The sequence below is a fragment of the Rhinichthys klamathensis genome, unplaced genomic scaffold (assembly GCF_029890125.1).
Source record: "Rhinichthys klamathensis goyatoka isolate OS25496 unplaced genomic scaffold, OSU_Roscu_1.1 h1tg000109l_1, whole genome shotgun sequence".
NCBI classification, from domain to species: domain Eukaryota; kingdom Metazoa; phylum Chordata; class Actinopteri; order Cypriniformes; family Leuciscidae; genus Rhinichthys; species Rhinichthys klamathensis.
Genome location: NW_026606647.1, coordinates 1,756,388 through 1,900,379, shown reverse-complemented (window position 1 = coordinate 1,900,379; position 143,992 = coordinate 1,756,388). Strand labels below are relative to the sequence as shown.

General features: G+C 38.6%; 2 protein-coding genes across 19 annotated transcripts; one reads left to right on the top strand and one right to left on the bottom strand.

Moving 5' to 3' along the window:
* Positions 1–7,255: 7,255 nt before the first annotated feature.
* On the bottom strand, positions 7,256–13,697 carry synprb (synaptoporin b). Of its 2 annotated transcripts, XM_056253782.1 has the most exons (5): positions 13,525–13,695; positions 11,407–11,525; positions 9,367–9,565; positions 8,621–8,812; positions 7,256–7,851 (listed from the first exon to the last, which is right to left on the bottom strand). In XM_056253782.1, exons 1-5 carry the CDS (start codon positions 13,546–13,548, stop codon positions 7,534–7,536), a joined length of 852 nt encoding a protein of 283 aa, XP_056109757.1. In that variant the 5' UTR covers positions 13,549–13,695; the 3' UTR covers positions 7,256–7,533. The 2 variants fall into 2 exon arrangements, with proteins under 2 accessions (XP_056109757.1, XP_056109758.1); XM_056253783.1 differs by lacking the exon at positions 11,407–11,525 and having other exon boundaries at positions 13,525–13,697.
* Positions 13,698–43,048: 29,351 nt separating this feature from the next.
* cadpsb (Ca2+-dependent activator protein for secretion b) lies at positions 43,049–143,282 on the top strand. 17 transcript variants are annotated; one of them, XM_056253763.1, is made up of 32 exons: positions 43,050–43,663; positions 81,968–82,081; positions 85,929–86,261; positions 97,071–97,151; positions 98,274–98,507; positions 100,300–100,421; positions 105,883–105,994; positions 107,391–107,530; positions 108,180–108,246; positions 108,394–108,502; positions 108,869–109,081; positions 114,972–114,983; positions 118,433–118,569; positions 118,708–118,895; positions 119,260–119,364; positions 120,260–120,361; positions 121,117–121,180; positions 121,407–121,530; positions 123,562–123,630; positions 126,656–126,762; positions 127,264–127,293; positions 132,167–132,323; positions 132,466–132,607; positions 133,612–133,773; positions 135,769–135,924; positions 136,059–136,206; positions 136,682–136,756; positions 136,853–136,936; positions 137,126–137,158; positions 137,266–137,373; positions 140,888–140,992; positions 142,684–143,282. In XM_056253763.1, exons 1-32 carry the CDS (start codon positions 43,325–43,327, stop codon positions 142,858–142,860), a joined length of 4,149 nt encoding a protein of 1,382 aa, XP_056109738.1. In that variant the 5' UTR covers positions 43,050–43,324; the 3' UTR covers positions 142,861–143,282. The 17 variants fall into 17 exon arrangements, with proteins under 17 accessions (XP_056109748.1, XP_056109750.1, XP_056109738.1 ...); XM_056253767.1 differs by lacking the exon at positions 123,562–123,630 and adding an exon at positions 124,469–124,501 and having other exon boundaries at positions 43,051–43,663; XM_056253773.1 differs by lacking the exon at positions 133,612–133,773 and having other exon boundaries at positions 43,049–43,663.
* The last annotated feature ends 710 nt before the right edge of the window (positions 143,283–143,992 follow it).

Below are 143,992 nucleotides of genomic sequence, written 5' to 3'. Positions count from 1 at the left end.
CAAATTTGGTGTGGAGGAACTTGACTGGCCTGCACAGAGTCCTGACCTCAATCCGATAGAACACCTTTGGGATGAATTAGAGCAGAGACTGCGAGCCAGGCCTTCTCGTCCAACATAAGTGCCTGACCTCACAAATGCACTTCTAGAAGAATGGTCAGAAATTCCCATAAACACTCTCCTAAACCTTGTGGAAAGCCTTCCCAGAAGAGTTGAAGCTGTTATAGCTGCAAAGGGTCAAATGCTTCAAAATCATGTACTGCTAACATTCAAATCACTAAGTGTAATTTGTATTTGTAAGTCTTTTATTTCTTAAAACTCTCTGCTTTATTGTAGCATTCTAATCTAGTTTATCAGACTGAATGCTGATCTTTTCCGCAGCAAAAATCCTTTTGGTGATAATAAATCCTTAACTTTGTCAACAAGAAAAAACAACAACAAAAAAAACAGGAATTTGTCTACACACCTACTTTCCCATACCTCGTCTCACTTTAACAGGACTGTCCAAATTTTTCACTTGTTTATTTATATGTATTATAGTTTTTGATAATGTTGATAATGCACTTTTTTCTATTCACTGTTTCTGTCTCTCCAGAACTTGTCCTCATTTCTCCCTGCAGTCATGTCGTGTAAGTGTCCAGCCAGTTCACTCACCTCGACCTGACTCAACTAACTCTAACAGGATTACGAGATCAGGCTCTGGTAGTAGGAACGGCATTGACTTCTCAGTGGGCACAACTCAACAAGATAAAGATAAGACAAAAGATCTGCTTAAGCTCACCTAACTGCAATACTGAACACTAACCTGCCAGCTCTGGCTAAAGGAATTATGGTTTTAAACTAATTGGTTTATCCCTCATGGTGAGAAGCATGCAGTCCATTTACATGTAGTCCTGTTCAAGCTATTTTCTGTATATATTTTGTACATAATAAAAAGATGCTTGAACACTTTGAATGTATTACATGATACATTCAAAGTGTTCAAGTATACATACTGTATCTAATTCCACTTGATCCTAACACACCAAAGCAACATTTTTGTATAAATTGTGAAAGAAGCAAACAATAAGTAGCCTTATTTAGAGCAGACAATTGCTTAAATATGCTTGGTCTGAAAATCATAAAAGCTCCAATGTTTTCTCCCATGGCGCATCAAACTTAATTGCTGGGGATGAGAGTCTACTGTACATATAACCTATTCCCAATCATCATAGCTCAGCTGCACTTCTCAAATTAAGTCTAAACAAATAATTTAAAATTTAAAAGACACCAGGCTTGATGGTATAAAACTGTTGAGATCAGAATATATGGATATTCACGAGTGGGAATCTTTGCAGCTAAACCAATTCTCCTTTGATCTGGTGAAAACAAAGCAATTACCTTATTACCAAATATCATTATGGTGATGTTTTTGGTTTTAAATGTGCTTATGATCAGGGATGTAGCTGGAAAACAGGCTATATGCACCATTGGGACTGACAAGAATCACACTAATACCTAGATTTTAAAGGGATAGTTCACCCAAAAATGAAAATTTGATCATCACTTACCCACCATCAAGAGTTTCTTTCTTCTGTCAAACACAAAACAAGACATTTTAAAGAATGTTAGTAATCAAACAGTTGATGGTAGCCATTGACTTCTATAGTAGAAAAAAAAATACTATGGAAGTCAATGGCTTGTCTTCGAATCTTTTTGTTTGAAGTTTTAATCAGGTCTCTTAAGTTGGAGAAAATTTGTCTAGATGGCGCTGTCACAAAAAACTAAGGTCCTAGAAATGCGGTCCTGAAACTGCAGCCTCTGCAAGCGTTGCGTCAAAAGCAAATAGAACGCATTATAATCACTGACGCTGTCCAGACAGCAACAGAGTGTCGGCCCAGATCCGGCCCACATCTGGTACGCGTGGAATCCCCATGTCCCAGATGTGGCCCAGATCTGGGCCGACACTATGTTCCTGTCTGGGTGCCTAGTACCTACTGGATACAGCATACAGATGCCCATTCACTTTACTCAACATGCTTGAGTCTACTGAAAAGAGGACATATGTATGAGTAAACACTAAACAGAAGCATAAAAGAACGTTCGAGGCGTCCTGGATCGCGTCAGGGGATTATGTTTGCTCTGAGAGTTAAACCACAGATTGTTTTGTAAACGAGGCAGTGTAGGCGTAATGGAGAGTTTGCAAAGAAACTTTTGTTGACAGTTGAAGCAGTTAGCTGTATTTGATCTGACAGCAGCTAAATCACAAACCATAAGTAAATGATTTCATAATGATTTGCCTGTAAATTATGGTTTTACATGGATATTGTTTTCAAAACACTTAAGTGCAATAGTGAGTGGGCGTTGATAAGGTTTCTATCATAACAGTTCATAACATAACAGTAGCTGTTTACTGACAAGCCTTGAAGGAGCCACCATTAAAACCGGATCACACATCTGTGATGTTAAAAAGGCCTTTTTTAGCAGGCGTTTTAGGCCTAAATGGGTTAAAAATGGATCATTTCAGACAGAGGGCCAGAATGAGGGTGGTGAAAATAATCATTTTTTTCATGTATTTTTTTGTGTACGTGTGCAAAACACTTTATCAACATTAAGTGAACCTCAGGGAACATTAAAATGTGACCCCTTTAATGTAATATCCTGTCTACTCAGATGCCTTCATTATAATTTTTTCTTTCAGTTTTAGATGTATATCCTTCATGCACTGCATACAATGGCTAACTTGATTTCACCAAGTAAATGTTCCTGGATCAACATCTTTAATCCTGGAACAACATTTCAAACCCGAAACAGTAGCTAGCTACCTTTATACAGGTAACGTTAGGCCTAACGTTAGGCGTATACACAAAAGCAACAGATTAGCATTCACAAAATTGACTTGGACTTACAGCTTACCTGTAACTGTAATATAGCCTAAAAGGTGTAATATGATTCCAACGAAGGACCAAAATGATTCCACAAAAGCTACACTAAAGTTAAATGTTTGAGACATGATCTAGATGTTTTCTACAGGCATTCGATTCGATTTTTATTTAAGTCATTGTTATTAGTAAACCTACTCCCGTCTCACGCTACATGTGGCCGTGGGACGAGTTTTCCCACACGGACACAGGTAAGATTATTTATTTATTTTAGTAGTTGTTGTTTTTACCCTGTTGACTGACTGAATCAGCTTTCCTCTGTTTCGGACACAGCCTGTTACTCTTTCATAGGAGTGGTGTGTGTCTAACATACTAACGTTCCTTTGGCGACACCTCTAGGTGGCAGGTGGAAATGTGATGTTGAGATTTTGCAGTAGCTAAGTAGGCTACTCTGACCGGAATGTTTGCATTTCTTAATTTCTAATAATAATACAAAATAATAATATAATAATAATATATACTTAGCCCAAGTAATGGGATGAAAATCACCATACAATGGGACAGATGCATAGGCCCGTTTACACCAAGAACACTCACTTTAAAATAACTATAACGAACTATATTAGCGCCCACAACAATGCACGATAATGTTATGATTAATATAAGTACGTTCTGTTTATTATAAACATGAGCTGCAGTTATTGCCTGCCGCTTTAAATGCTCGAGCTGCAGTCTGATTGGCTGTTCAATGTTTTTATCTTTCATCAGGCGAAAAAAAAAAATCAAAAGTCATTCCAACGATATTTTATTGTACACCAAGATTATTATACAGCTTATAATTGATCATGTCGAATACTGACTTCTCTCCCATTCCCCCACCACACACACACAAACAGGAAAAGAGCAACCAGGTTGCTTTCATATGAACAAAAATCTTAAAAAGCAACTCTAACTGTAACCCTAACCTGAACCTTGGAGGAACTAATCTTATTAAGGCTAAACATCCAGTCAACCTTTCAAAATCTGCTTGCCTAATCCATTGGGAGCGGTTTTAGACGTGTTAATTAGAACTTAATGTGACCTTTGATAACCTGTTGTCTGCTGCCCATATTTCAGTAAACATTAAAGCCTATCTAGATCTATCTAAACTGAATGTCAGTTTCATAGACACATAGGCTACATTGACTTAAAGATAAGTGCCTTTTTGTTTTCCACAAAGGAAAAAAAGTCATGTTTGGAATGGCATGGAGGTGAGTTTTATATATAATGACAGAATTTTCATTTTAAGATAATAACTTTCAGACGTAAGACTCTCTCTCATAAACAGTTTTAAAGCCATCATTAAAAATGTGTCTGTTTGACTTAGATTTGAGCAGCAAGCTTTAAAATACAAGGATGCATATGAAAATGCACCAAAAAGCATGTAAGAGGATTTGGGTGAAGGACAAGAAGGACAAGTTTACTGTTGCTGAAAGATTGATAAACACTGTTGTGTTTTCGCGTATTGATTACTGTAATGCCTTGTTAGCTGGCGTGTCAAAAGTTACCTTAAACAGAATGCAGGTTTTGCCAAAATACTCCCGTTTTGGAGTCTTTGCACTGGCTTCCCAATAGGTTTAGGGTGGACTTCAAAATTTTGATGCTTACTTACAAGGCACTGCATGCTTTGGCACCTCAATATTTGACCGAGCTTTTAACTCCATAGGCCTATAGCCTACTACAAAACGTGATCTTCGTTCTTCGGAAACTGGTCTTTTAACTGTTCCCTCAACTCGTTTGAGATTAATGGGAGGTAGGGCTTTTTCTTCATTAGCTCCAAAACTTTGAAATTCTCTACCGATTGAGATCAGGCAAGCCAAATATTTTGGTATTTTTAAATCTCAGCTTAAAACTATTTTTTTTAGGTTAGCTTTTAATTGATTTATTGTCTTTTATGTTTATTTTACTCTGTAATATGTCTCTTTGTGTGTTGTATCTTTGCTGTTTTAATTGTTTTTTACAGCGCTTTGAGATGTACATTTAAAGGCGCAATAGAAAATAAAGGTTATTATTATTATAAGAAACATGGTCACAGCAGAGCAGCAGGAATCGGAAAGGGAAAAAAGCCTTTTTTCATTTCTCATCCCCTTCTGTGAAAGATGTTCATTTCTGCCAGCATCCTGCTATGCACTAATCTGTGGCCCTCAGCATTTGCCCCATTGTTTTGATGATTATGTGTGCATGTTTTTGATAGTTTCTTGTTTTATACATGGGTCATAAAAAAGTGAGTATGTCTATCTGATTTTGCTGCTAAGAGAAAATTTAATAATTGAATATGAATCATGAATATAAAATCAAATATAGATGAGTAAATATTGACCTGTGTTTGGAGCTGTGGCCTCTTAATCCAGGCTTATATATTCTGAATAGAATGTAGAATTCTTATAGAATTCTGTAATGTTTAGATGTTGCTTTAAAGTTTAATGCATACATTTAGTCTGTGAATTCTATAATGACACTATGGTAGTTACTGGAATAATTATTTCTATAAATCCCCATAGGACAAGCATTTATTTGTGGTTTTAGGTGGTGGTGGCTGCAATCAAATGCATGTATTGTGTGTAGCTGTAGCTTCATGCTTTATCATTAAGCCTATGACCATGACCCTGTCTAAGAGCCAGAAGTGACAGATGGATGAACAGAATGACAAAGATTGGACTGCAGTAGAGGGACAGTGAGGGTCAGTCCAGCCTCCTCTTCACATACACTTGTACCTCCTAATATCGAACACCATGACGTCTTTTCATTTGCTCAGCTGAGTCTATGATTATCTGAGACTCTGTCTCCTAGAGTAAAACATAAGTGCCACTGCGACATCATGTCACCATGTAAGATGATTATTTAATTAACTGTGTAAGCGCTCTTAGGGCCATTTTAACACTTCTTAACTAGCCTTACAGTGTAATGTTAGTGTGAATTTACACTATAATTTAGTACAGTATTAATGTACTGTTAAATGTTGTAAAAATACTACAGTAGAGCTTGTTTGACACTTGTTAATCAAAATTATATGTGCATTACTGCCTTGCATAATCGTATGTCTCTGTTTTCTATCAAGCTCTTTAAATCACGCTCACTGCACTCTTTTAGTCCAAGGCCTGTAATTGAACAGCTGTAGAGTTTCTCAGTGGTAACCTTTAATTTGGCACAAGCAACATGCCAGTGGCTAAAATCTCATGATCACCTAAAAGCTGCAATTTGGATCCTAGGCAGCTGCAAGCAGTTAGCTTCACTGCAGTGCTGGATATACTCTGCAGATATAGAGATGTTAACCACATGGCTCTGACAGGCCAACAGATCCTAATTGCTCCCTTACACCCCTTCATTAAAAGGCTTAATGGGGAAAACACAGTAGCTTCAGATGTGGATGTTGTCTCTTTTGTAAAAGATGCTGCAAACAAAGAAGAAACGTAAGAGAAGCACTGATAGAATATAAGATAATTCACTTTTGAGTCTACAAATGGGATAGTTTCTGTTTGAATGTTCCTTTTTGTAATTTCGACCAAGATTGCTAATTTCAGATTCATTGTTTTTCCAGGAACAAACTGAAATGGTAATGATAGCATTCATTATGGTGAAATACATAAAACAGCCATTTAGAGGGATTAGTATAATTTTATTACTTAATTTTAAGACGCAATCAGTTTCCATATAACATTTGTACAGTTTTAAATCCTATAATAAACTGGAACAACAGAGTGACTTTACTGCGTTGGATTTTATCAGACTCTTTTGCATGCATTTCACATGTAACCTGTGTGAGGTTAAACAAAATGATTAATTAAGAAGAGAGCTCTGATTGGACCTGCAGGTTTCCGTGCAATTCTCTGACTCAAACCATTTGCTTTTTCCAGGCGTCCACTGGTAATTAATCATTATTCATAGCAGAACATTGAAAAACCTCACATATAACATTGTAGCATGGTATTTTGGACATGCTACCGTGATAACGCCATGTTGTTTGACACTATCATGATAGTTATACCATGTTACTCTTTAAAGTACCTTGGAGAAGTTGAAAAGTAAACGCCAAACATAGACTGTTAGAATGTAGGCATACAATGCTAAAAGCCATTCAAATACTGTAGAATTATCACAATTTATCAACAGCCATATACGACACGGTAAAGTCAAATGCAAAATAGGTATATATATATATATATATATCAAGGTAGAACTTTAAGTTCAATGTGACTTAATTATACATTTCACAATAGATTCCAACTGGCATGTTGTAGCTATAGTTATTTCTAAATGTGTAGGTGCTATTTTTCATAACAAATGCTATAGATCAATAAAAAGAGAAACAAGTCAACACTGGCCTTACGAGGAGCCATCAATGGTCTCACCTATAAGTATAGCCTTGTTGTACCAAATGCTACAGTTAAACAATTACAAGAACTATGGTAGATTTTCATAAGGGCAGGTAAAAGTTAGAATCAAGACTTAATTATACAGTAAACGAATAAATAACAGTATGCGGACTGATCTCTACAAAAATATCACAATTTCTACGTCTCATGATAGAAATATCAAATTCACAATGACAAATGATCTGTGTTATCACTGAGAAAACATCAGAGTTGGCTGTTATTTCTTTCTATTTTCTTTCTCTTCTCCACAGTCACAGTCTCTCTCACATCTCATTGACAAATATGAGAGGGCCTCTGGATGTGGGACTCCCCGCCTGTCCGTACAGCATCGGCAGTCCTAGATTAGTTTGGGGTAGACTGAAGCCTCCGCTTGATAAGTCAAAACTCGCCTGGTTGTAGAGCCTCTGGCCAAAACCAGCTCCAGATTGATCAAAACTGGTTTGACTGTACTGCCTGAAGCTGCCGCGTTTCTCAGAGGGAGTTCTGGAGAGATGGCGCTGGGTGGACTTATGCAAACCTGTCTCTTTGTAGGCAAACCAAATATTACCAGACCAAAGGAAGAAGTTCAAAAAACCAAAGGCCTGCAAGCAGACAAGGATGAATTAGAAATATGGAATTTAACATTGTCTACTTGTAAATTGGTCATTTTTATAGGAAAAGAACGTTTGTCAAGTCCTTTACCAAGATCTGAAGGTTTAAAACGTTTTTAAAAACCTTAAAAAGTCAGAGCTATATAGGCCTGACAGACAGCAGTTACTAGGTTGTTGCTAGGGTGTTGTGTGATTGCTAAGGAACTTTGGCTGGTTTCTAGGCTAGTTGTTAGGCGGTTGTGGCATTCTAGTTGGTTACTAAGACATTCAACAGGATGAAGGACTGTGCCAAATGTTGTGAAGCCAGCATAATTATAAAACAAAATGCCTGTCAACAATGCACCTTTTAATATAGGTACATTTTTACTTCACATGTAAAGGGTGTAAAGTAAAAATGTACACTACCGTTCAAAAGTTTGGGGTCGGTAAGATTTTTAAATGTTTTAAGTTTTTACTATTATCAATGTTGAAAATGCTGGTGATGCTTAGTATTTTTTTTGTGCAAACATGGATCGTTCTTTTTCAGTATTCTTTAATTAATAGAAAGTTAAAAACAACAGCATTTATTTGAAATAGTTATCTTTTGTAACATCATAAATATCTTTACTGTCACTTTTGATCAATTTAATGCATCTTTGCTGAATAAATATATTAATATCTTACTGACTCCAAACTTTAGAATGGTAGTGTATATCAATTGCTAAAGAAGTTCCTTTATATTCTCTTTCCAATATCGATACTAAATAAGAAATCTACTCACCACAGACATGTTGAGATTTGTCCAGATGGGCTCCTGCAAGACCTCACATAAGTTCTCCTGGGCTCTGCATGCAGACATTAACAGCAGGATTTGATGCACATCAGTGGCTGCCTTCACCCCAGACAGAGTTTTAGCCCAGGCAATTGAGCTTACCAGCCACAGGCTAGAGAACACTAGAGTCACCAAGAAGTCCTATGAAGATTGCAAATAAGAAGAGAAAACAGAACGAGGGTCTTGGTGATTCGGTTAAAGGAGTAGTTCACCCAAAAATGAAAATTTCTTCCTTCTTTCAGCCGAAAACGATCGGTTTTATATTAAAAATATCCTGGCTCTTCCCAGCTTTGTAATTTAATATTTTTTTGAAGTTCAAAAAAGCGCATCCATCATCATAAAAGTAATCCATACGACTTCAGTGGGTTATAGTGAAACCAGTGATTATAGTTTATAAAGTTTTGAATATAGATATTATTCTAACAAAAACCCATCGCTTCGCTTCAGAAGGCATTTATTAACCCACTGGAGTCTTATGGATTACTTTAATGATGGATGAATGCGCTTTTTGGAGCATCAAAAACTCGGGCACTATTCAATGCCATTACAAATCTGTTATTTAATGTAACTCCGATTGTGTTCGGCTGAACAAAGAAAATCATAGACACCTAGGATGGCTAGAGGGTGAACTATTCCTTTAAGTTATATTTAGTTTTTCAGTCTTCTTCTTACAGCACTAAGTGAAATGCACTCACAACTACTGGACCTCTGTTCTTCTCTCTGTATTTGTTCTGGTAGAAGAAATAAACAATTGTGGCCAAAAGGGAATAGAGGAAAGCCAGGACTGACACAGTGACGAAGAACTGTACAGATGAAGCATAATCCCCTTCGAGAAAGAGAGTCTCTTTCTTGGTTCCTTCACACAGAGGAGCATTGAAGTGTGCCTGTTGAAGTCTGGGGAGAGAAAACATTATTCAGAAAACTAATTCAGTGCTTTCACAAGTTTCAAGCACAAATATAGCTTTTTTTGTATCATTTATAAGTCAAGACTGTGCCAATGGGGTGCCACTAATGTGTCAAATATCTTCTAAAAATAGTGACTCACGTCATAGTTTACTTTAGATTTGACAGTGGATAGTGTAAGGACTTAATTCTACATGTCTTGACCCTTACAGATGCACTCAGTAATTCTCTGTTGTCAATACGACCTTGCGCTTAAACTGACAACTACTGGTGTGGATGCAATATCACGCAAAGGCTATTTCAATTACTGACAAAATAATAAGTTTGCTAGTTAGCAATGACTAATTTACTCATCAAGCGCAAGTGGCCAAATACTCAGGGTTACTGAGATAAAGCGAATAGCATTTGGCTGGTCATATATGAATTCAAAATCCCAGGAGTGGGGTAGGTTTTGACAACAGAACTCTTGGTATTTGACATTAACTCACATAATCTGTGATTGTGTAGTAAACGTCCAAGTGAGTTTTATTTAGACAGATGTGGCTACCATGTATCAAAGCTTGAGAGATCTAGCACAAACAACCAGTGAGTTACACACTGCACATACGATACCATTACAATAATAATGAACGTAAACAACTTAAGAGCTCTTACTCATACCACCTGACTGCTGCAGATTCATTTCAGCATTGATAGTGTTAACATAGAAATGCATAAATCCGTGTCTGAGGACGTGAACAGCTCCATAATTACGGTTACGATATGGCGGGAACGCGGCATAAGCTCATTGTTTTGCTTCAGGAGGAACTGTAAAAAGGCAGCTGCTGTTTGTTTGCACCGCTCAGTGACTAGTCACGTTTCCATTACCCTTTGAAATTGAAACACGTCAATTTCGCAAAGACTCCTATATATCGCAAAAATGTTGTAACGCTCGCACGAGGTGGTTTTTCAGGCAATTCGAAAAGGGAATATTTCGCAAACCTGCAATGGAAACAGTTTTTGCAGGTCACCTAACGTAGATGGCGCGGTATGTTTGGACAGAAGACGAGACAGAGTTCTTTATTAAACTCATAAAAGACAACAGAATTACAGGAATACTGGATTCTAAACAGCAAAGAAATGCCACAATTTATCAAACCCTTAAAGCATATTTGAGGGAGAAACACCCAGAAACACCTCATATGTGCCGCTCCCAAGAATAAGGGCTTTCCTTGCCATTAATGCTTGGATAACACGCCTACCTCTCATTCGATTAAAAATAATGAATAGTGCGTTGGCTGAGATACACGTAAACCGATCAACATCCACTGCCATGATTTTTGGAATGACTAATCGCGAGGGAAAAAAAAAGACGTTTTAGTCGCATAACATCGGATAATGGCAACGCCGTCATTTCACAATAGTTTTTTATCGACAGAAAATATCGCAAACATTTTTTGGTCCTGAAGGTATATGTAAATGTTTTTATATTTAGACCATTTCTATTATTGATTGCTATCAGGATGTGAAGAGAGTTTGAACCAGTATGGCGAGCAGGATGAGGTCAAGGGCCGTGGGAGGATGGCGCGAGACCGGTGCGTCGCGCAGGTGTACCTCATCATTAATCACGGCCAGCCTCGCGCCATCCTCCCACGGCCCTCGACCTTGTCCTGCTCGCCACACAGTACAACAAAAAGTATTTTAAAAAAAATTGCCTATACCTTTAATAAAACCAAATAATTAAAATCGAGATATCAAATTAAATCTTTTTAATACAACGGATAATACATAGGCCTAATTAAAGTGTAACATTTGAATACTTAAATTGCATTGTGGTAATTAAGAACACTTACCTGAATGGGTAGTTGAAACTGATGCTGATGTTGTTTTGGATTTTGTCCAAACATTCCACTTTAACCATTATCTGGCCAGAATATCCCCCACATGTTGCAAATGCTAAAACAGCACAAAGCTGTGGGGGGGAAAAGCTAAATATTAATGAAGTGCCCTGATGATACAGGAGGGGACAAAGATCAGCTCTCTTGACTCCCCATCTGTACAGAAGCTTTACTTCATCAGACAAAGTCGAGACAAATTAACCTCACAGAACATTAAAACATTCTGTTTTAATTATCCTCCAGTTTTCTGATTTAAGGTCAATTTAAATGACCTTTCATCCAACAGCTGCACAATTAATCATGCAAAATTAGACACAGATGCTTTTTTAAGTGCACTAACCCCTGCAGTTGCTGTAGACCTGGATGCCAGGCACCAACACATTTGTCTCACAATTGAATATTTTTCACAGGTTTTGTATTGTGTTTGGCATAATTAATGAAAAGGCTGGAGGTTTACTGCAAGTGCCAGGGCTTTATTCTCAGTGGACACAGGTGTTAGATAAGAAATGTATCCAAGTCTCCTGCTATTCTCTCTTTCCCCCAACCCCTTCCTCTCTCTCTCTGTTTCCGATACTACAGCAGATGAAAGGATGCGGCTCCTTTCAATTAAGATTTAATGCCTTTACTGTGTATATACAAATTAAATACTGTCTGGAATACTTGAGTGTTTGGGTCTGTGTGTGTCAACAGAAGACAGAGACACAGTAAGAGAAAGAGAATGGAGATTTTTTATAATGTATTATGTTGAAGCCATTTCAATGGAAGTAATAATAATATTTTTATTAAGAGTTTTATAAAAGTTTATTTAGTAAAACCTGAGAAAACCTGTGTTGCAAATGGAACGTAGAAATTTGAATGTTTAAACAGTTGACCAGTGATCTTGTAATGTGATTGGTTGTTAGATTTAGTATGAAAGAAATAGAATCCTGCGAAGCAGCCAGAAGCCACTGGACTTTGGAGCAACACAGTCTTTTGACCTACACGGAACTACAGTTAATTTGTAAGAAAAGTAAAGATCCTGAGTTTTGTTTTATTTTATGTTTTGAAATTCATAATTAAACAGTCAAACGAAGAACTTTGGATTCAAGACTTTTATTCGCTGACGTTTTGTGTTGAGTACAAAAGAACTTTGAAGTCCTAAGCTAGTGAGTCAGGTTGCTGCACTCACATATTATGTTATTTATTTCTCAATACTTAAGTGGCTTAAGCCAACCAAAAACTGTGTGAATATTTAAAAAGTATCACACATACAGACATACCATATAAAATAAAATAAAATGATATCTTTAGAACATGCATACACAGAACAAATGAAGCAAAGAATAAAAAAAAGGTAGCTTCTTTGATGAGTCTCAGATGAGACCCAGTGAATTATGCAAAGATTACCCAGGGGTTGCAGCACATTCAGACAAACACACACACACACACACACACTAATTACCTCACATTTACACACACACACACACACACACACACACACACACACACACACACACACACACACACACACACACACACACACACACACACATATATATATATGCATATACAGTGCAAATACAAATATGCAATTGCGCTGCTTTTATCACATCACAGATTCATCATTGTAAAGTCTGTCAAAGAGCTGATGGCATCGATCTTTTGCACATTTCAACAAGAGCAGATGAATTATTCAAGCAAGAGAGACTACAAACAGGGAGCCGATGCTGTGACCCCAAAGACCAGCTAATAATTAAACCTGATTTTTAATAGACGTATTTGCATGCTTTAAAGACTATTTTAAGAATGCAACCATGAGAAACTGCACAAAATATTATCAGAACTTTACTTTTATTAGACACTTTTCCTTGCTACTGTCAAATTATGGGCAAACCCAATTACATACTGACACATTTTATAGTCATATTATATTTCTATTCTGGTAATACTTTAAGAATTTATAAAACAAACAATTTTTTTTATATATAGCTAAGTGACGTTTGAGATAAGTGGTATAATTGTACCAGTGCGTCTTGTTCCTAATGCTTTAAAATGAACCAATACTTGAAGGTTTTAGAGAAATAGAGGTCTTACCGGAGCAAATATGACCATACACATTGATGAAACGGATTAAGCATCAGCCTGTTGTCTGTCTATGAATGAGTGTTGAGCTCCTCTGCCAGCCAAAACCCAGAGATACTGAGCGAGTGGACACCATGGAGATGCTTCTACAGGGAAACTGTGTGTGTCTGCTCTGTGTCAGAGAAAAGACACACATACATACACTCACACACACACACACACACACACACACACACACACACACACACACACACACACACACACACACACACACACACACACACACACGATGATATATGCAAACCCCTGGCAGATCACATGCAGACCTATTGCACGTGTATCCATGCACATATTCTGTACATACACTCACAGTCATTGAAAAATATTAAATTAAGCGCATAATAATAAGTACGTAATCCTGGCCACATTACAGCCATTACATCAGTGTTTTACATGCCGAACATAAATAATTATGAATATAAATAAATCTGCCACAATAATGGCCCCCTATTGTCTTTAATTATTGTAAATGATTACAGTGGAATCAAGCCTTTTGGTAAATTATTTATTCCCTACATAATTTTTGACAGCTTAATGACTAAATATCTGGGCTGTTAAAGTGAACGATTCAATAGGAGACTTATTAAAATAACACGGAATAAGCTATTTAATCCCAGTGGCAAGATTTGTGAGATTTGCAATATTAATTTAATTAAAGAAAATTTTGTTATTTTTAATTAATTATTATCGTATAATTAGTTATCATCTTATTTTTATTTCATTTTAGTATAAAATATTTGTATTCACTTCATTAACTTCTCAAGAAGCTATGTTAATCATTTTATCTTTGGGGTCTATATGACCCCAAATGACTTTTCTGTAGTAAATAAACATGGTTCCCTTCATCTCAGTTGCATAAACTTTTGTCACTTTTTCTACATTTTCTATCTATATACACTCACAAAAAACTGGGCTTGATTCAGTTGTTCTAAAGGTATGTAAATAAAAAAAAAGTCACACTCATGACCTTTGGGGTCAATATGACCACACATTGAAATGAATGGGAAAATCGAAGAAAAAAATAATTTAATTTGTCAAAAAAAATAAAAATAAATCCAGAATAAATATAATAAGTCCTGGTACTAGAGCACAAATGCAATGTGGAACGAACATTATCACTTGCACACACATACACAAACAGGTGTAACTCCAGAAAGCATGCATTTTTATAGAAATTGGCCAAATAAATAAATAATAAATTCAATAATTCCAGCATAAATCTGAAAATTCTCACACATAAATGAAGGCCTGGTACTAGATCACTAATACAATGTGGAATGAACATTATCACACACACGTGTGCCTAAACAGACACAAACACAAATACACACACAGATAGAGAGAGGTGTGACTGCAATAGAGAAATTTTATAGAAATTGGGAAATAAAATCAATAATTTCTGCATAAATCTAAACATGTTCACACACAAATGCCATATGGAAAGAACATGACACAGATCACATACACACAGAGAGACACATACAAACAAACAAACAAACAGGTGTGACTGAAAAAAAGATCTTTTTTTTTTTAGATTGGCAAATAAAATCAATAATTCCAGCATGAATCTAAAAATGTTCACACATAAATGAAGGCCTGGCACTAGAGCAAAAAAAAAAAAGTGGAACGAGCATGATTACACACACACACACACACACACACACACACACACACACACACACACACACACACACACACACACACACACACACACACACATGCACGCACACAAACACACACAGACACACAGGTGTTTCTTCACTCCTGTTCCTATCTGCCTCTATATGTTTGTTTTTTGTTTTTATTTACTTTTTTAAAATTAATTTCTTATTCTAAAGTTAATCATTTTATACATTTCGATTATTGAAATAATATGTAATTGCAATCAAGTGTTTTCTTTTAGTGGCAACTTATGTGGCATTATTGGAAATTTATTTGGCATTACTGCAAATTTATATAGCATTATTGCAATAACAAGATACTTCAAAAGACCTCAAACAACAACAAAAATAATTCTAAACTTTGACAAAGTACTGATTTAATGTATTTTAAAATGTTTATATATATATATCCATATCAAAAGCTGTTATAAGAGCAGTAAGTCACATTCAGAAAAATGAATGGATCTCTATGGGGCCTCTGCTGGAAGTATATGGTAATTACACTTTCTGGCTAAAACTATATTATCTACAAAAAAACATCTAACCAGCAGATGGCAGAATTATACATCTAACACCTATATCAATATCCAGAAACAACTCATATTTAAATTTGATCATCATTAATGGTAGCCTGGATGCCAGCCCGAACCCGGCCACAACATTTTTTGGTCGGGAAGTTCGGTCTGGACTCGATCCATTGAGGAGTAATTATGATGATCGGTTCAGAATTAGTCAGGCCAATCAAATTGCCAGGGCGGGCTTTATACGATGATGGACAGATGATCTGCAGTTACGCAATCATCACGTTATCAAAGAGCGATTGGGTTGAACCAGAGCCATAGAGAGAAAGAGTTGCGACACGCTTTGATGTCGCTGCGACGGCTGTCACGTGGTTCATGTAAGCCCCAATAGTTCCAAAACATACGCGGGCTGTCATGTTCTTCTATGGACAGACAGCAGCGATTGCATTATTAAACGGTAAATATAAAATAAAACACACACCCGAGTACTTTTTCAGCTGTTATTGCATTTTGTTAATGTCAGTTTTGCATTTGGAGAGGCAGGGTGACAACTTAGATAAGTTTTATGGCTATATTTTTGGAGGGAAACGCTAGTGTTCATGTTCTCATGGGTAGTAGCACTGGCTTTAGCGGCTCTAACTTAACTTTTCCATGTCATTCATCTGATGATGGACGTCTCATGATATTTTTTTTAGCACAACTGGGCTGTATTAGGCTATTGATTCCCGTGATCTTACTTATAAATTCCGCTTCGTGATCACGCAAAGAGGTCTGCAGTCCGTTCAGAACTCCAACCAACATAAAATATAAATAATTACGCTGTGCATGTACAAATGAATGTTTTAGGAGGGAAATAGACTGCTCCCATAACGTAGAAAGCAACGACTATATACAGCAATGTTCGGTAAATATTCAACCGAAAAATATTCTTCATAAAATTAAACCGGAGAGATAGTTAATGAGTGAATTAACTATGTTCCTAAAAACATATAAGCACATATATGCATAACCCTAACCCATTTAAATAAATTAATTGTGTGTGTGTATGTATATATAATATTATATATAGGCTATATATATACATACATACATATAAAATATTATTAAAAATATTATATACATCAGTTACCGTAAGTTAGTGAAGTGTTGGTCACGTAAGCTATAGCTGCAATTAACCTATTATCTTCCAATAAACATTTACTAAAACTGCCTACATAAAATATAACTACAGACTAGATTCACGAGAGGTCGGCTAATGTGTGTAAAAGTAAAAAAATACAGTAATTTCATTAATTTACCAGCGAGCGTACTTCGGAAGCACTGAAAATGAATGGGGTTCAATGGAGAAACTATCAGTGTTTGGAACATAGACAGTATAAGAAGTGGACAGAGCCATCTCATTGGAACTCAGTTGAGACCTGCAGTTGAAGCAATTTTTGAGCACTTCCGTTCCTGACGCGCAGACTCAAACCGACTCAAACTAAGCTTGATGACGTGAGCAACCTGTCTGACAGACGTTAATCTTCTAGTAGCTGTGCGTGAAAATTGCCAACGTTAATCTTGCAGAGACGGGGAACTTGGGCAAAGAGTTCTTTGGCGTGAGTGAGCAGGAGTAAGTATTCCGTTGCTTTTATGGACTCATTATCTATGGGCTTCTCCCTTGACGGGACGTCCCCCCGATTGCCTGCGAGCTTCTCCTCCTGTCTGTACGGTAATTTCTGTACAGCGCGACAGAGAGTCGAGTGGTTATGACCCAAACGTTAGCCTATTTTTACAATATCTGTTTCTACGGGGCCATAATGTAACATAGAAGGTAATGGAGCTCTGTATACATTGTCGTGTTTCTTTAGAAATAAATAATGGACAAATGGAGTCTTTAAACGCCTCAGATGTAAAGTTATTCGCTGTCAAAGTGATGCCAAAATGAATGGGAGTCAATGGAAATGCTAGCGCAAGTGAAGTTCTGCTACAAGATGGCGGCACCCGGCCGGCTTCAACTTCCGGTCGATGGATTACCCCGTTGGTTTGGAACTATTGGCTGCTCCACGATACGCGTTACTTCCGCATTCCAAAGTTCCTATGGCGGTCTATGGGAGTGTCGCAACTCTTTCTCTCTATGGCTCTAGGTTGAACCAAAGCCCGTCTACGGAAAGCCTGGCCACTCCCTATTAAGTCCTATTGTACCGAATTTTGGTTGTAGTTCCACCAGAGTTCCACTGGGGGCGATCGTCCGAGTGCAAAATGAATGGGAGTCAATGGGGCTAGACGGCTAAATTTGTCTCTTTTACCCGATTGTCATTGAGAAATCTCAGATTTGAATGTAGGTTCTGCAAGTTCAACATGGGTTATAGGTCGAAAGTTGAATGAACGAGTGCTTATGTCCTTTCGATTTCTTACAGGTTGAGTTGTTGTTGCCCATAACACGCTAGCATTTTGCTAATGGACGCTGATTGGTCAGTGAAGGACTGATTACGACCAGAGACACCGCTTGATGGCATCGTGGCATCCGAAGCGGGACCAATGTTAAAGGATTAGTTCACTTTTAGTGCAAACTGCAAACTGTTCAAATGGCTTGAAAGAATTGACTCGGAAAAAGATTCGTTCATTTTGATGAACGAGTTCGAACAGGAGAGTCACACAGAACAGAGCAAAGCGAGCATTTGAGCTTATAAAACTTAAACTTTGTTATTTCTTTTTTAAATGAGTGATCGTTTCGCTTGATAAGACCCTTATTCATCGTCTGGTGTCGTTTAAAGCCATTTGAACAGTTTGCAGTTTGCACTGAAACTGTCTTTTGGACCTTGAACCGTTTGCTGCCCAGCAAAGTGCATTATATGGAGAAAAATCCTGGAATGTTTTCATCAAAAACCTTAATTTCTTTTCGACTGAAGAAATAAAGACATGGACATCTTGGATGACATGGGGGTGAGTAACTTATCAGCAAAAGTTTTTTTAAAAGTGAACTAATCCTTTAAGGCCATAGGCGGACTGAACTTTCTATATACCATAGACTGTAAAAAAAAGATATTTACCCGTGTCAGATGTGTAGTTGATGCCAGGGACGGACTGGGACCAAAAAACGGCCCTGGACCTTGACTAGGCCCGGCCCAAAGCAATCGGCGCGAGGAAACTCGACAACAACAACAACGCCTACCGCCTGGCATGAGTGTCATAAGACTTTAATTGTGGCTCATGATCCTATACCAAATTATAGCTAACAACATATTATACAATCTATTCCATGCTGTCTTAAAATTAATTTATTACTTAATAATCTTAATTAATTTATGCAGTAATAAATCTTAGCTACTGCACAAATAATAATACCACATCTAAATGAAAATAGGCAATACCATTACAAATGTAACTTCTGTATTTAAAATCTTCAAAGTTTGTAAGCATCAACTGTAATGTTACCAACATTTTTAAAAGTAAAAGCACAACATATTTCTTAATATTAGCTACTGCATGTGGCATTTTACAGCTAAAATGTTGAAGTTTAGCTGTTTTAACTACTGTAATCATTAAAAATGTAGCAAGCTGAATATCACTTCCTAACATCATCAATAGCAAGTAACTTGCAAAGTAATAATTTCTGATTAATTTGGTTCGGGAGTAGTAGAGATAAAAGCCCGCCCACACTGACAATTGATTGGTTGGGTCCTTACATGCGCTTCGTGAGGCACACGCGCACACTAGCACACACACGCAAGGTCTCTAGCTCGCTCCCTCTCTTTGGCATGCGCGCGCTACGCATGCGCGCTCTTGCTCGCACTAGATTCCGGGAGATTTTAACTAATTTGGGATGTCTGCTGACTGCGTGTGTGGCGGGTGTTGGGCCGGCCCGCCGGCCGTCCTGGAGTACCGGCCGTTCTGTGATTCTCCAGATCACACAGATGGCCAGTCCGCCCCTGATGCCTCGAGAGAAAAGAAAGTGCAAAGCGCAAAAGCATAAACATGACTTATCACTGAATAAGTACAAGAATTCTCCTTGTAAATCTTCTTTATTTCATCTTGTTTTAGGTCATTCAAATGGATTACATTTAAGGGACATTAAATATTCTATTCAGATTTATAAGACCAGGGACAGTTGTAACACTTTTTGCAATTTTTAGCAATACATCAAAAACCCTTTATACTGGAATAACCAATTTGTTATATTATAAACTTCAATCTGTCAACTGCTGAAACAATGTATTTAAGTGGTTTTATGAAATATGTACAGGTTGCAAAATTAATTTTAATACAGTCTCTCCACTGTTACAACCGTCCCAGTGTACAGGGACGGTTGTAACACATGTCAGGGACGGTTGTAACATGTCTAAAATACAGACTACATATTGAATTAATCATATAACCTAGTCAAAATGGAAAATATTATTTATCAGTCATCCCAGCGGGCACCTTGACGTCAATTTAACATCAATATGACATCAAACATTGATGTCAAAATAACGTCACGAAATAGGTCAAAAATGAAAGTCACATTGACGTCAAAGTGTCGGTCAATTTGATGTCAAGATTTTGACCTCTAATGATTATGTCAAAACATAACCAACACCATCAGATCACCTTTACTCTTTGTTCATCTGGCTGTTCACCACTCAGTTTCAGCAGCCACACAAAATCTAAAGTTAAAATCATTAGGGTCAAGAGCCCAGCTAAAGCAAAATTGTGATTATCTCCTTCAGTGATTCTGCTTGTTAACATCAGGTGTTCATCAATAATGACCAATCATCACTCAATTAATCACTTAATTATCTCATTAACTTTAACACTGCTTCAGACACTGTTTGAAAAACAGTCAATGTTTGATGTCACATTTATGTTGAATTGATATCGAAGCTTGATATTGAATGATATCAAAATAGTATTAAAATGACATCAACATCATGCCATGCTGACGTCAAATGTTGAATTGACATCAAATGCCAACAAAGCATGACATCAAAATGACATCAGCAGAGGTCAAAATCTTGACTTAAAATTGACATTGACACTTTGACGTCAATATGACTTTCATTTTTGACCTATTTCGTAACGTTATTTTGACCAATGTTTGATGTCATATTTATGTTAAATTGACATCAATTGCGCACTGGGATGTTATTGTGACTCTTCATTTCATATTTCTAAGTAGCCTAATGATTACACTTTCCATTGTGGAAAAAGCATTTTCTGTGATTGACCCGATTTTAGCAATAACAAAGATAACTGATGGATCCTTTATCTATGGTAATACGATATGGTACAACTACAATGCAGTGCAAATAGTAAATATATGATACGTGTTTGCTGTCACAAAGCTTTGGGTGTCTACAATGTTTATTTCCACTAGATGGCGCTTGTGTACTTCAACACTCATTTATTTCAGCAACTTTGAATCAGTTTAATCTGTACATTTTTATATTTCAACTATTTTATAATGCTTGTTGTGATTTATATACTCAACTGTTGTATATTTGAGCAATAATTATTCTTTCTAAGAGTTTTTTGGGTATATTTTATTTTGTTCCCATCGTGTCTTTGTATGTCACTTCCTGTTTTTTGCCACGGAACAATGAGTCAGAACTGCGGTCGGAGTTTTACAATTCTGCTGATTATATAAAACGATGTAATCATCGCAAAGTTTAAAGTATTTCTTTTTATGATTATAAGTCATGCAATCAAGAAGCTTCAAGATGTAACCCCCTCTCTTAGCTCACAAGCAGGCACAAGTGGTATGTATTTTCTGTTTATGTACGAGTTTAAAGTCATATGTGTTTTCTATGTAACTGACTGTATACGTGTTTTTTGTTGTATATTCATCCTTTTAGTTCTACGGTGTTGATGTCTGAGTCCAGAGAGCATTAAACATCAGTTAAAAGAACCTCAGCCTTCGTGTTGTGACTAAGAGCGGTACAGTAGAACACTTACTGCGTCGGTGAAGGCCAACAGCATCTGATCGTAAAGCTGCACGAGGAAGACGGCCATCAAGAGGCGCCACGTGTTGAATGAGGGAAGTACAACATGAAAATATCGCAATTGACTGACTGAAGCAGCCAGTGGGCAAGTGAAGGCTGAACAAGCAAGCACTATTAAAGTTGGTGACTTGGAAGCAGCACAAGGTCTTGTGAACTGTCGCTGAAGTTTCAATTGTTCTGGTATTTCCGTCATCCTCATTCTAAGATAAAGTTGGACATTTTTCTATTATCATTTGACTTATTAAGAAACTAAAGGGACTAAATAGATGGGCAATTGTATTGAATAAGACTAAAATTTGAATTTTTTGTTATATTCAAGTGTTTTGCATACCTTATAATTTAAGCATGTTGATATTCACATTTTAAAAGTTACAAGTTCATTCTTTTGCTACTTGACAGTTCTGCAATTTTTTTATCATTTACATGATTCAATCACATAAGTCTAGCTGAGATAATCGCTTTACACTAAACTTTAGATTTATTTTGAGCTCTTTGAATATTCACATTATAGTGCAACACAGGTCTAGCATGTCATACACAAGTGAAAAAACATTGCTGCCTACTAAAGAAGTCAGCTCTGCATACCCAACTGCACAAGACGTAGACAATGCAGAGCAGGTTATCCCACCACAGCAGACTGATATAACTGAGCAAGTTGAAGTGGCTGCACAAGTACAACAACCTCAGGTTGACGCAGATAATACACAGCTCCCAGATATTAGAAGAAGTCAGCGAGCACGCACGCTTACCGAGAAGGGTAAAACACTGCAAGACGCTAGACTAAATGATCTGGAAAGAAGCTTTGAGCAGAAGTATAGAAGGTGGAAATATCACATCAATGGTTTGAAAAGAGCCATTAAGAACAATGATGATGCAGAATTGATTTGTGAAGTTGTGAGCACCATTAATGCCATTCAGTCTGAGGTCGACCACATTTATGGCGATATAAGAAGCATCACAAGCCCGGAACCTGAAATCCGAAGGAAAAATGACACTTGTCTTGCCATTACTAGCACTGCAAACGAGAAGTCTCAGAGCTTTCTCAACGGTGATCCTAAGGAGATTCCCTGGCCTGATTCAGATTCAGTGTTTGAAGCCACGGTGTCCAGCATCATCTCAGCAACCTCCAGTAAGTCAAAGTCTGTTTCCAAGATTTCCAGTCGATCTTACAGTGATTCTCTGCAGAAAAGACAAGAAGCAGCAGCTGAAGTAGCGGCTACACAAGAAGTGATTAAAATAATGAAGACACAACATCAACATGAAGATGAAATTAGGAAACTGGAGGCAGAGGTTGAAAGGTTAACGGCAGAAAGAGAAGCTCAAGAAAGAGAAACCGAAGCGGAGAATGCAAGGAAAAGGGCTCAATTTATTTCGGAAAGCACTGTTAGAAAAATAAAGCTGGAAGAAAAGAAAAAGGAAGTGGAACGGTTGGAGGAACTGAAAAGACATAACGCAGCACAAGCAAGGCTGCAGGTTTATGCTGAAAGCATCAAAGGTGATGAGGAAGAACGACGTTCTGCTCCTCTTCTTCTACAAAGACAAGAAGATTATATTTTTCAATCAAGCATTCCTTTTTCTCTCTCTAAGCCGTTCATGCTCGCACAAGACACTGCTCCTTTGAACCAACCCTCTTGTTCCTCTCAAGGGTTACCAATTCCCCAAGCTCATATCTCTCAGTCACCTTCATTGCCTGCTCACAACGAAGCTTCTAATGACCTTGTGAAGGCACTCGCTGAAGCGATTACAGCCAACAGGATCCCAATTCCAGAACCTGTTGTTTTCTCTGGAGATCCCCTAAAGTATAATGACTGGAAGCTGTCTTTCCAGACATTAATTGATCGCAAGAACTTGCCACCTCAAGAAAAGCTCTACTTTCTACGCAAGTATGTAGTTCGTCCGGCCAAGAGAGCTATTGAAGGACATTTTGTGGCTGGAACAGAAATAGCTTACACGGCAGCCTGGAACATCCTCGATGACCGGTTCGGCAATCCGTTCGTAGTTGGCAAATCTTATCGTGACAAAATACAGTCTTGGCACAAGATTGCTACCAAAGATAGCAAAGATCTCCAGGAATTTGTAGATTTCCTAAGCAGTGTTGAGTCAGCCATGCCTTATGTTCAAGGTTTACAAGCTCTGAATGACTGTGTTGAAAATCAGAGAATATCAGCCAAATTGCCAGACTGGTTAAGTTCACGTTGGAATAGAGCAGTCACCAAGTTTCAAGACGAACACAAAGGGTTCCCAGATTTCAAATACTTTGTTGAATTTCTCAACAAGGAAGCTCGAATTGCATGCAATCCTATCACGTCACTGCAAGCAATAAAGCCAGCAGAGCAAGAAAGGTACAAGCAAACAGATCAAGATCATAAGTTTCAGCGGAATCGCAACTCAACTGCCAAGACATTCACCACTAGTTCCAACGAGGAAAGGACTAGCTTTACGTGTGTCTTTTGTAAGAGATATGGGCACACTCTTCATAAGTGTCGTAAGATTATGGAAAGACCGATTGAGGAAAGATTGAAGTTTGTACAGTCTGAGAAGTTGTGCTTTGGCTGTCTTAAGACTGGTCATAACTCCAGAAGCTGCTCCTCTAGGAGCATGTGTGAAAAATGTGAGAAGCGTCACCCAACAAGCCTACATCAGGACCGTGTAAATAATTCCCCAGTACAGAGATCTAAAACCAGTCAAGATCAGTTCAAGGTTAATCACGGATCTGCAGATAGAACAGCCGAATCACATAAGGTACAAGAGTCTAAGCCTGTGACTTCGAACAGAGTAGTTCAAGAAAGGAACGGCACTCATACCTCATCGATCATTCCAGTTTATGTCTCAACAACAGTGGAACCAAGGAAGGAGATTTTAGTGTATGCCTTGCTTGATACCCAGAGCGACACTACTTTCATTCTAAAGGACACAGCTGAGACACTTGATATCAGGAAAGAGCCTGTCAAACTCAAGATTTCTACAATAACATCCAAAACGAAAGTTGTGTCCAGTCACAAATTGAATGGACTACAAGTAAGAGGGTTCCAGTCCGAAGTAAAAATAAAACTTCCAACAACTTACACTAGAGACTATATACCTGCAAATAGATCTCATATACCCACATGTGAAACCGCAAGGAACTGGCCTCATCTAGAACATCTGGCAGATGTAATGGCTCCTGCACTTGACTGTGAAGTAGGTTTGTTAATAGGATACAACTGTCCTCAAGCCTTACTTCCCAGAGATGTTCTCAGTGGCAATGAGAATCAGCCATTTGCACAAAGATCTGTGCTGGGTTGGAGTATCGTTGGATACAACCATGACGACAGTTATCAAGATGAAATCGGTGTGAGTCACAGGATTATTATGAAGCAAGTTCTACCAGCTGGTGATCCATCTCACAAACTCAAGTCTGAAGTCTGCTTTGTACATAGGAACAAGGTAAAGGAGATGATCACTCCAGCAGAGATAATGAAGGTTTTTGAGTCGGACTTTGTTGAAAGGGATAATGAGGAAGTCTCAACGTCACAAGAAGACTTAAGGTTTTTGGCTAAATTGAATGAAGGCATTAAGCAAACGCAAGATGGACACTATGAGATGCCATTGCCTTTTAAGGGTGAGAGGCCAGAGTTGCCAAACAACAAAGCATGTGCAGAGCATCGACTCAGATCTCTAGAGAAGCGTTTAAGGAGAGATGAGCAGTACCAAAAGGATTACCTGGCTTTCATGAAGGACATAATGGCAAGAGGCGATGCTGAAAAGGTCCCAGAGATGGAGTTAAGTAATCAACCAGCATGGTATATACCTCACCATGGAGTATATAACCCGCAGAAGCCAGGCAAGATTCGCATCGTCTTTGATTGCTCTGCAAGATTTCAGAATACTTCTCTGAATGAGCATCTACTGACTGGGCCTGACCTCACAAATACCCTTGTTGGAGTCTTGTGTTGTTTCCGGAAAGGGCAAGTAGCCTTCATGTGTGATGTGGAGCGTATGTTCCACCAGTTTCATGTTGCTCCAAAGGATCGGGACTACCTCAGGTTCCTATGGTGGGAAGATGGAAACATGAAAGTCCCACCATCAGTTTTTAGAATGAAGGTTCACTTGTTCGGAGCGGCCTCCTCGCCTGGATGTGCAAACTTCGGCCTCAAATACCTTGCCATACAAGGTGAAGGCAAGTTTAATCAAGCCACAGTGAAGTTCATACAACGTAATTTTTATGTTGACGATGGCTTAGCAAGTGTAGACACTGAAGCAGAGGCAATCCAGCTTTTAAAGGAAGCCAGGGGTCTCTGCAATACCGGAAAGCTTCGCTTGCACAAATTCATCACCAACAGCAAAACTGTGATCGCAACAATTCCCAGGGAGAAATGTATTGAAGGGGCGACTGACTTTGACTTGTCTCTAGGAGAGCCTAAAGTAGAGAGGGCGCTTGGAATCCAGTGGTGCGTAGCTGCAGACGAGTTCCATTTCAGAGTGCTAGTAAAGGAAAATCCTTTTACTAGAAGAGGAGTGTTGTCTACAGTTGCTTCTATTTTTGATCCTCTTGGATTCGTCGCTCCCTTCATTTTAATTGGGAAAAGAACCCTACAAAGGATGTGTCAAGATAAGATAGGCTGGGACGAACCACTTCCTGATGACCTCAAGCCGCATTGGGAAGCTTGGCTGCGAGACCTCCATAACCTGTCTTTGGTAAAGATACCACGTTGTTATGTGCCATCAACATTCAAGGATGTTCAGCAATATGAGCTACACCATTTCTCAGACGCCAGTGTGTCAGGCTATGGAGTATGTTCATACCTCAGAGCTGTATCCATGTCTGGAGAAGTCTACTGCACTCTCGTTATGGGTAAAGCTAGGGTTGCTCCATCAAAGGTGGTAACAATTCCCAGACTAGAGCTCTCAGCTGCAGTGGTTGCCACAAGAATTGGTGATTTGCTAAAAAGAGAACTAGAATTGGATGACATCCGTGAATACTACTGGACCGACTCCAAGGTTGTCCTTGGTTATATTAACAACGATGCACGACGTTTCCATGTATTTGTAGCCAATCGAGTTCAGCAAATTAGAACAAGCACTGAGACTAGTCAATGGCGATATGTGGCTTCAGAGCAAAATCCAGCTGACCACGCCTCTCGTGGGCTCACCGTAAAGGAACTCATGGGATCGAACTGGTTTACTGGTCCAAGTTTCCTATGGCAAAGAGAACTCCCTAAGGAAGACATCAATGTGGGAGAGATTAATGATGGAGATCCGGAGCTCAAAAGGGCACAAGTTCTTACGACCAAGGCAAGAGAAGAGTGGTGTCTGTCAGATCGCCTGCAAAGGTTTTCAGATTGGAAGAGGGCAGTGAAAGCCATAGCGAGACTCAAACGTTGTGCAAGGAGTGCGAAAGGTTTGGTAGAAAGATCCAACAATTTCACAACACTTGAAGAAAGAAAGGATGCTGAACAATTTATTATTCGTATCGTTCAAGAAGAAGTGTTCAGTGACGAAATCAAGCATCTAAGACAAGGCAAGGAAGTTAATTCATGTCAGTTCAATAAGCTGTACAAGTTAAGTCCGTTTATCGACGACCATGATGTCCTACGGGTGGGAGGACGATTGACACAGGCAGAACTTCACCCTCATGTAAAGCATCCAGTCATTCTTCCTAAAGGGCATCATATATCTCGTTTACTCATAAAACACTTCCATGAAAAGGTGCAACATCAAGGTCGTGGCATGACCATCAATGAAATCCCTCGAACGGTATTTGGATTCTGGGATGCAGTAGTGAAGTTTCATCTCTCATCTACAAATGCATTAAGTGTAGGAAGCTGAGGAAATGCAATCAGGAGCAAAGGATGGCTGACCTGCCACTAGAAAGAATGGAAGCTACTCCTCCGTTCACCTATAGTGGCATGGACTGCTTCGGTCCTTTCTATGTTAAAGAGGGAAGGAAAGAGTTGAAGAGATACGGACTACTTTTCACCTGCATGTGTTCGCGAGCTGTTCATCTTGAGGTGCTGGATGATCTTAGCACTGATGCCTTTCTTAATGCACTGCGTTGTCTTATTGCTATATGTGGCAATGTAAGTCAACTGCATAGTGATCAAGGTACCAACTTCATGGGGGCAAAGGGAGAGTTCCTGAAGTTGATGAAGGGAATGGATCAAGAACATGTGAAAGAGTTAGGTTGTACCTTTGTCATGAACCCACCTGCTTCCAGTCATATGGGTGGTGTCTGGGAGAGACAGATTCGGACTGTAAGGAGTGTACTAACGTCCATCCTAGACAAGTCTGCAGCAAGACTAGACAGTTCTTCTTTAAGAACATTCATGTATGAAGTAATGGCGATCGTGAATAGTCGACCATTGACCTCAGAACACATCAATGATCCTGTGGGACCAGAACCATTAACGCCGAATCATATACTAACAATGAAGTCCACCATCATTGCACCACCTCCTGGGGAGTTTGTAAGGGAGGATCTTTATCTTCAGAAGAGATGGAAAAGAGTTCAGTTTCTGGCGAATGAGTTTTGGACCAGATGGAGGAAGGAATATTTGTTGAGTTTGCAGCAGAGAAGTAAGTGGAATAAGAGCAGGAGAAACACCAAGATAAATGATATTGTTCTGCTTCAAGATGACTTGGCTCCACGAAATCAGTGGAAGCTAGCTAAAGTGGTCGAAGTTTTCCCTGGATCTGATGGAATGGTGAGAAGACTTAAACTTCTGGTTAGTGATGCAACACTAGATAGCAAGGGTGCACGCACAAACAAGTCAGTCTACTTAGAAAGACCCATACACAAAACAGTGTTACTACTTGAAGCTGAGTAAAGGGTTAGTTTTGATTGGTGTCTAACTGTGTATGTTAAACGTGTACAAATACTTACCCTCTGAATGTTTATAAGTTCATGCTGAGTTACTGAACTTCTATTAAGAATCACACATTGTGTGATGGTGGGAGTGTGTTTGCTGTCACAAAGCTTTGGGTGTCTACAATGTTTATTTCCACTAGATGGCGCTTGTGTACTTCAACACTCATTTATTTCAGCAACTTTGAATCAGTTTAATCTGTACATTTTTATATTTCAACTATTTTATAATGCTTGTTGTGATTTATATACTCAACTGTTGTATATTTGAGCAATAATTATTCTTTCTAAGAGTTTTTTTGGGTATATTTTATTTTGTTCCCATCGTGTCTTTGTATGTCACTTCCTGTTTTTTGCCACGGAACAATGAGTCAGAACTGCGGTCGGAGTTTTACAATTCTGCTGATTATATAAAACGATGTAATCATCGCAAAGTTTAAAGTATTTCTTTTTATGATTATAAGTCATGCAATCAAGAAGCTTCAAGATGTAACCCCCTCTCTTAGCTCACAAGCAAGCAAAAGTGGTATGTATTTTCTGTTTATGTACGAGTTTAAAGTCATATGTGTTTTCTATGTAACTGACTGTATACATGTTTTTTGTTGTATATTCATCCTTTTAGTTCTACGGTGTTGATGTCTGAGTCCAGAGAGCATTAAACATCAGTTAAAAGAACCTCAGCCTTCGTGTTGTGACTAAGAGCGGTACACAGTGAGTAATAGTAAATAGTTTAGTCAATAAAATAAACAAACAGTATACAGCAAATAAAATAGTAATGAAAAGGCAATATAAAATATAGGCTATATAAAATAAAATGACACAACCCTGTCTATTTTTGTTAAATTTCAGTTTTATTGATCAGTAAGAGACATTATAACAGTATAAGTAGCCTAAAAGGTATAATAACTTATACAAGACAAGAAATAAAGTAAACCATTCAGACACAGCATGATACAACGTTAAAATAGCCAAAATATAAAGTTATGAAACTTCACTTTGCCCTCAGCCAAAACGATTTGCCAGGGAACAAATGATACGATTAATGATACCAAAGATCGCCCGTTAGATATACACAAGACGAATTATATCTCATGTTTAACCACTACTAGAGACGTCAGACGCACTAGCCGAGGAAAGGCTGTTCCAGGCGGGGTGCAGAGTGCTGAGACCCGGTGAAAGACTGGTCCTCACAACTCCGAAAACGTCAGATCAAACTTTTAAATAGGCGCTATCTTTATAAATAAACCACAGATTTGAGCTTTAAACAACTACATTGCCGACTGAAAAACTATTAAAACTACATTTCGTGACACAATAACAGTAGTATTTTTAAATTTCGCGGCTTCTCTCGTCTGTCTATGCGCGAATCATAGACAGTAAAAGAAATGGACACAGCGACCCCGTTGATTTCAACGGAGAGAGTTGAAGCCCAACATGGGCACTCACTTCCTGATAGCCAAGCGTTCTGCGCAGGCTCAAACTGAGCTTGACGACGTAGTTGTCACGTGAGCAACCGTTCTGACCTTCTAGTAGCTGTGCCGGGACAAATCTAAATTGAAATCTGAAACAAATCTGTTGTTGAAACATTTTGTCCCGTTGCTTTTATGAACTCTCTATCTATGGGCTTCTCCCTTGACTTTATGCCTCCATGTCCACCCGATTGCCTCATAGACAGTAAACGATTGCCTACGAGCTTCTACTTCTGTCTATACGGTAATTCCTCTACTGTGCGACAGAGCGTCCCGTGGTTATGACGCAATCGTTAGCCTATTTTTACAAGAATGGCTTCTACGGGGCCATAGCGTAAGATAGAAAGTAATGGAGCCTTTTATACATTGTCGTGTTTCTTTAGAAATAAATAATGGACAAATGGAGTCTTTGGACGCCTCAGATGTAAAGTTATTTGCTGTCAAAGTGACGCCAAAATGAATGGGAGTCAATGGGATGCTAACAGCAGGTGATAGCCAGCTACAATGGCGGCCCCCGGAGGCAGCTTCAACATTTTGAAAAAGTATGTAAACGTGAACAAATTGTTGTGTAGGTGCATAGAGTTTTGGTGGTGTTTGTGTCTAAGTGAGAAACAAATTAATGTGAAGTGAAATATGTAGTCAGTCAGTGAATGCATTTTAAGCTAAATCAATGACAAGTAATGCTCAGTTGAGCCCAAATAGACTGATGTTGTCCTCACTGCATGTGTACAGTTTTGAAAAAGTGACCTATTCGAGAAATGTGTCCTATAGTGATTGTAAAAAAAAAAACCTAAAAAAAACCTGTATGTTGTTATACAATGCTGCCATCTGCTGTTCTAAACTGTCTCCTGCATGATCTTCCATCAAACATTCAGAATCTCTAGATGTTATTTGAATTTATTTATATATACTTTTATTCATAATTCTTGTTTTTTATTGTACAAACAGGCTTTTAATCATGGGCTTACATGAAACTCCCCTATAACACTTGGGAAGCTTCTTGCTTTCCTTTCATAAAAGCATAATGCCTCTTGAATCTTATGTTGCACTGTTACTTTAATTCTCCACTAGGAGGGCTGTTGTGTTTGAAATGCATTTAAAGGAAAGATTTAACTCCACTCAGCCAAAGAGATTGGATATAGGCTACCTTTTTTACTGTGCCCTACACGTACACGCCAACACTGACTGGCAATAATTTCTATTTTCCCTTAATTTTGTAGCCACAAACTAATTTTTGCAACCATTTAACTAATTTGAAGACCTGAGCTAGGATTCTCCTCTTATGTGGTCAGCTTTTGCTACAGGATTACCTCCCTGGTGTTGATTTTTAATGGGACACTTTGACAGCTCTATTGAAGAAGTGTGTGTGTGTGTGTGTGTGTGTGTGTGAGTGAGTGTGAGGGGTGGGCTGGTCTGGTAAAGCCTACATTATGGTGACAAAATGTCCCCACAAAAATGACAATATCCAAAATCCTTGTGAGGACATTTTTTGGTCCCCATGAGGAAAACAGCTCATAAATCATACTAAGTGATGTTTCTTGAAAATGTAAAAATGCTGCAGATTTTGTGTGATGGGTAGGTTTAGGGGGTTAGTGTAAGGAGATAGAATATACAGTTTGTACAGTTTAAAAATCATTATGTCTACGGAAAGTACCTATAAAACATGAAAACACAACGTGTGTGTGTGTGTGTGTGCATGTGTGTGTCAAAACATATTAATAAACGGCCCCAATTATGAAGTTATTTCACAATTGTCTTGTTCTCAATCTTATTTTTTCCGCTCAATCTCTCTCTTTGGCTCATTGCTTTAGATCTCTCATATGCCAGGATCCACTCAAAGCTAATTTAATTCTGGCTTCCTATCAGCTCTCTGTTCACATACAGTGGGATTTTTGCATTTGGGGAGACAAAAAATATATGTCCCAGGATGGAGCCAATGAAGCAGCCTTTGGCAAGAAAACCCCTTAGCTACACTGGGGAGAAACAGAACTAAATAATGACCTGCATGTGGTTACAGTAAAAAGATTAAGCTGAAACAGCTTACACGTGAGAAATTCTACAACACAGTGAAGAAAAATGCTTTCCTTTTAATATTCCTTTGAAATAATAACGTGGCGGGCCTATGCGTAATTAATTTTTCTTGTGCTGAATATCAGAGATGAAAAATGAATACATTTATAACACAAAAATAATTTCAGAGTGCGTAATTAGAGGTGTCATAATATGCAGCGAACAAAAGGGTTTGATTGCGTCGCTGTAAGGAGAAAATTGCAGGTAATTTTACAGATTTCCTTTATCACATGTATGCAATCCTGCACTGTTCAATGGATCAAAGCACTTGATGTCTTTAAGCATGTCAGCTGTATTAATCTTTTATAAGGGAGATACACCACGATTGAGTAATGGGTAAAGAGTGATACATTTCATTGTTTATAATTGGCTGAATAGCAGTAGCTGATCCCTGTATGCTCATCTAAACCCTTTAGATCGTCTTGTGTTATACAAATACTTGTGTATATTCTGGCTTATGTCTCGAAATAAGGAAGGAGTTGGTGTTTCCCGATGGATGGCAGGTCTGAAGCTCTGACAGCACTGAGTCTTTCATTACGCCTGAAGTGCTGCTGCTCTTCACTGCATATTTAATGACTCTTTTTCTGCCTTTTTCTTCTCTCCTGTTCCTGTCTAGTGTAGGTACAAGAGGGAGAAGAAAGAAAAAGACTGATTACACGCTGTTAAATAACGGGAAAACAATGCATGTTTCACTGTAATTAAACTGATCTAAACCAGTGTTTCTAAACCTTTTGTCTTAGGCACAGTGCCATCAGTAAGGCCCTTTCATCAATACCAAACCAGACATGCGTTTATTTTTCTAAAAACTTGTTATATACTTGATATCATTTAGCATTATCACCAATATGATTAAAGTGCCCATTTACAATATTAACTAATTTAACTAAAAAAATTGGGAGAAAAATAGACTCATCAAGTAGCTTTTTTAAAGGTACCCTAGAATGTTTTTTTTTATTATTTTATAATGTTTCCTGGGTTACCCTTATAATGTTAGTATGTTTTTTAGATAAAAAATAATCATAATTTAGAAATAAATGGCATTTTTCCTCGCCTGCTTTTAGCCTCTGATTTGAACACTCTGTTTGAAGGGGCGTGTCTGCTGTGGGATTCAGTGTAACCGCGGCCACTGCTGTGATTGGCTGACATGCTTGCATATGAAATAGCTACGCATTACATGTGAAACTCTCTTCCGAATACTTTTACTACTGCTATTATATGTTTTTACTATAACAGCTATCGAGATTAACGAATCGTGAGATGTTTTTAAAGTATTTAGATCTATTCCCATCACATAAAATGTTGCCGTGATGAGCATTGAGCAGATGACTGTGTGTTGATCGCGAGAATGAAGATCTAATCATTGCAAAGCAGTTTCTGCACTCTCTCTGCTTTCACCAATGCAAACACGATGATGTAAATACAGTAAGAGCTTCGTTGTGCAGTAACGTGCGTCATTGATTTCATAACGAGTTTGGCAAGTGTCCAGATAAACTCGCGCTGTGTGGAAAGATTGTTCTTTGATCGCTTTCTGTATATAATTTGTTCACAAATTAAATACGATTATTTTCATCCTACTAAAAGAAACGATGTGAAGCTGATATTTTAGTCACTGGCTTGACTTACTGATGCATAAACAGTATTGAACGATTTTGAGAGAAAGATTACCTGTCTGAACTTGAACAATTACACAGAAAGTGTTGCTTGGTAGCTCGATCCGAGGCCAGCTCTGTATTGGCCCAAGTTGAGGAAACAAGCGGTGAAATGTGTGGAAATTTCCAGAGAAATTAAAATACCCATTGTTTCTTCAGAGGCAGATGAAGGAACTAAAAAATACTTTTGTGTTCATGTGTACATCCACACTGAGCAACTGCCATGCTTCGGCTGCGCAGTTCCGCCTGGCATTGAGGGCTGGCATTATGCAAATATTTGGAGGCGTACATATTAATGATCCCGACTATTGCGTCACAGTCGGTATTGTGTGGAGAACCTACCGTTTTTCAGGGGTGTTTTTCATAAACGTGAATTAAATGAGAACGCGAAAACAGTCCAGTTTGAGATTCACTCTATGTCATGTCCATGCACTGAACTCTTGTTATTTGACTATACCAAGGTAAATTAAATTTTGAATTATAGGTCACCTTTAAAATTGAAGCAATTCACACTTGCTGCGTCCCAATTCATCCGGCCTAAATAGTATTCGAAATTAGAAATTAGTGTCCCAAATCATAGTATGTTGAAATGAGTATTCCAAAGATACCCGAATGGTGTACTTTTTCCCATTAGAAACCAAAGTGCAATTTATGCAACTGGGCAGAGATCCATGCCTGCACACTCTAATGACAAATATTGGCCACAACCCATTGCGCGTTGGACTAGGATTCAAATTAGAACTACAAACATTAAAAAAGTGTTAAAAACTACAAAAATGGTGGATGTGCAAGACTGAAAATTAAGTAGGCCTAGAGAGGTTTAGATAAAGGGGGTTGAATCAGTATCTAACCTGACGAAAATATATGTTATCCACATTATATTTAATCTGCAACAGCATTGTGAACTTTTATAAAGATTCGTTTGGTCATTAACTTTTAAATGCATCATTATGTAAACACACGATGAGAGTTCTCTGCATGAAAGACCCAGAACGTGGCAGATCAACGTGCTACTACATTTCTCTGATAGCTACGGTAGGAAATTAAGTTAACTGAATGTGGAGGATTTTCACTGAGACAAGATGATTGACATGGCAGTGTCAGTAATGCCATCTTAGATGGTCACCGAATGACATCATTGATAAACTTTTAGCAGCAAATCGACTTGTCTCTAGCAACTCCTGCTAATTTGTTGTCAACAGTGGGCAGTTTAAACGATGACAGGATGCACGTAACTACGCGACAGTGTGGTCTGAAGCTTGCCTACACTTAAAAGTATGTACTATCCTTCGCAAAAACAGTAAATACTTTTAGAGCATAGCATAAGAAGGCGAATTGGGACACAGAAAAGTTTGAGTCGCGACTGTATCGACGAATAATCAACGTAAAACTCCTACTCTCGCGATAACTGTGAATATGCCAGCGTGGAGCTCTGTCCAGTCCAAGTTTGCCGTGGAGCTCTCGGCATCTCGAAAACGCCACGCCAATATTGATCCTCGTTTTATTTCTACTTTTGTCCCAAAGTCTGCTTGCCATGGTGCATAATGTTTGAACGAAACAACAACAGCGTGAGCGTGCCGCTTGACATAATGGAGTTGTCCACGTCTGTCGCCATGGTTACTATGGCAGTACTAGCGGAAACCAGGGATAACGCGGATATTACGTCATTGACAAGTGACAAGGGACGGGCACTATTTAAAAGTGTGAATTTCTCTGAATTCACAAATTCTTGAAAACATTTAGGATAATGTAACACAATTGAAAGAAATATATAACACTGCATGTGCAAGTGGTTTTTGGATATTGATTGGATATTAATACAAAATTCTTACATATTGTACTTTTAAGTGCTCACAGGTCATTCTGGAGTGATCTAGTCACCATCATTCTTCTTCATTTGCTCTAATAATGGAGATTAAATGAGGTGAGTGTTAAGATGAGACTCACCTTAGAATGAGAGAACTTGACAGTGCAGATGTAGTCTCTGGTGTCAGTGCTGTTCTGCATGGTGTTGTACCAGATCAAGGACCAGTGCATTAAAGAGCTCTATATTTAGAAATAATGGTCCTCTTAAACCCGGCTCTGTTCTAGGAAGGGGTACAGAGAAGTAAATGGCAGACGCCTGCAGCATGCATGCAAAGATGCTCTCAGTGTAGCCTTTGATGAACCATACACATCTGAAAGATGACTGAAGAATAAGTGATGAGTTGTTGCGAGTTGTTGTTCTTCTGATCAATAAGACCTGAGGACATATATTTATGATTATAGATCTAAAAGTCTGCACAGACGTACGTTAAGGTGCCTTCATCATACTTGTACACAAGTGTCCTTTTTCATCAGATTTTTTTCTTATGAACATGGAAAGAAAACAGTGACTGAGGGAGAAAAAGACAGAGAGACTTGGAGTGTTTTAATATTTTAGAGAGCTTTTCGACTAAGCACTCAAACTCAGCCTTTGCCATTGACCCACTGACATGTCACACACCTAGTCATTTTCCCAGGACTCTGCCTTGTATTTTCACATTCTGAGTCTGAACAGACACACACACCACATACATTGTTCAATAATGTCACATGGTGAAGAAGAAAGGCTGGGCTTTTTTTACATTTACATTTACATTTACATTTATTCATTTAGCAGACGCTTTTATCCAAAGCGACTTACAAATGAGAACAATAGAAGCAGTTAAACTAACAGTAGGACAACAATACGTAAGTGCTATAACCCCTCTCAGTTTAATTTTAGTGCAGGTTTTTTTTTTTTTTTATAGAATAGAAGAGAAGAGAAAGTGTTAATTCTACTGAATCAAGTGCTGCCGAAAAAGATATGTCTTCAGCAGTTTCTTGAAAGTGGCTACTGACTCAGAAGCTCTGGTTGAGTTAGGCAGATCATTCCACCAACAGGGAACAGCCATGGTACAGGTCCGAGAAAGAGATTTTGTGCCTCTTTGAGATGGTACCACAAGACGACATTCGCTAGCAGAGCGCAGGTTTCTGGATGGCACATAAGTCTGAAGTAATGAGTTTAGGTAAGAGGGAGCAGTGCCAGTGGTTGTTCTGTAGGCAAACGTCAGTGCCAACATTTTTAGATGTTCTGTACTCCATGACATTAGAGGTTTTTGAGTTAAATAAAACATAAAATGGCTTGACGAGTGCTGATGTATTTCCTATTGAAAATGGAAGATATGGGCAGGGCACAGATGGAAAATAGCCAATAGGTTTACTTGCTATTTGGTTGCTATCTATTTGTTAGTTAAGTAATATTCGGGAAGGGGATATTCTCATTTTAGAGCACACTTTATTGGACAAAAATTTGTATACGCCCCTATGTGCAAGATGATATCAATATATTTGTCTATTTTCCTGAAGAGTGAAAACTGACTTATTCAAGAGACTGTAACATCTTTGACAATCTATTTGTCAATACATGTGCATATGTTCACTGTTTAAAATCCATCATCCGGGGTGGGGTGGGGGGTACTTGATGAATATGCAAATGATGGTTGTTCAATTGATTGATTACCAGAACAGTGCACCTCTCCCCACACTCCCCCATCCCCTCTCTGTTGTTTCATTTCAGATCAGTCTAATTGCCTTACACAGAGCGAGTAAACAATGTTTATAAGAAGATGTTTGTAGAATGAACGTGTATAGCATGTCTGATTCTTGTACACAGATGAGTTTACACTTCGGAAATTTGTTTATTGTTGTAAGGGCAGAAATAGGGAATGCAGCCTTAATATCAGATATCTTATTAAAATAAAGGACTTCATACATAAAGAATGTAATGAATTACCCAGATCTGTTACAGTCTAAAAAAGCATATTTTCACTGAAGCAGTTGTTTCTTCATGACTGGGAACTTTTTATTTGATTTTTATTTGTATTGTTAGTTTCATTAGGCTGTTATTTTTGTTGTTATAAAGATAGTAGGATTTTTTACATTTTAATTATTTCCTTTACCAATTTTAACACATTTTAACTGTTTATTTATATATTTATTTTAAACTGAACATTATTACTTATGTATTAAAAGTTTCCAACTTAAAGGGATAGTTCACCCAAAAATGTTGTCATTAATTACTCTCCTTCATGTCATTCCAAACCCGTAAGACTTTAGTTTATCTTCGGAACGCAAATGAAGAATTTTTTTATGAAATCTGAGGGCCTTCTGTCCATCTATTGACAGCTATTGTACAACTTGTAAAAGAGATTGTAAAACTAATATGAATTGAGCGGTCCAAATTTTCTGGAGAGACTCAATCGGTTTATATGATGAACAGATTGAATTTAGGCTTTTATTCACAAATAAACATTGATCCGCGAACATAAACAGAAGCTCAACCGAACCTGCTTGACGCACAAGAACAAACCTCTTGCGGAAGCTCAAACATGAGGGTGAGTAATTAATGAAAGAAAATTGATTTTTGGGTGAACCAGGCTAACCCTTTAAGAGTAAAAATTAAAATGTTTTATTTAGCACGGAAGGGATTGCTTGAAAAAATTCAAAGTTAATAAATCTCTTGTTTTGTTTTAAATAAAAGAGAAATTTAATTTTAGTGGCATGAGGGTGGATAGATGATGGAACATGTCACTGTGAATGAGTGATTACCCACAACAATCATGCAACATATTTATAAAAGACAATTTATTCATTTATATATAGCCTATATATATATATAGATATATATATATATATAGATAGAAGTCATATTCAACATCCACATGCCACAAAAATCTGATGGGTCATGTGCCTCTTTGATTTGGCATGACTCTTCTGAATGCTCAGCATTATTTTATGTATAGAGAGCAAGAGGAGGGAAGAGGACTGGTAAAAATCCTAAAAATACAGCAATTATGGAACTTAAGATATTAAAGTCAAAGTAGACTGATGGGAAAAAGAAAAGGAGAGGGGATAAGAAAATGGCAGGGTTAAGGCCAGCTCAAATCATTCAATTAATAACCCCATTTATTAAAACAAGATATGAAGAGAAAGAAATTAACTGCTTCTGCCTCTGATGTGAATTAATCACTGACATATTGTCAAATTTTAATATCTAATATGAAACCATGTAACATGCACACACATGCACATACCAAATAAAAAAAACATTACACACAGCACCCTCTTTGACTTCATATTATTTATTACTGTACATAGACAGGGTGTGGTTTTCTTAATGTTTAATGTATTTTGCAAGTCAATATAACGGCATAGCACAAGCTAACTTTACCAATATAATATAAATGCTGGAACAACTAAAGAATTCAAAACATCACCAGAAATTGATTATTCTGCAGCCTCCAAGCCAAAAACACTGTAAGCCAATATTAGCTTTACCATACAACTTCAACTCCAACCTACAGAGAAATTGGCGAAACATACATTGAAGCTGAAGTAAAGCAGGGCAGAGAGAAACTCAATCAATTATTGATGGTTAAGATGCAGAGAGAGTGCTGCTGCAGATGGAGCAAGGGTGGGTGTTAGGGGGATCTGGAGAACCATTTGTGCCAACATCCACCGAAAAAAGCCTGAACCGGAAGTGCTAATTGCTTTTTGGTTTGAGATCAATTAAAAATACAGTGACAAGTGTTGGTGAAACTAAACTATTTGTCTTCTCACATTAGCTTAAAATAAATGTATTAGTATTTACAGTATTTGGTGAGCTGGTGATTGTTTGGTTGGAAAAGTAAAGTGAGTTGTTGTGTGTACTTGTGGTATAACTGCTATTTTTTTGCAGCAAGATCTTTTTCATATCGGTTAGGTTCATCGCCACATTCAAGGAGTGTGATTATTCTGAAATAAACCAAGCACTTAGCTATATTTAGGAAATGTGTGAACATGGAGACGTGTTTTTGGAGAGCACCACTTTTACTGAACATCTGGTGTGATAGTCTGAACCCTTGGGACTTTGTATTTATAGTCTTAACTGCTAATTCTCCGGCAAGCCCCATAAAACAATGTGCGTGTTACTGTTGAAGGGCCGGGGTATTTCTGTTTTGCCAATTTTTATGTTAGGATATATTCTTTTCCTTTTTCCTCCATTTTCTCTCTATAATTATTATGCAAAGCAGTACAATAGCTTTAATTGTGATTTCATAGTGGGTGAATAATCCTGATGAATGATTTAAATGCATTCAACATGACTGGAGTACATTTCTCATATCCATCAGAAAAATTCACATAAGCCTTGGGATATATAGTCAGGGACTAATTCTTGCCGCAGGACCGTGAATGAAGATGAAATTTATCATAGTCGCGAGACTATCAATGGTCGCGAGAATGCAAGCCAATAATGTTAAAAAATGATATGCTGTCAAAATAACTGAAATATGTATTTGTTTTTTAAGACAACAGATCCTAAATCTTTTACCGTGAATGTTATTCGACGTGTCATATAGTTGAGAAAGAGCAGGCCTCGCATAAGGGAGGGGCTCGTCATAAATCTGACTGTCCTTTTATCAGCTGCCACTGTAATTTATCCGATTTTCTTTCTTTGTGTCTGCTGTTTATTGATTTTGTCTCTGGCTACAATTGGAAACACCTTAAGTTGTGGTTTTGTTAGGACTAAGCACTCCTTGAATTGCTGCTCCTTCAGAAATGCCCCCAAAACGACCTTAAGACATGCTACTTTCAGGAAGAAAACTACGAACAAAACCCCCTACCACCCATGTGGCCTTGAGTCAAACACTTGACCTCAGGTCGCTCCAAAGGGACTGTTGCCATAGTAAGGGAAGTCACATTGGATAGAAAAGCTTCTGCTAAATGGCAAACAGCTTGTGAGGACTATCTGTGTCTTTCTGTGGAGTCTAAGTTTTCCATTTTTAACCAACTGTGCACAAAACTGCTGGAGGATGTCCTATCTATTAAATATTAATGTCACAGTTACGTTCAGTTTTTGTTTTCTGTCTTTGCTTTCTCCCTGCCTGTGTGTTTCCTTATTAGTTACCTTGGTTACTGATTTGATTAGTCATTCTGTTCAACTGTGTCCTTAATAGTTCCCTTTGTTTGTTCCTTGTATTTAAGGCATCGTGTTTCATTTGAGGTTTGTCCGGTCTCGTCAGGTTATCACGGTTGTTACCTTGCCTGCTTTCTACTGAGTTTCGTGTTGTGGATTATTCATTAAAGAATTTTTTAGTCATATTATCATCTTCGTCGTGTGTGTGATCAACGGCCCATTCGTGACAATTAAACAGCATTGTTAATAAAAAGAGTTAGCAAGAAGCACATTTAAATAAAACCAAGATCACACAATAGGCCTACATATTTTGAATCTTGTACTCTGCATGTGTGATTTTGGTTTATGGCGTTTATAGTCTACTAATTAAATAAAAAGTTCATGTTTGTTTGTTGTCTATATAGTTAAATTATACACTCACCGGCCACTTTATTAGGTACCCCATGCTAGTAACGGGTTGGACCCCCTTTTGCCTTCAGAACTGCCTCAATTCTTCGTGGCATAGATTCAACAAGGTGCTGGAAGCATTCCTCAGGGAGTTTGGTCCATATTGACATGATGGCATCACACAGTTGCCGCAGATTTGTCGGCTGCACATCCATGATGCGAATCTCCCGTTCCACCACATCCCAAAGATGCTCTATTGGGTTGAGATCTGGTGACTGTGGAGGCCATTTTAGTACAGTGAACTCATTGTCATGTTCAAGAAACCAATTTGAAATGATTAGAGCTTTGTGACATGGTGGAAGTAGCCATCAGAGGATGGGTACATGGTGGCCATAAAGGGATGGACATGGTCAGAAACAATGCTCAGGTAGGCCGTGGCATTTAAACGATGCCCAATTGGCACTAAGGGGCCTAAAGTGTGCCAGGAAAACATCCCCCACACCATTACACCACCACCACCAGCCTGCACAGTGGTAACAAGGCATGATGGTTCCATGTTCTCATTCTGTTTACGCCAAATTCTGACTCTAACATCTGAATGTCTCAACAGAAATCGAGACTCATCAGACCAGGCAACATTTTTCCAGTCTTCAACTGTTCAATTTTGGTGAGCTCTTGCAAATTGTAGCCTCTTTTTCCTATTTGTAGTGGAGATGAGTGGTACCCGGTGGAGTCTTCTGCTGTTGTAGCCCATCCGCCTCAAGGTTGTGCGTGTTGTGGCTTCACAAATGCTTTGCTGCATACCTCGGTTGTAACGAGTGGTTATTTCAGTCACTGTTGCCCTTCTATCAGCTCGAACCAGTCTGGCCATTCTCCTCTGAGCTCTGGCATTAACAAGGCATTTCCGCCCACAGAACTGCCGCTCACTGGATGTTTTTTCTTTTTCGGACCATTCTCTGTAAACCCTAGAGATGGTTGTGCGTGAAAATCCCAGTAGATTAGCAGTTTCTGAAATACTCAGACCAGCCCTTCTGGCACCAACAATCATGCCACGTTCAAAGTCACTCAAATCAACTTTCTTCCCCATACTGATGCTCGGTTTGAACTGCAGGAGATTGTCTTGACCATGTCTACATGCCTAAATGCACTGAGTTGCCGCCATGTGATTGGCTGCTTAGAAATTAAGTGTTAACGAGCAGTTGGACAGGTGTACCTAATAAAGTGGCCGGTGAGTGTATATATATATACAGTATATATGGTAACACTTTGCAATAAAGTTTCAATTATTAATATTAGTTAACTACATTAGTTAACATGAACTAAGAAATAACGATACATATACAGCATTTAATATTATTAGTTAATGTTAATTTAAACATTTATTAATACATTATTAAATCGAAAGTTGTAATTGTTAACATTAGTTAATGCACTGTGAACTAACATGAACAAACAATGAACAGTTATATTTTTATTAACTAATTTGAACAAAGATGAATAAATACTGTAATAAATGTATTGCTCATTGTTAGTTCATGTTAGTTAATACATTAACTAATGTTAACAAATGAGACCTCAGTGTAAAGTGTTACCATACATATGTTTTATGGTTTACGGAGAGTCAAATAATTATATAAATAGTTCAAATATTTGATTATGACTTCTGGAATGACAGTTAAATGAAGCAAACATTACATGATGTAATACGAAATATATAATGTGGTGATGTGGTATAGGCTAATGTCATATGGCACGTCCCTGTTTTGCGAGTGAAACACTGAGGTCAGATGAAATAACAGCACATTCTCGGTGTCAACCATCCTCACCATTTTTGCGACCGAAAGGACCCGCTCTCTCATCCAGCACCGCGGACAGCGCCTGCGTCTCACGCGAGCCTCAGCAGGAAGTGGCCATCATTCGCTCTTTTCATCGCGCGCGCCCCTCCCACCCCCTTTCCTCTCTCGAGTCCCTCGCAATGACTGGAGAACGGAGGCACAGCACAGAACACGTATGCAGCAGCAGTATCTTTACTCTGGGCTAGTGAAGAGAAAGAGATTGCAGTGTCTGCTTCCGCACCCGAAGTGTGTCCGGATATTCAAAATTCACCAACAGTCGACCAGCCCATCTGAATGCCGATCACTACGTCAACAAACTGATACCTTTCCACGCCGTAAATATCCCATCGTGCGTTTAATTCGCTTGTCCGGTTAAGGCGAGAGCAAACAAAAAAATGTTGGATCCATCCTCCAGCGAAGAGGAATCGGACGGGATAGTGGAGGAGGAAAGCCGAGAGGTGATGGCTCCTCAGTCCGGATCCATTCGCATCTCCCCCAGCAGGACCAGCGAGAGCTCCGATAGGCTCCAACCCGCCAGCCGAGGCTCCAGCGCGCGACCATCCAGCCCGAGTCCGTCGGCCGTCAGCGAGCCAGAAAAGGAGGACGTGGAGAAACTGCAGAGGGAAGAAGATGAACGAAAGAAGAAGCTGCAACTCTATGTCTTTGTGATGCGATGCGTCGCCTATCCTTTCAACGCCAAGCAGCCTACCGACATGGCAAGGCGACAGCTGAAGGTAAGAGCACGAGGTGTCCGGGTCTCACCTTGAGAAAAAACGTTATGCATCATAATGTTCCTTTTATGTCATGATATTATCAGCAAACATTGGATTGAAAACTCTTGCATATGTAGGGTGATATTACTCATTAAGTGAGGAAACATTTGGGAAAAAAGCACCATATCCTTCATGGGACACCTATAAAATCACAGTCTTCATTGTCAGTCTGTTTTTTTTTAAGCTCAGAAGGTCCTGTCGCGAGCCCCCCATATTCGTGCACATTCGGTCAAATTCGGCCGCACGAGACGAGCTCTAATTATAGATATTCTTCAAGAGGCTGATGGACCAAAATAAAGCGGTGTCATTGCCGTAGTACAGTCATGTGACTCGTTCACATTGGAAGTCAGTGGTTGTGTGCAGTCTTGCGGCCATAGGATATTCAGTTCCTTTTGCGCCATCTCTCGCGACACTCATTCATCTTCCAAGGTGACTTTTGGCGTAACAGATGCGAACGCTGAATCCACTGTTCAGAAGGTCAAAAAGCATAACGAACGTATTTGTCATGTCACCTGATTTATGTAAATACCTAATCGTATTTTTACGAGTTTTATTTTTACGCAATTATTTTATTAAGGCATTTTTACTCAAAAGCCTGTTGAAAAAAAAAACAAAACAAGTCTAAATGAAATGCAACAATTCTAAGGCGTGTTTAGAAATTACCCTGAGAGGTTTTTTTTACAGACTTGACTTGAGACTGGAAGAAACGAAAGAAACCTGTTTCAGTTACTAACATACAAATGTTTCCTTGTTCAGAGAGGTATCTTTAAGAGGTCCCAACCAATTCCCCTCAGTTATTGATCCAAGCTATTTACAACATGCTCTGAAACCACAGTTAAGTAACACTCCAGTCTTATACTTACATTCTTATGGTATTTGCTTCCATACACTTTTAAATCAATTAAGCGAAAACTAAAAGATTTTGATAATTAAACATTACAGGTCTAGAAAGACTGTTGTCAGTGTATGGATTTGACTGGACATTATGTTAGTGTTATTTTCATAGTAGCCTATATGTAAAGAAAAGAAACAAGTATATGGCAATTTAATTTCAGGCATATACGTGTAATGTGTAAATATCACATTTTTAAATAAAAAGCTATTTGTCAACGTGGTTGTAGATTTGGTTATGCAATATTCGTCAGATGAGAACACGATAGACTTATTCAGTGCAGCATCACGTGAGGTCGAAGAGGTCTTTATAGATGTAAAAGCTGTGATCAATAACATTGTATGGAATACCTGCTGTTTGTCATTACAAGATGTCAACGCTCTGATCTTCACAATGCATGCCGGTTCAGTCAAGTAAGTCAGGGCTGGTGGCATTTGGGTCGTTACAATGAATCTCAGAGTTGAGTCACTGTTGAGGTCCTTTAGGTTCAATAGAATCACTGCAGTCAATCACTTCAGTGACTCAGAATCATCCATATGAATCATCGACATGAAGGATGTCTATCAAGAATAGGGTCGAAAGAATGGTATTACTCTGTTTTTTGTTGACTGCATTTAAGACAGCACTAATATCATTGAGATGAACATTGTGGTGAATGGTAAAGATCAGTGGCTTTATTAAAAAACTTCTACATACTGTAGATCCATGCACCATCAAACCGGAGGTAAAGGGTTCCAAGATTCAACAAAGTGAGGCTGAAGCACTCTTTTGTGCATCAGGCTATCTATAGAGTTGAATAACACTTCAAATCAAAAATCAAGAGTATAAGCGAAGGTGTTGTAGTGTTGTAATTGTATAAGCGTATTAGAGTTTAAGGGAGTGATTGTAATGTATAGTTTTGTGTGGATCAAAATGTCAATGTTTATTGGATGTTGATTGTTGTAAACACGTATACATTTCTTTCCTCTGCTGAACACAAAAGTTGTTATTTTAAAGAATATGGGTAACCACTATCCTCTTTGAACTATCCCTTTAAGAACTATCATAATAATGACTCAGAATAGAAGCACAAGATGTGTCATTCTCCCTGCAACAAAATCACCTGCATGACCAAATTGTCTTTATAATATAACATAATATTTTAGGTAACATCATAATCAACATGTGAGCAATAACCTGATAAAGAACATATATTGTTTACCTGCTTTTGCAGTCAAATAGCAGAGAAAGAAAATCAAGCTCCCCCATACACATAAGAAATAATGCACAAAGGAGATTTGATTTTCTTTGAGATAGAAAAATGTGATTACTTAATGAGACATATGCTACAGCCATTACCTTCAATTCCCTGAGCTCCTCTGATATCACATTAGCTGAATAAGCACTCATAAAACTACTAGTCAAGCTTTCTGCAAATAAATTAGTGCAGCCTAAAGAGATGAAAAAAAAAATTAATTATAATTTTTAGTGATGATATCTTCACCCAAAAATGCTAATGTGTGTATCCAATTTTTGCTATTTTTTAACAAGAAATTCTATTTCATCGGCACTCCAGACAAACATACAATACAGTGTTTTTGATAGTTTGAACTTGTTTTTATCTTTCTTTAGTATGTTATTTTGTATAATAAATTGGAGTTAATGTGTACATATGTTGGTCTTTTTTATTTTCCGTTATCAATAGGCCCATATGCAATGACTCAATGAGTTTGTTCAGATTTATATTTAGTGAGTAAAGAAGTAAACATCAAGCCATCATATAGCAACTTGAATCCCATTTTTTTTTTTTTTTTACTGAATTCACTGAATGAATACTATTGGGTTAAGTTAACTACTATTGCGCTATGATATGATGATATGATATAATACTTTATTGTCAGACAAATCTGACTTTTTTCTTGCATGACAGTATCTATGTTTGGAACAACTTCAGGGTGAGTAAATGACTTTTTGGGTGAACTATCCTTTTAAAGGGGCTATATGTAGAATTCAGAAACCCTTGTCATTAGCGCACCGGTGGCCGTTAAGTGAACTGTAGCCAGCGACTTATTGCTCGTGCTTGTGGTGAACGTGATTCAAGGCCCCGATATACCCATGGCGAAGTTATTTTTTGTTCTTCTTCACTTAGAAATTATATACCAACATCCTGGTGCCGTCCAGGCTGCTGAAAGTGACGTTTAGATGAATATGTAAATATTTGCTGTGCCCTTTCCTCTCAATAACAAAATAATCACACAACAAAAATGACACCAGTGAGAAAGCAGGAGATAGAAAGCATCTGATCTTAGCGATATGGATATATTGTTTTACATTTTCGGTATAAGCTGTTCACGCATGGACAATAAAAATGTGATTAATATAAAAATACATGAGAATTCTTACAGCCCCTTTAAAGGTTAACTAAAGCCATATGCATTGGACATTATAATCTATTATAATATAATATTTTCTCCTTTAGTTATAATTCAATTCAATTCAATTCAAATTTATTTGTATAGCGCTTTTCACAATACATATTGTTTCAAAGCAGCTTTACAGAAAGTGCATTTCAGAAATGTACATAGAAGAATATAGTTAGTTAATCATCATGTATTAATTTAGGGCATAATATATCGCCGGCGTTGAGTCGTCTCTTCACAGGCGTCGAGTCGTCTCATCGCAGGTGTTGGGGCATCTGAAGTCTCCGTGAGAGGCTTGATACAAACTGGAGCTGACGAACGCTATTTACCTCGGGACTAGCGTCCCGAGATAACAGCAGAAAAGCAGATGGGAAATAATTAGCGTAGCTGCTGTTCATAATATTAATGCATTCGATCTGATTCAACAATAGAAGGTAAGCATTATGTGAATGCTTGGCTAAAGAGATGCGTCTTTAATCTAGTTTTGAACTGGGAGAGCGAGTCTGAGCCACGAACAGTATCAGGAAGGCTATTCCAGAGTTTAGGAGCTAAATGTGAGAACGCCCTCCCTCCTTTAGTGGACTTAGATATCCTAGGAATGACCAGAAGCCTCGAATTTAGTGATCTTAACGAACGCGATGGATTGTAGGGCGATAGAAGGTCCATTAAATACACAGGAGCTAAACCATTTAGGGCTTTATAGGTCAGTAGTAGTACTTTGTAATTGATACGGAACTTAATAGGTAACCAGTGCAGAGATGATAAAATCGGTGTTATATGATCAAATTTTCTTGACCTAGTAAGAACTCTAGCGGCTGCATTTTGCACTAACTGTAGCTTGTTTATTGAGGATGCAGGACAACCAGCTAATAAGGCATTACAGTAATCTAGTCTCGAGGTCATGAATGCATGAACTAACTTTTCTGCATCGGAAACAGATAGCATGTTACGTAATTTAGCAATGTTTCTAAGGTGGAAAAAGGCAGTTCTTGTAACATATGAAATATGATTTTCGAAAGACAAGTTGCGGTCTAGTATAACACCCAGGTCTTTTACTGTAGTCGATAAGGTAACAGGACATCCTTCTAAATTAAAGTTGTATTGTAAGAGATTTTGTGGGTAGTTTTTTGGACCAATAAGTAATACCTCCGTTTTATCTGGATTTAATAGCAGGAAATTACACGTCATCCAGCATTTTATATCTTTAAGACATTCTGTCAATTTTGATGAGTTAGTGTTTTCATCTGGTCGTGATGAAATATATAATTGAGTGTCATCAGCATAGCAGTGGAAATTAATTCCATGTTTTCTTATAATATTACCAAGTGGCAGCATATATATTGAGAATAGCAGAGGGCCTAACACCGATCCTTGCGGCACTCCATAGTCTACTGACGTTATCTTCGATTTTTCCCCATTTAAACAAACAAAATGGTAACGGTCCGATAAGTACGATCTGAACCAGCTTAATGCCTGTCCCTGAACACCAGTGTAGTTTTGTAGTCGATCCAAGAGTATTTTGTGATCTATAGTGTCGAACGCAGCGCTAAGATCGAGTAGAACTAATATTGAGATACAGCCTTGGTCAGAAGCTAAAAGTAAATCATTTGTAATTTTAACTATAAATCACATCATATGTTGGGAATATAATTATTAAATTTGCTGTCAATTTTACATCCATACTCTTGGGCTGTACTCTTACATCCATTCTCTAGAGTGTAGCTGCTGGCTAATAACAAACTTATTCGATTTTTGCTTATTCGCAAAATACCTTGAAGCATCCTAGTGTGCAGTGAGTGTTTACTGTGGAAAGCAATCAAATCCAGAATTAGATTTAAAATCTTTGCTCTTCTAAAAGGCTGCCTTCCAAGTTTGTTTGAGTTTTTTTATTTAAGTTTGGTGCATCTGAAGGGCCCATCATGGTTCATGTCTCCAGCAAACTGCTCATTAGTCAGCCGTCCTCTGCTCAGCCAGTCCATTATAAAATTCAATAATGTTGAATGACAGCCTCATTGTTTCTATAGCATGTGAATCACTTTTCATTCTCTTAGTTTTTAGTCCAGGAGGTCACTTTTACTGTTGGTTTTGCCTTAGACTAATTTGTATGCTGTCAGCAGCGTCTCCTGTACTCACCCTGGATCTGCGCTCGTGAGCCTCTGGTCTGGGCCGACAGCCCTTGCTTGAACCCCAGATGATACAGGCACACGATAGAGATCTCTCAGCAGTTTTGTTCATGGGCCTTGGGGGAGGATAGAATTTCAATTATCTGTATCCTTCCCGTCTTTGATTTCATCACTGATAGATGGTAGATGTCCCCCCATTTCAGCAGATAAGGTGGTCTCATAACAAGGACACACCATACTGATGAGGCTCTTACAGACTCCCGACCCTCTAGCCTTTTGTTGCACCTATAAACTGTAACATTAAGATTTTCATCAGATCAGTACACAGTGTGTACATCCCGCTGAGGTATCACTCCTCGCAGAGTAATACTGATGGTGACAGCTCGTTGTCTTTTACTTACCTCGCTAAGCAAATCTTTGTGTCATTTCAGATGAATTTATCTGCAGATGAGGTCTTCTTTCCTGCCCTTTTCTCCTTCAGCTTTATTTCCATCTTTCTCTTCTTCTGTGTTTTACCTAATTACCTGCCATTTTAGGTCACAATTACATGTTTGCGTAATAGGATCCGCTTTTAAAAGATATTAAGGTTGGAATCTGTAGCCATTATCAAATTTCAATAGGCCTATACTAATTTCAACTGACATGTATACTGACATATTTTGAAAATGTCTTATAAAACATATCTATAAATAAAATAAAATAAATATGAATAATTACATTTATTATAAATATACAACAAAGTTCTGGTTCTTGTATTTATATCTTTTTCAAGCGACTATTTCTGCAAGTTAGTTAGACCAGTAGGGGGCGACAAGTGATTGTTTTTAGGGGTTATTTGAATCATTTTCACTCAAACAATTCGTGATTCATTTAGGAACCAGCCAAGTACGAGTGAGTCATTCAATTGTTCGCTCAAACAATTCATTCAAAACACACAGGAATTACGCAACGGTAATTTTACTGTGGCTTTGTTCATAACTTTTTGTTGGCGGAGCAAAAATAAACGAAGTAACTGCCAATGTTGTGTCCAAAATGGAAGTTTAAGTGGAATAGTATTAATGTCTTGTTTACAAAACTGGTATATTAAAGCACAAAGCAGTATTAGTGTAGAGAAGATGTCTTTGAACATATTTTGTAGAATAAAATAGTTTAATAAAATATTTGCAATATAGTTTTGCAGTATTTCAATATTTGATCTAAATATGTCACCTGCTTTATTAGGTTTATTATACATTGCTTTATTATACAACCCTAAATTGAGTCAGGAAAAGGCTTTTATGCTCAGATTAAGAGATTCACATCGGTCTTGAGGTTGCACATTTACATTGTCATCCGTTGGCGTGTACATTTGCATGTGATATCACACGTTGACAGGTTTAGCTTGACTATTGTTTGTATTGCACAGTCACACCTTTGTAAAGGCTTTTGACCTTGTGAAAAACAGCATAAAGGGACTGCGGTGTTGTACTGTCACTCACAGCTAGGCTTTTATCTATGTACAAGACTTTAGTGGATGCCTATTTGCAATCTAAAACCAATGGCCCTGTTTAGATGCGCAGTGGGTCTGCTGTTGCATTGCAAGGAAACATATAATTATAAATTAATGGAAATATACTAAAAAATGCTGGTCTCAAATGAGATGCATCACCTTGAGCCTTTTATTAATACAATGTCTGGTGTTCACACACTAAAATGTGCCTATCTTGGAGAAGTAGATAGTGCAAAAGTAGATAGTGAAAGTTTTTTCCCTTTATTAGAAGAGGCAAGCCCATAAAAGATGGGCGAATGGGGAATTAACTCAATCAAACTCTGTGTTTCAGAGTATTTAGCACAATCAAACCCAATGAGAATGACCCTAGGCCTTCTCTATGGTCTGAGAGCCCCACTGGTTTGGCCTGCTGGCCACATGATTTTATTCTTGTTCAGACAGGAAGGCAAATAAGAGCAGTTTTGTGTGATGGATGGAGTTACCATGCCTGTATCGAGTTGCCAGGCTCAAAATTTCATTCTCCACTGATTTCCAATTGAGGTCTTTTACGGAACGAAACTACCAACATGTATTGTGTGCGTGTGTATAAAACCTCTGCCGCAATCCCACACGCACATGTTGAAAGATAGGCAAAAGGAACAAGAGGAGAGGACGACTGGAAAGAGAAAAATCAAGATAGAAAGGATAGACAAATGCCTAATTACTAATTAATTATTAATAAAATAAAAAATCAAATTACTTCTTGAGGATTTTCATTGCAACGACTTATTTAAGAAAATCTCTTGCAGTTTACTGACTAAAGCATAAGATGAAGTAAGTAACCAACTTTCATAAATCAACCATAAATCAAATTTGTAGAGCAGTGAAAACTGAAAAATATGAGGGAAGAAAAACATACAAATCACATAAAAAACAACAACAACAACCAATCCCTTTTGGTCTTGTCTGTGATGGGCTTTGAAATGAAAAACAATATGTAAAACTCCATTTGCATCAATAAGCCCAAATACATATATTACTATAAATTATAATTCAAGTGATGCTTTGTTTTCTAGCACACATAAAAATTCCAGGCAAATGTTGCACACATGACACAGTCTGTATGTAACATCAGTAATGCAGTGTGGGTTGTGATTTTATGAGGAATTTCATTTAAAACAGGTCAGTGAGAATGGGAGAGATTAATGGATCCACATTATATTTGCTATTTTGGTGTATGTCAAATCACTGACAACTGACATTTATAGAACAGTTATACAGTTATGCATAGCTGATATAAAAAACTGGATAACTAGCAATTTCCTACTACTTAATTCTGAAAAAACAGAGATTCTAATTATTGGACAAAATAACCTAGAATACTGTCTAACACTTGGCTGCTCTGTCAAGTCCTCGTCGTCGGTTAGGAACCTGGGTGTGCTCTTTGATACCAATCTTTCATTTGAAATTCACGCGTCTAGTATCTGTAAAACCGTTTTTTTTTTTTGAATGATGATGTCATATGCTCTCAATTAAAAATGTAGAACAATTAGTTCATGCGTTCATGACATCAAGGCTAAATTATTGTAATCCTCTTATGGGTGGTTGCCCTGCATGTTTAATAAACAAACTACAGCTGGTCCAAAATGCATCCGCTAGAGTTCTTACCAGAACCAGGAAGTATGACCATATTAGCCCGTTTCTGTCAACACTGCATTGGCTCCCTATTAAACATTGTATACATTTTAAAATATTGCTGATTACTTACAAAGCACTAAATGGTTTAGCTCCCCAGTACTTGAGCAAGCTCTTAATGCATTATAGTCATTCACGTTTATTGCGATCTCAACATTCCGGCCAGTTGGTAATACCCAGAATATCAAAATTGACGGCTGGCGGTAGATCCTTTTCCTATTTAGCACCAAAACTTTGGAACAATCTTCCTAACATTGTCCGGGAAGCAGACACACTCTGTCAGTTCAAAGCTAGACTAAAAACACATCTCTTTGGCCTAGCATACACATAACACATTATAGACTTCTATAATTAGGCTATAGTTAGGCTGCATAGTTTAGATCAGCCGGAACCGGGAATACTTCCCATAAATCCTGATGTACTTGGTACATCATAAGAAGGATGGCGTCTACGCTAATATTAGTCGCAGTCCGCCGGATCCAGGCCGTATCCAGATCTGATGAAGGACCTGCGCCTGGACACGACGACAACGCAGTCCTGAAGTGTCAAGTAGTCTCTCCCCTGTGAAGGCCTCCCTCCCTTTACGTCTGTACCAAGCGTGCCGCACAAGCCTTCAAAAGTGAAGCCAAAACGTCTCGATCGCCCCCCGGTGACCGGTCCTAGTATAGGTCATAAGCCCCGCCTTCCCAAGTTATTCAACGGGACGTGAGACCAACTAAATAATTAAATTACACTTCACATATCTTTTTTCTAAAGATAGTTTCTGTCATTTACTATAGTTTCTATCACGTTGATGTAATTTCAAGTGTTTGTTTTTAAAATAAGTTAGTTTTTAGTTAGTTATTTGATGCTATAAAAACGGTGCTGTGACATCATGATTGACCGCTGTGATTGACAGCATCTCTGTGCGAAGTAGTGACTGAAGTACTAACGGACTTTTTTTCATAATGTTGACTATGTGGTTAGTAGTTGTATTTACCTTATTTTAACGAGGTACTGCAATCAGCAGACATCATTGGAGAGGAACAGAGCAGACAAGGCCACTTAAGAAAAGTGCAGGGCGTGTGCTTACGATTGATTCAGCGATGGGGGCGGGGCCTTGATTTCGCGGCTTTATGTCCTGCTCACGACTGCGCATGACTGATCCCGAAAACGCTACTGCACAGACTCAAGTTCCAATATGTCAGCGCCATATCGGGACGCTGGCGGCTTCAGTTCTCTCCAATGGAAAAGAGCGAAGGGGCGTCGTCCATCTTTTTTTACAGTCTATGGTCTGTACAGATAAAACGTTGTCGGGATAATTCCGGTTCGCGTGGCTACACAGACGCGACAAAAATGTCTGTATTATAAATTTTTAAGACCAGACAAGTAGTTGAGGGATGATTAGTGAAGAAGGACTACACGCCTTCGCACATATATATTCAAATGCGCATAGTATGGACTGAGCACATGATGCGCATGTGCGCGCCATCTGCGTTTTCGCAGGTTTGCGTTTTTGAGGTTTGCACAGAGATAACGGTTAATCGTTTGCACCTTAGAACCTATTACAGTGAGTGCGTTCTCGAGACACCAGGCACTGTTTTGTGCGGATGGGCGGCCAGAGCGCGTTAAGAGTTTTTCTGTTAGAACGGTGTCGTGTTAGCGGACCCTAAGTTAATAACTAATGATCTTCGCAACGGAAGTGAATCAATCAAAACTAACTTTAGCTGGACAATAACTTTATCCTTAGGCTGTTGTAAAGCCTAAACAATCTCTTACCGTAATTTCTATTATAACTGTAAACCTACTTTGAAACAATCCATACTGTTAAAATCGCTTTATAAATGAAGGTGACTTGACTTATGTAAGCAAATGTTTTTGCCAAAATGCTTGAAACAAGGCTTTTGCTGTAAAAGATGGCCAATTGTTGAACAGATACGCCCCCATCTTTCCTAAACCACACCCTCAAAGATTAATTCGGGATGGAGCAGGACAGCAGCAGCACATCTCAGTGTTGTCTAAAACAACCGGAGGAACAGCATTCTCGCATGACAAACTAACAACTGACAACGGCTTATGAAAGTAAATATGGCATTTAATGAGAATGATCTGCTTCAACTATCACACAGTTGCTTCTCTTTTATGGGCTGCCCGATCAATCACTCCGAATGATTGACAGGCAGAAAGCACCTCAATGTCTTCGGATTGACTCAGAAAAGAATTTGACCTCAGCCAGTAGTTTCTTTTTTTATGTAATTCACAGGAGTGGTCATTATTTTGTACATAAAAATCCATTAAAAAACGTTCAAAACACCTATAAGTTCGACTTCCCTATTGTGACTTATCTGAGTGAAATAGCCTAGAAAAAATGTAGGGCGGGACTTGATTTTGTCCATCGGGAATTGATTGGATCATTGTGGTTTGCTATTGCTGTGATCTCATGTGAGTGACAGGTGAGTGTCCTCACACCTGTACATCAGCAGAGAACAGATGTCGCTGCAAGAGGGAGGGGGGAGTTATTTTGATGAAATATTATGAGTACACATTCATTTTTTAAAACGATGATGTGAACGAATAATAATACATGGACTATTGATGTTTGCTGGTTGTTTACAGGGATTCTAATACTTCAGGAAAAATATATTTGTTTTTATTTAAAATAATAATTAAAAAAAACATTTAAAACAATACGGAAATCATAGAAATTAATGTTTAATTCGAAAGGGGAATATTAAGGGTTGAGGAGAGACATAAGGGTCTGTAGTGAAGGGAACAGGTTGAGGACACAACAGACAGCGACACTAATAGAAAGAGAGTGGAGGTCAGACAGCAGATTAGAGCCTGAGAGACGGCAGCTGGATGGAGAAGGAGTTAGTTATGAGAGAGGTTCCTGTGGAGATAAGAGGATGGTTGATTGAAAGGCCAGAGCTGGATCTCCTCTGATAAGATTTGGAGATTCTGAAATTACCTTATTAATATAACAGGGTGAGAGGGATGAAATTTATCGGTTCATTAAGCACAGTGAGAGAAAAGGACAGGTGAGGAGAGGAAGAGAACGTGAGAGACTGGCAGATTCATTTTGTCAGAAGTAATAAACATCCAGCTGAAAGGTTCTTAAACCTCTTTTAGCAGGTCATACACATTTGAGTGTGAATTATTAATTAGTGGAATAAATGATGGCTATTTTTAGTGCTGCTTTAATTAACTTATGACCCAGAGAGTAGATTTAGCCTAGCACTCTTGAATATAAAAAATTCAGATAAATTAATATTGATTCATCAATACATTGATAAATGGACACACACACACACATATCATTTTAATAATATACATGCATACGTAGCATGACATTTCAAGGACTTTACTGTTAAAAGTAATTTCAGTGTGAATGTGGACAACAGAACATTTTATGCATCCATATTCATTAATCAAAGCTCATTCTGAAGGCTGTGTTTGAACTTTTGGAACAGTGTATTTATTGCATTCCTAAAGAGCCAGAGCAGTGGTGTTTGAAATTTTTTGCTTTTGCTGAAAAAGGGTTGATTTTTTTTTTATGTGCATATTTTTAGGGGCATTGCAGTATGTGTGGAAGTCTGTATTTGTACATATTCTTCATGGCTTTTTAAATAAGTGTTGCTTTGAGAGAAGTCTGAGAAACACGCTGATCTGCTCAAGCTATTTGAGCACTTTTCTGTAAAGATTAAGACCCAATAAAGTGCATTTACATAACAGAGATCAGACAGAATTAGGGAGAGGTGATGTTTTTTTTTTTTATGTGAGTTTGTCTTTATTTTGGGTAATGAAGATGATAGATAATTTGTAAAAGTTGTTGAAAGTATATTAATTATGCGGTTGTTTTATATGCTTAAGAAGATCATGAATGTGCGTTCACACACTTACCATATTTCAGGCACTATGGGTAACTTACTTCTGCCCTAATAAAGCTCCTAATGAGACTTCTAATATTCATGGAAATAAAGTGTCCTGCCTATGATGATAAATTAGAGGCAAAACTTATGTGTAATTAGTGGTGCTTGCCTATGGCGAAGCAACACTATTGTTATCTCACATACTTATTATTATTAGTGGTGCTTGCCTATGGCAAAGCAACACTAGTGTTATTGTGCATACTTATTAGTGGTGCTTGCCTATGGCGAAGCAACACTATTGTTATCTCACATACTTATTATTATTCTTCTTATTATTATTCTTCTGGCCACTTTTTGACGCGCTACTCCTCCCGCAGTTTTTGTCACAGACCCATGAATGAGGTGTCAAAACGTGCGGCCTGTTCGGGAATGGTGTGCTATGACTTTTCTAAGAGATCGGGGGTACGATGGTCGCCCCAGGGGCGAAAAACGGCCCAAAAAAATCCCATAGACTTAACATTGCGAAAAACTTTGACGAGTCATAGCTCAGAGTGTGAATTTCGCAGAAACGTGAAATTTGCCACATTTGAAGAGGCTGACAGACTCTGTAAGAACATACCACACAATGGGGTAAAAGTTGCACCCCTGGGGGGCAGGAGCTGCCCAAAGTTTCCCCATTGACTTACTATGGTGTAGGACGGCCCATGAAATGGGCCGTCCTACACCATAGAAACCGCTTTTATATTGAACATAACTCTGGATCACAGTGTCATAGAGACAAGGGGGCGGGCTCATTTTACTCAGACAACCAATCAGTCTCTCAGGATCATTGTGAAGCTATCAAGCCACGCCCTAGCAACCATTTAGAGCACCTTAGCAACAACTCCCATAGACTTCCATTGAAAGAGATCGAAGGGATATCTCTGGACTGAATTGTCATAGAAACATGAGGGTGGTCTCGTTTGACTCGGGGCAGCAAACAGCCAATCATGAATCACCTCAACACTTCCTAGCCACGCCCTAGCAACCATTGTCGAGCACCTTAGCAACCAAAATCCAATGAGGGATATCTTCCATTCTGAATGTCACAAAGGCGTGGGAGTTGGTTTATATCATTCATAGTGACAAGAAGCCTTTGGAGTTTCATGATTGGCAACTGCCAAGCCACTCCCTAGCAACCAAACAGAGTACCCTAGCAACCATTTTGCAAGACCAATATCTCTGCATCAGAACATCGTATAGAGATGGGGGTTGGTTTATACATTCACATTGACTTTGGAGCTTCATGATTGGCAGCTGCCAAGCCACTCCCTAGCAACCAAACAGAGTACCCTAGCAACCGTTTTGCAAGACCAATATCTCTGCATCAGAACATCGTATAGAGATGGGGGTTGGGTCTTTTGACTCATGCTAGCAAACAGGACTTGCTACATGCTACACATACTAGCAGTGAATAGCTACATGCTAATATTGATTAGCTAAGTGCTAAATCATGCCAATAAAATGCTACAAACTCAACAGTAACCATCTTTGACAACTACCAACCACCTAGTAACACCATAGCAACCACCCAAATTACCCTAGCAACACCCTAGCAACCACCCAGAACACCCTAGCAACTGCCTAGCAACGCCCTAGCAACCACCCAGAACACCCTAGCAACCGCCTAGCAACACCCTAGCAACCACCCAGAACACCCTAGCAACCGCCTAGCAACCACTCAAAACACCCTAGCAACCACCTAGCAACACCCTAGCAACCACCCAGAACACCCTAGCAACCACCCAGAACACCCTAGCAACGCCCTAGCAACCACCCAGAACACCCTAGCAACCGCCTAGCAACACCCTAGCAACCACCCAGAACACCCTAGCAACCGCCTAGCAACCACTCAAAACACCCTAGCAACCGCCTAGCAACACCATAGCAACCACCCAGAATACCCTAGCAACCGCCTAGCAACCGCACAGAACACCCTAGCAACCACCTAGCAACACCCTAGCAACCACCCAGAATACCCTAGCAACCACCTAGCAACACCCTAGCAACCACTCAGAACACCCTAGCAACCGCCTAGCAACACCCTAGCAACCACCCAGAACACCCTAGCAATCGCCTAGCAACACCCTAGCAACCACCCAGAATACCCTAGCAACCACCCAGAATACCCTAGCAACCACCCAGAACACCCTAGCAACCACTCAGAACACCCTAGCAACCACCTAGCAACACCCTAGCAACCACCCAGAACACCCTAGCAACCGCCTAGCAACACCCTAGCAACCACCCAGAATACCCTAGCAACCACCTAGCAACACCCTAGCAACCACTCAGAACACCCTAGCAACCACCTAGCAACCACCCAGAACACCCTAGCAACTGCCTTGCATCATCATAGCAAACTCCAACAACACCCTAGCAACCGAGCGGCGAGTTTTGCCACTGCAAGCACCACTTCACATTTTCTTCTGGAAATGTACATTCTAGTGTTGTGATTACTATTCACCTTGACAAAACTTCGGCACGCTACTCCTCCCGCACGTTTTGTCGTAGACCCATGAGTGAGATGTCAAATCGACCGGTTCATTGAGGAGAGGTGTGCTATGACTTTTCTAAGCGATCGGTTGTACGATGTTCGTCCGGTGGGCGATAAATCGGCCGAAAAAAGTCCCATAGACTTAACATTGGCACAAAATTTGTGAGATCATATCTTTTGACCAGAAGGTCATAGAGACTTGGGGTTGGGCTCTTTTGACTCGGCCTATCAAGAAGCCAATAAGTAGTGACATAATAACTTCATAGCCGTGCCCTAGCAACCACTTAGGGCACCCTAGCAACCATAAAACTACATTTCCAAGCCATAATTCAGCTCCAGAAAATAGTAGAAACATGGAGTTTGCCTTTTTTGACTCAGACTGTCAACTAGTCTTTAAATATCATCTTATAAACTGTATAAGCATACCATAGTAACCATATAGGGTACCCTAGTAACCATACAAACACATGAATAAGCCATATCTCACCTCCACAATATCGTACAGACATGGTTGTTGGCTCGTATGCAATCATGTACAACACCCTAGCAACCGAGCGGCGAGTTTTGCCACTGCAAGCACCACTTCACATTTTCTTCTGGAAATGTACATTCTAGTTAGTGGTGCTTGCCTATGGCGAAGCAACACTATTGTTATCTCACATACTTATTATTATTCTTCTTATTATTATTCTTCTGGCCACTTTTTGACGCGCTACTCCTCCCGCAGTTTTTGTCACAGACCCATGAATGAGGTGTCAAAACGTGCGGCCTGTTCGGGAATGGTGTGCTATGACTTTTCTAAGAGATCGGGGGTACGATGGTCGCCCCAGGGGCGAAAAACGGCCCAAAAAAATCCCATAGACTTAACATTGCGAAAAACTTTGACGAGTCATAGCTCAGAGTGTGAATTTCGCAGAAACGTGAAATTTGCCACATTTGAAGAGGCTGACAGACTCTGTAAGAACATACCACACAATGGGGTAAAAGTTGCACCCCTGGGGGGCAGGAGCTGCCCAAAGTTTCCCCATTGACTTACTATGGTGTAGGACGGCCCATGAAATGGGCCGTCCTACACCATAGAAACCGCTTTTATATTGAACATAACTCTGGATCACAGTGTCATAGAGACAAGGGGGCGGGCTCATTTTACTCAGACAACCAATCAGTCTCTCAGGATCATTGTGAAGCTATCAAGCCACGCCCTAGCAACCATTTAGAGCACCTTAGCAACAACTCCCATAGACTTCCATTGAAAGAGATCGAAGGGATATCTCTGGACTGAATTGTCATAGAAACATGAGGGTGGTCTCGTTTGACTCGGGGCAGCAAACAGCCAATCATGAATCACCTCAACACTTCCTAGCCACGCCCTAGCAACCATTGTCGAGCACCTTAGCAACCAAAATCCAAAGAGGGATATCTTCCATTCTGAATGTCACAAAGGCGTGGGAGTTGGTTTATATCATTCATAGTGACAAGAAGCCTTTGGAGTTTCATGATTGGCAACTGCCAAGCCACTCCCTAGCAACCAAACAGAGTACCCTAGCAACCATTTTGCAAGACCAATATCTCTGCATCAGAACATCGTATAGAGATGGGGGTTGGTTTATACATTCACATTGACTTTGGAGCTTCATGATTGGCAGCTGCCAAGCCACTCCCTAGCAACCAAACAGAGTACCCTAGCAACCGTTTTGCAAGACCAATATCTCTGCATCAGAACATCGTATAGAGATGGGGGTTGGGTCTTTTGACTCATGCTAGCAAACAGGACTTGCTACATGCTACACATACTAGCAGTGAATAGCTACATGCTAATATTGATTAGCTAAGTGCTAAATCATGCCAATAAAATGCTACAAACTCAACAGTAACCATCTTTGACAACTACCAACCACCTAGTAACACCATAGCAACCACCCAAATTACCCTAGCAACACCCTAGCAACCACCCAGAACACCCTAGCAACTGCCTAGCAACGCCCTAGCAACCACCCAGAACACCCTAGCAACCGCCTAGCAACACCCTAGCAACCACCCAGAACACCCTAGCAACCGCCTAGCAACCACTCAAAACACCCTAGCAACCACCTAGCAACACCCTAGCAACCACCCAGAACACCCTAGCAACCACCCAGAACACCCTAGCAACGCCCTAGCAACCACCCAGAACACCCTAGCAACCGCCTAGCAACACCCTAGCAACCACCCAGAACACCCTAGCAACCGCCTAGCAACCACTCAAAACACCCTAGCAACCGCCTAGCAACACCATAGCAACCACCCAGAATACCCTAGCAACCGCCTAGCAACCGCACAGAACACCCTAGCAACCACCTAGCAACACCCTAGCAACCACCCAGAATACCCTAGCAACCACCTAGCAACACCCTAGCAACCACTCAGAACACCCTAGCAACCGCCTAGCAACACCCTAGCAACCACCCAGAACACCCTAGCAACCGCCTAGCAACACCCTAGCAACCACCCAGAATACCCTAGCAACCACCCAGAATACCCTAGCAACCACCCAGAACACCCTAGCAACCACTCAGAACACCCTAGCAACCACCTAGCAACACCCTAGCAACCACCCAGAACACCCTAGCAACCGCCTAGCAACACCCTAGCAACCACCCAGAATACCCTAGCAACCACCTAGCAACACCCTAGCAACCACTCAGAACACCCTAGCAACCACCTAGCAACCACCCAGAACACCCTAGCAACTGCCTTGCATCATCATAGCAAACTCCAACAACACCCTAGCAACCGAGCGGCGAGTTTTGCCACTGCAAGCACCACTTCACATTTTCTTCTGGAAATGTACATTCTAGTTATTCTTATTATTCCACACAAAGTTTGGCGCGCTACTCCTCCCGCAGCTTTTGTCACACACACCTGAGTGAGGCGTCAAATCGACCGGCTCATTGAGGAGAGGTGTGCTATGACTTTTCTAAGAGATCGGGTGTACGATGTTCGCACAGCGGACGAAAAAGCGGCCAAAAAAGTCCCATTGACTTAACATTGCGGAATTTTCAGAAATTTAAATCTCAACTGCCACTTTCACACACACCCACAGAAAAGGGCCTGACAGCCCTGCTGTCAGGCCCTCTCTCTCTCCCTCAGAGGATTTATTTTATCAAGCAGCCAATAAGTAATGGCCTAACATCTTCATAGCCACACCATAGCAACCAGTTACAGCACCCTAGCAACCGTAGGCCATAGGCACGAGGCCGCAGGCCGAGTGCCATACTAAATATCTCTATAAAAACTCTATAAAAACTCCATATAAAACTCCATAGTAATTATCTGTAAATAAATACATGCCGACATCACAGACCCCTGAGTGAGGCGTCAAATTGTGCGGATTATTGAGGAGAGGTGTGCTGTGACTTTTCTTACCGATCGGGGGTACGGTGTTTGCCCCAGGGGCAAATAATTGGCTGAAAAAAGTCCCATAGACTTAACATTGGCACAAAATTTGTGAGATCATATCTTTTGACCAGAAGGTCATATAGACTTGGGGTTGGGCTCTTTTGACTCGGCCTATCAAGCAGCCAATAAGTAGTGACATAATACATTCATATTGCCGCCCTAGCAACCACTTAGGGCAGCCTAGCAACCATAAAACAACATATTCAAGCCATATCTCAGCTCCAGAAAATAGTAGAAACATGGAGTTTGCCTTTTTTGACTCAGACTGTCAACTACTCTTTAAATATCATCTCATAAACTGTATAAGCACACCATAGCAACCATATAGAGTACCCTAGTAACCACCTGAACACATGAATAAGCCATATCTCAGCACCAGAACATCGTACAGACATGGTTGTTGGCTCGTATGCAATAATGTACCACACTCTAGCAACCGAGCGGCGAGTTTTGCCACTGCAAGCACCACTTCACATTTTCTTCTGGAAATGTACATTCTAGTGTTGTGATTACTATTCACCTAGACAAAACTTCGGCACGCTACTCCTCCTGCACCTTTTGTCGTAGACCCATGAGTGAGGTGTCAAATCGACCGGTTCATTGAGGAGAGGTGTGCTATGTCTTTTCTAAGCGATCGGTTGTACTATGTTCGTCCGGCGGGCGATAAATCGGCCGAAAAAAGTCCCATAGACTTAACATTGGCACAAAATTTGTGAGATCATATCTTTTCACCAGAAGGTCATAGAGACTTGGGGTTGGGCTCTTTTGACTCGGCCTATCAAGCAGCCAATAAGTAGTGACATAATAACTTCATAGCGGCGCCCTAGCAACCACTTAGGGCACCCTAGCAACCATAAAACAACCTTTACAAGCCATATCTCAGCTCCAGAAAATACTAGAAACATGGAGTTCGGCTTTTTTGACTCACACTGTCAACTAGTCTTTAAATATCATCTCATAAACTGTATAAGCACACCATAGCAACCATATAGGATACCCTAGTAACCATACAAACACATGAATAAGCTATATCTCAGCTCCACAATATCGTACAGACTTGGTTGTTGGCTCGTATGCACTCATGTACCACACCCTAGCAACCGAGCGGCGAGTTTTGCCACTGCAAGCACCACTTCACATTTTCTTCTGGAAATGTACATTCTAGTTCTTCTTATTATTATTCTTCTGGCCACTTTTTGACGCGCTACTCCTCCCGCAGTTTTTGTCACAGACCCATGAATGAGGTGTCAAAACGTGCGGCCTGTTCGGGAATGGTGTGCTATGACTTTTCTAAGAGATCGGGGGTACGATGGTCGCCCCAGGGGCGAAAAACGGCCCAAAAAAATCCCATAGACTTAACATTGCGAAAAACTTTGACGAGTCATAGCTCAGAGTGTGAATTTCGCAGAAACGTGAAATTTGCCACATTTGAAGAGGCTGACAGACTCTGTAAGAACATACCACACAATGGGGTAAAAGTTGCACCCCTGGGGGGCAGGAGCTGCCCAAAGTTTCCCCATTGACTTACTATGGTGTAGGACGGCCCATGAAATGGGCCGTCCTACACCATAGAAACCGCTTTTATATTGAACATAACTCTGGATCACAGTGTCATAGAGACAAGGGGGCGGGCTCATTTTACTCAGACAACCAATCAGTCTCTCAGGATCATTGTGAAGCTATCAAGCCACGCCCTAGCAACCATTTAGAGCACCTTAGCAACAACTCCCATAGACTTCCATTGAAAGAGATCGAAGGGATATCTCTGGACTGAATTGTCATAGAAACATGAGGGTGGTCTCGTTTGACTCGGGGCAGCAAACAGCCAATCATGAATCACCTCAACACTTCCTAGCCACGCCCTAGCAACCATTGTCGAGCACCTTAGCAACCAAAATCCAATGAGGGATATCTTCCATTCTGAATGTCACAAAGGCGTGGGAGTTGGTTTATATCATTCATAGTGACAAGAAGCCTTTGGAGTTTCATGATTGGCAACTGCCAAGCCACTCCCTAGCAACCAAACAGAGTACCCTAGCAACCATTTTGCAAGACCAATATCTCTGCATCAGAACATCGTATAGAGATGGGGGTTGGTTTATACATTCACATTGACTTTGGAGCTTCATGATTGGCAGCTGCCAAGCCACTCCCTAGCAACCAAACAGAGTACCCTAGCAACCGTTTTGCAAGACCAATATCTCTGCATCAGAACATCGTATAGAGATGGGGGTTGGGTCTTTTGACTCATGCTAGCAAACAGGACTTGCTACATGCTACACATACTAGCAGTGAATAGCTACATGCTAATATTGATTAGCTAAGTGCTAAATCATGCCAATAAAATGCTACAAACTCAACAGTAACCATCTTTGACAACTACCAACCACCTAGTAACACCATAGCAACCACCCAAATTACCCTAGCAACACCCTAGCAACCACCCAGAACACCCTAGCAACTGCCTAGCAACGCCCTAGCAACCACCCAGAACACCCTAGCAACCGCCTAGCAACACCCTAGCAACCACCCAGAACACCCTAGCAACCGCCTAGCAACCACTCAAAACACCCTAGCAACCACCTAGCAACACCCTAGCAACCACCCAGAACACCCTAGCAACCACCCAGAACACCCTAGCAACGCCCTAGCAACCACCCAGAACACCCTAGCAACCGCCTAGCAACACCCTAGCAACCACCCAGAACACCCTAGCAACCGCCTAGCAACCACTCAAAACACCCTAGCAACCGCCTAGCAACACCATAGCAACCACCCAGAATACCCTAGCAACCGCCTAGCAACCGCACAGAACACCCTAGCAACCACCTAGCAACACCCTAGCAACCACCCAGAATACCCTAGCAACCACCTAGCAACACCCTAGCAACCACTCAGAACACCCTAGCAACCGCCTAGCAACACCCTAGCAACCACCCAGAACACCCTAGCAACCGCCTAGCAACACCCTAGCAACCACCCAGAATACCCTAGCAACCACCCAGAATACCCTAGCAACCACCCAGAACACCCTAGCAACCACTCAGAACACCCTAGCAACCACCTAGCAACACCCTAGCAACCACCCAGAACACCCTAGCAACCGCCTAGCAACACCCTAGCAACCACCCAGAATACCCTAGCAACCACCTAGCAACACCCTAGCAACCACTCAGAACACCCTAGCAACCACCTAGCAACCACCCAGAACACCCTAGCAACTGCCTTGCATCATCATAGCAAACTCCAACAACACCCTAGCAACCGAGCGGCGAGTTTTGCCACTGCAAGCACCACTTCACATTTTCTTCTGGAAATGTACATTCTAGTTAGTGGTGCTTGCCTATGGCGAAGCAACACTATTGTTATCTCACATACTTATTATTATTCTTCTTATTATTATTCTTCTGGCCACTTTTTGACGCGCTACTCCTCCCGCAGTTTTTGTCACAGACCCATGAATGAGGTGTCAAAACGTGCGGCCTGTTCGGGAATGGTGTGCTATGACTTTTCTAAGAGATCGGGGGTACGATGGTCGCCCCAGGGGCGAAAAACGGCCCAAAAAAATCCCATAGACTTAACATTGCGAAAAACTTTGACGAGTCATAGCTCAGAGTGTGAATTTCGCAGAAACGTGAAATTTGCCACATTTGAAGAGGCTGACAGACTCTGTAAGAACATACCACACAATGGGGTAAAAGTTGCACCCCTGGGGGGCAGGAGCTGCCCAAAGTTTCCCCATTGACTTACTATGGTGTAGGACGGCCCATGAAATGGGCCGTCCTACACCATAGAAACCGCTTTTATATTGAACATAACTCTGGATCACAGTGTCATAGAGACAAGGGGGCGGGCTCATTTTACTCAGACAACCAATCAGTCTCTCAGGATCATTGTGAAGCTATCAAGCCACGCCCTAGCAACCATTTAGAGCACCTTAGCAACAACTCCCATAGACTTCCATTGAAAGAGATCGAAGGGATATCTCTGGACTGAATTGTCATAGAAACATGAGGGTGGTCTCGTTTGACTCGGGGCAGCAAACAGCCAATCATGAATCACCTCAACACTTCCTAGCCACGCCCTAGCAACCATTGTCGAGCACCTTAGCAACCAAAATCCAATGAGGGATATCTTCCATTCTGAATGTCACAAAGGCGTGGGAGTTGGTTTATATCATTCATAGTGACAAGAAGCCTTTGGAGTTTCATGATTGGCAACTGCCAAGCCACTCCCTAGCAACCAAACAGAGTACCCTAGCAACCATTTTGCAAGACCAATATCTCTGCATCAGAACATCGTATAGAGATGGGGGTTGGTTTATACATTCACATTGACTTTGGAGCTTCATGATTGGCAGCTGCCAAGCCACTCCCTAGCAACCAAACAGAGTACCCTAGCAACCGTTTTGCAAGACCAATATCTCTGCATCAGAACATCGTATAGAGATGGGGGTTGGGTCTTTTGACTCATGCTAGCAAACAGGACTTGCTACATGCTACACATACTAGCAGTGAATAGCTACATGCTAATATTGATTAGCTAAGTGCTAAATCATGCCAATAAAATGCTACAAACTCAACAGTAACCATCTTTGACAACTACCAACCACCTAGTAACACCATAGCAACCACCCAAATTACCCTAGCAACACCCTAGCAACCACCCAGAACACCCTAGCAACTGCCTAGCAACGCCCTAGCAACCACCCAGAACACCCTAGCAACCGCCTAGCAACACCCTAGCAACCACCCAGAACACCCTAGCAACCGCCTAGCAACCACTCAAAACACCCTAGCAACCACCTAGCAACACCCTAGCAACCACCCAGAACACCCTAGCAACCACCCAGAACACCCTAGCAACGCCCTAGCAACCACCCAGAACACCCTAGCAACCGCCTAGCAACACCCTAGCAACCACCCAGAACACCCTAGCAACCGCCTAGCAACCACTCAAAACACCCTAGCAACCGCCTAGCAACACCATAGCAACCACCCAGAATACCCTAGCAACCGCCTAGCAACCGCACAGAACACCCTAGCAACCACCTAGCAACACCCTAGCAACCACCCAGAATACCCTAGCAACCACCTAGCAACACCCTAGCAACCACTCAGAACACCCTAGCAACCGCCTAGCAACACCCTAGCAACCACCCAGAACACCCTAGCAACCGCCTAGCAACACCCTAGCAACCACCCAGAATACCCTAGCAACCACCCAGAATACCCTAGCAACCACCCAGAACACCCTAGCAACCACTCAGAACACCCTAGCAACCACCTAGCAACACCCTAGCAACCACCCAGAACACCCTAGCAACCGCCTAGCAACACCCTAGCAACCACCCAGAATACCCTAGCAACCACCTAGCAACACCCTAGCAACCACTCAGAACACCCTAGCAACCACCTAGCAACCACCCAGAACACCCTAGCAACTGCCTTGCATCATCATAGCAAACTCCAACAACACCCTAGCAACCGAGCGGCGAGTTTTGCCACTGCAAGCACCACTTCACATTTTCTTCTGGAAATGTACATTCTAGTTAGTGGTGCTTGCCTATGGCGAAGCAACACTATTGTTATCTCACATACTTATTATTATTCTTCTTATTATTATTCTTCTGGCCACTTTTTGACGCGCTACTCCTCCCGCAGTTTTTGTCACAGACCCATGAATGAGGTGTCAAAACGTGCGGCCTGTTCGGGAATGGTGTGCTATGACTTTTCTAAGAGATCGGGGGTACGATGGTCGCCCCAGGGGCGAAAAACGGCCCAAAAAAATCCCATAGACTTAACATTGCGAAAAACTTTGACGAGTCATAGCTCAGAGTGTGAATTTCGCAGAAACGTGAAATTTGCCACATTTGAAGAGGCTGACAGACTCTGTAAGAACATACCACACAATGGGGTAAAAGTTGCACCCCTGGGGGGCAGGAGCTGCCCAAAGTTTCCCCATTGACTTACTATGGTGTAGGACGGCCCATGAAATGGGCCGTCCTACACCATAGAAACCGCTTTTATATTGAACATAACTCTGGATCACAGTGTCATAGAGACAAGGGGGCGGGCTCATTTTACTCAGACAACCAATCAGTCTCTCAGGATCATTGTGAAGCTATCAAGCCACGCCCTAGCAACCATTTAGAGCACCTTAGCAACAACTCCCATAGACTTCCATTGAAAGAGATCGAAGGGATATCTCTGGACTGAATTGTCATAGAAACATGAGGGTGGTCTCGTTTGACTCGGGGCAGCAAACAGCCAATCATGAATCACCTCAACACTTCCTAGCCACGCCCTAGCAACCATTGTCGAGCACCTTAGCAACCAAAATCCAATGAGGGATATCTTCCATTCTGAATGTCACAAAGGCGTGGGAGTTGGTTTATATCATTCATAGTGACAAGAAGCCTTTGGAGTTTCATGATTGGCAACTGCCAAGCCACTCCCTAGCAACCAAACAGAGTACCCTAGCAACCATTTTGCAAGACCAATATCTCTGCATCAGAACATCGTATAGAGATGGGGGTTGGTTTATACATTCACATTGACTTTGGAGCTTCATGATTGGCAGCTGCCAAGCCACTCCCTAGCAACCAAACAGAGTACCCTAGCAACCGTTTTGCAAGACCAATATCTCTGCATCAGAACATCGTATAGAGATGGGGGTTGGGTCTTTTGACTCATGCTAGCAAACAGGACTTGCTACATGCTACACATACTAGCAGTGAATAGCTACATGCTAATATTGATTAGCTAAGTGCTAAATCATGCCAATAAAATGCTACAAACTCAACAGTAACCATCTTTGACAACTACCAACCACCTAGTAACACCATAGCAACCACCCAAATTACCCTAGCAACACCCTAGCAACCACCCAGAACACCCTAGCAACTGCCTAGCAACGCCCTAGCAACCACCCAGAACACCCTAGCAACCGCCTAGCAACACCCTAGCAACCACCCAGAACACCCTAGCAACCGCCTAGCAACCACTCAAAACACCCTAGCAACCACCTAGCAACACCCTAGCAACCACCCAGAACACCCTAGCAACCACCCAGAACACCCTAGCAACGCCCTAGCAACCACCCAGAACACCCTAGCAACCGCCTAGCAACACCCTAGCAACCACCCAGAACACCCTAGCAACCGCCTAGCAACCACTCAAAACACCCTAGCAACCGCCTAGCAACACCATAGCAACCACCCAGAATACCCTAGCAACCGCCTAGCAACCGCACAGAACACCCTAGCAACCACCTAGCAACACCCTAGCAACCACCCAGAATACCCTAGCAACCACCTAGCAACACCCTAGCAACCACTCAGAACACCCTAGCAACCGCCTAGCAACACCCTAGCAACCACCCAGAACACCCTAGCAACCGCCTAGCAACACCCTAGCAACCACCCAGAATACCCTAGCAACCACCCAGAATACCCTAGCAACCACCCAGAACACCCTAGCAACCACTCAGAACACCCTAGCAACCACCTAGCAACACCCTAGCAACCACCCAGAACACCCTAGCAACCGCCTAGCAACACCCTAGCAACCACCCAGAATACCCTAGCAACCACCTAGCAACACCCTAGCAACCACTCAGAACACCCTAGCAACCACCTAGCAACCACCCAGAACACCCTAGCAACTGCCTTGCATCATCATAGCAAACTCCAACAACACCCTAGCAACCGAGCGGCGAGTTTTGCCACTGCAAGCACCACTTCACATTTTCTTCTGGAAATGTACATTCTAGTATTGTGATTACTATTCACCAAGACAAAACTTCGGCACGCTACTCCTCCCGCATTTTTTGTCGTAGACCCATGAATGAGGTGTCAAATCGACCGGCTCATTGAGGAGAGGTGTGCTATGACTTTTCTAAGTGATCTGTTGTACGATGTTCGTTCAGCAGCCGATAAATCGGACGAAAAAATTCCCATAGACTTAACATTGGCACAACATTTGTGAGATCATATCTTTTGACTAGAAGGTCACAGAGACTTGGGGTTGGGCTCTTTTGACTCTGCCTATCAAGCAGCCAATAAGTAGGGGCATAACAACTTCATGGCCACGCCCTAGCAACCACTTATGCCACCCTAGCAACCATAAAACAACATTTACAAGCTATATTTCAGCTCCAGAAAATCGTAGAGACGTGGAGTTCGGCTTTTTTGACTCAGACTGTCAACTAGTCTTCTAATATCATCTCATAAACTGTATAAGCACACCATAGCAACCATATAAGGTACCCTAGTAACCATACAAACACATAAATAAGCCATATCTCAGCACCAGAACATCGTACAGACGTGTTTTTTGTCTCGTATGCAATCGTGTGCCACACTCTAGCAACCGAGCTGCGAATTTTGCCTCTGCAAGCACCACTTCACATTTTCTTCTGGAAATGTACATTCTAGTATTGTGATTACTATTCACCAAGACAAAACTTCGGCACGCTACTCCTCCCGCATTTTTTGTCGTAGACCCATGAATGAGGTGTCAAATCGACCGGCTCATTGAGGAGAGGTGTGCTATGACTTTTCTAAGTGATCTGTTGTACGATGTTCGTTCAGCAGCCGATAAATCGGACGAAAAAATTCCCATAGACTTAACATTGGCACAACATTTGTGAGATCATATCTTTTGACTAGAAGGTCACAGAGACTTGGGGTTGGGCTCTTTTGACTCTGCCTATCAAGCAGCCAATAAGTAGGGGCATAACAACTTCATGGCCACGCCCTAGCAACCACTTATGCCACCCTAGCAACCATAAAACAACATTTACAAGCTATATTTCAGCTCCAGAAAATCGTAGAGACGTGGAGTTCGGCTTTTTTGACTCAGACTGTCAACTAGTCTTCTAATATCATCTCATAAACTGTATAAGCACACCATAGCAACCATATAAGGTACCCTAGTAACCATACAAACACATAAATAAGCCATATCTCAGCACCAGAACATCGTACAGACGTGTTTTTTGTCTCGTATGCAATCGTGTGCCACACTCTAGCAACCGAGCTGCGAATTTTGCCTCTGCAAGCACCACTTCACATTTTCTTCTGGAAATGTACATTCTAGTTTATGTAGCTATTCAGCACTAATTGGCTTCTCATATTTATGCACTTTGAAGATAGATGGCTCAATTAACAATGAGAGAAATAATAACAACCCTCTCTAGTGCAGAAGCAACCCAAAAACTAAACTTTGATTTGGCGCACAAAGGAATATATTGAATTTTTATGGTTTTATTCTGCTTTAATGCCCAACCAAAAGCCCAAATTTTTACCCAGAGCGGAAAAACAGAACATCACAAAATAACAAGGCAACTAAAAGTTGTGTTCACCATATTGTATAGCGTTTAAATTATTTTTTTAATTATAAATTGTAGGATGTTTACATGTAATCTGCGAATGTGCTACATTTGAAATAAAATTTATTTTAATATTTGTATTTTAATTAATATTTCAAATATTTAGAGAATTTTATTTATTTATTATTATTATTATTAATCTTAAAGGATGTTTGTAGATTTTGGACACAACTGACAAGGGAGAGTTAATTAATAAAGTGGGAACAGTTATTGGCTGTCTGATGCTGATAATCTCAAAACAGTCTGGCCAATATTTATGTCCACTAGCCTCGATTCAGACCATAGTTTCGATAAGTCTGCAGGTTTTTTCGCCTAAAGGCATGGAGAGTAGGATGAAAGGAAGTAGTATTAGCCAGAGTGGAGGAGGAAGATTGTGTCACACAATGTAGTGTGATGAACAGCAGTAGCTAGTTGTTGTGGCACTACAGCCGTGTCGCTCTAGGAGAGCTGCCTGAACCCTTATTCTAAAGCATGTGAAAGATTTTTCTCATACCATCGCTGCCACACACCCACTCTCCCCCTTGTGAACTAGAACACTCTCTCTCTCTCTCTCTCTCTCTCTCTCTCTCTCTCTCTCTCTCTCTCTCTCTCTCTCTCTCTCTCTTCTCTCTCTCTCTCTCTCTCTCTCTCTCTCTCTCTCTCTCTCTCTCTCTCTCTCTCTCTCTCTCTCTCTCTCTCTCTCTCTCTCTCTCTCTCTCTCTCTCTCTCTCTCTCCCATCCAGCTTTTTCCATATCCTATAATCCATTAAGCAGCACTAGCACTCCTTCCTTTCACTCCCTATCTCTCCCTCTCCCTCTATTTCCTGGCAGACCGGCATGACCTTCTGTTTTTCTCAAGGTCTCTATTTCGACATTGAGTGCGTGAAGAGAGCATCTATTACATTTAAGCATGAAAGCTCCCTCTAACCCCCTTTCATCCCATCATTTTTAAGGGGTGGGGGAACACTTTTTAGCAACTTAAGATTATAAGAGCATAGCTATTGTTGTGCATGCAAATATGACCTGGATTCATATCCTGACATATATATATATATATATATATATATATATATATATATATATATATACTTTTTTTTTCTTCAGCCTGATGTTATTCTTACATCAGCAATATATAAATTTTTCTATATTTTTGGATATCTGATAAAGGATATCTGGACATATTGGCACCATTGAATACCAATATCTGTACATGCACACACTGCTTTAGAAATGTACAAAACCTTTATACTGATATTCTAAATATATTTCCAAGGCACATTGGATTATTAGAGAAACATTTTTGATCCCCTAATAACACCTCTAAACCTCTAACCATAAAATAAATGTAACGGATAAATGCACAGTGACAATAATTTTAGTCAATACAGTGACTAAAATAGTGGAATATTGTCATGTATTGACTAGAATAGTAAAATATTTTCATGTATTTAAAAATCTCTCAAAGAACAAAGTGCAACTTATGTCAAATTAGGAAAATTCATTGACACTGAACATATTTTAAAAATGTAATTTATTAAATACAATAAATCAAGTTATTGAATTGCAGTCATTCAGTATTATTTGAACCTAAAAGGATTCGTACACATTTGTACATCTCTAAAGCTGTTCAGACGCTAAATGTCAATACATAAATTAAGTGTTTCATTGACTATTCAAACATATAAAAATGTGTGTTCTACAACAGCACTTTACGTACAAATACTTAGAATTACTAATGTTTTTTAAATATATTTTAGCTGAAGAGGAACATGCGTGTCGTTTTTGTCATAGTTTGTCTGATCTGACTGCATCTTTTCTTGTCAGAGTAGCATTAATTCTTCACAGGAGGAAGCCATCTTACAGAGGCTGTGTGTCACATGGCACAAGTTCTTATTTTTAGCTGGATTAGTGGAGTTTCAGGCAAGTGCTTTCACCCACACACACACACGTTAGCTCTCTCTGAGACAGACACACACATGCCCATTAACTCTAATACTGAGCACGCTGTAGCTTTTTTCTGTCACACACACTGTCTCATACTTAGATACCTCTCAGCTCACACAGAAGCACCAAAAACCTTCTAAAGGCACTCTCTGTCTTTCCATCACACGAGACTTTTTACTTTTCCCATCATTTCCCCCACTTTACTCCCTTACTCACTCTGAACATGTGTTTTTCTTCTCTCGCACATAAAGAAAAAAGCTGGCTGTGGGCTCTGAATTGTGATTAAAATCCTACGGTTTCACAATCCATTGAAGCGCTATATTCTGTTCTGCCGATAGATACACCCAAATGCTGCAACGCATAGTCTTATTGTGCTGTCAAAATGCTGATAGAATGTTAGTAAGACAAAGTGCACACAAAGAGACACATACACACACACTAGTCAAGGTCCGGGGATTGAATTTAACATATTTTAAGAAGGCATTTTGGTGTGTGGTTACGGTAAAGTTTTGTCTTAGCAAATGCAAAGTATTCCGTTCGCATTTCCTCTAACACTACTGCTCTGAGACGAGCTTCTCTTGCCTAAGGCTTTATGTTTATTCTACAATTCTGTATATGCTTGAGGTTGTTTCAAAGGAATGTTTTACAGCAGTGTTTGCAAGGCAGCAAGAGAGCTGTTGTACTGAATGCCAGCACAGCTGTTACTGAAAGTCATTTTTTAACAGTTTTATAAACAACAGATTCTGCATTCTTTTTTTCTGTAATTCTTAAAATTGTTTTAGCAAGACTTTCTGACAGTAGTGCAACATTATATACTATTATTATATAAAGGTTATATTCAAAAAAGATTCAAATATTTACATTAACACATATAAGGCCTACAGCCTTTTTTAAATTGGATATGATCCTAAGATATTGCTGAACATCTGTCTTCAAAATTTAAAAGCAATGGCTAATTTCTCTATATTTACATTTATGTATACTAAATTCAGATGATAGCAGTAGCAAATGATAACATAAATATTCAGACTGTGAGCACGCTATTTCATTCAAGAACGAAACATTCAATCATTTACTCAACCGATTCATTCAAAGCGCTGTTGTTAGAATGAGTCATTAATCATTCGCTCATAACTGATTCATTTAGGAACAAAACACACCGCCGTGATAACGCTGTGACTATGTTTGGAAATATGTTCGTTGTCAGAGCAAAACCAGACCAATTAACTGGAAATATTGTGTCTAAAATGTAAGTTACTCAATGTAAACTCTCAACGTTTATTGATCTGGTATATAAATGAAGTGTCAAGCGTGCTCTTTTTCTGAATACCTGTTTGGATTTTTCTTCCGTGTCCTCAATCCTCTTACTTTAATAATGCTTGCTTGACTCAATCATCTTAAGCAGAGTTGATGTGAAGTTCAGTTATGCTGAAGGACACGCATTTAAATGGTATCCAAAACGGAGATATTAGCATGCCTTTCAAACAGCACTGATGAGGTGCGAAATGCTGGTTTGCACGGTTATTCATTCATTTTCGATGTAATGTGCTACTGGGGACTGCACAGAGGGCCGGTCTCTGCCTTGTGGCTCAGAGACACCACAACTAACCAGCTGCTATCTTCAGCACTGGCCTTGTGGGTCCATCCATAACACTTCTGCGCTCCGAGCATCATGCTAAACATAGAAAATGGCATGAAGGGACGCAGGGAGGGGAGTGGAGGAAAAGAGTTGCGGGCTCCAGGACAATGCAGAACATTCTGTTCCCCATTGGCAGATCAGTATCCCTGAGTTCCAGGGAATCCGATGAAGCTGCTGGGTAATGATTCGTTAGGCCAGTTTTGCTATGCTGATGTTGCTTTAACGACTGAAGCCTGTATTCAGAGCGTTCATATCATTTGACGCTATATGTGTTTGTATTACTGCAGTGCTGTGTGTTTTGTTTTCTTTCATTTGTTCAAGGATAGTGTTTCTGTAATGTGGTGTGGGGTTTGTGTGTAGATGGTTTTCTATGTGCTTGTTTGCTTATTGTCCTGATTTTAATTGCATCCACTGTACAGCAAGCATTATGAAAGTACATGACTCTTTTGGTATTTGATGTCTGGATATTCTCAATGGCACACCCTAGCATCATCAATGCAACCAAATGAGTTTGTGTATGCATTATCTTAACTACACTATCTCATTCATTCAGTATTTCATCTTATATAATACATGTGTGATTGTATGATACAAGGATGTCTTATGTCATCAAATTGAAATATTTTTATTTTATATTATATTAAAGTGATATTTCAAATATTTTGGCAGACTATAAAAGTGAAAATGACTGTTAATTATTCATGTTACATAATGTGTTTGCATTGTGGGTAACGCCTGCTTCCCAAAGCAGCACATAAATTACTCTTTAATAAGTAGGATTTATATAATTAATATAATATAATACTTTGTCTCTACAACTGTAACCAAACATGGAAATAGCATGTTATCTTTCAAGAAAATTTCTTTTTTAAATAATTAAATTAATTATTTTATTCAGCAATGATGCATTAAATTGATCAGAAATTACAGACTTCTACACAGTTACAAAAAAAATCTTTATTAAATAAATACTTTCTTTTAAACTATCCGTTTATCAAAGAGTTCTGAAAAAAATGTATCATGCTTTCTACAAAAATCTTAAGCAGCACAACTGTTTTCAATGTAGATAATAATAATAAATAATTCTTGAGCGCTGAATCAGCATATTAGAATGATTTCTGAAGGATCATGTCCCACTGACGACTGGAGATATGGCTTTGCCATCACACAAATAAATTACGATTTAAAATGTATTAAAATAGAAAACAGTTATTTGAAATTGTACTAATGTCTTCTAATATTGATTTTAATGTATTTTTAATCAAATAACTACATAAAATACTTCTTCCAAAAATGTTAACTTTTTTTTTTAATTCTTGAATTCAGTGTACAATAGCTCAGCAAAATCAAAATGCATTAATATAATTAATTTTGTGTCTTTTGTCTCATACAAACTTAACTTTAAATTTAGCCTCTTGTTCCATCTCATTTAGTTATCTGGGTGTAAATTTGACAAACACCTTCATTTTCTCTCCCCTATTCAGTTAAGTAACGCTTTTTTCCCCCCATCTACCCATTTTTTGGAGCCAGGCTTGAATGTAAGAAATTAAAACCCCAAATCCAAAAACAAATTTACATTGAGATAGCTTAAAATTAAATTAGGTTGATTAAATTCAATTAGGTTGAATTAAACTTTATTTTCACGAAAATAATTAAGATGCACAATTAAGAATGGATGCAAACGTGATACTTCCCCCTCTGTGGAGTAACATTGAAATCACTCGTCCACATTTCCTATCTTTTTCTTATGCATCATCTCTGGCCCACAGCTAAAGCTGCTGCACTCATGCAATTATCATAATTACTAACGACTCTGCAGTCTGCTGCTGAGTGTGCACACGCACACACTGAAAGCTGTTTCTTCATTGACACAAAAGAAAAGGAACACTTTTGTTTTTCACACGAATGAAATGTAAATGACTCTATAAATAACATACGGCTGCTGAAATGATAACATTATTGCAGGAGAATGGATTCATCAGGAGAGGTTGAAGTAAAAAGCACTGTTGATAGTATTTCCAAAGAAAGAGTGTCTCTAGTCTGATTAGGTGAAGCTGAAAAAGCAAGTCAACAATGTCCAAGGCAGATGAACCATTTTTTAAGTCTTGTTAAGTGATTCTGTCGAATTGCTCATTGGAGAAACACGTGACTAGTGCAGTTTTGCATCCTGTGTTGACATATGTCCTTTTGAAACAGGAAGCTAGGGCTAGATATATTGGTTTTTGCCTGTAGGTTTGCAGAGGAGGGACATTCTTATATGAATTTTTTTAGTTTATAGTTTAGTTTATTTTGTTTAGCACGTTTAGTACAAGTACAGAACAATGCAAGGAGGGAACGAAGCCACTCTAGGCTTGTACAGAGTTCCACTCCTAATTGGACATGGCAACAATGTTCCACTGGAAAAATTGATTCTGATAAAAAAATTGCGATGATTTTGAAATGCAATATATATTTTTTTAAGAGATCCAGGTTTGCTGTGCTTGTTTGTAGGGCAGCATTACTTAAAATGAACTTGCATTCTCCCCTGGTAGTGACATTTAGAGGTTGAAATATGTGTTTGACTGAGTGTGTACAAATGAATCATGCTGTTACAGGGTAATCATGATAAGAGGGAATCTATGGGACTTCTACTTGGGAGACTGGGGGTGGATGAACCATTAAAGTACTAATGGATATTGGTCACTCTGTTATGAGAACTATAGGGCTGCTTTCTACAGACTAATGTAATTATAAAAAATAAAAAAGGTGATAATCTGTACTGTTACAAATTTAAACACAAAAACACAATTGCTATTTTAGTATCATTTAGATACTATTGTAGTATTTGTTAATATTTTGAATTAGCTTTGTATATTTTCAGTTTTCATTTTAATTTTACATTTTAAAGCTACAATATGTTTTTTTTTTTTTCGCCGCTAGGGGTCGCTAACCTCTTACAATAACAAAGGCGTAGGTTGATGACGCAAAATTCCAGCGGAATTATGGAACTTGTCGTCAAGCTGATGGAAGTTTCGCTGCTAGAGTTCGCTTATTCAAAACAGTAACAAAGGCTTAGCTTGATGATGCCGTGAATGAGCTTGGATGTATTCACCTCCACAGCTGATGGAAAACAATCACTTTTTTTTTTACTAATTAAAATTGTGGGGTAACGCAGCGTTGTTTTACTTGGTTAAAAAAAAATCATACAAAAAGTACATTTGAAAGTAATGTTGAAAGTTATTGTGGCGAGTAGGACGAGGGCGAGTGACGTGAGTGGTAATGAGCGACACCTGTGAGACGCACCGGTCTCACATCTCTCACGGAGGAGCGGAAGCATAAAGCAGGAGCGACGACAGTGCAGATGGAGAGAGGAACAGGCCTGATTTTATGTTGTGTTTTGTTTCTGTGGCCAGCAGTCGTCCGTGAGGGGCTGCTGGCTTTACTTTCATTTTTGTATTTATTTATTTATTAAAAGTGTTGAATGTTCGCCGGTTCCCGCCTTCTTCCCATAACAACAAACCCCGTTACAGTTATGTTAAAACATTTCTCTGTGCGGTACCTTGTACGTTGCAGTAAGCTATATCGATATTAGAGTATCATATTAATAAAAGCTGCCATTTATGTTGCTAAATGACATGCAGTTAATTTTAAAATATTGTATGGTGCAGAAAATGTTTTGTTACTGTTACTAAGTTCTTTCTGATTTTGCTATGTTAGCCACTGGACAATATAGTGTTGTCTCTGAGGCATGGTACAAACATGTTGCCAACAGCAACTATAAGACAATAAGACTAACAGTGTTGAACTATATAACAATGATTTAATATAAAGTCTCTGGATAAAAATATTGTGTACATATGTTACTAATATAATGCAAGTACACGAGTCAACAAAATACAATATAAACATTTTTGAGTGTTTGTTTTTTAGTCCAAAAATCTATTTTTTGGATTTAGTCCAAAATTCTTAATCCAAAAATCTTACTGGGCCTTTAAGTTTTTAGTAATTTTGCTATGTGCTTTTGCCATTTTGATTAGATTCTGAATTGCTTTATTTCTGAATTTTTATTTCAGATTTACGTTTAGTAGTACGGAGGCACTAAAGTTGATGATATATAAAAAATAGGCGATGGGATGAAAAAGCAATCAAATTTATAAGCTGTTTTCCTCATGGGGACCAAAAAATGTCCCCTCAAGGACAAGGATATTGCCATCTTTGTGGGCCATTTTGTCCCCATAATGCTGGGTTTACCTGGACTAGAGCTGTCAAGTTAGAGTGTTAACATACATCACCTCCTGTATGCCTGTACCCGGCCTTCATAAAAACTATTCTGGAAATAAGAAAGAGAAAAGCACACTCAGAAATATTGAGGGCTGCAAGCTGTTCTTCAGGGTTATAGTATTCTCTGTACAGACAGTTCAGAAGGCAGATAAAGTCAACTGCTCTATGTGTGTGTGAAGTAGAGAGGACAGTAGCAGAGAGATGAACACAGATGGTGCTGTGATGCCTCACAGGCACATGCTACTTTGTACTTTTCCACCTTCCTCCTACACACTTGCTCACAGAAAACCCTGTTTCCTTTAGATTTTGTCACACTGGTGGTTTCAAGATGAACGGCAACATAACATCTTGCTAAACTTTTTTTTTTTTTGGTATGCTTAGCAAGCCACCATATGCATGACAGCGCAACAGAGCACAGTTAAAACAGGGATGTAAGCTAGAAAAAAGGAATACAATAATGCATATCATTGTCCCATTCATTGTATAATTGTACACTCTTTACAATATATTTAATAATATAGTATATGTTAGGGATAATGTACAGTCAGCCAGTGTTATATTTTGTGATGATGACTGGCTCACTGAAAACTCTTCTGCTTATTACACTGGTACTTACCAAATTAATAAATAAAAAGTCATGAATATTGATTTGAGCTTATTTTATTGTGTAAGAACTAGAAAGAGTGGAGGAATACGAGAGACATGAAACTAGCATATCTGTGTAGAGCAAAAATTACTAGAGAATATGGTCATTTATAGACATTATATGAAAATGTTTGACCACAGGATGATCGACCAATCAGAATCAAGTATTCCAGAGAGCCATAGTACATATGCTATGCAACGCTTTACAATAAAATAGTGGTTTTCAAGTAGTGAACCTGGTCTGAGGACATGGATAAGCAGTACTAAATGCAAATAATAAAATTCAACTAACCATATACAATTGTGTTTTAAAACTTTTCAAAAGATCAACCCTTAAAAAACAAGGGAAAAATATTTAAATGGTGATGTCAAATGTAGTGTGTCCAAATGAAAAGAAAACACGACCCAGGCTAGATTAAATACTGGTTTAGCAAGGATAGTTTGTGCGACCACAATGCGTTTGTGCTGTTAGTTATTGCCTCTGTTGTTAATTGCACTGACATTACATTACAGCCATTAAATGTTAATGCACTTAATGGCTGTTCCCTTCACATATTCAGCAGCCTAATATAATATTTGGCCCAATGTTTGCTCCATGTGTGGTAGGCTGATAAATCACACTTTGCTGTTTGTAAGTTTACAGTATTGACATTTTTCTATTTAACCTGTCATGTCATAATTTTGCATATCGTTGGGCACTTTATGGTAATGTTGAAGGGATGGATAGAAAAAAATTCTGTCATTATTTCTGAAATTACATTCATGATTTCAACTGATTTCAATTTTTATTCCATCTTTCTACTGTTTAGGCAGCCAAGTTTTTTTGAAAGCCTCTTTTGTTAGCAGTAAAGAACCCTTTTAAGACAGCTCTTTTAATGTAAGTAATAATATAATATAATGTATTTCTAAAATGTACAAGTTAAAGTGATTTCTCAAGCTCCCCCTAAAAATAAATAATATAATTCTAAAATGTATATTGTAAAATGTAAATTATATGTTAAATAAATATTAAAGGATTTTCATTTTTGAGTGAGCTTTTTTCTTTTTTGTTTTGTTTGCTTTTTTAATAATAAATAATAAACAATTTCATTGTGTTGGGGTACCACATTATATCTATTGTAAAATCTGGGTCCTGAAGCAAAACCGGTTTATATCCACCACTGCCATAAAACACACTGGCACTGTAACTGTCAGGGCTTTGCTCTTCTGCTTTATATGAGGAGGAGGAGGAGGATACTGTTTGGCCTGCTCTTTTTCTCCTTCACAACACTTCTCTCATTCTGTTGCTTACTCGTTCGTCACTCTGTCATCTTGTGCCCTGATGACATTCAGGGAGAGTGATGAATCACATCGGGAGAGAGAGAGAGAGAAGGAAGTTGAAGAGGCGTTCAGTGAAATACAAGATGTATTATGCATGAAAAATCAACATATTTAAAAAATATGAAGGACTTAAGTACACAATTTCTGCGAGGGAAAGTTAAAATTAGAGCGTGCAAGTGAGAGAACTAGTGTGAGAAAAATGTAGCTAGAGATATCTGGCTGTGAGAATAGAGAGAATGTGTGTTATTGAGTTTGAAGGTGGGTGTTTTTTTTTTTATAGCAGAAAGAGTATTTTTAAGTGTAGACTTGAGAAGAGACTACTTGTGGGAGTGTTTTGGTAAAAACAAGGATGTATTAAATGTCTCTTGCTAATAAAAAGAAACCCACTGTCCTTTGTCATTTGTTTCTGAAAAATCTCTAACCCTATTGCGGCGCGGCAGCACATCATTTACTTTAGTCTTGAACCGCTATAGATCTGGATCCATGTCTGAATGTGCAAAAATCTGATAACAGATTCAACGGAAACCATTTAAGATTAAGTCACTGATTAAAAAGATCTCATTTATAATGTTGTATTATCTATAATAACAACAAATAAATGCGTTGGTCTTGTGAAATATTTCGGCGGTTTCACAAATTATCTGAATTTTGACTCTTTTTTTTTCTTCTTTCATTTCTCCTTGTAGATCACCAAGCAGCAGCTGCAGACCACTAAGGACCGCTTTGAGTCTTTTCTCAAAGGAGACACACAGATTGTGGCGGATGAGGCCTTCATCAACGCTGTTCAGAGCTATTTTGAGGTGAATTATCATTGCAACAGTAGAATGATATTGATCCTGGTCTTGCTCAAGTAATCACCCATGGCATTATTGGTTGCTCAACCAAAATTATTGGTTTACATTTGTTTTTTTTAAACATCTACCCTTAAACATTTAAACCAGCCTCAAACTGGTTTGAGAACATATCAGACTTTTTTTTAATTAGACATGTTATGTTATGTATGTTGCTGATATTCATCTTCTTCTATATTCTTATTTATACACTACTGTTCAAAAGTTTGAGGTCAGTAAGATTCAGTAAGTAAATAATGCTTTTATTTAGCAACAAGGATGCATTACATTTATAAGTGACAGTTTCAAACATTTATACTGTTGTAAGATTTCCATTGTAAAATAATTGCTGTTCTTTTGAACTTTATATTCATTAAAAGATTATCCGTTCCCACAAAAATATTGAGCTTATTGAGATATTTAAATGTTGAACTGTTTTCAACATTGATAATGAGAATTTGTTTGTGAGCACCAAATCAATGTATTAGAATGTTTCTTAAGTATCCTGTGACACTGAAGACGGGAGAGTAATGATGCTGAAAATTCAGCTTTGCGATCACAGGTATAAATGACATTTTAAAACATTAAAAAGGGGTGAAAAAATAGGAAACAGTTATTTTAAATTGTAATAATATTTCACAATATTGCTGTTTTACTGTAGTTTTGATCTAAAAGACTTTTGAATGGTAGTGTTTTAATAATTTTTCTCTGATTAGCTTAAAATGTAGCCTGGGAAAACCCAGACAACTTCCGGCAAATTTAGATTTGCTCTGAAAGTTAGTCTGGCAAAGAGCTCATTCAAGCCCATTTCCAATCCGCCGAAATCGAGGCACCAATCAGAAACGTTGGGGCGGGCTTTACACGATGACGACAGCGCTGGGATTTTGAAGCAGATTTTGTAGCCTACATTACAAAGATGGATGCCACCGTCGAACATCACTCGTTCGAATCAGCTATCGCGTCTGTTTTAAGCGATTTGAACGTTTCCTTTTTGTTAAAAACCGAGCAAAGAACAACACTCGGAGATGTTTCTGCCGCTCTGCATACGTCATCTCCTTCATCGCTTTGATTGGTTTTTGGTCTATCCGCGATGTCCGTTGGTGACGCCCCTCTGGAAATGATTTGTCTATGACGCTTTGCCAGACCATAACTCAGTTACAACTGAGAATGGTCTGGTTTTAACCAGGCTACTAAAAATGTGCAGGCCACAACCTTTTTGTGCCTACCAGAGCCTGCAATCACAAAGACAAGTGTGTATTCCCAACAACACATATTTCAGTGATATCTGACAGGTAATAGTGCTAATTTATGCTTGCTTCCCAAAAAGCACCTTTAAACTGAAATCTCTTAACATTAAAAGTATTAGACATTAGGTAAAGTATTAAGACATTTAGGGCCAGATTTACTAAACAGGGCAAATTAGTGTGAGAGCGCAGTTCCAAAAAAGCCGATGGGAGTGGAAAGTTCTGCGCTTGATCTACTGATGACACACAAATTAAAGAACACAGACACAGCCGGATCATCTCCATAATGACCAACGCAATCTACCAGTTAGCGTCTGGTTTAAGACGTGCATATTTTGGGCGGTAAATAGCGCCGCAAACAATAGTAAATGACTAGCAAACCTTAGTAAATCACCTTGCATGATTCATTTAAATACTCTCCTCCCATAAATATTGCATCTGAAAGGGAAACTCCTACAAATGCAAATGCACAGGTCAGTCGCAAAAATAACTGTCCACGCCTTTTCAGCACTAATTTTTCACTGCGTGTCTTTAGTAAATCCTGACGGTAGTTTTTTAATGCCAAAAGAGGGTTTGAGCTGACACTAGCTGTAAGTAAACCTGTTAGCAATAAGTGCTTTGCTATTAACATTTTTCCTGTGAATTCGCCAAAGTGCCCTCTATAGAATAGTGCGCTGAATGAATGAAAATGAGTTTGGTGTCTCTGTCCGTGAGAGGTCGTGGCATGTTAACCTCTCCTTCAGGCGATTAACTAATGATGCCAAACAACGAATGATATCACGAACCCGCCCCTTGATTATTGAACTGCGTGTCTTGAAATGTTGCATAGCCAGTTGTAGTTACCACACTACAGATTAGTCAAAACATTTAGATGATCACATGCCTTCGTAAGTGAATTATCATGGAGATGAGAGCGCCTAAATAGCCCTTCAGGGCTCTCCTTAGCTAAAAACACATCTCAAATACAAGTGTTTACACGTGCTCTGTGAAGAGATTGCTATTCTAATGGATTCAAGTATTGTGGTAAGGTCACTACATTACTGCATCCTGTTGCTGCGGTTTGGGCTTCTGTGCATGCTAATTACTTGTGCAATATGGCTGAAAGTGGCTATTAGAACACTTTAGACCGCCTCGCATATGAAATCGTTAATACAAATGCTTTGTGTTTAATTGTCATAGTTGTAAATAATTATTTCATGTGGCCAGAAGCAATTTCAAGATTTTTAAGAGAGTGCTAACTGAGAAATATTTATTTATCTATTGTACTATATACTGTATAAACATGTATGTGTAGCACATCTGAAATGTTTTCTATAGTGCTAACAAGTCCCAGCTTTAACGGGCAATTAGTTATGAAATGGGTAAATTGTGAACTGCTTGTAATATTCCTCTGAAATCAGACTCAGGTTTCTGCAATGTTTCAACTAGAAAAGTCATTGCAGGGTCAGTTTGCGGAAGTGTTAATTTCCAAATCAGTGTCATAGCAGGCCACAGAAAGAGAAGCTCACTGTAAACTGCAGTCTGGATCGGGACCAGACAGCAATTTAAAGCTCTATTTGTCTTCTTGAATGGAGAACGATAGAAGGCTTTTAAATGGAACGAAGAAAAGCAGCTGCCAAGCACACCAATTGTTAAGAAAAACATAAATCATGTTTTACTCTCACCTCTATAAAACCGGATTTGAAACATTGCGAATAGGAAAAGAGAAGGCAGTTGGAACTCAATAGCCATTTCGTTTGGACTAAAGAATAAAATCACAAATGTTCTCTCCCTTTACTCTGGTTTGAATTAGGAAATATCTTCTGAATAATTCAGAGAGGGAGATAGCCCACTGCAACAGTTTTGCCCACACTGATCCCATCATTTCAAAGGAGTGAAATTTTATAGTTACCATTGCTTTCCATGGCTTTAATGGCATTGGTTATATTACTGCAGTATATCACGGTAGATGATTTTGTATCTATCACAGCATAGAATATTAAAGCAAAGCACTGAGGCATAATTTTCTCTAGCAGATTGGAGTGATTGAAAACACAGTGAATGTTTTAAAGTCACCCAAGAGAAACTTTTTGAAGGGCAAATTGTTTTCCTGGCTTTATCACCACCTCACCTTTTAAAGGTCCAATGAAATGGTTTGGCGAGTGCAACCATTTTCCTTATGTTAATTATATTTCCTGTAGAAACAGGAAGTCTTGATGGGACATATCTATGGACCCCTCCCTTTTTTTAGTCTTTAGTCATTTAGCCTACTTACATTAGAGCCATGAACCATACTTGGTAGTCAGAGTCGCCAATATATATATATTTTTTAAGGCCTATACTGTATATTTATATATATATTTTTCGAAGAGAATAAACTTTAAATGTGCATATTTAACTACACACACACACACACACACACACACATACAGTATATATACACTATATCAATATATTAAAAACTATAATAATAAGATATATTTGGATATTTAAAAGTGAATTAGGTCAATGTTTAGGTAGCAGATTACTAGCACTCCAATTTTGAATATGTCTTGAATTATTTGTTGCCTTCCCCTTGTCTGTATGACCTGCAGGTTTTTCTAAAGAGCGACCGTGTCGCTAAAATGGTCCAAACAGGAGGTTTATCCGCTCTAGACTGTCGCGAGGTGTTCAAGCGCCATATCGAGAAACGTGTGCGGAGCCTGCCAGAGATTGATGGTCTGAGCAAGGAGACCGTGCTGAGTTCCTGGATGGCTAAGTTTGACACCATCTACCGCGGAGACGAGGACCCACGAAAGGCGCAGCAGCGCATGACAGCCAGCGCCGCTTCCGAGCTCATCCTGAGCAAAGACCAGCTCTACGAGATGTTCCAGCAGATCCTGGGGATCAAGAAGTTTGAGCACCAGCTGTTGTACCAGGCTTGCCAGGTGAGTGGGAAACATAGGAGCGAGCAAAGGAGCTTTTTGAGCCAGTAGACACAATTTGACCATGAAATGCTAGGAAAATTATTACAGTATTTTGGTTATATCAAATATTTTGGTTATACATACACTAAGAGGTCTGACACTTATTTTCCTTCTTTTTCCCTTTGTTTTGCCTTGAAAATGGAAGGTCATACACAGGTTGCGATCTATCATTCCACTTGCGATGTTTTTTAATTATTGGTTTATGAACATTATGCATCAGAATGATGTTTTGGATGTTGCGACGCTCCTCTTTGTTTTGCATATCAGGCTCCTACATTCTGTTCCAAGTTTTTGCACTTAATCTACTTTAAATGCAAATACACGTGTTGTGTCAACAGCCCCTTACTGTTCACAGTGTAATGTTATGGTAAGATCCCCACTGTACCGAGATCTAAGTAAGGCAAAGATCCCTCATGACTACTTCAATCAACATAATTTTTTCAGATCTAAAATATGTTTTTCTCAAGTGAAGGACGTGCTTGGTTTTATTGTCCTTGAATATTTCCCTGCCTTACAGAAACTTCAATACAGGCACAGTTATGATATTTGTCTAGAAGTACAGAAATTACTGTCTTTGGAGGATAAAACGAGTAATTTAGAGAATTTTTACATGTGTTCCTGTATTCACACACTGCGGGACTCCAGACATTAATACGGCTTCATCTCATTGGCCTGAAGTTTTTATTACTGAGGTAGAGTTTTCTCTGCTTTTTTAAAGTCGTGCTTGGTTGTGGTTATGTATTTGTGCAAAAGATATAATCGTTTTCATACAGATTTTCCCGAACACTAACCCCTGTCTTCCATTGTTAGACCAAACAGGTAGTTCCGCCACAAACTGTCACAATTGGCTGAGCCAGAAGTTGACATGTCGGCACAGCGTTTTCATTCTTTCACAAGTTAATGTGAAGTTGTCTCTTCACATTAAACTGGGTTATGAGAATGTATTTTACATAAAAACTGCACACTTCACCTTAAGATAGCATCGTTAAAAGGTGCTAAGCCAAAAGGTACAGCCGTACGAAAACACTTATTAAGCACTGGGCTTAAAAAATGGCAGACTCTTATAGTCTTCTTCATATTTTAGCTCTTTTTTCCTCAGCTATGTTCAGAGAGATCTCATCTGTGCCTCTGCCATTAAATCTCTCTCTTTCAAATGTGCTTTGAAGATGGCTAACCCACTTCTCCTTGTCTACTTTTCCTGCTAGCTCAGACTTCAGGGTGGGGAATTAGCATACAGTCTCCCCATGTTTCGTCACTCAGAAAGCCAAAAAAAACCCCACACAGCTAAAGTGACAGAAAATCAGTGTTTGCCCATTCTGTTTTTAATGGATTTTATATTGCTCGGATGGGATGCTACAGAGCATTTACTTGGAGACTAAGTTTATTTCCTAATTAAACGTCCTCAATTTGTAAAAAATTGGCAAATAGGCATTTGTTGAAAGCACTTAAGGGATCTATAACACGTTGAAAAATGCCTTCAGGGAATTGTGATGTAGGAAATCGTTAATATATCAACTGGTCTTCTCGATGGATGGACAAATAGTCAGAGAGTGGAGGAGAGAAGTTCAGCATAAAATATAGTCCTGACAGTGTTCGTGCCAGTGTAGTCAAAACATCACAGTGCTGTCGGGCAAAATTGCTGCATCTGCCAGCAAATAAGCCCACAACCAGCATTTTTCACCACTTCTGTGACAAGTATACCTGCAAGCACTGTTTCCATGACAAACAAACAGTGTTTTGCCTCTGATTTTCTGCCAGTCTCATAGGTACTTTTTTATGTTGTTGAATGCAGATTCCACTTACAGGAATAGTTGAAAGTTCTGTCATCATTTAGTCAGACTCATGTGGTCATCACCGTGTTATCAGACTCACATGTGTGTTTTTTCCTTCTTCTTCTTCTTCTGGGGAATGAAAAGCAGAAGTCTACCATGTTCATGCCCGATTTTTTCCATACAATGTCAATGTCATACAAAGTCATATGATGTCAAGTTACAAATGTGCCAATGAGTTAGGAATTATATATGGCGAACAAATATTCTTTAACAGTTTGGGTTCAATAAGGTTTTTTTAAAGAAATTAATACTTTTATTCAGCAAGAATGCATTAAATTGATCACAAGTGATGGTAAAGACTTTTTACATTGTTGCAAAAAAATATATATTTCAAATAAATGCTGTACTTTTGAACTTTCTATTAATCAAAGAAAGAAATAAGAAATGTTCTTGAGTAGCAAATCAACATATTAGAGTGATTTCTGAAGGATCATATTAAAATAAAGAAAATTGTAATATTATTTCACAGTATCACAGTTTTTACTGTATTTTTGATCAAATTAATGCAGCCTTGTTGAGCATAAGAGACTTTTCCCCCCCAAAAAAACATTAAAAAATGAACCCAAACGTTTGAACGGTAGAATACCCTGGGACCTTATTTAATGATTGAAATTCATAGGCTTAGTGGATACAAAAAGAAAGGGTCATAAATCTATAGCTTCAGGATTTTGCAGCATCCTCCAAGGCATATGCTTTCTGGTGTAGATGGAGAACTCAGTGACACAGCTAAAAGAGCTATTTCAAACCCACATTGAATACATCACAGGCGTACATTTGGGATGACTCAGAGGCTTGGGTGTCATATCATCCTGTTGGATAGTTCTTTTATGATCAATAAGCCCTTGTAATTGCTTTGGGAGATCATCAATTAGCTGGTCAATCACTGCTTTATACTAGCTTTGAAAAACTAATTTGATGAAAGGTTACTTAAAATGTTTTAATGATTTCAGAAATGTTACAACTTGAACTCTCAGCTGATCACAAAGCAGGCAATAGGTTGGATTTCCGAGACAGAAACGTGTCTACTCTACCATGCGTTTGTTTACACATTAAACAAGAATCGATTGGTCCACTCCATATAAAACCAAGCATATTTTGCTTTTGTAGAGTTACAAAAGCCTCTCTCTTGCTCTTTCCCTTTATCCTCAGGAAGGACTCTGTTGTGTGGGTCGCAAGGCCATGTGTGGGAGGCGTTTTCTCTTGGCTGCCAAAAGATGCTTCATACACCACCTGCAGTGTATTTAATGAAAGCACAATCACACGTAATTGGCAAAAATTGTCTGGCGCTCTGTGCATTCAGCTGGAGCAACTGCGCTGTTGACTGCCCTGAACATACAAATACCCATCATCGCAAACAAAAACAAGCGATCCATTGCATTAACTTCACAATCAGCCTTTCCTCTGGCTCTGTTTTTCATTCGTCAGAGCTGAAATCATACATACAGCTACCAAAAATGTATTTGGCCACTTAAAATGTTTAAATATAATTACATTAAATAACAGAACATCAAACCAAGTTAAATCAAAACAAATGATGCTTGGTTTTACTTTTATCATTTAAAACCTTTAAACAATTTTTGGTAACAATTTATTTTAGTGTACTTGTTACACGTGTAGTTACTATAGTAATACTATAGTAATAAAAACTATGGATTATGCATAATTACATGCAACTAACCCTAAATCATACCGTAATCCTAACCCTAACCCTATAGTAAGTACACGTAGTTCATTAATATTACTCAGTAGCCTATTTAAACCTTGAAATTAAGTGTAACCCAATTTCTTCATTTTGTCTTTGAATTGTGACTGGGTTTGATATTGTCTTATCTAATACAGTGGCAGACACACAAGTATGCCTTAAATATTCAAACATTTTTGGGGTTACTGTGTGTTCAGATTTACTGGATACTGCAGCAGCAAACATTGCAGGCCATTTGAATGCAGAGGTACTGAACCATCTCAAAAAGAGTGTTATTATCACCCATTTGTGCATTAATAAACAGAAACCTTTTCACAGGAAACCTGTCAAATCAGGATGGATGACTATGAGTTTAGGATTGCTTTCTGATTATTTCGCCACACAAAGGTTAATGAACTGTGGTGGGCAGTTGTGGCGGGAGTGTTTTGTCAAATAATATTTGCAAACAAAGCAGCGGAGATGGCGTATTTAATGTTTGCCGGTGCCATAGCGACTGAAAGCAAAGTCAACATGTCTTTCTTTAACGCAGCCTTTCTATTAGTTACACTGATAACTTGAATTATCAGTATTTTATGAGTAACAGATTAGGATTCAGTTATTATAGAATATTTTTTTGATTACTTTTAAATATCACTGCTTGAATCACTTCTAAGTGAAGTTAAATCTCTTCGAGATTAGTTTTTAGAAAATAGTGAATGTCTTCTGCACTGTAGTTAGTGCTAGCTCATAAACTGGTCCATTCACGCTCGTCTCCCTGCAGTCACAAATAGATTTTCTCTGTGATGCACACCTCTGGTGCCCTCAGAGCCTCCTCATTGAATTACTGAACAGATTCATTCAGCCTTTCCTGTTTCTTCTCTCTTCTTGTTGTCTGTTCTTTGTTGTTTAGGGGACATGTATAACTTTGAATGTTGGCTTCTCTGACAGCTTAGAAAACGTATGTAAAGAACTGTCTGATGGTATTTACAATCTAGATAGATGGATAGGGCTGCCGATATTGGAAAAAAAACCTCATTGCATTGTGTTATTTTGCTTTTCTGCGATATACACTGCGTCTTGAATTGCTGTATTTGGAAAGAATTAGTCTTTCTAGATGTATTGGGGTGAAACAAATTGGGTGTTCACACTTGAGTATTCTCTTTATAAGAACCAACTCGTTTCAGTAACCATCATTTGAAAAGAGTAAAAAAAAAAAAGTTATTTCCACTTGAGTTATTTTCACCATTTTTGACCCACCCTTTCAGTATGACTAAAATAATAATATAACTTTATTGTGATTATGAAATAAAAATATTAAACAAATATAAGAAATGTATTGCAATAATACCAATACTGTAAAATATATGTTTTATAAAAAATAATTATATAGCTAAATTCCACTAATGTTTACATCTTAATTTTCAAAAGTTAAACCATTGCGCTTTTATTTTGGTGGTTTTACCGGCAAATAAATATGTTTACAGGTTTGCTTCTGTTTCATCATTTACATGTGCAGCTCATGATACAGTGTTAAATGAACAAAGCTGATCTGTGATGATGAAACACTTGAAGTGCATATAAAAAAGCCTTAAAGACCCACTCCGATGAAAATAATGTTTTTCAAGGTGTTAACATGTTCTTGTGGCATTTTTCTGATGTTAGAGGACATATCTTGAGAAAAATCAGCTCAAAGTTGTATTTCTGAGTATTTCTACATTCAAATGGCTGTGAATCAGTAGCAGACGCTAAAATGCCGGCTAAAATCGACTGGAGTTGTGACGTAGTAACTCCACTGGGCGTCTCCACACGCGACGTCTTGGAGTGAAATAATGATCGGTGATCGGTGATAACTTTGATTAACTTCGGATAATAATAATTAACGTGTATATAATACTGTTGCCCAACCGGTATTGGGGGTGTAAGCTAGCGGGAGAGACAGAGCTCTCAGCAACGGGCAGGGGGAGGGTCGTCTCCGTGCCAACGGCTCCGCCCACAACGCAGAGGCGAATTGCTAATGAGCTACTGCCGCTCTGCTGAAGCGAAGTCCCAGAAAACGGCACAGGTTTTGTGATTTTGGCTAAAAATGGCATAATCATAATTTAAAGACCACTGGGAATGTTTAAAAATAGCTCAAAATATGATCGGAGTGGGACTTTAACATAAGTTTATACAATAACAGTATGCTGTCTTTGCCAAGCCTACTTACAGTAATTAATGTGTGCATATGTAAACTGGCAGTGACATTGTGCTGTCAGACTTATTCTCGCTGTTCTTTTTCTCTCTGAAAGCTCCTTTAATTTGTCAGGCCCACTGCTTTGCATTTAAAGCTCCTGTTCATTTCCTCAAAAGCAATTGGAAAAAGTTGATACAACTCATAGCAATCCAGCTGACCCAACAACAAATGCAGTTTCTTAATGTGTGTTGGAAACAGTAACAGTGGAGGAATAGAGAAAAAGAGAGGTTGGTTCATTGCAGCCGGTGACAGGAGCTGATTATGTGCTCCACTAATCAACAGCTCAGAATGAACCAGCAGGGTTACAGCATACGCACACACACTGCAAATTATCATTCATATTTCTATGCTATCATGCACCGAAACAATGCATTTGTTCTATATAATAATGTGCATAATTGGTTGTCTTTTTTTCTCATTGTCCCTCAGAAGAATGTGTCTGCCTCTGCCCTTTTTAAAAGAACAGTTCTGATGTTCTGTCCATTCATTATTTTACAGTACATGACGAACTGCGGCATATTTGACTCTTAACTATTCAAATGAAAACCATCAGTCAGCGTATCTGTCTACGTGTCTCTTTTTCTCTCTCTCACTTACTTTTCTTTCTGTCTTAAGGGCATTTTACACAGTGCATGCTAGGCAGTAAACTTTTTTTTCTATTTTTTTGCATTTTCTATACACAGGAAGCATGCCAATGCAATGCACACGGCTTTAGCTCAATACTAGCACACAAAAACATTGTGCATTTATGAATGAGGCAAATACTCTAAACATTATATTCCAGGTTGCATGTAAGTGATAGCTGATTAAAAAAACACTTCGCAACTAAATCGCTCCCATTATAATCATTGAAGTGGTTAACACTGGAAGCATTCATTGCGTTGTGTCTACTCCAGACTTTTTTTCCCCCATCCGACTAAAATAAAATTATTTTAGTAATGGGATGTTTCTGGTCTCTGGTATACTAATTAAAAAAATGATTTTTATGTAGATGCAGTTGTAGCAGGACAGAATTTATTTATGCGTATTAAATATGCTTTATAAGTCTTGGCAAAGTTTAAGTACTTGAAGTTACTACAGCTATAGTTGACAAACGGTGTTTCGTATAAACGAATTATGAATGAACATGCCGTTGTTTGTCGCACTGTCATTCTTATATTCATCGTTTTCAGTAAAGTGAGTACATATCAATCTATCTGTAACAGAAAAAGCAATAGTGACACATGGTAAAAACATTGTTACTCACATCCAATATAGTCAGCTGTCAGCACTCATCATCTTTTAATGAACAGTGTCTTACTAATAGGATCTGAACCTTTGTTAAAAATAAAGTTCATCCAAGCTTTCTTAATGTTAGGATCACAAGAAAGGCAATGCGATGGAAAGACTGTGTTTTCCCACAACTTGGCGAAACGTCAAAATGTCTTGTAATCCTCTGAGGCATCTCTATCGATTTGTTTCTTGAGTAATCCTGTGTTTGCGTCTCACTCATATTTACTCACCTTCTTCTACTAGCGTGAATCGGTGGGTGGGGCTAAAAGGTAATGATGTGGGCGTTGATCCTCTGCAGAGGTGGTCTTTCGTCACACTATGATGTCATACTGAGACAAAATCCGAAACGAGTCGTTTTTGCCAGCTTGGTTTCTATAAAAGCTGTTTTTGGACTAACAAGGAAGTTTTTAATGGAAACTTACAGGATATTTTTATAGTACAATGATGTTTTATGTGTCAAAAGATAAATGAAATTGTGATTTCTGAATTAATGACCCCTTTAAATGTTTTTATTTATTTATTTTTCCACACAAACAACAAATCATTAGGATTTTTGAGCAGAAGCATGGCAACCACTGTCGCTTTCAGCGCCGCCTACGTTCTGCCGCCTCTGTCTCATTGAAAATGAAATATAAACCCTTTGTAATTGTGCACTGTGTAAAATGGCCTTTTTACATGGTACACCAAATCCTTCCCTTTCTTCCTTTTTTGGTGTGTTCTTTTGCCTGTCTTAATACCCTGCTTTTCCTGACCACTGCAACATGTCCCCCCCCCCACATACACACACACTCACACTAACACAAAACCTCTTTCACTTCCTATCTGCCAGACTGACCAGTAGATCAATAATATAGTAGCCAAGATGTTCAGTCTTTCGAATATATCAGTGGACAGCCGAAGGTCACGCTGTAGGGTTTAGTCACATGACTCGATCTTGTGCTGCCTGCCCTATTACTTCACACAATGTCACAGATGTCACTCTCCCACACGCAGCAGAGGAACCTTGAAGGGAAGAGAGAGAATCAAGGCAGGTGGAGAGGTGGTTGAGAGAGATGCCATGAAGGAATGTGGTGACAGCAGAAAACGGCGAGAAAGAGAGAGAGGAGGAAGAAACGAGCGAGGCTGAGAACACAGTCTGCCATCAGCAAATCTAAATGTGTGAATGCATTATTGATGCAGTGAGTCTCTGAGTTGCGCTTGCCTTTCGGTGAGGACCAAGAAATCGGGGTGACAGCTGTTGGGAGCTCCCTCTGCTGAGATGCCGTCTAACTCCATCAGATCACAGCACTGAAGCGAACATTGCCTTTCAATCCTTGTGCCATAAAAAAATGTTATGCTGCTTTATAAGAGTAATAATCCACTTACGGCTGTGCATTACAGTGATTTTAGCAAGGTTAAGGTTGACTGCTTTAACATTACCCCTTTATCGGTGTAAAATCAATATAATACGTGACTTCCCATGGCTTGTTGCTTTAATATGCTTTGATGTGAAATGTTTTAATGTTAAACATAGACTACAACACCAGAGCTACAGTTGTTAAATGAAGAACTGTGGTAAATAGACTAATGCTGACCTCTATACAGACACCCAACCTCCATGTTTTGTTTGCCATCTATTATTAAGGCCAAGCTTTTTTGATGAAAGAGGCATTTACCTCCAAACAGAACAAGAGCATGCAGAATAAAGAAAGAAATTGAGCTGGTTTGTACTTGGATCTACCAGGTGATTCCTGACCAGCATTTCAGCTGTGTTTGCAGATGTCTCCTGTAAATTATTTATAACGGCTTATTTGTTAGCTACGTGCATAAAATGCTCAAGAACTATAGAGAGATAGTCATTTAGCATAAACTGAGAGCAGAGGTTGCCTGTTTCCATTTATTATGGCTCACCCTTCCACAGCTACTCTGACCCGAGCAGCCCGGGGAACAATGCGATCATGAAACTGGTCATTAGGTCATTGTAGTGCTCTCAGTGTGCCATTAAAGTTCATTCTGGTATTTTTAGCTTTAAAAAACCCATGTGAGAGAGACTTTTGAAGACCAAGGGGATTATGATCAATAATTTAAACAAAAGCTTTTAGTCGAACACAATGCAGCTGAGAATTCTGCTCTGTAAAACTGGAAATACACTTCCTCTTTTCATTGGCATCGCAATGCCATCTTTGATGCTGTTCTGGGGACTGCGCTAGCACAAATGCGCACACAAGAGGGTTCCCGTATTTGCTGAGCCATGCTTAATTAGAACACAGCCCCTGGAGAGCGGGGCAGAAGATAGACAGGGCTCTGGGGACGAGGACTCAACTCTGCCCCATGTGACAAGGTTTCCCACTCCAGACTGGCTGTCGCCATGGCAAGGGTTGCCGTGGTGCTGTCGCCCATGGATTCTGTGTGGACAGGAGCAGGAGAGTGACAAAGACAGGATGTGATGGCTTTGGATGGGGAGGCTTCAGATGTCATAACACACAAACAGACAGTGACACGCTCGCACACCCACACACATGCAACAGAGTTATCAGGGGTGAAGAGATTATTTCCTATTCCATCACATCAGATTTTCCTCCATAGGGGTTCTCCATCTTTCCCGGGGTCCTTGTGGATGTGAAATAGTTTATGCTTTACAACAGGATTTATGGCCATGTATTTATGTATGAGAGGCTGTATATACGAGCAGTGCAAAAATTGGTTACAGATGGAATATATTAGATGTTTTATTGATGCTATGTGTGGGTTGCAGAATTCTGTGGAAATTCGGGCACAAAAAAATAAAAATAGATGTACATTTTGACATGTCAGTTGGTAAAAATGAAAAATATGACTTCAAATTATTGTAATTCATTTTATTTTAATTAATTGAACAAATTTTGTTATTCATCTCTTATTTTAATGAAATCAACAGTTCTTAAAGTAATGTAACCGTAACAACCTAAATTAACTTTCATTTAAATTAAATAAACTCGAATTTTATTTATAGAAATTAAAATAAATGCAATTTTTCCTTTTAATAACTGAAAGTCACCATGAAATCAAAATGGACAAATCTTATTATTTTATGGAACATTGAATATTATAAATGTTGTTTCTGTGCACATCATAATTTTTTTTTTAAATCATGTGCTTATAATCTTTAATCAAAATGACTTCCTCTACCTATTGCAGTCTCTTCTCTTCTCTTCTCTTCTCTTCTCTTCTCTTCTCTTCTCTTCTCTTCTCTTCTCTTCTCTTCTCTTCTCTTCTCTTCTCTTCTCTTCTCTTCTCTTCTATTCTCTTCTATTCTCTTCTCTACTCTGATGAGTTTACCGGTGTGAGGGCGGGACAACTTTTCACTCACGCCCTGTTTATACCTGGTATTAAAACGCGTTTTTGTCATTCTGATCACAAGTGGACAATACAGGTGTAGATGGGGTCTAAAACACTTTCACACGTCCTGATTTTACAGAGTTAGACACGTATTTTGTATTTTGTTGATCCTAGGTGAATAACACTGATGTAGAAGCACCTAACCCTGGTTGTAAGCCTAAACTTGACATAAACCCTCAAATCTTGCATTTCTGTTTTCAGAATATGTGTGACCATTTATCTTTTCAAAGTGTGACCCCCGGTGACCCCAGTTATGTCACATGGGGTGCAGGGAAGCTTTTACATGGATCAGAACTAATTAACTGCCCTCTGAAGATGTATTGGTTGGTATTAGTGTGTTGAGTTGTGAGGAATGATGGTAACCAATGTAACTTTGTGTGTATATGTGGTTGCAGTTGGATAACCTGGACGAGCAAGCAGCTCAGATCAGGAGAGAACTGGATGGGCGTCTGCAGATGGCTGATCAGATTGCCCGGGTAAGTCTCATCATTTGATCACTTACACATGGACAGAGATGCTCCGGAGGTGCTGTAAACAGAACTGGGATCCGTTCCACTGCAACTCAGTCAATTCAGTTTATGTACCTACATTCAATTCATAATTTAAACCGGGATTTACCTTCGACTAGACCTGTTTGCCTCATACATTGTTCAGTGGTTGTAGCGTTTTCCATAGGGACCCCATTTGTCAGTCGACATAACATTGTAGTGACCGACAGATAAGGGAACGTCTAGGTTACTGATGTAACCCTCATACCCTGATGGAGAGTCGTTATGTCCCCCCTGCCACAACCCTGAATTTCCAGCTGAATGGCCGGGACACCTTGCGTGCCGCCATCTAAATATGTACGTATGTAAGGGGGAGGGGCTCAGCATGCAAATTCCACTTGCCAATTCCATTGGCCGTTTTTCTAAAACTCAGAGGTGATTGGGGCTCCCAAGTGAGACCCCATTTGGCAGTCGACGCAACCATCAGGGAACGAGGGTTACATCAGGAACCAAGACGGTTTCGATGTAAAGTTTTAGTCATTTTGTTATACGCTTTTTTTTATTTTTGTTTTTGTTAGCTATATTTTTTATTTTATTTGAGTTTTAGTCATTTTAGTACTTATTTCAGCTAGTTGCCAATGCAACATTACTTATTTTTGTTTATTTTTTCATCTTTTATTTATATTTTATGTATATTTTATTATAACCCCAGTAACAATTTTGCATAAAATAAAGTCATAAATATTATCTCGAACACACACACACACCGTGATCAGACTAAAATCATAACATTATACCATTTAGTTAATTTTTTTTGTGATACATTTTTTCCCCATACAAACAATGACATAAAAAAATAACTTTAAATACTTTGTCAATATGATAGGAATTCCATGTAACACCATGTAATCTATTTGAATAACCTCTTCCTCAAAGCTTTGAGCTTGAAAGTACTTTTTTATAAAAAAAATGAAATAAAAAAAAATGAAACATAAAATTTATAAAATATATATTTTTAAGTTTTTAATAGTGTTAACACCCGTGATAATTTAAAGTTAATAACAATTATTAAAAATGTTATGCTTTATTTTTTGTTTTTCTAAACTTCAGGCTGGCAAATTCCCCAAGTTTGTGTCGAAGGAGATGGAGGCTATGTATATAGAGGAGCTGAAAAGCTCAGTCAACCAGCTGATGGCTAACCTGGAGAGTATGCCGGTTTCAAAGGGAGGAGAGTTCAAACTGCAGAAGCTAAAGAGGGGACACAACACCTCCATCATTGATATGGGGCAGGAAGATGAAAACCAGCTGTCCAAGTCTGATGTTGTCCTGTCTTTCTCACTTGAGGTAAGAACTGTTCTAGCCTACAGGCAGTGTATTAGTTGTGTGCTCAAGGCCAGGGTTCAGTATAGTGTGCCTTTTCATCGGGCCCAGGGGAGAAAGAGTGATTTTTAGTGGTGGTCCTGCTCAAGGCTTCCATACCTTTGACTTTCTTTGGTGAGCGTTTGTGGCATTTCGCCTTACTTAGACATTCTTGATGTTTCGCACACAATTAACTATTAAGTGTAAAACATATAACCAAAATTGTGAGACAATGACAGATGCAGAAGGGGTGGCAGAAGTGCTTGAGAAGCCCATTTGGGAAACATTAAGCATTTTTGGTGCTAGTGGAATAGAAATTACAAACATTAACAAGTATTTTTTTAAGGGTTTAGCTGTTGTTTTATCATTTGAACCATTGAAATGTGCTGATTTAAACATTCATTTAAAGGGATACTCCACTTTTTTTGGAAATAGGCTCATTTTACAACTCCCCCAGAGTTAAACTGTTGAGTTTTACCGTTTTTGAATCCATTCAGCCGATCTCCGGTTCTGGCGGTACCACTTTTAGCATAGCTTAGCATACATCATTGGAGTGGACAAGACCATTAGCATTTCTAAAAAAAAAATTACCAAAGAGTTTCGATATTTTTCCTATTTAAAACTTGACTCTTCTGTAGTTACATCGTGCACTAAGATCGACGGAAAATGTAAAGTTGCGATTAGTTCCTAGCCATATCAGCCTAGAAAATCGCAACTTTACATTTTCCGTCGGTCTTAGTGCACGATGTAACTACAGAAGAGTCAAGTTTTAAATAGGAAAAATATCGAAACTCTTTGGTCATTTTTCTTTTAGAAATGCTAATGGTCTTGTCCACTTCAATGATGTATGCTATGCTAAAAGTGGTACCGCCAGAACCGGAGATCGGCTGAATGGATTCAAAAACGGTAAAACTCAACAGTTTAACTCTGGGGGAGTTGTAAAATGAGCCTATTTCCAAAAAAAGTGGAGTATCCCTTTAAGTAGTCAGTAGCCTGTGTTATATAGTCAAAAACAAATTGCTTTTTTTTTTTTTGCATTAAATATCACTACCACTGATCGTAAATATCTTTTTGGAGTCTAAGGGTTTGCCTCTCATCATTTCGAATTAATGAACACCCCTTAGTTTTGATAGAGAATTGAAATGAGAAGTAATGATAAATTTAGCAACATCAGCAGCTGCAGTGTTAGTTTAACACATGCGTCTGTGAGATTTGAACCTTTACTGAATTTCCAGCCATTCCTATTGCATAAATTATAGACAGAATGGGCTGCAGCATATTAGAAAAAGGTTATACAGCATTTTTGATAAATGATTCCCGAGGATATTGAATGCCTCTGAGAAATCTCCCCTCTCAAGTCTGAGGTTTTGCTATAATTATACTACCTTGAGCTAGCTCATTTTCAGGGCAGTTGATTATAACTTGGCATGGCTTTAGTAGTCACAGAGGCTGACAGAGCAGTGTTTTGTGTATTTGATAGCCTGACTTGTGTCTTTGGAGTCTATTTTGTTTAGAGGAGCTACGAGCTGGCAAATTTTATAGGTGCTCTGGGTGTGTGTGGATTGATTTTCGGTCCAGATGTAAACAATGCTTATTCAATGAGTGTCAAGAGCAAGAAAGTTGAGTGATAATAAAAGTTTATAATGTGGTCAAAAGGTTGAGCTGGATCCTGATTGGCTAACGGCATGGTAAATGACAGCATCCAAGGGAACTGCTTATGTGAGTATTACAACACATACCTGCATATGAAATAAAACCAAATGTTCCTTCTGTGTAGGTGGTGATTATGGAAGTTCAGGGGTTGAAGTCGCTGGCTCCTAACCGCATCGTGTACTGCACGATGGAGGTGGAGGGTGGAGAGAAGCTACAAACTGACCAGGCTGAAGCATCCAAACCAACGTAGGCCATAAATGTCAAGATTCAAACAATTTTGATGACCATAATTAACATCTGCACTGCTCTTTCAAAAGATTGGGGCTGGCCAGGTTTTTTTCTCTGTTTTGAAAGAAGTCTCTTATGCTCACCAAGGCTGCATTTATTTGACCAAAAATACAGTAAAAACAGTAATATTGTGAAATATTATTACAATTAAGCATAACTGTTTTCTAATTTAATACGTTTTAAAATGTAATGTATTCCTGTGATGGCAACGTGGAATTTTCAGTAGCAATTACTCCATACTTCAGTGTCACATGATCCTTCAGAAATCATTCTAATATGCTGATTTGCTGCTCAAGAAATATTTCTTACTATTATCAATGTTTAAAAAACTATTAAAAAATATTTTTGTGGAAACCATGATTATTTTTCAAGATTTATTTAATGAATAGAACTTTTTTTAACATTATAAATATCTTTACTGTCACTTTTGATCAATTTAATGCACCATTACTAAATTCTTTTAATCTTACTGACCCCAAAATTTTGAACAGTAGTGTGTATTGTTATAATGTTGCATCCATGTGTTAAATTGGCTTTAAAATATGTGTAAATTAATGCAGATACGGGTCTTTCAGTGGCTAGTGTCGATATCTGGGGAGCAAGTTGGACGGCGTTAACTTATTACTTAGTAATGAGCTACATTTTAGTTATATGCTCTACAGATTTCATTAAATCCATAATATGGGACAGTTTTCTAATGGCAGTGCAGTTTCAGGTGTTGTGTCCTCCAACTAGAAGTCTCTTATTTGGCCAGAGGCAGTTACTCAAGGGATGAGCACATGATGTGGTGCTATTTTTGGGCCCTACGTTCCATCATTGGATCAGATGCCAATTTATAACGAGCTAAAGAGCAAGAGGGAGCCTGGTAGAGCGAGAGAGAGAGTGAGAAAGAATCAGGAATACAAGACACAGCCTCCATGTCCCCTCAGAAAAGTAATCAGCTGTGGAGAAACTGATTAGGAGTGCGCATCCCAGCGGAGGGTGGAGAAGGAAAGAGAGAGAGAGAGAGAGAGAGAGAGAGAGAGCCTCCGGCACTGCTGAAGAATAATGACGTCACGTGAGAATTAGCATTTAAATTCTGTCATCACACACAACAACCTTCACTTGTGTGTGTGTAAGTGAGAACTTACACACACACACACGCTCCGTATAGCACGCCTTTGACGGGAATAAAATCCGTTTCATATACAAGGTCACCTTCTTTCCCCTCATAGGTAGGAAAACCTACAACGAAGAATCGTCTTCTAGGACATTTTCTTCCCCCTATTTTATCCCTTTCTCCGTTCCATCCTTTCCTTACAAGGCTATCTCAATATATTTGAACAATATTCAGTATACATTTTTTCACTATTTGATCACAAGGAAGAATTGATCTATTTATTTTGCACCAAATTTAAACAGTAATACATACTTACATATATTTTACAATTATATCTCAATATATATATATATTTTTTAATCATATGAATAATACCATGCAGAGACGTTTTAAGTGCGAATGAATCAGTTTGAAGTTGATATATTAATACAGATTCATTTGATTTCATTTATTCACTAAATAAATCACAAATGAACTTTTTTGCTTCTGAAGTTCAAATAAAAGATGCTTTTAAAACATTGATTCACAATGTTTCATTTTACATGAACAGCAAAATCATAAATTTATCATGAATATTCAGTATATCTCCCAGCTCTATTTCTCTTATCAGAGCTCCCCTGCTCCTCTTTTATTCTGTATCCACTATTCTGTTCCATTCTTTTCCTATTTTCGTAACTTAAATTTTGCTCCTCGCTCTCTCTCCTCTTCTTTCAACTGTAAAGCACTTAGCTCTTATAAAAGCCTTATGATTATGAGTCATAGAACTCTGTCTATATTCATGTATTCATGCTGTCACTGGCGGTTGGAAACAGAGAGAATTGGCTCATTTTGGCAAAGCATAACAGCGCTAATGGACACACAAGAATGTGTCACATCGAACAGACATGCTGAAGGAGAGAGATTAAGAGGAGGAGGAGATCGAGGAGAGCGAACGAGGCAGAATGGAAGAGAAAAGGAAATTTGACATTCAGAAGTTCTCAGAAAATGTTATTCAGTCAGCTGTTCAAGAGTAAACCTGTCTTACGCTGTCCCAAAGGCGATCTCACACATACACACGGTTCAGTCATGCATGGCCTTGTGCAGTGTCAGCAACCTCCCTGACACGCCGTTAGCACTGTTAGAATGCTAACCCATCCATATCCATGGAAGCCATACAAACACTTGCCCAGAAACTAAACATGTTTCGTTCATTAACATAAGACTTCACAATTATTTGTGTTTTATCTGTGCAGAAACCTGCTGCTTATTGACTAAGCATCTGCAATCCTGCATGGTCAACCAGGTGCTAACTTCACTGATATAGAGCTCCAGTGTATTTAAATTAAGTCTTTGTAATTATTTTCAGTGCTAACAAGTCTCTTTTTTCTATATACAATAAATTAAGTTCACCCTCTATTTATATAAATTGTAGATTGGGCCTAATTCACAATATTTATATTTAACATTGGGCATTTTTTGGATGTATTGCTCCATTACCTTCAGTAATTTGCATAGTTCTTTTTTTGTGAATCTGGTGCTACAACAATGCAGACAGAATGTGAAAATGATCAGCGAGTACAATTCATTCTCAGTGAAATTTTCCCTATGGCTCATATTTTCACATGCAAAATATGTTTTTGCTGATTGCTGTTGGTCTCTATCCATCCTCGACCGCCCAGCCGTTACATGATTATCGCCCCCTGGTGGTCATCAAGCAGATTGACGATTGTGTTCTCCCATCTTTCAGTCTGCATTTGTCACTTCTCTAAGTGATAAATCACACTTCCCACCACACACATAGCAGTTTTTTTCCCTCTTGCACTAGCTTCCCCTTTTTGCCTTCTTTTTCATTTCTTTTTCTCTCCCCCTTTTTCTTTCGGTCTCATTTGACTGCTGCCTCTGAAACGTGCAGCCTGTTTCCACGGCAGCAGATCATGTCACGTGTTCCGGTTTTACTAGGCCAACTCTACCAATCACCGTGTGTGTGTGTGTGTGTGTGTGTGTGTGTGTGTGTGTGTGTGTGTGTGTGTGTGTGTGTGTGTGTGTGTGTGTGTGTGTGTGTGTGTGTGTGTGTGTGTGTGTGTGTGTGTGTGTGCAGGAGAGAGTGTATCCGTGTTTTCCTAGGTGAACATTTCTATACTGTTGCATCATATTGTTCTGAGATTGTGTCCATTTATTATTTATAATATCAATACTGATCATATAAAGCATGGTGTGAGCCCTGCTACAGTGCGATCTCTCATACATGCATGAGTTATAATATTTCTCCCTTTATGACGGCTTTACACTACATGCATATGGATTAGTGGGTGGAGCGTAGAGAGATTATAGCAGGGGTGTTTTCTTCAAGGAAGCAAACGAGGCAGTGTGTCCTCCTTAGACAAATTTGGATGAAAAAATAATCAATCTTAAAATATAATGAAATATGAGATCTAAGACAGTGACAGATAAAGTGCACCACCAGGATCTCTAGTCTCATTGAGATACTAAGGCGCAGTGTTGGGGTGTAATGCATTACAAGTAATGCGAGTTATTATGTAATCAGATTACTTTTTTGTGAAGTAACTAGTAAACACATTACTTTTAAATTTACATCAAAATATCTAAATTAAGTAATGCAAGTTACTTTGTTTTCCCAATTATTGACGGACACCTCTCTTGTCCCCATGTTGAGAGAAATTGGGAATTAGGTGCAGTTTGTACGCTGTAAAACAATTATAGTCAATGTAGTTCTAGACTAAATGTGAGCATGCATTTACTCATATCACTTGCACAAAAAAAAAAAAATCTGAAATCCTCAAAATGAATAAAAACAGTTAAATGCAAACTCAAAATATTATGCAAACGTGTAATAATTAAATTTTAAATTACACAAATATACTGTATGTTTTTAATCTTACTTTATTAACCAATGTCTTTGCTGCTGACCTTTGATGATCCAATTCAACCATACTAAGCAAAAATGACTAGTTAAACATCATATTTGTGTTTTATTTTTTTGTTTTTATTGCTGAAGAAAGAGTGTTGAACTTTCTTCTCATGCTGTTCTGCGTAGCATGAATTTGAACACTGTAAATTCTATTAAGTTCAATTTAGTTAAAGAAAAAGTTTGGAAATTGACTGCCTTATTTTTGCTAATCAATCCTAATGAGAAATTCGAAAACTGAAAAGCAAAGAAAGCAAACTTTTCCTGAGTAAATTGGTAAATTAATAAATATCAGGTTAGTTTAATATTCCAGATTCAGTTAATATACTTCAGAATGTATTCATTTAATTTAACTTATTATTCTTTCTGACTTCTCAATATGGATTTAATCAATTTTAAGCTATGGAGGCTTAAAAATCTGTGCAATCGTTTTCCAACTTTTTCAAGTAAAGTGAACTTGTTTTAGTACAGAAGGCAGTTAAGACAAGTTTGAAACTTTGAACTTTTTTGTAACAGCTAGACAACTGTTTAAGAATATCAGAATAATAAAACTATCCTTCTAAAACATATGTCCACAATCTTGTATAAGACTCATATATTTACAGACCTCTTGGCTGAACAGCATTCGGCTGCAATTACAACTTATGACATCAATAACTGGACTTATAAGGGGAACTGTGTGTAAATCAAATCAAAATGAACTTAAAACTTTAAATGATCTGTAAGTCAGCTAGTTTTTAGCAAAAACGAACAGATGCAAAGAGAACTTTGCCTCGGGTCTGCCACACGCCATTGGACTCAGATAATGAATGGGTAGAGAAAGAGTAAATAATGGTGGTCTGCGAATGTGAACTCTCAAAATCTTCTTTAGGTTTTTCATTTATTTATTATTTTCCAAATGTCAGACTTGTCTGATGTGGGAGAATCTCGTACCAGTAATCACCAGAGAATATCCTCGGCTGAATGCGTTATGCAGAAAACGTCAGATGATACACTTTACCCACTGGTCTGTCTCTCATGCACTTGACTTTCTGTATTAGATTTTTACGACCTTATCAAATGATTTGTTGGCAAACTATTTCATCAGCCCTGCCGTGCAGCCGAATAGGACTGCAGAGATTGTTTTCCTCGCTGATCAAAGTAATACAATGAAAACAAGGGTTGCGAGATGTCTCTGTGCTCAGCAGTTACGCAGTGATAAAGTAATAAAGAGTGGCCGAGTGTCAAGGAGATCTATTATACCTGGAGAAAGCCACACATTCCAGAGCCCCAGGAAGTATAACCCTTGGTGGCTGTACTTTTTGTGTTTTTCTGTGTGTTTTGTGTGTGAGATGGATAAAAATGAGTGTATAAAGTACATAGAAGCCTACCATCAAAGACATGAATGGTGTTTTTGTGTATATGTGTGTTCTCAGTTGGGGAACCCAAGGAGACTTCTCCACCACACACCCTCTGCCCGCGGTCAAAGTGAAGCTCTTCACAGAGAGCACAGGGGTTCTGGCCCTGGAGGACAAGGAGCTGGGCCGGGTAACACTCAATCCTTCTTTTCTTTCTGGTGGCTTTGGACATTTGTCATTCTGTTGAGTTTTTATTTTTTTTATTTTTTGAGTTTGTTTGAGGTTGTTATGGTGGAGTTGTAGAAGTGATGTCTTACTTTGTAATCCTCCTTTTGCTTCATTGATGCCTGTGAATCTCCAGTCTTGAAAATTGTAACAGGCGTCCTGAGTTAGAATTTGAATTGAATTCACCATGCCCCTCCGGATGCTGAATTGTTGTAATAAAACAAATATTTTAACCGAATGACAACTGATTTTGGCTAATTATGCCTGTTTATGCCATAATAAGAAATTTGAGTCAGTAATATTTTTTTCTTTTATGAAAAAATGTATAAGGGCACATTAAATTGATCAAAAGTGACAGTAAAGACATTAATAATGTTAAAAAGTATTTCTATTCAGAGTAATGGCTGCTGAAAATTCAGCTTTGCTGTCACAGACATAAATAATGAATTAATTTTAAAATATATTTTAAAAGAAAAAAGGGTATTTTAAATTGTAATGATATTTCACAATATTACTGTTTTTATGTATTTTTCATCAAATCAATGCGGCCTTGGTGAGCATTTTTTAATTCAAATTTGAATTGCAATTGGCCTTTATGTTAATATAACCTTAATAAGAAATCATGAATTGGAATTTAAAAAGCATTCTACATTCAAGGACTCAGAGGTCCTCTAATTATGAAATTATTAACATGGTTTTTGATCTTGACTGATGCCCGATGTTTGGTACATGGTTGATAAATGTGTCTTCATCAAGACTGAGGTAGGCAGGCATCTCTAAGCATTCAACTCTAGCTAAGAAATAGATTGAGCCAACTTATCAGAGAGAGAGAAGAGAGCAAATAAAAAAGCACAGGAGAGAATAGAGAGAAACTGGCTCTTCTCTGATAAGGTGCCAAGAGAAGAGCTGCACATTCCAACTCTCAGTGCACAGAGGCATGAGCCAAAATTAATTGAATGTTGAGAATTTTACTAAAAGCGCTGACTGGCAAAGTAATGTCATTATCAGCTCACACCCAGACTCAGGGATATTTTCCCACACCCACACAACCTGTTTATCCGTTTACTGAATGCTTCATGTGTGAAAATGTCTTAGCGTTTCTAGGGCAGACACTGGCTATAGGATTACATGTTAAAGGGATAGTTCACCCAAAAATGAAAGTTCTGTCATTCTATCCTGAAAGAAGGTCATATGGGTTCGGAAAGACATTTGGGTAAGTAAATAATGACAGAATTTTCATTTTGGGTATGCTCTTTTTAATGGTGATAGCTTTGTCTCTCAGTCAGTGGTTGCTCAGTTTGGTCTGAATTGTGATCATATGGACTGATAATAATCATGGTTCTCTAATGTTGAATGATTAGGTGGTTCTTCACCCAACTCCAAACAGCCCAAAGCAGGCAGAACTCCACAAGATGACTGTGACCAAGGCTTGCCCTGATCAAGATCTGAAGATCAAACTTGCCGTCCGCATGGACAAGCCTCAGAACATGAAGGCTTGTGGGTAAGGGCTTTTGTGGGGACAGAAATACTTCTCTGTAAAAGTATGGAGATTACATTCTAAAACAGTATAATCCACACATATCATCTTTTGTTTCATGGTTAAATGAAAAATGATGTACACTTCTGTCAAAAGTTTGGGGTCGGTAAGATTTTTTAAATGTTTTTGAAAGAAGTGTGTTATGCTCACCAATGCTGCATATATTTGATCAAAAATATAGTAAACCAGTAATATTGTGACATTATTGCAATTTAAAATAACTGTTTTCTATTTTAATATATTTTAAAATGTAATCTATGTATTTGATGGTAAAGCAGGATTTTAAGTAGTGTTGCTTAATCCTTCAGAAATCATTGTAACATGCTGAATTGGTGATGCTGATTTATTATCACAATTGAAAACAGTCATTCTGCTTAATGTTTCTGTGGAAACTAATACTTTTTTTCAGGATTCTCTAATGAACAGAAAGTTCAAAAGAGCAGGATTTAATTGAAATAGAAATCTGAAAGTGTTGCATCCTTGTTGAATAAAAGTAATCATTTCTTTAAAAAAAAAAAAAAAACATTTTTATCGACCACACACTTTTGAACGGTGGTATATGAGTTAAATTAATAAAGGAAAATACTGATGAAGCCTGTGATTATTCCATCAGGTATTTATGGGCTGTTGGCAAAAATGTTTGGAAACGCTGGAAAAAGCGCTTCTTTGTCCTGGTCCAGGTATATCTTTTTATACATTAAAATTTTGAGTGAAGAATGGTCTCTTTATGAACCATATCCAATTTTAGGTAGTGCATATGACATTGATTTAACCTGAGAACCCTAATGCCAAGTATTTTAATACTATTTGTTTCTCTTCTGCTATAGGTAAGTCAGTATACGTTTGCCATGTGCAGCTATCGAGAGAAGAAGTCAGAACCCCAGGAGCTGCTGCAGTTAGATGGCTATACTGTGGACTACACTGACCCACAGCCAGGTAAAACTCTTACATTCACAGATTACTCTTATGTACCACTAACTATTATTACTTTCTGGTCGTCAAAACGTTAGTGTCCATTGTTATTGTAATAAACTACATCTTTGTTGACTCCGCTGAGACACCTGTGTGCACTTAAGGGGAACTGACTTCATACATCCATCTTGGGTGCAATTGGTTAAAAGGAATTGGTGCAATTAGTTAAAAAGCCTCAGAAAAGTGAAGCCAATTCTATGAAAGAGTCTAGAATCATTTCTTTGAAGATGGTGTTTGAAATTTTGTTTATAATGCAGCAAAAGTGCATTTTTAAGTGTATCTTCCAATGTCTACCTGAATTTGACTTCTTTTTTTTTTCTGTGTGTGCAGGTCTGGATGGAGGCCGGGCTTTTTTCAATGCAGTGAAGGAGGGTGACACTGTGATCTTTGCCAGTGATGATGAGCAGGACCGCATCCTATGGGTGCAGGCCATGTATCGAGCTACTGGCCAATCACACAAACCTGTCCCGCCCACCCAGGTCCAGAAACTGAATTCTAAGAGCGGAGCAGCGGCACAGATGGACGCCCCCATCTCTCAGTTCTGTAAGTAAACATACCAATAAAGCATTTCATTACGATGTCAATCAGGACAAAAATTGACTGAAGCTGAGATGGCGAGTAAATTAAATAAATAGCAAGGCTTGTTAATCACCATCTTTTATAAACCGCTCTGTTATTCAGGTTAGAGCCCCATGCCCTCAACCACTTACGGACAGTGACATTGTTCCCATGACAACATGTCACAAAGTGGATAATAATTAATAAATTAATTCAGGTTGTTGTCAGGTTGAGTTAGTAACTCATAATGTCATAGTGATGTCACCTTGCACTCTCAGCACACTGCACAAGTAGCAGGAAAAGGTAAGAGTGAGTGTGTATAGTGGAGCAATGTGTTTATTTCAATGTCCATGTCTTCTTTCTGCTCGCACGCACTCCTGATTAGCTTTAACATCTCCGTGTAAGAATTTTCAGCCAATTTACAATAGTTTAAATTATTTAAATTGGTCAGTTTAAAATAGGCCTTTCTTTTTTCCATAAAGACATTATCAACCAAAAAATGAAAATTATGACACCTTTTACTCACCCTCATGTTGTAAAAAATAAAAAAAATAAAAAAACTCTTTCTTCTGCAGAACACATACATTTTGGTCAGTTTTTCACACAAAGCTATTATATAGCTTCAGAAGATTTGGAAATTAAGCTTGAACCCTGTTCATTTGCATGCAAAAATTCATATTTTTTTTTCCACAGAAGAAAGAACGTTCTAGGGGTTTGGAATGACATGAGAATCAGTAAATAATGACAGAATTATCATTTTTGGGTGTACTGTCCTTTTAAGACATAAATGGAACCTTTCGTTGCATTACGATTCTGCCACAAATGTTCTCACCAACGATAAAAAAAAAAAAAAATACTTCACACTAATATCAAGTCACTTTGAAGCATCTAAATAATAATAGATCCTGCTATTCAGAACCTTGTCTTTTGGTGTGCATCTACTTCAGCATCTGTCCATAGCAATGTCTTATATCATAAAATGTCTCTTAACAGGATTTATACACTGTTAAAATAAGTTCAATAAAATATAGCTCACGGTTTAACCTCATACAAAATCTAAAGGTAGAGGTTCTGTGTTGTTTTTCCATTGATTTATTTGTCTTGTTTGTGAATGTTTCTTGTGGTCAGATGATTCCCTCACAAGTTCAGATGCCATTCAATTTTCTCACTATATGACAGACCCTCTCCCCTCTGAAACATTATTACACTGTGTAAATGTTTCACCCTCCACCTTAACACACCCCAGGTGGTCTTGAATGGCACAGAGTAGTGGAATATAACATGCTGTACACACACCCACGAGCAAACATTCCTTTGCTGCAGAAGGTTTTCACAGATTCTGGAATACTATGAAGGTTCTGGCAACAGTTTATATATATACATGCATAAATATATTAAATATACATTAATTATTCTGATTGAATACAGAGTACCTGTATCATAATAACATACAATGATTAAGGGAATATTAAAAGGGAAATGGATACCCCGTAGAGTTTTGGGAACACTTTACAATAAGGTTCACTTTGTTAAATACAAAGTTCTGTTCTGAAACTCTTGATAGCGCAGGCTAATAGGTCCTTTAACTTAACCTGCTCGTAATCACATCGTTATCTATATGGCACAGCTGATTGTTTCCTGCTGTTTTAGAAGCCAATGAGCTTCCGTGCTCAACCTTCAAATACTTGTGTAGCGTTTGCCTTAGCATTGCAGTGCGCTTTTAGAAAGGCTAACTTTATTTGCTCAACTTCCAACAACACTTTTTCCAAGGATGATGTTTTCATTTACCCGTGGCCGTGTGTGTTTCGGGCTGGGTTCAGCTGAACGCGTGTTAGGGGGCTTTCACACTGGCAGTTTAGTTCGGAACGGGGCACGGTTCGCATGAAAAATCGCTAATGTGAACGTCATGGGACCCGGGTGCGCACTGGGGTACCGAACCCGAGACTACCTGGAGGAGGTGGTCTGAGTTTGGTTGCTCCCGAACCGTGCCGCGGTTTGCGTGAATGTGAAAGCAGCATGGACTCGGGTGTGCACTTGTTCAGGAAGTAAAGTGACCTGCGCATGCGTTTTAGCTTATTGTGATGTATTCAGTTAAATAAAACACTTGTAAGGGATGATAGTGTTGATGATTTACCTTGGATACGAGCGAGAGTGAGGCTGCAGTGTATTCGTGCATTGCGTGTGAAATCAGGGCACCAAATTTGGAAATCCTCTGTCTCCTCAAAAGAGTCCGTTTGCAAGCAGCATGTCCATTTGCAAGGTGGCCTACCTTATGTGACACACGCACAGTAAACCTGTATTGTTCACTCAACTGTGCATAATAGCAACGAATTAATAAAAAACAATATTGACCCGCGTTCTGTTTTCTATCATGCGCCGTGCATGTTTGCGATGACGTAATATGCACGCCAACGCACCAGGATTCGATAGAATCAAGTTGAGTGTGAAACCAGACCAACGCTGCGGGGGGCGCCGGGAACAAACAGGCTTGGGCTCGGAACGCAGCAAACGAGCCCAGTGTAAAAGCCCCCTTAGAGTCATGCTCCATTATTCATCCGTTGTCCAAATGACCTCCACATTTACAAATAGGAGTATAGAGGGTTTTGACAATGACGATTATCAAATTATGCTAAATCATCATACTATTTGCTCAGGTGGTTGTGGGGGGTTTCTATTAGCCTGCAACGTGTATTTCATTTGTTAAAGCCACACATAATGCGCATTCTAATTGGATATGTTTGAGCCTTTTGGCTCAGGCACACATAGACATAGGCCACTAGAGTTAAGCCATTCGGCGTGGTAGCCCAGGCACACACAGTCATAGGCCAATAGAGTTAAGCCATTCGGCATGGTAGCCCAGGCACACACAGTCATAGACCACTAGAGTTAAGCCATTCGGCATGGTAGCCCAGGCACACACAGTCATAGGCCAATAGAGTTAAGCCATTCGGCGTGGTAGCCCAGGCACACACAGTCATAGACCACTAGAGTTAAGCCATTCGGCATGGTAGCCCAGGCACACACAGTCATAGGCCAATAGAGTTAAGCCATTCGGCGTGGTAGCCCAGGCACACACAGTCATAGGCCAATAGAGTTAAGCCATTTGGTGTGGTAGCCCAGGCACACACAGTCATAGGCCAATAGAGTTAAGCCATTAGGCGTGGTAGCCCAGGCACACATAGTCATAAGCCACTAGAGTTAAGCCATTTGGTGTGGTAGCCCAGGCACACATAGTCATAGGCCACTAGAGTTAAGCCATTCGGCGTGGTAGCCCAGGCACACACAGTCATAGGCCACTAGAGTTAAGCCATTCGGCGTGGTAGCCCAGGCACACACAGTCATAGGCCAATAGAGTTAAGCCATTCGGCGTGGTAGCCCAGGCACACACAGTCATAGGCCAATAGAGTTAAGCCATTCGGCGTGGTAGCCCAGGCACACACAGTCATAGGCCAATAGAGTTAAGCCATTCGGCGTGGTAGCCCAGGCACACACAGTCATAGGCCAATAGAGTTAAGCCATTCGGCGTGGTAGCCCAGGCACACACAGTCATAGGCCAATAGAGTTAAGCCATTCGGCGTGGTAGCCCAGGCACACACAGTCATAGGCCAATAGAGTTAAGCCATTCGGTGTGGTAGCCCAGGCACACACAGTCATAGGCCACTAGAGTTAAGCCATTCGGCGTGGTAGCCCAGGCACACATAGTCATAGGCCACTAGAGTTAAGCCATTCGGCAAAGCAGGCTCAGGCGCACACAGTCTAATAGGCCACTAGAGCCAGGCCTTACGGTCCAAACTACTTAGTTTAGTGGCACGCATACACTGGTATGTAGGCACATACTGTATATAACTAACACCACATCGGTAAGTCACGAGGGACACTTTAAAAATAAAAAAGGGGTACACAAGTACACATAGGGCTACACTGCGAGATGCTTCACGCGTCTTATATCCACCTCTTGACAGCCCACATGTCTAATGGCTAGACCCACCAAAATATTCATCCAAAACATAGAACTCTATATAAACTGAATCAATAAGAAATTGTGAATTTGTTCAGCATTTTGTAACAATATATTTTCGGATTTTCTAGACTATTTTAAGTCGTAGGATATATTAGTGTATGGCTTTGGCAGGCATGTATACTAAGCCGGTCAGCAGGCCGCTAAGCCCTCCCCAGCTCTACAGCACCCCACAATTCTCCAATATAAATCTGTGGGGAAAAATGCAACTGCAGCACGCTCTAAAGCCCCTTTCACACAGCGCGTTGATCCCGGGAAATTGCCAGAACGCCTTCTGTGTGAACGCAAACACGACCCGGGATTGATGCTGGGATCGATGCCGGGTTGGGGACCTAGTAACATTGCCGGGATCAGTCCCGGAACGCGCGCTATGTGAACAAAAGCCGTAACCAATGCCGTGTCGTAATGATGACGCTGAAGTGAAGTGAAAGCAGGCTAGTGAAACGGTACTTAATGCGCTAGTTTATGATCGAATCAGAGAAAAAAATGCACAAGCGTGGTTTCTCCAGAGAGAAATCGCAGCTCACAAGCAAACTATACACGCTGCTGAGACATTACATGTCACATCGATGTCACGTGTCTTTACGGGATTTTTACGGGTTGTGTGTGAACGCACTCTCTGATTCCGGAAAATCACTGGCAGTGTGAATGAACCAAAATCAAACGAACCCAGGTCAAATCCCGGGTCGCTTTATCCGTGTATTTTCCGGAATCTCTGTGTGAAAGGGGCTAATTGAGAGCCATTGGGGCAGATTTCAGACTGCCCCGCTTATTTTCACGCTCCAGACCAAGATGATCTCAATCCGCTTTAGCTATGTGTATTTTAGTCTGCATCAGGTCAGAACTAGTTGGCATGTCTGTTCTTAATAACAAATTAATAAAAGTTTAAACGTGCTAATAGTCTCTATATAGTTCTGTTGTGTTTGTTTTATGTTTGTTCTGAGAATAGAAATTACTTTCTTTTCCTCACCGGAATTCCTCAACAACTTTTAAAAACAACATTCGGAGGCAATAAACGCTACATTAAGGCAATACTAAGATAACATTCTAGTATGCCTGTCAAATTGTCAATCAACATTAGTGCGCCACCCTCAGACTGAATAACAAAAGACACTAGACCTCTGCCAAAAGTGTGTCTGGGTGTTCAGCGATTAGAATACAAAAGCTTACACAATGTTTATCATAAACTAGCACTAGGCCTACCTAAATTTACGGTCAGGAGCCCCTACTGCTAACTGGATTTATTTTCTAAGCAGTTTATTTGCTCATTTGTTTTTTACCGGATTCAGTACCTTCATAGAATCGATTTAGAAACTGATACTGGCATCAAATACACATTTGACCAACATTCAAATATTCTGTATGTCTGAAGGTAAGTGTATTTGCCAGTACAGTGTTAGTATATGTTTCAGTGATCTAGTTGAGTCTGATCTAGATTGTATCCTGTGAGAATCCTGTCAAAATCAGCTGCAGCAGAGAACAACGTAATACACTTTCTTTCTTTCTTTCTTTCTTTCTTTCTTTCTTTCTTTCTTTCTTTCTTTCTTTCTTTCTTTCTTTCTTTCTTTCTTTCTTTCTTTCTTTCTTTCTCTCTCTTTCTTTCTTTCTTTCTTTGTTTCTTTCTTTCTTTCTTTCACTACTCGATCTGACCACCCACCAGTTCAAACTGCACTATCATGTCGGTACAGGTTGTTGTATTTTACGTTGTGTTTTTTCTTCGTTCATGCTTTGCTTGTACCCTTCTTTAGTCCTGCAGCTGTAGTGGAGTCAGGGTTTTCGTGTCTGCTTTTTCCTTCAGCCTTGTTGCTAGTCTTTATGTTATTCTGGTTTGTCCCTTCTTACCCTGCTGTCTTCTAGCTGGACTCAAGGGTAAGTGCTAACCTGTTAGCTAGCACCAGTCAGATAATCATAAAACCATTATCTGACCTATGCAACGTGCTCTCTTTATCCTTTTTCTCTCGTTCTTTTTCTCCTCCTTTCAAATCTCACTCCTCATGCTTTAGACCTAAGTAGATTCTTTTACTTTTCCGTTGAACTTTTATTTTGATGATGGCTAAAACTACAAACTTTCATTATTCTTGCCAGTTTAGGTTGCATGTAAATTAGTGCGTTTGTACTTATTATTTAGCTAAGTTAATATGGTTTATGATTTATTTGCATAATTGCCTTCTCTACATAAACATCACTAGCATCACAAGACCCCTCAGAGTAAAGTAAAAGATGGGGTTTGACTTGTTTTGGTGGCATTTCATTCTAAAAATGTGATTGCTAAACTTATGGGACAATTATGAGAATGTTTGGGATGACTGACTAAGTCAAATTTGGCCATTCCTAAGTTTGACCATCAATTCTGTCAACAGTAACCGCAGCAGTGAAGCACTGTACGTGTTTGACCACTTGGACTTTACTCTCGAGGGTTCAGTTGCCTTTCAACTGATTTCTTTATTTTTGAACTTGAGCTTTACAAGAGTTGGCAAATATGTAAGTGGAGTATTCTGAATGCCAATGTGAAGGAGCAGGCACTGCCGTCCCTCCTCACCAAGAAATACTCCTAATTATCTTTCGTCCAGAGGAAATGGGCCTCTTTGAAGTAGTCCCTAAACCCAATGTAGAACTTAGCAAAGATATAGTTCATTATTTGCACCTGTGTGTTTGCCCTTATACTGCTTGAGTAGGTGAGCATTTTGATGTCATGTTATCCATTCAGATGCTGATGGAAAGACAAGTTCATGTTCTTCCTTTTTGATTATTCTCCATTTTTTTCACAGAGAATGAATGAATTACTTTTTTAGACTCTGTTGGCTTCCTGTTAAAGCCGTGTATCTGCACTAGAACATAAATGCTAGCCTGTTGGCACGCCACTGAAGTGGCTTGCTTGTCAGTGTGCTCAGCAACCCTTATGAAAACACTGAAAATGTCTCCAGTATTGTCAACTTGCAAATGCTAAGAGAAAAATGCGGAATGCTAAAAGATAGGCAAGCGGAAAATGTTACTCCAGTTTTTTTTTTCCTTTCTCTTCCTTTTTCTTGCATGACATTGGAAAGCACAGTGGAGTGTCTACTGTGTTCCTGCATGTAAAATACATTCATTTTCAATTAAATATCATATATAACCATTAAAAACATCAGGAGTTATTTTATAGTAGTAAAATATTATTAATAACAGGGTAGGAAATGGTTCCTAGTTTATTAGTATCCCCATAAGTCCTAGTCTTATTTGAATACAGCACAGCGGTTTTTGCACAAGCCGATTTAAAACTGTGGAATGTGGAAGCACATTATTTTAATTCATGTATAATTATGAAATGTAAAAATGCAAATGAATAAGGCACATCCTTTAATCCTGTAGGTTTACCCTGTAATTAGGACACCTTTGCTTATTTCTTCCCTTTAATTCCACGGTTCATATAGCTCGTATAGTCTGTTATGCATTTTTACACTTTCTTTTTCTCATTTCTTTATTATCCCGAGTTTCTCAGTTATAAGGCTTCTTTGCCATTCATTCTGATGTTGAACTTTTCTCAGTTTGTCCATTGTCTATCCTAGCTCATTTCCTCACTGAGTTCTTCATTCCTACAACCCCGTGTCTTTTCCTGTGCCTCTATTCTTTCTTTTTTTGTAGCAATGCTTTATTTGGCCAAAGGATAACATAACTTTATCCAAGTTCCTCTAATTAAGCAGATCTGAATAGTTTTTGTTTTTTGCACTTTATTTTTAGCCATATGTATTCACATATTCACATGGTTATTGTTGTTATCTAGACACACGCCCTAATCATTGGTGTAACACGATGCACATTCTTTCCTCACATTTTCTCTCATTGGAGCATCACTGCACAGATTTAGATTCTATTATTCTTTTGCTAATAGGGGGTCAGTTTCTTTTTTAGGAATAACTTACCTTTTCTTTTACTACTTTCTCAAGCTGATTTTGGTTACATTTAGCCTATAACATAAAGCATATTAAAGAACCCATGAAATAAAAAACAAACAAAAAAAAACGTTTTTTTTGTGTGTCTTTTATGCCATGTCTATTAGCATTGAAGACATCTACACTACCCAAAGTTTGTGGTCATTGAGGTTTATTAATTTGCTTTAAAAAAATAGTAATACGCTTATTCAGAAATGATGATTTAAATGGATCAAAAGTGACAGTAAAGGCATTTTTTAGATAAATGTTGTTCTTTTGAACTTTCTAGTCATCAAAGAATCCGGAAAAAAATGAATCATGGTTTCCACAAAAATATTAAGCAGCACAACTGTTTTCAATATTAATAATAATAAGTGTTTCTTAAACAGCAAATCAACATATTAGAATGATTTCTGAAGGATCATGTGACCCTGAAGACTGGAGTAATGATTCAGAAAATTCACCTTTGCGTCACAGGAATAAATGACATTTTAAAATATATTAAATTAGAAAATAGTTATTTTAAATTGAAATCATATTTCACAGTGTTACTGTTTGAACTGTGTTTATTTTTGATCAAATAAATACAGCTTTGAATACATACAATAAATACAGAGACTTTTTTTAAAACCCAAACTTTTGAACGGTAGTGTATATGCTAGTAAATATTTACCAAAAAACAAACAAAAAACACAACATTATTTTTTTTCTTTTAAAGGAAACCAGAGCAAAAATATTCATAACTCATGCTGACCCACACATATTTTTGTCTAATCAATTGAATCAGAAAACTGTGCTTGTCAGGCCATTTCATGGGGCCTTTAAATATTATCTTAGAGACTTAGTTGATGCTGTTGTACTATTAAATTACATTAGAAAATACCTGGTTAGTTAATAATAATATATCAAAAATGGCAAACATATCTCCCCTAATTTCTTTTTTCGGCATTTGCACTTTTATGAGCACACAATCCATCTTCTCTCTTAAAATGAGTGACATTAATCAATTGCGAATGGCAGAATCTATTGTATTCATGTGATAGAAACTACATTTGGAATTACGCCACTTCCTCAAGGCCATCTGTTGCCTTTTACTTAAAAAAGCTTTTGATTGATAGGACAGGAAGAGACCAGGCCCTGATCAGCTCATGCATGCACGTCCAGAATGAATGTGAGCTGAGAGTTATCCCTCAGTTCCACATTTGCTAGGTCCGATTGAACTCTGCTTGACTTTTGCTGCAAGTTGACAATGTGAAAGCTCAATGTCCTTGATTTGCCATAGAGGGCTCATTCTAGGGGTTTAGTTTTTTGTGGTGAGAGGAGAACAAATCATTCTCCTTGATGTTTGCTAATTTCCTCTTCCTTGAACCCACCCCCTCTCCCTTCCTCTCCCATGATTGGCTGGAATAGATGCTGACAGAGCACAGAAGCACGGCATGGATGAGTTTATCTCAGCTAACCCATGTAGCTTTGATCATGCCTCGTTGTTCGAGATGGTGCAGAGGCTCACGTTGGACCACAGGCTAAATGACAACTTTGCATGTCTGGTAAGTGTTTTTTTTTTTAATGCAAAGCAATTAAATTCAACATGGTTTCCACAGAGTGTTAAGCAGCACAACTGTTTTCAGCAGTGATAATAAAAATAAATGTTTCCTTTCAAACTGTCTTCCTTTTTTTTATTGTAGGGATGGTTTAGCCCAGGTCAGGTGTTTGTCCTGGATGAGTACTGCGCTCGGAACGGGGTGAGAGGATGCCATAGACATCTGTGTTATCTTGGCGACCTACTGGAGAGGGCAGATGCCGGGCACATGATTGACCCGACGCTGTTGCACTACAGCTTCGCGTTTTGTGCCTCCCATGTTCACGGTAACAGGTACAGGCTTGCGTAAAGATACACTGCGTTATTGTGATGTTAGATGTCGGGAGAGATGTGATCATGGAAGCAGGGTGAACGAGAGTGCAGAACCAAGGGCGCTTTGCAAGTCATCAGCATATGTTTGTATTTTTTTCTTTAGCGTTTATTATATTTTCCCCTGTGATTGTTCTTTATAATTTTGCCAAATTTTGTTTGATTTGTTGTGTCTTTTGTTCTCAATCATTTTTCATTTCTTTTCCACTTTCCAAAGCTCAGCAGTATTCTTTCAGCCACTACACTTTTTCCATTCTCCTTTTTTTTTTGGTGTTATTTTCATTTCCAAATCTCATTGTGTTGCTCATTCATTACATGTTCCTGATAGTCAGAGGGGGTCTGAGTTACAGGGGGCTGGCTCAATGTCAGGAGGGAAAAAGGAGTCTAAAAAAAAGAGGAAATGTAAAACACAGCTGGCCCCTGAGAGCGCAAGGTAAGAGGGCTTATCAAGGATATATTCATATCAGCAAGCATCATATTTTATATTGTGCAATAGCAGAAAATGTATCTCACACAGGGTGACATTGCTTATACAGCTTATGATATCTTAAAAGTATACTGTAGCTCACCCCAAAATAAGTTTTTAATCTCTTCATTTTTTTTTCAGTTGAACACGAGGCAAAAAAACTATAAACCTTAACATACTGTACATTTTTTGGGTGAACTATTTCTTTAAAGTCATCAGGATATTTCATAATGTGACATATTTATCTTAACCATAAGACCAAGATCCTGCATTAAGAAAATATTTAGAATTTTGATTTAATTGAATTCATGCCTTCGAAGCCTGTATGCACTTGTACAGCACGTTTAGTTCAGCTTTCTCTTCCCACTGACTTGTTGAAAGTATATTTATTATTGTGCTGCAGCTAGGTATTAAATATATTTTAATGAAATATGGTGCCCAATTGGAGTTTTGTGACATCAATAGCTGTAAATTTAAAAAATGGGTTGGAAAGAATGTCCCCCATGTGTATCACAACAGGGTCCCATCTGCTGGGTACAAATACATTTAGAGCCAGTGTATTAGATTTAAGAAAGCCAGACATTGCTTCTGGTTAGATGTTCTTTCTGGGCTCAGTGTGCCAGGCCTGTATTTTATTGTTACAAGTGTGATATAGAGCATACTGAAATGTTAATGTGGTTTTGATTAGCTTTCACTGAAAATATACAGGGCTTTATAAAACAATTATGTTGTAGCATAATTAGTTGTAATAATAAATCAGTTCAATACTTTCTTTAGATTTTTATTACTTTCGTCTTGGCTCAAAATTGATCTATCTTCCTAATCAATTTGCAAATAATGGCATGTTTTGCTTGTAAAATAGGCCTGATGGTCTTGGGACAGTAACGGTGGAAGAAAAAGAACGCTTTGAGGAAATCAAAGAACGATTACGTGTCCTTCTGGAGAATCAGATCACAAACTTTAGGTGAGTATGTAGACGTAAGGCATTTATTGAACATTTCACAGCCTGTGCTATAGCAAGAAGACTGTGTACACCAGTGGTTCTCTTGGTTTTGTTTCAAGACACATATTTTATATTGAACATCGAGTGCCATCCAACATCTCATTACATTTTTAGTGTACGAAAGTTGACAAAAAATGTTCTTTAAAATCATACATTAAAAATTATATCACCGCTGGCTGCGTAGTCCCAACAATATGCAAATTATTAGGCAGAGCAGGGAAATTGACAATTTTGTAAACACATAAATAACAGCAGAGGTGATTTATCAGCTTAATGCATGGAACAAATGCTGGGCCAAATATGGTATTAGGCTGAACATGAGAGGTGCACAGCCATTAAGTGCATAAACATGTCAATGTTATTTCAACAACAGAGCTCAAATTATAGCCTGTGCAAATCAAACGAGACACTTGCATGTGGTTTAATTTTTCTCAGTGCGTCTATACCTTGTACAGTTTTGTTTGTGGTTTTCAGCATTTGACGTCAGCCACAAAAGATATGGGAAGCATTTTCTTTAAAAGAGTTGCATTGTATTATTCACATTTAGCATTGTTTTTTTTCCCCTTAGTGTCCATAACCCATTTTTGGTTCTCGTCCCACCAGTCAAGAACCGCTGATGTACACCGTTCTGGGGGTTTTTCTCGACATTGCATCCTAAAATATGTGTATTGTATATAGGATTTTCTACAGACACAATGTAATTTTCGTTGTTGTAGGTATTGCTTTCCGTTTGGTCGCCCTGAGGGAGCATTGAAAGCCACTCTGTCTTTGCTGGAGAGGGTAATGACAACATTGCTTATATTGATTCTGAGTAGCAGCAGTAGAAGGAAAAGAGAAGCAATTGATGGTATTTTGTTCAGTACCGCCTGCCTCTGTTTACTTGTTCTGCCATGCATCATTATTTCAAATAAATAAAAAAAAGTTCGCAAAAGTATGACTCGTTCATACCAGGACAACAACATTTATGTCACTAGATAAAAAAGTGACAAGTGTTTTTTTTTTACAGGTGCTTATGAAGGACATTGTGACCCCAGTGCCGCAGGAAGAAGTCAAGGCTGTGATTCGTAAATGCTTAGAGCAAGCAGCTCAAATTAACTACCAGCGCATCACTGAATACGCCAGAGTGGAAGGTGACTAGCATTACGCTTTTCTTTCACAGCATTATGATTTTAAAGCACTTAACCATATGATGATTTGAACCAGAAGGGAACCTCTGTGCTTTTAACTTTTTTTTAACTCCGTTTACATTCATTTGAATCAATTTAATGCATAAACTGTGGTCCATATTTGAATAATGTGCTTTGATTAAATCATCTGTTCTTCTACTTTCAGTTTGTGAGTGGAAAAGAAATTTAGGTTTGGTTAATTAGGATTTTGTTTGAATTGTAGATGAATTTTGATGGGTTTTTTACCATTTAAAAAAAATATATATAAAATGAATTGCCTGCATTTTTATTGTATATAATGTGATTATTTGATTTCACACCAGAGCACATTCTTGAATTACGCAGCATCTGTCTTGTTTGAAATAATATACTTGTTTCTTCTACGGTCAATTACTGCTTTTGTTTCTTTCCTCTGTTTTCAAGAAAAGTGTCTTCTTGTCCATTCTCCTTTTGTGGACTTGTGTGTAAAAAATGCATTCAAATCCACACAAAGAAGAGCTTCTGACTATTTCCTATGTGTTGCGATAACATAGAAGATTGGAAATTGGACATTTTTCAGATGCTCTCCACACATTCTCTTTTCTATTATTATGGCTGAGATCAGGATGATAAACGACATCAGGGTAGATAAATGGTTACAGAGGAGGAAAAAGGAAAATGAGTCTGTGAACAGAAAGGAATGCAGGAATGGGGAATAATCTTGCGGTGAAATAAATTAATTATGTGGGAAGGAGCAGTTGAAGGGTGGAAGAGTCCATTAGAGGAAAATAGGTTGAGGGAAATAGCAATGAGATGATGAGGGAAGCATCCACATGAAACAATGCCAGGCTGGGCAGCAAGTGTGAAAGAGGATTAAAAATAAGCAAAAGATGGGCAATAGCGATGGGTTTCTGTTTGTAGAGAAGTAGTAGGCATTGAGAGCTGGTTTTGAGGAGGATGTTTGTATTTAGATGTTTGAAGATATTTTTAAATCATCGTTCTGAATGAATGCTCAAATTTTTGGTTCTGTCGCGCTTTTTTAACAAGGTGACAAACCATTGATACAAATGCCACATATGGCTGAAAGTCTTTTAGAACACAGTATCAGTTTACAATATTGTGCCTCTCTAATGAGCCTTGACTGCTTGTTCCCTGATTAAATAAAGTGACACAGTTTCTTTAAGTAGCCTATAACTTTTAACAATTTTTATCAATTATATTTACCCTTGTGTCAATTGAAATGCACATGATTTTCTTTTCTTTAGTGGAACACATAGGAGATATTTCGCTCACTGTCTGCTGCCCTTTTCCATACAACTAAAGTGGCTGAAAAGAAGTCTAAAATCAGTCCAATTTTGAAATCCGTGGAAGAAAGAAAATTGTTTCAAGTGACAGAGTTTTCATTTAGGTGACCAATACACTACTGTTCAAAAGATTTTGCGGTCGGTAAGATTTTTAAATACTTTTGAAAGAAGTCTCTTATGCTCGTCAATGCTGCATTTATTTTACGACATGTATGTCTTCAGTGTCACATGATCCTTCAGAAATCATTCTAATATGCTGATTTGTTGCTCAAGAAACATTTCTTATCATTATCAATGTTAAAAACAGATGTGGTGCTTAACACTCTTGTGGAGATTCAGAAGAGCATTTATTTGAAATCTAATTTTTTGAAACAAAATAAAAGTCTTTACTGTCACCTTCGATCTATTTAAAGCATCCTTGCTAAATAAAAGTATTAATTTAAAAAAAAAAAAAACCTTTTGAACAGTAGTTTTCCACGTCTACTTTATTCTTAATTTTTAGTGTCTCTAAGTGAGAATTCGAGGGTGATTGTGGTTTAAGGGTTTTAACCATCAAATCATGTTGTATTATCCAACGTTTTCCAAAAACAGATTTTATTCTTTCCTAATGAGAACTTCCCTTAACACAAGACATCCCTTCACCATAAGCGACCCTTCACCCCCTTTCCTCTGACCCCAAACTCTTGCATGCCGGAATCCTCTTTTTCTTCAGGAAAAAAGAGGGAAATGTATGATCATCCTGTCTACTCCTTGGCAACACAAGTTATGGATTTAACCATCCGTGAGTAACAACTCCTCACCCCTCATTCTTTACCTCTCTTCCATCAAATCAACCCTCCATCTCGCATCCTTCTCTGAACTTTTCTGTTTTGCCATTTTCATACAGATGACAGACACTGAGTAGAGAACGATACGTAATGTTGCGATTCCAATTTCTTTGGCAGAGATGTTCCATCTGTTTGTAATACGACATGACTGATGCATCCGTTCTGCTTCCTCGTGTTCATTTTTGGTTGAAGCTCCTGTTTGTGACTTGAATGCATTTTTACTTTGCTCGCTATTTTACTTTGTCTGAGTGTATATCGTTACTGTGGTGTGGTAGGTGGTTTCACTGGGGGGTTCCAGACACATCAACAGGTGACTGAGCTACCGGGAGAGCAGGAGTTAGTACACGTGTACGAGCTATAACTTACGTGTTCCAACATCACAAGTTTGTCTTGTTCGTGATTACTACAGCTGTGTGCAATTTGTCATGCAACCGAACAATGGCTATTGTCTCTTTGTTCAGTATGTCCTTCAGTTGCTACTGTGCCATGTGTTTTTGTTCTTGTCGTTCCAGGTAAATATCTACATGTGTGTTTATTTGCCTTTTTATTATTTGTATTATTCTATATCAAATATATACTAATTCTTTGGAGAGCAACCAAGAGTGAAATGACCAGGGATGCTGCAGTGACTTTGGGCTAAAACATGCCACCTTGAGGAATAATTCTTTTTCCCTCCAGTTCTCCCTTCTCTCTCTCCCTTATTTCTCCCTCTCCTTATGTTGCTCTGACTCTCTTTTTCTTTCTTTCTCTCTCTCTCTCTCTCTCTCTCTCCCTCTCTCCCTCTCTCTCAAGTTGAGAAAACTCTAAAGGATCAGAAGGATCCAGGTGAAGCTATGTTTGACGTCATCCCCTGTCCCCTTCAACACATCCTGGCACATGCACATGACACAATTACAGAGAACCTTTTTTAGTCTGAAAGTCCTGTATTCACCATGACACAAGGTCCACTCTTGTGCAATTTTTTGTGAAGATAGTATGCTTCTATCAATATATGCACAAAATTTGGGTAAAAACTTATTTTGTGTTATATTATGCCTTTTGAAAAATAGAAACGGAGCCTCTGAGCACTACGCAGTCTGCCTAATGGTGTTTCATTATGCAGACTTACAAGAAGTAATTCTATCTTTCACAAATGTTTCAGTGGCAGTTTTTTCAATGTGTTAAAATGATGTGAGTGGAGAATGATTTGCAAATGTTTCTCTCTAAAGCACTGGGAATAAGATAATTGAAGTATATCTGAATCTTGACATCAATGGATTTTCTAAATAAATGGTTCTCAACTAATTTTGCTTCAGAACTTAGATGTTTCATTGGGCACCAAGTGCTAAACCTACACCATATCAAAATGTTTTTCATGTAAAAGTAAAACAAAAATAGAATTTTATTAATATTACTCCAAACTTAATAATACTGTATTTATTTATTTTATTTTTTGTTAGGTTGAAACTATGCCAAATGCTTTGTCTAATTTTTCTACCACTGACAGATGAATTTCCTCAAAGTTTGATTTTACGCACTACATTTGACATCAGCAACAAAATGGAATGCCAGTTTGTTGCATTTAGCTTTGTTGCAAACTGTTTTAGAGTCAAAACCCACCAGTTGAGAACTACTTTTCTAAATCACCATCCATTTAAGAGATATTTCGCTTCTTTAATTCCCAGTCCTGGTTTTAGAAATTTGACATTTTGGACACATTGAAAATGGATAAAGTATGAAATTTGGATAATGGTAATCATAGATTATCATTAGATCCATTGTCATTACTTTATCATGTTGTGTTGATGACATCATGGCCTTAGGAAGAGTTAGAATGAGCTTCTATCAGATATTAATGGTTCAGAGTGTAGTAAATTTCAGTACAGTGCCCCGCAACTCCATTAATAACCCACAAATTTAACAGACCAATAAATCATTGGCATAAAAGTGAACATTTCACACTCTAGACACCAAGATTAAAGAGTCAGACGAAATGATAAATAAGTAATGTCCTTCATGTCTGAAGTAGCATTTCGGTCAATAAATGAAAGATTTTTTTTCTCCTTCAGTGGAGAACTCAGCATTGCTGAGTTGGTCGGTATTTTACTTTATTTCTTTAGCTTTTTTTTTTCTTTTTCTTTTTTGGTTTTCTGTCTTATTCATTTCATCTTGTTCAGACAAAAGTTGATTATTATGTTAAAATCAGAAACACTATTGTGTGTCCTGATGTCCTCATTTCATCAAAGTGTTGCATATGTCTGAGAATCTGGTCTACTCTTTCTCTCATGTGTTGGCCTTAAATGAGAAGTCCTAATTAATAGTAATATACTGAGATAAATTAAAAATACAGTTTAAAGATTAAATGTATATAGCGTACAGTGGGGTCTAAACATCTGTGTCCACATTCAATATTTTGAATGAAAATCCGGAATTAAAGTTTTAGGCTTTAGGAAATGTTATGGCGTGAAATAAATAAGGTATAGTAATGATTTTGCATTTCTTCTGCAAGATTCTGAAATTTGTGAGTGACATTGACCAATTTTGTACAAATCTAAGGGTCAAATGTTTTTGCTCCATTGAAGATGCAAAAGATAAATAATAAGACATTTTATGTTGATTTTTTTTTTCATTTAAATGATTGTTGATAATATTTGTGAAGACGAAATACAATTTAAATCAGAAAAAGGAAAAATAGAACCCCTTGTTGTCTCAAGACTTTTGAACCCCAATTTAGTTGCAAGCTTTTTTGCCTCAAAGATTACAAATACCCGATTTACAGGAGCATTCTAGTGTCTCTGACATCAGTTAGGCATCTTTTCTTGAAGTGTTATGAGTGTCATCAACAGTGTTGTCATTTCTGCATGCTCAGTTAGGTATTTATGACTTTAGCTTCTTTAGACTGCATTGTAGTGCTCATGACATCACAGATTCATAGAATAAATATATTAATCAACAACTGTAATATTAACCATCCCTCTTCTCCCCACCATTCTGCTCCAGAGAATGTAGCTAACCTAGCTACGCCTGCTAAAAAACTGGAGCATGCCATCCGCCTAGCGGAGTTAGTCATTGAGGTTCTACATCAGAACCAGGACCACCACGCAGAGGTGAGTCTGGACTCGCTCTCTCTTTCCCTTACGTTCACTCTCTTTTTTTCTTTATCTAGTACAAAATAAGGTTGATTTAAAGTACCAGTGGCTCCTCTCTTATAACAAAAAAGGCAGCTGTGCAGTTTGCATTAGTGTAAATTAGTGAAGCAACAAGAGTTCACTCTCCCGTGAGATCCAGGTCTCTAAACCACTTTCCCTGGATCTATACTCTAAAGAAAGCCTCAGAATACAGATTGTTTCTGTGTTCTAAATGTTAGACAGATTCCTTTAGAATGCCTGTGAAAAAGAAAATCTAAAGAAAACTGAAGATGCATTATAAATAGTGAGCCAAGTACAGGTTGCAGCTGTAATTATAATAATTGGCCTGGTTCAACAGTTACTACTCTAAGAACAAATGCATTTTTGGCATTATTCCGAGATGCAATTTGAAGTATTAGGTAATCCATGGTCTTCCTGAGATTTATAGATTTACTGTATCTTTCTGAATATGCTTAACAGGCTGCGGTCACAAGTACAGGAGACCAGTCGGTACAGTATCATGTTTCTTTTTTTCTTAAGTTGTCATCACATAGTGTACCTTTTCCCTCAAGCATGTCGATTCACGCAGTTAAGGGCTTTTCTGTTATGTCTGGGTGGATGGGGCAAGACGATGCTTAAAGAACATGATGGAATTGACATAAAGTGTTTAGCTTTGGTCTCTTTGATTTCTGGGAAATGAAATACACCCCCCCCCCCCCCCCCACACACACACACACACAGACACACACACACGCACTGATCAAAATGCACAAATGAGCAAAATATTTAAGTTTAAGCACTTTATCTTCAAGACATTATGATAGAACCATCTGTAAATCATTCTGTTAACATGTGTGAAACTACAATGCTAGAACTTCGTTGCTGCCCAACTGGTGGCATCATACTATATAACTATTTGAAGGCCATTTCAACCTTAGAGTAAAAATATCCCCCAATTGTGACTTTAAATCTCACCATTGCGACTTTGCTTCTCATTATTGCGAGTTTATAACTCACAAATCTCGCAATTGTGACTTTTTGTCCAAAAGTTTTGGAAGAAAATTGTTTATAATCAACACTTTGCACATACATCACTCTCTACATGTTCATGTTTTTCCTCACCATTCACTCCATGGTGTTGTTGCAGGGAAAAGAGGTATGTGGCTAAATTGAATGCAATGAAAAAAGCCCCTTACTGGCTTGTGCATGAGCTATGAAGAGTTCCCTTCCCCTGTAATGTCCCATTCCTCACAACGTGAGGGAATGTATTGCCGCGTCCGACATGGGTTTGTCTTAATTCCTCAGCATTGTGCCTGTCAAGTCTCCCTTCAAACTTCTTGAAAGGCTTGCGTCCCCCATTGGCAAGGTCAATGCTCAATGATTCCTTTGCTTCCAGGGGAATATGCTTACATATTTACGCACCCGCAACACTATGTACCACCTTAACCTTTCCCAAAAAGACGTGTTCCCTTCTGCTAGTGTACTTGAACTAGAGGTCTTCTCAGGTCCTACCCAACCTGAATCAATTCTTTCCTGAACCCGACGTGCATAAATTAATAAAAAAGAAAAGAAAAACTCGCCGGAAACAGACCCTATAAAATTTGAGTCCGACCATACCTATTTTAGACAATTTTCCTCTGTTACCAGGCAGAAACGTCTACACGTGCCTGCAGCCCATCATGCCAGTGGCAAGTGGTTACTTTTTCTACCTGGCTTGACACAGGTTTTAATCAGAGACGACAAATATGAAACACCACAGCAGGTGTAGATTTAAAAGTATTACCATCTTCCGACCTTATTTGTAGATAAACATTAATTATCTGATTTATTTACGTTAGTTACATTGTTATATACAGTATATATAACACATATTGATATATATATATATATATATATTTGTTTTAAATAATATATTGATAAACGCATGAAATAAATAATGGAAAGTTGGCCATTTTTTAAACAAACGCAGGTCATCTTGGGTCCATTCTGAAAAAGCACATTTATTTCGGCTACTACTATCTGATGTGACCCATGTCCCAGGCACTCGTCAAAGTTTTGGACCCGAACCTGCTCTGGTCCCCTGTCGGAAGTCGTGTTATCTGATTGAAGTGGATCCCCGTGAAGACCTCTAACTTGGACTTAACAATCCCTCGAAATGACCAAATCAATGTCATAACATAGCCCTCTTCCCAGGACCACTCTTGCTGATTTTAATTTACAGTAAAGTTTTTGCATTCAATCAGTATGTTAATGTAACACCTATCCAGCGCTCCCAGATTAGCAAGAAGGGCCTTGGGGAAGGATTCATGGGTTGCTTGGATTTGGTGTCTCTTATCGCTCTTTACCACACTTTACTTGTCTGTCTGGTTAAGCTCAGCCATATGCATTGCCCTGCTACACTAGCAATTGCTATATTAAGTGCTAACATTATGAACCAAGTAGCTTTTTCAAGAGTTAAATATGAAGCATGCAGGTAAGTGCTATGGTAAGTCTGGTCTTAGAGCTTGCTATCCCTTTGTAGCAGAGCGGATTTGTGTGGGGGAAAAGTTTCAGGGCTCTTTGAAGCTGTGGGTTTAGAGGGGTAAAAAAGGAGGTAGCATGCAACCAAAGGGAATGATTAAGCCTCTGATCAGATCCCTGAATGGGTTTATCACTGGTCGGTTGTTTTAATTAGAAGAAAAGGGTTTTATGCCAAGACTGCAAGTAAGCTTGATTGATCTAAGAAACTCCTGCTCAATACCCCACTACAGGCCCAAAATTTATGGTCACTTTAAGAAATTAAAGAAGAAATATTCATCAAACCATATGCTTTGCCAAGTAAAGAAGCCTGCTGCTTGCAGTCTTTGGCGTATCAGGGACGGCAATGTTGCATGATCGCAAGACACATCCCCATCCCGACGGTAGGGATGCAGTGATGTGAACGGTTGAACTACATCTTCCATTTGGAGGGCAAAAGCATGCAGGAATTTCTACCTCACTTGCATGAGAACTACACGTACTCTGGCATCTTGACTCCACTAGGAATTGACCTGATATAGGAAAAATGGAATGACCTCAGGTCACAAATATACAAACATTTGCAACACAAGATTTAAGGTGTATCGTCATTTTTTAGATTTGAATGGTAGGCCCTCTTATTAACAGAGTTTTAGTTTAATTACTTTTATTTTGATTAACATGGTTACTTTAGAGGGCCTCATAATTCTTGAGATATGCAATTTTATATAGAAGATTCATATATTTCTTATGGTGAAATGTTTTTCACAATATTTAGACTTTGTTTTGAAAGCTATGTAGTAGAATTTTCTGTGTTGCAAATTTATAAATGGTTTAATGTAAGTCCAGTTTTAAAGTCCATAATGCTTAACTTTTTACCTTAAAGGGGTGGTTCAGAATTTTGGACATCGGGCCTCATTTCCAAGTTAGCCTTAGTGTTATCTGGTCTTATTTATCAGTGGAGACAGTTTTAAAAAAAATTCATCCAGTCGTTCTAGTTGCATAGTAAGCCGGTGCTAGGCTAGCGCGAGTCAACGGTAACTGCTAGCCTGCCATTTAAAAACAGTTTTACCCACTTCACATTACACCAAAAGCAAATAAATTATAACGCCAGACTATTGATGTAAATGTCTGTTAAGAGAATAATGTTAAAAATCAAAGTAATCTTGCATCTCAATGATCACAATACATTTACAGGAACTAGTTTCTCAGCAGTGGCGGAATTTTACTTTGCTCCAGTTAGTAGTACTGCGCCGAAAAGTAAACACAGAACAGAAGTGCACTACAGTCGGGACCATGGTCGGGACCATAGATATCATATAATAAAGGCTAGATGTCTCATCCGCGCTGCTGGCCAATGGAGGTCGACATCCGCACGTGGCGGCCATCTTGTCACAGGCAGCTCGCTCACTCGTAACATTGTGTTTTAATGGTGCATGTACTTTTAAATAACCATAACTTGCTCAATTTTCTACCGATTTTCAAACGCTTTGGTTTGTTATAAACGTCAGAGATGTAGTTATGACACTGCATACATATGAATAATTATAACATATATGTTCAAGCATTCAGAATTATAGCCATGTTAATAACGTTTGTAAGAAACCAAACCGTTTGTAAATCCGTCAAGATTTCAGCGAGATAAGAGGATTTGTGTTCATGCTGATCACTCACCTTACATCAGAGCCTGCCTGTGACAAGATGGCCGAACGGTGATGCCGGAAGTGACTCCGCCGTAAGACATCTAGCCTTTATTATATGATATCTATGGTCGTGACTACCTGTAGCTCTCTCTACCTCTCTCTCACTACCTCTCTCGGTTGCCTAGGTAACTTAATATCACTCCGCCGCTGCTGTAGACTGTGCTAATAATGCTGCGTTCCAGGCACGTAAATCACGACCTCAAACCACGACTCATGATTTTGTAGCGTTCCAGGCCAGTCACGCCAAACTACCTGAGCGCATAAGCATGATCAATGCTGTCAAGTTCAGGTTTACGTCACCTTAACATTTCCATGCGGCAATACACTTTCACGACATACTTATTGTTTCAGAAACATAACATTGTAATTCATAATCGTGTGTGTATTATTATCATTATTATTATATTATTGTTAATTTGACTGCAACGTTATATTGTCCTAAAGTGTATTCTCACCGTGTACCGCCTGCAGAAACACTGCATCCGTAGGGGCTGCCATTGTTGTTTTGTATGGTTTTGCGGGCTATGTGACGTCAGAGCTCGTAACTGGGAGTACATCGATCTAGTACGAGTTCACGGGTGGGAAGTCACGGGTTTGACTGCCGTTCCAGTGCACTTTCACGGGTATAAGGTTGGAAAAACACGGGTTACAGGTTGCCTGGAACGCGGCATAAATACAGGGAACAAAGTATAACAAATTGCAATGCGATGAAAGGGTAGTTTGTTTTCTAACATTATTCTCTCAACAGACATTTACATCGATAGTCTGGCGTTATTATAATTTATTTGCTTTTGGTGTACTGTGGAGTGGGTAAAACTGTTTTTAATGGCACTAAGGCTAACTTGGAAATGAGGCCCGATGTCCAAAATTCTGAACCACCCCTTTAACCCTTTAGCCTTGTAAACTGGTTACTTGAATGCCTTATCTATTTAATAAACATTATGACCTCAAACAATAAAGCAAAACATGAACCCCTCAGACCAAAACTCCTACTTCAACCTTATGGCTCAAATGAAGGGCCATTTACTTTACAAATAGATTTACAAAGTGAACGTGTGAAATATCATATGGTGGACCCTTAACCAGTTTACAATCTTTTTCTTGCCTAAGATTACGTTATATACTTGCAATTTCTAACTTTCTCCTTCTTTCTCCATTCTTTCTTCCTTTACTGGACTATCAAGGCCTTTGCATGGTGGTCAGACCTGATGGTGGAGCACGCTGAGAACTTCCTGTCGCTCTACGCTGTTGAAATGGATGCGGCTCTTGAGATCCAGTCTCCTGAGAGCTGGGACAGTTTCCCGCTCTTTCAACTTCTAAATGACTTCCTCCGTACTGACTGTAAGCACTTCTTCCATCACTTGGTTAAGAGTTCTGAAAGTAAAAGTGTTATAACTCTGGATAAAATAGCTATTATAATGTAAAAGTTGGGTATGTTGCTCTCAAAATTGTCACAACCTGGTATTTTTTCCTGTTTTTACAGATCACCTGTGTAATGGAAAGTTTCACAAACATCTGCAGGACCTGTACGCACCTCTTGTGGTGCGATATGTGGATCTTATGGAGTCCTCCATCGCTCAGTCCATTCACAGGGGTTTTGAGCGGGAGTCATGGGAGCCTGTAAAGTAAGACACCACTTTCTCAACAATGTGCGGTGACCGGGAGCCAGGGCCTTTTAGGACAAAACCATCACCGAAAAAATGTAAAAATCAAATATACATGAGATAGCAGGTGCAGGCATATCCTCATCCTTTGATGGATATTGTTCTCTGAAAAATCTATGCAGTTAATTGAATGAAACCCTTTAGTATCCAGTTAGATTTTCTCAGGTAAAATCTAAAACCAGTTTGTTTACGCCATTGGAACCATTATAATTGTTAACTAAGTAGAGTGACCTTAACCCTGCGTTACATGAGAAAGCTGCCAAACATCAGAGGAAGTTCACCAAGTCCACAATCTATCAGTCTTCAGTCAGTGTCTTGCCGGTTTCCATCTTTTTTTTTTGTGTGAACTAACCCTCATATTGTGCGCTTTAAACAAAATGCTTTTTATCTCCTAATCAATTGTTCTGTCATGCTTGATTTTGGTTTGCATGTTCATTTGAATAATTTTGAACCAGATCCCAACGAACAGATAACAATGTTTAGATGACCTGCTATCTTTAGAAAAGATACAACCTACTCAAATATTCCCAGCCTAACACAATACTCTTCTGTCAATTAAGTTGATGCCCCTTGAGAAATATGTCAGTATGGTTTTCTTCATTTGTTTGCTGTCTGTTTTTATGTGTAAAACCCGATCACCGTCCTCTAATCTTTCAAGCTGCTGTTTGTTCTTGCTGTGGAAAAATTCTGCTTTTACTTCCTTTTTATACAAGTGTGCTGTTTTGTCTATATTATTGACCACAAGTTTCTTTCTACTCAGGTCTTCTGTTTAAATGTGCCGTAGATTCTCTCCTTACATTTAATGACCAGTTTTATGTGTCTGCTCTTTATGTGTAAAGATGGTCTTTTCCATTTCTCAGTTTCTATTTTTTTTGTATTGTATGTCTTACATTGCATTATTTGCAGCATTCCACACTGCCACTGTTATGGATTTTTTTGTTTCTTTTTTTTGTCTGTTTCTGCAGGAGTTTAACAAGTAATCTGCCCAATGTGAATCTACCAAATGTGAACCTTCAAATTCCCAAAGTACCAAATCTTCCCGTGCCAGTAGCAGGACTATCTGTTAACCTTCCACAAATGCCTAGCTTTTCCACTCCGTCCTGGATGGCTGCTATTTATGACTCTGAGTGTGTATTCAATGCATTTACCTGAGATCTGATGCATTCAAAAGTCTTCTTGGCATTAAAATGTTTTGAGTGGCTTTAGTTAACTTATCTGCAGTTAAGCATTATTGCGTTGCAAGATATTTGCTACATTTGTCAATAGTTAAATAACATTCGGATTATGGCTATACAAGATAGCTACAAGTCAAGATGACTTGCCTCTAGAATCATTCTCATGTCAAGTAGCCTGCAAAGGGTTCCAGACAGGCTCATGTGATTTTGTTATTTGAAATGAGAACTGAAAAGCTCTTCATTTCCCTCAATGTGCATGCCATTGAGGTTAAACTGTGGTGTTGAGATCTGGATTGCAACCCAAACCTACAGTCAAGCCAATAGTTTTTTATTCAAATACAATTCTATACAATCCATATGATATATCAAGTAGTATAGATGGCTTTAAAGCTAAGACACACTGACTGACAATCATTAATTTTCGACTAAAACCATAAGTAAACAACTCATAATGGAATAAAGCTCTTTTTGATATCATGGGGTCTTTAAGTTTACTCATCCCTCTCATTTCTCCTCTCAGTATTCAGTTATTTGGAAAAAGTTCTGAGATTTTTCATTCCCTATTTCTGACCAATGCCATTGTAGTCAATATTTAGCTACTGTTTTGTTCTCTTTAGCAAGTGATTTCTAAAAGTGGGACATTAGGCTTCGTTGATTACTTATTCAGAAGTACTGGTAGAATCATGTCAATGGTAAGAAAAAATGTTCCTTGAGAATAGCGAGGCAGAGAGGTGTTCTAAAACAGTAAGAGACATTGGGTTTTTTTTATGTGGAAGGTACCAGTGGGTGTGGGTTGGTAGAACTCCCTGCCTGGTCGTAGCTCTGTCACTGCGTTGGTAGCTGATGCTCTGAAGTAGAGGTTACTTCAGTGTAGCTGGCATCCAAGGCAGTAGAAACTAACACCCAAAGAGTTTAAACATCAGAGTGGGCTTCTTTTTCAACAAATACACTAGAACGCCATCACATTTACAGTTGATCACTGAATCATACTTTAAAATTTCAAGCTCAGTTCATACTCTACATTTCTTGAACCTAACCAATTCCAAGATAGCAGCATGATTCACTCTAATGTTTTTACTCTAACCTGGCCCTTACGACACATCTGTCTACTCAGGATGGCAGCGTCCTCAGAGTCGACTGCATGGTGTGTTTTGATCTTGGGACCTCCTATAGTCTTGGTGGGCATGGGTGGTGAGAGAGAGCCTTTACCTACTTTAATTATTTGTTCGCCCAAAAGTTAAAAAATCATTTACTCACTCTATGTCATTCCAAATCTGACTTTAATTTCCTTCTGTGAAGCACAGAATGTAATACAATGAAACTCAATATTTTGGACCCCATTGACTTTCAATATATAGACAAAAATATTCTTCAAAATATCATCTTTTGTGTTCCAAGGAATACATTAATTTGGAATGACACGAGGGAATTTCCATTTTGAGGTTAAACTCTTTAAGAATTATATTGTGTATATATTGAGACGTCTTTAACATTAACTCCAAGGAGGATTGATTCTCCTACAAGGTAACCAACATGTCATTAAGAGCATTGGCTTCATCTTAAAGCACCATCTTGCTTAACGTCTGTTAGTTTGCAACTATACCTTTGCAAGCCTTCTCTCACCATGACATTCCCAGACCCCTGTCCTTTAGAGCAAGTTGACAGAGCAAACTATGCATGAATTTAGGCCAGTCCTACAAGGTTTAATAACCACGCAAAAATGCAAGTTTATTGATGTGTTTTGTAAACACACCAATCTTTTATTTTGCCATGCACTGATTGTGCAATCACATTCCCTATAAAGTACTCATTCCATTTCTGAGGGTCAAACTTTAGGACTGCCAGTTGGTGTATGGCTAAAATAAAGCGATCTTAGATACTCTGCATCTTGTTTAATACCTGAATATCTTGAGCTCTTGACATCTAATATCTTACTATACCTGGCAGTAATGGCTCGGGAACATCAGAAGATTTGTTCTGGAAGTTGGATGCCCTACAGACCTTCATCAGGGACCTACATTGGCCGGAAGAAGAGTTTGCCAAACACCTGGATAACCGTATGAAGCTCATGTCTAGTGACATGATTGAGACAAGCGTTAAACGGTAAAATAGTGTCTCGTAACTAAACAGACTCAAAATGATTGATGGTACACATGAAGATTTGAAACGTCTGTTAAAAATGAATGACATTTAATGCAAGATGACTCATCTATTTCACACACTTTGCTGGTCAACAGCACCAAGGGAGCGTTTGAATCGAAGCTGACCAAAAGCAGCCGTTCCACAGACTTTCGCATCCCACTGTCCTTATGCACCATGTTCAATGTGATGGTGGACGCCAAGGATCAGTCTGCAAAACTGTGTGCCATGGAAATGGGCCAGGAGGTAAATGGCAGAACTTTTTCTGATTGTTGTGATTGACAAAAGCTTGATCTATGTTGGTACTTTCACATATCACATCATCCTCAGGAATGCCAGAAACTTGATGCAGTTGTTTATGAGAGTACTTTCATAGAATTGGAAGTGTGTCTTTTCCAAAAGAGTTTTGTATAATATATATTTAAAAAAAAAGAAACTGTGAGTGAAATCATATTATATACATATTTTGGTCTCCATTAATTACAATTTTCATGTTTGGTCAACCTCATTAGTTAGTATTTATTTTGCAAGGCTGCATGTTTCAATGTGTAAACCAGTATATTTAGTGACATACAAGCATGAATTTGGTCATAGGCACCTGCATCTTTATGATAAATCTGAATTTAAGCAAACAGCTGTGCAGTGAACACTGGCCACAGCTGTCTTTATATATGCACTGTATACGCTTGTCTGAGTATTTAAACCTGTCTTCACCTTTTAGAAACAGTACCACTCTCAAATCGACGAGCTTATTGAAGAGAGTGTAAAAGAGATGATTTCTCTTTTGGTGGCAAAGGTACGTTTTTGAGAAAATGGCTGACATTACTGGATTGTTATAAGTCTAGTTGAATTGTTTGGTCAATGAGTTATTGGTTTTGTGCCACCTGAACAGTTTGTGGTCATTCTGGAGAGCGTACTTGCCAAGATCTCCAGGTATGATGAGGGAACCCTCTTCTCCTCCTTCCTCTCCTTCACAGTAAGAATCTCTTTTATATTCCAGTACAATTCTTGGACAAGTAATTGTTGTTTATCTATTTCTGTATTTCAATATGACAGTGGTACTGAGCTTTACTGTATATACTGAAAATGTCTTTAGGTGTTAAACTTATTTAAGAGGAGCACAAAATTCTTATTGTACCTTGAAGGAACTTTTTATTCATTTCAGGTGAAAGCCGCATCAAAATATGTGGAAGTCCCTGTGAGTATTAAAAATTCAACATACTGTACACTCACTGATATTTCTCCTTTTTTTCAAATCCATTTTATGCAAAACTAACTTTTTCTCTTTTCTTCCCCCTTCTACAGAAACCAGGGATGGACGTTGCGGATGGCTATGTGACCTTTGTCCGTCACTCTCAGGACATTCTGAGAGATAAGGTCAATGAGGAGGTGTATATAGAGAGATTATTTGATGTAAGTAAGATGCCGTAGCCGCCTAACAAAGGAGGGCCCATCCAAAATGTGGCAAAACAATGGGGCATATGAGGGATAAGTCACATTTTGAGTGCCGAGCCTGGACACCTAACATCCAGACACATAAGGCCAATCATGACCTGAAGCTTTCAGTCAGCTCCCTAATGTCTCATTGCTGTGACTTCCTGTTCCAGCTCTCTGTGCTCTGGTGTTTCATTAGCCAAAATGCATTGGACCTTTGTGCTCTGGTGTTGTCTTAGCTAACGTTCGTTGGACTTTATGCTCACAGCAGTTTCTTGTTTAAGAGGCAAAGTGTCACCAAGTGGATTATTTATAAGACAGTGCTCTCAAAAGTGTGAAATGTATTTAAAACCAAAAATGTGACATTACACACTATTTTTTACATTTATTTTTTAATACTAGCAACATCGCTGACACAAAAACAGCTTAGAGAAATAAGACGGCATATTCATATTCATTTATTTTTTGGATATACAATTTTTTTATTAGTAAAAATATGTAATATAATGATAATTGTACTTATACGGCAATAAGGGATTTTCAAACCAAAGCAATTCAAGCTTATAATATTGTTTCATGTTTTTTGCAACTCCAAAAAAAACAATTCCTAATTGCGTTAACTTTATTTGGCGAGTTTTCTCAGCAAATTTTAATATGCAGCTAAATCAATGCCCTAATTTTAAATATAAACTGTCGAAGGGTATAAGAGAGCACTGTTCAATTTAGAAAAATAATCCTTTGTGATTTTGTGAACATGTGTCTTCGTTACACAATGGCATACATGTGTGTTTATATATTTTAATAAGAAATGTAACAGATGTGTGGACCAGTGGTTGTTTTGGATAAGTGAGTGTGTGTGAGGGGTTTGTCAGCGTTTTTATTATTATTATTATTTCGTTTTCTGTTTTTGTTTCCAGTATAAATGTGCATCTGAACATTTAGTTGTGTATCATACCATATTCTAATGAGATGTGTGTATCAGAATATTGTGGGGAAAAAAGTGTGTATGTGTGTGTGTGCGTGTCTGTTTGACTGTTAGGAAGAGTATTGCGTAACGTTTTGCAGCTTTACTTGCTTGTGTTTGAAGCATTTGTGACACACATCTTATGCATGCCTGTTGGATCTGCCTTTTTATTTAAAATTTAGTGCTTGTTATGTGCATTGTTTTTTTCTTCTCCACACTAAGTTTGCAATAATGCAGCTAACATCCAACCTCAAAGACCCACAATGAATCTGGCATGTTTTTGCTCTATACTTTCAGTCTGGCCCTGTTAAAACGTCTTCTTAAGAATTCTGCCCAACTAGTCATCATCAGTGAAAGGCTTAGAGGCATGAAATCATAAGCAATTATTAAAATAGTAAAATCTAGAATGGTAGCTGCCATGTAGTAACAATTGATACTGTACATTTTAAAGGCAAGAACAGAATAGAAGATATAAAGGTAATGATTCCCTGAGTCATTCCAGTTCGAATTCTTGCTTGGACATTTGCGTTAAAACAGACTGAAACTGTGGAACTTCGTAAGGTTCAGTGTGGTCTTATGAGGTCAGTTGTCAAAAGGCATATTCAGCTGAGGGCTGTACGTCAAAAACAATTACCAGGATTGATTAGTCACTGTTAATTGCTAATTCAACTATCAAACTTACTTTTTTTTTTTTTAAACCACTCTCACCCAAAGGGTTCGATTTTAAAGCGTATGTCAACATAATTTGTAATACATAGTGAAAATAAATTTTACAGATTGTTTTACAAGAAAATACTATTTTAAGTCTATCTACTTCAAAATGACATGTTTAATTCAGTGTGTTACTTGCCGTTTCTTTGTAATTATTTGTGAAATTAGCAATTTCTGAGTGAAACGTTTCAATGTAAATCCTACACTAAATTTTTTTTCGGTTTTCAGTGCATGGACATGAATGATACTTCAAATTGAATGGCTTGTTTGGGAAAAATATCTTGGGACTAGAGCATCAATGGGATCTACAACCCTCTATCTTACAAGCTGAATATCTCTCTCTCGGTATCATGGTTTGAATGGGGAACCATGGCATTTTTTTGTTTAGTTTTTTTGTAATATGCAACTTGTTTTACAGATTTTGGCTGCATGCAACTATTTTCTGTATGTCTGTTATATCATTTTCATTACATTCTCCCTCTCTAAACACTTTGTACTCACGTTATCCTAACCCTAAGATAGCATCCTGACTCATTCTGCATTCCTTCTAGGACAAAGTGGAACTTATCTCTAAATGTCCTGATGTTTGATCACATTCTGTCGAGTGGCATGAGTTCTAATCAAATAATCTTCCTGTGTACATCTTCTAGCATGACCCACCTCCTAAAAATCCCACCTCATGCACAAACACACACACAGCTCTCAGCTCTGTACACTCACCTGCACTCTCTGCATGCAATGCACGCTCCGACCAGTCACCTCTTTGAAGAGGACAGGCCAAAACAGAAATCAAACCATCGAATGACCCTAATACAACAAGAAATCTGATTTAATCCAGTCGTATATCAAGCAATCATTTGTATGATGCGTATAAAATTAAAAAATGAATTGGCAAGCCTTCAGTTTAACAGGAAAGGCTATTGTACCTCTTGAGAACTGATAATAGCCCACTTCAAAACTCCCAGATTGACCTGTTCACATACAGTAGGAAACAGCAGTTCCTCTTCGAGATGATAGTTTACATCATTCATTGAACCACACATGTGCTGTTCTCTTTGAACTACAAAGCATTTAGGTCATTCTGAATAAGCATGGTTCTCAGATTTAGAGATTTACGTAAAGATAAATATGGTTTAAGATAACAGTACAACACTTTTGCCTGCAAGTGCCGTATTATCACTTTTTTTTTTCTTTTTTTTTTTGTTTGTTTCTGAGAATTCTGATTGTGATTGCATTAATTTTGTTTTTGCATTAATCTTGGGGAGTTGCTTTTGGGTTCTTGGGTGATTTTTTAAAACTTTTTAATTTACAGTTATTCATACACGAGTGCTATTTTATAACATTAAGTATGGTTAATGGTGAAAGGGGCATTCTCGTTTGGCTTTTAAAATCTAAAGACTTAAGCTTAAACAAAAGCCTTATTCAAATCATATGTTAGATTACCAGATTTGTTGAAGTTGTTTGAACCTTAGGTTATGGGCTAAGCTGTAAACGTAGGGCAGATTAAGTAATTGTTTTATTATTAATTATGCAGTTTTCTAATGCATGATTTATTTTTTCAGATGGTCGTACTGCTGTCTTTTGAAATTAATTTCAAATTGTCTGACTAACCTTGGTTCTAAGTGAGGCTGTGATCTTGTAAATGTTGGTATCAGATGTGTGTGTGTATGAATGGTGTGCGTCGGTTCGTGTTGTGTAAGATTACTTATGTCTGCCTGTGTGGCTGTTACTGTACGTCTTACACATGCTGGTCTTTTGCATGCGTTTGTTTGTCTGTCTGTGTTTTGCTGGAGAATGCTGTGTTTTTGTGCTTTGCAGCAATGGTATACAGCCACTATGAATCTGCTGGCGACCTGGCTGACTGAGCGCATGGAACAACAGCTTCATGTCTATCAACTCAAAATCCTCATCAGGGTTGTAAAGGTATTTTTTTCAAACTTACATGGAAGTGTTTATGCTCTGAAGCTGGAGTGATATGATAGTCAAGGTAAAACCACATCGTCTAGTTCTAGATTTCAATCTGTGATTCGGGTCTTGCTTAGGGATGCGCAATATTGGTCCCATATCGTTTATTGGCCGTGTTTTTTAAATTTAGGTCTACTGGATATTCGCTATATTGTATTAGATATTAAATTATGCATGCTCATTTCCCCTGTTTTTACATTTAGATTACCATTGCTGCCATCTCTCTAAAGTTAAGCTTTAACTCAACACGGCAAATCTCAACACTAACATCCATTTTTTTTCCTACTGTACATTATATTATTGTGCTTCCCTAGTACTACTTCCTATACAGTGGTGTGAATAAGTTATTACCCCCATGCTAAAGTTGCCTAAAAAGAGGAATAAAAAATCATCTTTTGGAAATTGATCTTAATGCCTTAATTAGAAAAATGAGGAAAAATCCAACCTTTAAGGACACCAATTTTCTTTGTGTATGAATAATGTATCATAAATAAATAAATGTTCTTCCTTAAAATACAAGGTGCATAAGTCAGGCCCCCCCTATGTTAAATTCCCATAGAGTCAGGCAGATTTTTATTTTTAAAGGCCAGTTATTTCATGGATCCAGGATAATATGCATCCTGATAAAGTTCCCTTGGCCTTTGGAATTAAAATATCCCACATCATCACATTCCCTTCACCATACCTAGAGATTGGCATGGTGTTATTTCAGTTAGCCTAATAGCTGGTTTGATTTGCATTGAAAGATGATCTTATGGAAAGTACCCCATGCCAATCTCTAGGTATGGTGAAGGGAATGTGATGATGTGGGTCTATTTTAATTCCAAAGGCCAAGGGAACTTTATCAGGATGCATATTATCCTGGATCCATGAAATAACTGGCCTTTAAAAATAAAAATCTGCCTGACTCTATGGGAATTTAACATAGGGGGGGGGCCTGACTTATGCACCCTGTATTTTAAGGAAGAACATTTATTTATTTATGATACATTATTCATACACAAAGAAAATTGGTGTCCTTAAAGGTTGGATTTTTCCTCATTTTTCTAATTAAGGCATTAAGATCAATTTCCAAAAGATGATTTTTTATTCCTCTTTTAGGCAACTTTAGCATGGGGGTAATAACTTATTCACACCACTGTATGTGCTTCCTAAATTCACTGGCAGCATTTAAAATGATTGATTTGAAATTAATTTAGACACAATATTTGTACCATATTGGCTGAATTTTAAATGTAGGTCTATTCAATATTCGCTATTAAATATCAAATTATGCATGCTCATTTCCTCTATTTTTAGATTACCTTTGCTGACGTCTAACACTGACTTAAAGTTAAGCTTTATAGTAATTCAGTAACAATGCAAATCCATTTTTCATACTGTTCATTATAATGTTGTGCTTCCTAAATTCACATTTTAAATGAATTAATTTAGAAAAAATAATATAGAGTTTTAATATCATCTATTTATTGGTATTGTCTAGAATTTTTATATCTTGCATCCCTAGTCTTGCTATTTTTTCTGGTCTTGTTTGACAAATGGGTATTATTTACCATTCAGGGGCAAATAAGTCTGAAAGTATGTACTGAAACAAAAAAATACAGTGCTTAAGAAGGTACAAAGCCGGCTGATATCTCTCATTCTTATAGAAAAAATACCGAGATTTTAGGCTGCAAGGCGTTCTTGACTCTACACTGAACAGCAAGTCGTACGATACGGTACGGAACCGGCTGACCCTGGAGGAAGCCACTGCCTCTGTCAGGGAGGGGGGCATGCAGGGCATCTCGATGAAGGACAGCGATGAGGAAGACGAGGACGACGATTAGAGCATCGAGCCATCCGGTGCCACCCACCACCCTGAACCTGACCCATCTATCCAATCCAACCCAACCCTACCCTACCCCAACACTTTAAACTTAGCCTGATAACGTAAGATGCATGTAACAACTCTGATTACCCAGTTAGCCACTCTAGGATTTCCCCCCATCAGCTCGAATTGCCCACAAACGAAGCTATAACAAAAAACAATAAAAATCAAATAATTGTACTTAAGAGTAAAAAGAATGTTGCAAAGACCATGATTGGCAATTTTAGCTGTGTCATATCATAATAAAGAACAACTAGCACCAGTTTTTCCAACTCATTTATTTGAGGAATTTGTTTCTATGTGTTCCTAAGCAATATGGAGTACCATTTGTTTGATAATGTCGAGTGAGATTATTAGGTGTGTCCCTGTCCAATGCGATAACATATATGGCGCTTCTTTGACGTACTCTTACATACATTAATGGTACATTGTTGTGGAGATGAGTGTATGGACCCTTTTCTTTGTCTTGTCTGTTTTTAAAGTGGATGCCAACTGCTTCGAAACTAAAAATGAACCACTGTATTTACGTTCAAAACTGTTAACTGTAAATGTCTTCTGTGTCTGCTCACTTCCATTGTACTTTTTTCCTTGTTTGTGTCGAGGCTCTGTGGCCCTATGTTGCAAATATCCAACTAGCCATTGTCTCACAGGCATCTTAAAATGAAAATGAATTGGTATTCTAGAAAGGCAATATTGTCATACCTCCATTTGATATCTCATGGAGACGTCTTTTAATTAGATGTCAGAAATGACAACAAAAATGGCTATATTTTTGGTTTAGTTTCACTTTTACAGAGGATCTTCCTCTCTATCTATCTATCTCTCTATCTCTCTCTCTCTCTCTCTCTCTCTCTCTCTATTTAAGTTTGTATGTCCAATTAAAGCCATTCTATTTATGTAGATCTGTTGAAATTGCTATGTGCCATTTTTTGGGGTCTCACTATTATTTTTGTATATACAATGCTGTACATTGCATTCTGAGCCATTGCTGCATGCCTGTGGGATCCACCTTCTCCAAAAGCTTTTTTTGTTTTGTTTTTCTGTGTCAATTAGCTGGTGGATTCATTCTTGCGTTTGCCTTATCAAAGCCA

Excerpts from the sequence above, each read along its gene's own strand:
- synprb (XM_056253782.1), bottom strand. The coding sequence starts at position 13,548 with ATGTGTATGGTCATATTTGCTCCG. Across the intron at positions 8,813-9,366 it reads AGAACAGAGGTCCAGTAGTT|GACTTCTTGGTGACTCTAGT; the intron begins GTGAGTGCATTT and ends CAATCTTCATAG. Across the intron at positions 7,852-8,620 it reads CAAATCTCAACATGTCTGTG|GCCTTTGGTTTTTTGAACTT; the intron begins GTGAGTAGATTT and ends GTCTGCTTGCAG.
- cadpsb (XM_056253763.1), top strand. The coding sequence starts at position 43,325 with ATGTTGGATCCATCCTCCAGCGAAGAGGAATCGGACGGGATAGTGGAG. Across the intron at positions 136,207-136,681 it reads CCATGGAAATGGGCCAGGAG|AAACAGTACCACTCTCAAAT; the intron begins GTAAATGGCAGA and ends TTCACCTTTTAG. Across the intron at positions 137,159-137,265 it reads CAAAATATGTGGAAGTCCCT|AAACCAGGGATGGACGTTGC; the intron begins GTGAGTATTAAA and ends CCCCTTCTACAG.